The 134,589-nt window shown below is 50.8% G+C and overlaps 8 protein-coding genes across 18 annotated transcripts; 5 read left to right on the top strand and 3 right to left on the bottom strand.

Moving 5' to 3' along the window:
• Positions 1-852: 852 nt before the first annotated feature.
• Positions 853-1,242, bottom strand: NOP10 (NOP10 ribonucleoprotein). The gene is made up of 2 exons (XM_051629909.1): positions 1,160-1,242; positions 853-1,054 (listed from the first exon to the last, which is right to left on the bottom strand). The coding sequence occupies exons 1-2, from the start codon at positions 1,211-1,213 to the stop codon at positions 914-916; spliced, it is 195 nt and encodes a 64-aa protein (XP_051485869.1). The 5' UTR covers positions 1,214-1,242; the 3' UTR covers positions 853-913.
• An 11,843-nt stretch (positions 1,243-13,085) lies between these two features.
• On the bottom strand, positions 13,086-23,312 carry LOC127395638 (guanylyl cyclase-activating protein 1-like). 3 transcript variants are annotated; one of them, XM_051642848.1, is made up of 7 exons: positions 22,999-23,312; positions 22,537-22,827; positions 21,925-22,021; positions 20,594-20,915; positions 18,090-18,239; positions 16,483-16,573; positions 13,086-15,496 (listed from the first exon to the last, which is right to left on the bottom strand). In XM_051642848.1, exons 4-7 carry the CDS (start codon positions 20,789-20,791, stop codon positions 15,369-15,371), a joined length of 567 nt encoding a protein of 188 aa, XP_051498808.1. In that variant the 5' UTR covers positions 20,792-20,915; positions 21,925-22,021; positions 22,537-22,827; positions 22,999-23,312; the 3' UTR covers positions 13,086-15,368. The 3 variants fall into 3 exon arrangements, with proteins under 3 accessions (XP_051498808.1, XP_051498799.1, XP_051498819.1); XM_051642839.1 differs by having other exon boundaries at positions 21,925-22,827; XM_051642859.1 differs by having other exon boundaries at positions 20,594-20,880; positions 21,925-22,827.
• A 265-nt stretch (positions 23,313-23,577) lies between these two features.
• On the top strand, positions 23,578-62,506 carry GOLGB1 (golgin B1). 5 transcript variants are annotated; one of them, XM_051617882.1, is made up of 24 exons: positions 23,578-23,653; positions 27,014-27,155; positions 29,476-29,572; positions 30,151-30,303; positions 31,056-31,208; positions 33,404-33,556; positions 34,656-34,778; positions 35,215-35,328; positions 36,002-36,410; positions 37,073-37,161; positions 37,740-37,836; positions 40,735-40,799; positions 41,603-41,681; positions 42,331-42,398; positions 43,261-48,290; positions 49,380-51,330; positions 52,906-53,084; positions 54,288-54,453; positions 55,555-55,686; positions 56,838-56,996; positions 57,127-57,224; positions 57,885-58,019; positions 60,182-60,287; positions 60,816-62,506. In XM_051617882.1, the coding sequence occupies exons 3-24, from the start codon at positions 29,483-29,485 to the stop codon at positions 60,948-60,950; spliced, it is 9,684 nt and encodes a 3,227-aa protein (XP_051473842.1). In that variant the 5' UTR covers positions 23,578-23,653; positions 27,014-27,155; positions 29,476-29,482; the 3' UTR covers positions 60,951-62,506. The 5 variants fall into 5 exon arrangements, with proteins under 5 accessions (XP_051473842.1, XP_051473823.1, XP_051473853.1 ...); XM_051617863.1 differs by having other exon boundaries at positions 37,740-37,839; XM_051617893.1 differs by lacking the exon at positions 55,555-55,686 and having other exon boundaries at positions 37,740-37,839.
• Positions 62,507-66,201: 3,695 nt separating this feature from the next.
• Positions 66,202-84,201, top strand: LOC127379815 (hematopoietic lineage cell-specific protein-like). 4 transcript variants are annotated; one of them, XM_051607963.1, is made up of 15 exons: positions 66,202-66,284; positions 68,236-68,319; positions 69,844-69,917; positions 70,748-70,877; positions 72,480-72,590; positions 73,321-73,375; positions 75,312-75,422; positions 75,911-76,021; positions 76,659-76,714; positions 79,472-79,541; positions 79,785-79,921; positions 81,891-82,001; positions 82,481-82,790; positions 83,548-83,619; positions 83,963-84,201. In XM_051607963.1, the coding sequence occupies exons 2-15, from the start codon at positions 68,236-68,238 to the stop codon at positions 84,097-84,099; spliced, it is 1,569 nt and encodes a 522-aa protein (XP_051463923.1). In that variant the 5' UTR covers positions 66,202-66,284; the 3' UTR covers positions 84,100-84,201. The 4 variants fall into 4 exon arrangements, with proteins under 4 accessions (XP_051463923.1, XP_051463922.1, XP_051463921.1 ...); XM_051607962.1 differs by lacking the exon at positions 66,202-66,284 and having other exon boundaries at positions 68,230-68,319; positions 81,894-82,001; XM_051607961.1 differs by lacking the exon at positions 66,202-66,284 and having other exon boundaries at positions 68,230-68,319.
• A 17,292-nt stretch (positions 84,202-101,493) lies between these two features.
• Positions 101,494-104,820, bottom strand: NME6 (NME/NM23 nucleoside diphosphate kinase 6). Its single transcript, XM_051612750.1, has 5 exons — positions 104,717-104,820; positions 104,492-104,594; positions 104,359-104,398; positions 103,483-103,643; positions 101,494-103,342 (listed from the first exon to the last, which is right to left on the bottom strand). Exons 1-5 carry the CDS (start codon positions 104,816-104,818, stop codon positions 103,113-103,115), a joined length of 636 nt encoding a protein of 211 aa, XP_051468710.1. The 5' UTR covers positions 104,819-104,820; the 3' UTR covers positions 101,494-103,112.
• Positions 104,821-105,118: 298 nt separating this feature from the next.
• Positions 105,119-111,437, top strand: LOC127381842 (rab-like protein 2A). 2 transcript variants are annotated; one of them, XM_051612705.1, is made up of 8 exons: positions 105,119-105,265; positions 105,369-105,398; positions 105,484-105,563; positions 108,204-108,283; positions 109,749-109,860; positions 110,571-110,668; positions 110,904-110,987; positions 111,275-111,437. In XM_051612705.1, the coding sequence occupies exons 1-8, from the start codon at positions 105,120-105,122 to the stop codon at positions 111,353-111,355; spliced, it is 711 nt and encodes a 236-aa protein (XP_051468665.1). In that variant the 5' UTR covers position 105,119; the 3' UTR covers positions 111,356-111,437. The 2 variants fall into 2 exon arrangements, with proteins under 2 accessions (XP_051468665.1, XP_051468673.1); XM_051612713.1 differs by lacking the exons at positions 105,119-105,265; positions 105,369-105,398 and having other exon boundaries at positions 105,489-105,559.
• Positions 111,438-113,238: 1,801 nt separating this feature from the next.
• Positions 113,239-118,554, top strand: ARSA (arylsulfatase A). Its single transcript, XM_051612402.1, has 8 exons — positions 113,239-113,555; positions 114,634-114,874; positions 115,353-115,571; positions 116,000-116,169; positions 116,675-116,799; positions 116,939-117,066; positions 117,360-117,462; positions 117,573-118,554. The coding sequence occupies exons 1-8, from the start codon at positions 113,332-113,334 to the stop codon at positions 117,872-117,874; spliced, it is 1,512 nt and encodes a 503-aa protein (XP_051468362.1). The 5' UTR covers positions 113,239-113,331; the 3' UTR covers positions 117,875-118,554.
• Positions 118,555-123,591: 5,037 nt separating this feature from the next.
• On the top strand, positions 123,592-126,399 carry LOC127387311 (acrosin-like). The gene is made up of 5 exons (XM_051625530.1): positions 123,592-123,719; positions 123,960-124,154; positions 124,486-124,751; positions 125,014-125,159; positions 125,579-126,399. Exons 1-5 carry the CDS (start codon positions 123,649-123,651, stop codon positions 126,230-126,232), a joined length of 1,332 nt encoding a protein of 443 aa, XP_051481490.1. The 5' UTR covers positions 123,592-123,648; the 3' UTR covers positions 126,233-126,399.
• The last annotated feature ends 8,190 nt before the right edge of the window (positions 126,400-134,589 follow it).

The following is a 134,589-nucleotide window of genomic DNA, read 5'->3' as shown; positions in this document are numbered from 1 at the left end:
CCACTGGGACCCCCTAATTACCCCTAGGAAACAACTAATTGTCCCTAGGAACCCCCTAATTACCCCTAGCAAACCCCCAATTGCCACTGGGACCCCCCAATTACCCCTAGGAACCCCCCAATTTCCCCTAGGAACCCCCTAATTGCCACTGGGCCCTCCTTATTGCCCCTGGGAACACCCCAATTGCCCCTAGGAACCACCTAATTGCCACTGGGACCCCCTAATTACCTCTAGGAACCCCAAAGTGCAACTTACGCCCTTGGGGACAATGAGAAGCTTTGGGGACACCTCTGGGACACCTGGGGACACCTCTTGTCCCCGAGGGGTGACCTCATCCGCGGCCACAAAGCTGCGGAGCGCCGGGAGGAGGGATCCGGGCTGTGTCCAGGGACGAGACGAGGGGCCCCGGTTGCAAACGGGGGCGCAGGGGGTTCCAGGCGAAGGTGAGGGAAAACTTGTGAGAGCGACGGGGCCCAGGCCGGGCTGCCCGAGGTGCCGCAGCCTCCTCTTCGGGAGACCTTCCAACCCGCCCGGATCCTGCAGGAGCTGCTGGGGGTGGGTCGGGCTGCGGGACCCCCCTCCCAGCCCCTCGGGTCCTGTGGGGCCGCGGGGGCACAAACCCCAACCCCGGGGGAGCAGAGACGGGAGGGGGAGGGAGAAGGGGCAGGAAAAAGGGGGGGGGGGTGAGAAAGAGGGAGAGGCAGGAAAACTGGGAGAGGGGCAGGGGCGGGGGGGCGTGGCTTTGCAGGGGCGTGGCTTTGCGGGCAGGGGGGCGTGGTCTCGCGGCGAGGGGCGTGGCCACCCGCGTCCCCCTCCTCCCCCCCCCCCCCCAGACACGCGGTTCCCGGTTGCTCCCGGTTCGATCCCAGCTTTATTGCCCCGCGTCCAGCCCGGACCCCCCCGCGCCGGCCCCTCAGAGCAGCGGGCGCGGCCTCTGGGCGGGCAGGAGGCCGAAGCGCCGCTTCAGCGCCAGGCGGTGCCGGGAGAACTTGTCGTCCGGGGAGAAGCGCGCGGGGTGCGCGGAGCGCGTGGGGCGGCCGTCCGGGGACATCTTCTGCGGGAAGGAAGGGGGGTGAGAGACCGAGACCGAGCCGGGACCCCCGGGCCGCCCCCCGACCCGCCGTCCCGGGCCCCCCCAGCCCCTCCGGGCCCCCGGTACCTTCAGGGTGTAGACGCGCTCGCCGCGCGGGCCCGTGTAGCACTGCAGGAACATGGCGGCGCAGGGCAGGGGGAGGGGCGGGGCCGCGCAGGCGCGGCGGGAGGGGCGGGGCCGCGCTGGGGGCGATGGGAAATGTAGTCCGGGGAGGACGCAGGCGTTCGGGTGTAATTAATGAAGCCGCCGATGCTGGTTAATGACCTTGATTTATTGTCTTTATGTCCCTCCCTCTGCGCGACCCCACCCTGCGGACTTGGGTCCCCGCCGGGATGGACATGCTGCGGCGAGGGGGCAGAGCTGGGGGGCACAGGGTGGGGGCTCTGGGGGGCGCCACGTCCTGGGCAGGGGACACGGGGGTGAATCTGGGGGACACTTGGGGGGTCACTGGGAGGTCACTGGGGTCCCCCCATCCCCAAGGCCCTGGCCCTTCTCGGACTGTGACTGGGGGGAGGGGGGGAGGAGGCCCCGGGGGGTGGTGGCCACAACCCTGGAGCAGCTGAGGGAGCAGATGAGGGGCAGGACCCCCTAATTGCACCTGGGGACCCCCTAATTGCCCATAGGACCCCCACAATTACCCCTGGGACTCATTAATTGCTCCTGGGACCCCTTAATTGCCCCTGGGAACCCCCAAATTGCTTCCAGGATCCCCCCAATTACCCCTGGAAACCCCTTAATTGCCCCTGAACCTCCCTACTTACCCCTGGGAATCACTCATTGCTCCTGGGAACCCCTCAGTGACCCCCAGGTTCCCCTCAACCCCCCTAATTACCGCCCGTGCGGGAGGCAGGGGGGTTGGGGGGCAGGCAGGGGAGGCCCTGAACTTGGGGTCCCCCATGACCCTGGTCCTGCCTGAGGATGGGACCCCCTTGGAGACCAAGGGGTTTTTTGGCGCCCTGACCCCCCAGATGGCCCTGGGGCCAGGGCAGCACTGGGAATCCCCCAAGGTGAGACCCCCCAAAACACTTCAAACCCCCCCCCCAAAAAAAAAAAAGACCCCAAACCCATGAAAACACCCCAAAACAACCCCCCTCTTTTCCACACCCAGGTTGGGGGGCTCTTCAGGGAGCGGTGGGAACCCAGGGGGCCCTGAGCTTGGGGGGGCCGGCCCCGGGGGCCCGAGGTGGCCCAGGTGACCCTGGCGCTGGCCGAGGCCCCAGGACCTGGTGTGGCAGCTGAGGGTGACGGCGACACTGGGGGGGCTGCGCTGCGACCTGGGGGGGCGGGGGGCTCAGAGGGTCCTCAGGTGGGTCCTGGGGGGTGGGGTTGGGGGGCTCCTCCTGCCCCACAGGAGGCTCCGTTGACCCGGGGGTTGGGTCTGTTGGGGGATGGAGATGGGACAGTAAAAAGTCTTGCCCCGCGGGTCCATTTCTTGGACCCATTTCTAGCCCCACAGACCCCCTTCTTGCCCCCTGGGGTCTCTTCTTGCCCCGCAGGGTCTCCTGCCCCCAGGGCCAGACCCTCTGGGGCAGCTGTGACCCCCCCCAGGGAGCTGCTGCACCTGCTGGTGACCGTGACCCGCACGGTGGGGCAGAGTCTCCTGGGCCTCTCCCAGGCCCTGTGCCGCCTCCTCGAGGCTCCTGCCCCCCTGGGGGGCACCGACCACCCCTGAGACCCCCTCCTGCCCCATAGCCACTGGCCCCTGCCCCATAACTGCCCCAAATCCCTCCCTCCTGCCCCAAGCCCAGTACGACGCACTGGTAACAGGTCCCATCCAACCCCACGCCTGATACGATGCAACAGGGACGGGTCCCATACACCACCGAGCTGAATACACATCACCAGAGAAAATACACCACCCAGACACATACAATACGGTCACACATCAAGGGAAAACAATGCCAATACACTGCCATTAAATACAGGTACGAAGCTAGACAAATCCAGACCGATGCACATGTACAAAGCCGAACGCTATGACCTAAACCTGTAAGGATGCAGGACTCGCATCCCGTGCTCGACCGATTCCAAACGTGGACCACAAACTGCAAATAAAATACCTCGCTTTAATTCATTGACCTCGCCTACAATCAACCCACCTCATCTATATGCTCCCCTGGGGGCTGCTTTGTCCCACTAAAGCATTTAAGAGGGATGTCTGGATCTCCTGCCAAGTGCCGAGGTTGGGACCTGACCTCCTTGCTTTCTAAACTCCTTCTCAGAGAGGAGCCTAGGTGTGGCTGGATGCGGTCCTAGCCTCGGGCTCCTCAGAGGTCAGATGCTGGCACTTCTGTCCTAGAGGTGGCTCTTTACAGCTTGACCTGGGTGTGGTACCTGCACGATATGAAGCAAACGGCACATGCTGATGACATTTATCTGAAACAACAGCCTGTCTACAGCAAGTCCCTTCTCTCACTCCACTACCTTGACCCCTTACCTGTACCACCTCCATCATTTGGAGTGGCTGCTGTCAGGCCTGGGCAGCACCTGTAAGACACAAACAAGGGATGCTTTGGAGCTCACCGAGTATACAGCACCTGAAATATATCCAGTCCATCATCCACCTAGTCATTACTCGCCTTACATTATCCACCTCTGGGGTCATTAATCTGCTTTGCTTCCACCTTCAAAAGGAAAAAAAAAAACAACCTTATTAGATGATCACCAGGTGCATATTCCCTCCGACACCACACATTGACCCACCTTCTCACAGCGCTCAGCTCTCCTCCTCCATCTTTGTTGCTACTCCTTTCACACTGAATCTGAAAACATATTCTACAAGTCACCAGGAGGCTGCTCATTAGCTTACCGCTTCCGGAGAGGTTGATCCCATTTAAGAATACCATCTAGAGAGCAATTACAGTCAGCAAACCACCCCAAACTTTAAACTCCACCCAGACAAGCCTTAACAGTCCGGGTGTAGCAACACCCTAACTAGAGGTACTTGAGGCTCTTCCGCTAAACCCTGACTTGGCAACCCTGGACAGAGCAGCTCCAAGCTGAACACAGAACGCTACAAGCAGTAAAATTCTTCGTTTTCCTATTGCTAATTATTTTTGCCTAATGCTCTCATATAGTCAGTTTTGATTATAACAGCAATCACAGTGAAAAATAGCTTTCTGAATGTTCAAAGCAAAGTGGTTAAAATAATTTTGGAAGACAGATTAGAGGAAGCACCTGAGTGTGTAAAAGTTCCTGTGGAGCAAGGGAGCATCAAGACTGGGTGAATTAGTTATTGGTCCTCTTGCGTTTACCCACACAAAATGCAAACTATGTCCAGAGTAAGAAGTTGATTGAAGAGCTCTCTAGATCCTTGACATTTAAATACATCTTGAAATAGGAGACAATCCTGAAGATCAAAAGAGCTCTACCCGCTATCACTTTATTATAGTAAAGTTTCTTGGCAGGGGAATACATTGAGACCAGTGATGGGCAGGCAACGGGACTGAAGTGAAAAATTAGATGCAGTTCTCATGGAAAGGCCATAGAAATGGTTCAGGCACAGGGAAAGTGATGCGAGACAGAGGGATCTGCTGGATCTGTGTGGGAGGGACAGTGAGCAAGGGCTGAAAACATGGCTAGGGAATGCCACAAGGAGAGACCAGGGCTGGGCATGGGGCTATGCGTCCTCTTTGTCATCACCCCTTTCCAGAGAGCTCAGCTACGCAAGAGGTGCTGCCCGAGGCGTGGACAGTGAGATTGTTATAGATTGCTGCCCAATAATTGACAGGAACCAGTCCAATTAATCAAATTAGTTTAGTAAGCAAGCGGCAGCAAGCAAAACAGCGCTGGGTGGCCGGGGAGTCTTTGCTCCGCCAACGGCGCGCACCCACTTCCCGAAAGTAGCTGATTATATACTCTTCTGGTTCCCGTATATGTGTCATTCCTGGTATATTCTGTGTCTGAGCGATGTGTTGCTATGGGGTCGGTCTTATCCCGCCTCCTGGTGGTCGTGAGGCTGAAGGCTCCTCATCTTCATCAGTGTCCTATGGGTGACCCTTTACGGTTTATCACACAACTTAGCTCTTCCCTTTGAAGTGTTAAAGCACACCAGATGCCTGTGATTTAGGTATGTGAAGTGTCAAAACATTGTAATTTTTCATCTTTAAGAAAGCCTGATTTGATTAAGAAACAGGATTTTATTCATTACAATCCTCTCTTTTTCTTTTACCATTTTGTTAATCAAATCTTTGGAGTTCAGCGTGACTTAAAGCTAATGTTTCTTCCATTGCTGATTCCTTATCTAATGGCTCCTATTTAGTCCTGATAAGCATTAAATGGGCAGCTTCCAGTCTGCCCTTTACAATTTCAATTACTTTGTTCAACATACAAGGGCCAAATGTTATTCCCAAGATTAATAGTATCATGGGTCCCGCGATAGTAGACAATAGCGTAGTCATCCATGGGGAATAATTGAACCAAGATTCATACCAACTTTGCTGTGCTTCTCTTTCTTTCTTTCTTTTTTCTAATCCTTCTCGTAATTTTGTCATGGTGTCTCTAACTACTCCAGTGTGATCTGCGTATACGCAGCATTCCTCATCTAGAGCAACACACAACCCCCCTTGTTGTGCAAACAATAAGTCCAATCCTCGACGGTTTTGTAATGCTACTTCTGATAAGGATCTCAGGGAGGCTTCTAAAGCACTAATAGATTTCTCTACTTTTTCTAGGTCTTCATCTACAGCTGCTCTAGGGGAACTGAATTGTTGATTTTGTTGAATTAAGGAGGCTGTCCCTGTACCGACTCCAGCTGCACCTAAAGCTGCCAGCGTGGCTACTGTTAGGGCTGTAAAGGGTTCTCGTTTATTCAAATGATGTTTTGGGACTGTTTGATACTCATAGGCAAATTCCTCTGGGTGATATATAATTTTAGGAATTATTAACACTTGGATACAATAATCTTGGCTTTCATTGAATAATTTCAGCGATAAGCAAGGAGTTACTCCAATGGAGGAGCAGAGCCATTTGGTATTCCTTGCTGGTAATAACCAGTCAGCTGGTGGTTTCCTATTTGAGGGGATCGTGGCTTTACACAAGTGCTTCTTATTGTGGGGCACGTTCCCAATGCACCTCCCCTGCCCGGTTACTTGAGCCAATGTAATTCCCTGGCTCTGACTGGTTTCCTTTTTCCACAGACATTGTGAGGGGTTTGACCCATTGATTTGTTTAGGGTTAGCAGTTACCCCAATTGCCTCATAAAAAGGTGGTCGAATGTTATAGCACAGCCAGCAGTGCTCTGTCAAGTTTGGATAAGTAGCATTCAATACTTGATAACTGGCTTGCACCAGTTTCCAAAGAGAATTGCCCCTAGGTTCCTGGGTGTTAATATGTGTTGCTGTTGTTGTAGTAATCTCAGTATCTGTTCCATGAGGTATCCCCTTATCCGACGAGAGGGATATTTCTCCCGCTAGTACCTCATTCGGTCCCACCAGATCGGGGTCATTAGGGACTATTTCTTTCTTTATGTAAATGAGTCCCCCTCTATCAGTTCCAGGTTCCCAATACCGTATTCCCCAAGTTTTTCCCAGAAGCCACCCCTCATCAAGAGGTTGTTGTATTGTTAATTCTAGATGGATGCAATTTCCGGGATTGATAATTCCCCCAGATCGATCACGCTGGGGGGGCCTGCATCCCTGAGGGCCCCATTTAACTGTCAAGTACCTATCTGGCCCTGCTCCTAGGTTCCAATTTGAGGCAATCGTTTCACATCCCCAATAAGCACAATAATACTGGTTGGGAGCATTGCAATATGTTCTCCCGGGATTGGAGCTTGGACACAGATAATGCCCCATAAGATTTAAACAGGGTTTTATGGGAGCTAACTCACATAAGTGTGTTTTAAAAGTTGGTGCCCCAGGACTAGTGACAGTTTGAATCACGTGATGATCCTCCCACCTACTTAATGTCCATTTAAATGGTTGGTGAGAGTATCCGTGTACACTTACAAGATTTAGTAGAATTAGAATTAGAGTGTGTCGAGGAGGGTGGAAGCCCGGCCGGTTGATAAGTTTAGTTTGAACACTCACTCCAGTTACCCAGTCCTTTTCAGTGCTATCACTCCTCCCAGGGCGTTTCGTGCGATTCCCTTGGTTAACACTGAGGCCGTCCTCCCACTGTCTTTGTACAGTCCCACTCTTTGGGTTCTGTTCTCCACAGCTTTTTACTCCTCTGCCTCGCTCGTCAACTCGGTTGTTTCGAGCCACGAGGGGTATCATCTTCTCAGCAGCAGGGGTAGTCTTCAGGAGAATAAATGCCATTTTAATCACTTGCTTCTGTGTATTTCAGGTGAATTGCACTGAACCCCTTTAAGTGTCTTGCGACAACACACTTTAATAATGTAATTTACAAATGGAGCAGGTTCGCTAGGGTGATAGCAACAGTGCTCGGGTTTTATACCCCGTGCAAATATCTCCCACCATTCACTAGATTGCTCCTGAATTTCACCAATAAATATTTTTATGTCTAGAGCCAATTTGGTGAGCTCACGCTCTTTGTCCCCACAAGGTTGGCAAACCCCTCGAGGGGGTATCTCATAACGGCAATGGGTCCCCCACCGTTCTCGACACCCTTTACAAATAAAACAAATAAAAAGGATAACAGTTACAGCTTGGAATGTCACACTTGATTCTTATGTCCCCTGTATCAACGTAACCATACCCCACCAATATGCTGTAGTCGCTCACTTGTACCACAGTTATATGTGTGTCCATTTACAACCTCCTGAAGGCAATCTTCAGATCTCCAGGCGGGCTTGTCACTTCCCAAGAATAGTCTTTAAATGGTCCTTTTACACGGCTCGCATGGGTCCAGCCTCTCTCTGCTGTCCGGATGGCTGTTTCTGTGGTGAGTAAAACGAGATAGGGCCCTACTGTTTCCGGGGTGTACCAGACTTCAGGATTTATTTTCTCTTCATCTATTACTCGCAAGGGACACAGTTTAATTCTTAGTGTTTCATTTTTGACTTCTAAGCCAATTCCTAATTCGATCATCAAATCTCGGCCCAATAAATTATAGTCTGCTTCAGGCATGAGCAGCAGGGACCCCATCCCTACCTTAGAATGGGTTTCAAAAAACACATCCTTTATTACGGGTACTCCAAAAGGTTCTCCTTTTGCTCCAAGAACCTGTATAGTCACAGAGGATATTTTACATCCTTGGGGCAATTTTTGAAAGGTAGATCTTTCTGCTCCCGAGTCCACTAGGAACTCAATTTCTTGTTGCTGGGGACCCACTTTTAGTTTTATCAAGGGCTCTGTCTTTTCTCGGGTTCCCAGCAAATAGAGCCCTTGACACCCCTATTCTTCTTTTAACATTTTCTCATCCATCATTCTCTTTCTGCAGTCCTTTTTAACATGCCCTTTTCCTCCACAATAAAAACAAACCACAGTTCCCCGTTCTCTCACTCTTAAAGGTTTTCGGGTCTCCTGTCTTGTCTGGCGAGCTTCAAACCCTTTTCCAGGGGTTGACGTCCTTTGCCCTTCTCTGACTGCAGCTACCAACATTCTGGCTTGTTTCTTATGTATTTCCTCCTCCCTGCGGACATACACTTTCTGGGCTTCCCTTAACAATTCATCCAAACCCCGATCCTGCCAATCCTCCATTTTCTCCACCTTCTCATCGCACAACTTAGCTCTCCCCTTTGAAGTGTTAAAGCACACCAGATGCCTGTGATTTAGGTATGTGAAGTGTCAAAACATTGTAATTTTTCACCAGCCTTTAAGAAAGCCTGATTTGATTAACAAACAGGATTTTATTCTTTACAAGATGTCTATGTAAAACTTATTCTTTTCCTAGGTATGGCAACACAACTGTGATAATAAGGGCATGAATCAAAATTTGATTGGCATGTGTTTTTAAAACATCAGCTTTTATCTTTTTTTAAAAAATTTTAAAGGTGTGCAAGTAGCACACAGGTTTCTGAATAAAGACCTGAATTCCCTATTTGTCATTGCTGCATTCAAAGGTTTTTCCTCTTGGAACAGTGTATGTTGCCAGCTGCAATGTTAGACATCGAGACCTTGAAACCAGATTTCCTCACCAGGTGCTTCATCAGCTTAAAAACAAGGGTACAGGAAAGGCTTTAAAGCGTCCTGAATGAAAGGGGCAGTAACATACGGTGTGACACGCAGTCCGAACCCCAAAAGAAACAGGGAACTCGAGCCCCGAACCAAACCCCAAAAGAGCGCCTTTGCCTTACCAGGGAACTTGCTCCGAGCTCTTCGGTTCGGGGGTCAGAGATTCTTCCCGAAAATCCCTCGCTGCCGGCTGGAGATGCTGCGATTCCCCGGATCCCTCGAGGTGCAGGAGCGCGGTCCCGTCTGGGTCGGCAAAGTACAATCCGTAAAATCCGGTGGCAGAAAGAACCCTCTAGCACTTGACTTTAGGTCCAGAAGGCAGGCATTCGTTATTCCGGCTTTGGATGGGCGGGGAATCCTTCCCCCTGGGGTACCCCAAGTGACACCAGGGAAGGATAACACAGCCCATCAGCGCACACTAGATGGCCCGGAATGATGATGAATATTCATTTTTACAATGGTTCTCTCATAAAAAAATCGCTTTACAAACGAGAACCAAGCACATCTGTGTGGAATGCGCCTCTTGTCACCTATTGTTACAGGCCCCCACCTCGGAGACGTTCCTGTTTGCAGGTTTTAGCTCTCAGGCATGAACTCCCCGGTCAGGCTCATCAGGTGTGGAATGTTCCTCTTGTCACCTATTGTCACAGGCCCCCACCCTGCAGCCGTTCCTGTTTGCAGGTTTCAGCTCACAGACATCATCCTATTTCAGGGTACCCAAGATCTCTTTAATTTTACTTTACTGAGAATAAACCTAGGCATCTGCAGTGCCTTTTGTTTTACCCCGCCAGGCTTACCTCATTAGGTGAGTGTAATTGCAGAAAAAGAGCTCGCCGAGGTTTCCTGATAGGTTTATTGCCAACAGCAGGAAAAGGGTCAGAACCTATTTTTCTGCTACATTTTCTCAAGTGTACACAGAACAAAACTTGGCCATCATTGATATTATTCTCATTATTTGCCTCAAAAAGTGCAGCCTGATGTCAGCCGGGCTGCAGAGAAACGCGAGCTGCCGTTTAACCCCCGCGCCGGGAGCTCTGCGGGGTCTTGCAGAGCCCTCAGCAAAGGGCTCGTTTGCAGCGCTCGGTGCCCGGGAACCGGCTGCCCCAAAGTCTCGAGGGGCTCGTTGGTTTGATCGCTCATTGTTTTCTCCCCCCCGGGCTGGGCCGATGGCGCCAGGGAGGTGCTGGTTTGTCTGGCTGTGCTGCTGGGGGGGGGGTCTCTCCCCGAGCAGCCCCTCCCGGAGCCCCCCGGCCGCGGGGTGTGCGGGGGCAGCCGGGACCCCCGGCCCGGCCGTGCCGACCCCTGGGGAGCGGCAGCTGAAATTAACTGCATTTCGTTCAGGTGCCTTCTGCAATCTGGAACAGACCCAGCCTCTGCAGCCCTGAGGAGGGGTCCTCTCCGTGCCCGGACTCCGAGCGCTGCTTTCCCCAGCACTTCCCTGGGGGTCCGATGTTCGCAGCTGCCTGACTGGGGGGCACCGGGCATGACCCCCGCCACGCTGCACAGCAAAAGAGTTAATGTCCTCGCTCCCTGGGACAAGCATTTTATTTCCAATAATGTATTAGTGCAAGATAAGAACTTAAGCTGAATTTTAAGAAGGCTAGAGAAGAAAGAAAAAGCAAAGGTGTATTACATATGTAGTTTATTATTAGGATTCTAAGTTACTCTTAGTAAGTCAGACACTTATACGTGCTGAGCCCAACAAAAATAAATGTTACATACTTACCCACAGAAACAGTCCTAATAAATCACCCAAATTGCCTGCCCTGGATCATCTGCCCTGTTTATTTGCTGCAGGACATGGTTACTTTGTCTGCCAACCTGGGGGCAGAGACCTTGTGATGAAGGAATGATGTTCTTTTACCTCCACTTCATGTCCCATTAGAGCCTCACTGTGTTGTGCCACAGCCTCTTTGTGTATAGTGTGTAGATTTTGGGAGAGGTTGCAATTCAGCTTTAGTTCTTTCTTCTGTCCAAGGAAACTGGCTTAAAATACACTCAAAATAATCTTCCCTTATAAATAATTTTCAAGCTGCTTAGTTTAAAATTACAACCTCACAGAATGGAAGTAAAAGCTCCTTTAATCATCAAATCTTGCATTGGTTTAAGCCTCAGCCTTCATTCGTTGCCAGTGCCTGGGATAACGGCCCTTTAAGGACCTGCGAGAAGCTGAGAAGCTGTCAGGCACCGGGAGGAGTGATAGAGAGAGGTGGTAAATTCTCTTGAAGAGAGGCTTTTTTTACAACAAATTAAAATGAGCAGCTAGAAATGGTAAAATAACCTTTCTGCTGTGGCTGGTGCCCAGCTGGCACTGGTGTTCTCCGAGCTGGGCAGTTACCCGGTTGTGCTGATGTTTGGGTTTGGTGTTGAACCAGTGAGCTGAACGCAGCCAGCTCTTCCCACCGCCTTTCCCCGCTTCTGCAAAGGGCAGGATCGCAGTTGGCCATGGCAATTTATCAATGTAACTAAAATGCAGATAAGAAAAGAATGACCTATGCAGTATACAGGCTGGAAAGTGTAGGTTAAATGCATTTTTCAGCAACGGGTTTTAAAAACACATTGATTTCTGTGTTTGCAGATAACTCTAAATGATGTTATGTTAATGAAAGACTGAAAATACAGGGTACAAATTTCACACTAGCTAATTAAAGGCTCACTTTTTGATACTAAGAAAAATATTTTATAAATTATGTGAGATAACTGGGTGCATTTCTTTGTTCTATCTCTGGGTACCACTGTTATGTTTGTTATGTATATACAGTTTTGTCTGGCTAGTTAGTTTCTGCTAACAAGATTTTTAAATGAATAATCACAAATCAATCTTCTTCATCACAAGGGCTGGAGCTTTCCTTGCCTGTTGCTGTACACTTCAAATTACAGTTCTCTATTTTATACAACTTGCACTATCGTGGCTTTCTTTTTATACACAACACAAATGCATGTATAGAGTTGAGTAAGTGCATATATAAAATACAATGGGTGGGCTATTTAAGATGTGTAACTAGCTTTGGAATACAAACTTTGTCTGTTTTCAGAGGAACTGTCATTGTGGACTACTTGGGAAAAACTCTCCCTTTTTTCTTTATACAGAAAACAAGCAAACAAAAAAACGTGCAAAAAACCCAGATTGTGTTGTAATATTTAATTTTAATTCACCGAGGAACAATTCTAGAGAATAATAATTTTTCTCCTTGTTCCAAGCGGTGCTAAAATGGGAGATAAAGAAGTGTTTTCACTTATGTAAAAGCCAGAGGGGAATGGCTGAAGTGTCTTGTTCATGGCAGGTAACATCTTGGAGTACTATCACATGTACTATCACAGGTTTACTCTGCACCTAACGGCTGCCCACAAGAGAGAGTGGGTCAGCAGTGACTCCTGGTGCTGTTCCCACGGATCTGATGCTGTTGGCAGCCTCTTTACCAGGCTGCTTGTGTTTGCTCCCAAGGAAAAATTGTATGGACATGTTGCCCAGGATGTTCAGGAACTGCTCCAGCACCACCAGCTCCGAGGTGTGACTCTGAGGTCCCAGCCAATGCTGGGACAGCCTCTCTGCCTCCAGATACATGAAGCCCTAACTCATTAAGTTGGACCCGTAGCTCTTAAACGTACCCCAAACTTCAAATTCTAACCCTCACTACATTCTAATCCTAAATCTAACCCCTGCCCCCAAGCTCAAATCCCTACAACTTAATCTGAACTTTAATTCCTAACCCTTTGATTACCAACATTAACCCAAATTCCAAACCTGAACACAAGTCCAACCCCAAACCCTTAATTCTAATCCCAGCCTAAGCCATAACTCTGGATCCAATCCTAAATGATAACTCCAACACTGAACATCCCAACCATGTTCCCTAAGCCTAAACCCCTAACTCCAAAACCCTAATGTGCTGAATCCAAACCATAGCTCTAGATTCTATCCTCCTCCTCCTAATTATTCTATTTGTTAAAGAAGGGAAATTCCAAGATACATTTATTGTACATTATTTTAATCTTAACTGTACAAAGAAAGTGAAGTAGGTCAGAAAACAATTCTCCCTTTTACAGAGATTTCCTCTCCCCCTCCCCATCTTCCCTTCCCATAGCTCCCGACAAAGGCACAGGCTCTGCTGGACAGGTCTCTGACTTGGCTGCAAGGCCAAGACCCAGTGAATCATTCAGCAACAGAAGAACAGAACAGAAACATGAAGAACAAAACACGCATCTGGAACTCAGTGCAGTGACAGCATGATGTGGTTTTTTTTGCCTACTATGAATGTCATAACTGCACCTTAACTGGGAGATGATCTCGCATCATCAGCAATGACAGCCAAGGAAGAAACAGTTTTCTGTAATGACTATTAAAAAAAATAAAATACATAAACTCCACTTACAAATATTCAGGATTATTATTAATAATTAACTATGTACATCCCTCCTCCTTTACATCAAGAAGATTCTGCACAGTGTGTACAGCAGCTTGCTGCAATACTGCTGATGGCTACAACTTCTTGGTGATTTATTTAATACATCAGCTGCTTTTACAACAATTCTTTCCTAAGAACTAAAAATACGGGTTTTTCTGCATCAGATGATTAGAAAAATGCACTTTTACATGTAAGTGACCCACGAAACTGTAGGAGAGTGAGGACTTGTAACAGGTACAGGGGAGGTTCAACAGACTCTTGAACAAAAGCCTCTGTCTTCCTCAGCCCACAGGGACAGCAGAGTCCCAAGGGACACACTCACAGTCATCCTCTGGAGGGTGTTTGCCAACACCCAGGCTGATTCTTCTCGGCAGCTCTAAGATCGCAGGTGTGCATGTGCCAGTGGGACCTGCAGTATGAGCCTCCCTGGCAAAATACTGGTGCCCACCCTAAACATAATCATTCACTGTCTCCAGGTTCAGTGACAGCACTGACTGCACCCCCCCTGACTGAGACAAAAGCCTGTGCACTTGGTGCAGTCTACATATGGACATGGCAGAAGCTTAAATATAAGCACAATTAAGTCCATTCTAAGTCTTGTTACAAGACTGCAAGTTCTTCCTTCTGCACAGGAAAAACATACCCAACTATGGCACAGGCACTCTGCTGGACTTCTGCACTCTTCTTACCTTCTGGTTCTCTCTCTGGATTCGAAGGAGCTTCTGGTTGTGACCTTACCTAACATTAGTCAACAAGACACAGTTTGCCATTTCTGTCCCTGCTCCATCACAAAGACACAGCCTATGGCAGAACTGATAGAGAGTATCCACTTCATTCCAGTATTCAGTGAACAGCAGAATTCACAAGTCACCTTGCTGAGTTGTTTCTTTTGCTTTAGGTTTTCTCTCCGTGAACGAAAAGAAAGACCAATAAAGGATGTGTGAAGCAACAATATTGGAATCTTCTTCACATCCTGCATTTATTCAGTTGTATGAGAGGAGAGCAGTAGGATAACAAGCATAAAAAAAGATTTGATCTCTCAGGTAATTCTTCTTCTTTGGGAAACTGTACAGCATGTTTTCTTTGGTTACAGAAACTGCTCCTAAACTGCTGACTTGTTTGGTAAAGATTTCTTTGACCACAGAAAGCTACCAACAGCAGCATTACTGACAGTGCAGCTGGGAACAGATTTGACACTTAACAGCCTTAAAGACTGATTTTTCTTTGAGCTTTTGACATATTATTAATAAAGCTGCTTCTGTGGAGACTACCAAAGCCAAGCACATCTGGTACAGACAAAAATGATGATGTTTATGATCTAATACTGTGACAAGAACAGGACATGTTACGTTCTTTTGATAGTTTTCTACATTGATAACAGTTTTAAGCTCTTATTTTGTAGATGTCAGAAATTGTTCACACTCCATCACCCAGTTCTGCTACTGCTCTTCACAAACTTAGTGTTACTTTTAGTCCCTTGCAAAGTGACAATTTGGGACACAGAATAAAGTGGAAATTTGTGCCCTGAAACTTGCCCTTCAAATTTTAGGAAGTCAAATCAGATGCTGCCATCCAGATGCAGTTTTTCTGAACCTGCCCTGCATGTATGGGGCTGAGCTTTGGCATTTGTAAAGGAACACACACTCAGATATACAAATATAGCAGAGTCTTTCTGTTCTTGATGCCATGTAAGTGTTCATGGAACTTTTGTTTGTTTCTTAAAATGCTGTCTCTCTTTTCTGTTGTGTGCACACCCTTCTGTCTCTTGGTACGGTTTTCTCCCAGCTTGATCTATACACTGTGCCGACGGTTGTTGATCATTGCCACAATGTGTGACAGGTCCAAACTTTTCATCATAACCTCCATGAACTCCTCGTCTTTCCTTGCTCCCTCCACAAACTCATCCAAAGAAAGTTCACCTGTGTCAAACACAAAAGGCATCAGAATCACGTTGATCCACATTCCAACAGGAAAAGGACAGTAATCTAACTTTACAGACTACTTACTACACCTGCACTGTTCTAAAGCACCAACAGGCCTCAGAGAGTCTTTTTAAGCTTGTATGAAACTTCCTTGATTATGCAGGCAACCCCAGCTTCTTTTTTTTTTTTACTTCACACAAGGGAAAGTGTACATAAAAAAGAACAGAGGAAGTGCCCAGCTAAGGAGTGGAATCATAGCTTCCTATAAATAAGGCTGGATTGGCCAACTCCTTTTTGCCTTAACCTGTCATAGTCCTAACCTGCCCCGTGTTTGCTGGTTTTCATGTGTAAAATAAGTGAGAGAAGGAAGATGTGATGGGCAGAAATAGGTTTTCTGTGCTAGGCCAAAAATCCCTTGTGCAGCTTGGCAGAGTTCTTCTGGAATAACAAAAAAGCACATCAGAAAGTGATGAGCACTTGAAGTAGGAAAGAAAGAAATATAAGGGACATGCAGCAACTACAGTGTTAACCAGCTTCTGACTGACTGATTCATACACTTCACGTGCTTGCTGCACTGCCTGTAGCAGACCCAGCAAAGAGACTCAATTTGAACACTAAACTCCTGCTGCTGAAAAATTTAGAAGCAGTCAGAGACATCTGTTAATATTTCCCACTTCTAACTCTGACATAACCTACACAGCAACATACAAAAAGGCAAAAAAATCCCCAAACCCATTCCAAAGCCACACTACCAAACTCATGTGGACAGAACACAGCTGAGACTCAGTACAGGGAACAAATCCTGTCATGCTGATTATGCATGATGCAAGGAGGAAAATGCCTTAGCAAGATTCATGGAGAATGCATTACTGGATGAGAATTCCTATAAAAGCAAATGTAAAATGAAGAGCCTTAAAGGAAGACACAGGTGTCTCTGGAGCACAGAGACCACATGCAGTGGGTGATGAAGACAGGAATCTCACCATCGCCGTTCACATCGATTTTGTTGAAGACTCGGTTGGTGAACTCTTCTGCACTGGTTTCATGGTCACCACCATTAATAGCTCGAATAGCCTAAAAGAAAAGAGCAAGAAGTGGAAGCTGCCTAATGGCTCCCAAAGCAATAGACTGATTCCATTGCAGCCTGGCAGCGTAGATTCAGAACAAGAAAATCATGCCTGATACCTTCCATATACAAATGAACCAGTATCATAGGAAAACACAGCAGAAATCATCAGGCCTTATGGTTGGCATGAAAGGGTGAAAAGAGAGCATGGTTCTGGAGCATGGAATGAGCAGTGAAGCCGAGAGAATCTCCCTAAATCTGCTTAGGTAGAGATTAAGCACTGCAGAAATGGCAGAATCAGGATCCAGCTAATTGATCCACTTCCCACCAAGCCCAATAAACACTCTCAAACACCCTCTGCATTTGACATTATAGTGCAGGGTTCTCTTTTCTTTCCATGCCTAATTGTTTCCTTTGATTTAGGATGTCCAAGAAATAAGTGATTCCAGAGCTTCATACTGAGTATAAGACTATTCATTTTCTAGCTTTACCTTCTGATATTTTGTAAGTTTCTTCATTTTTTTTCACATGCCATTTTAATAAAACTGTGTATCACCTCAGAAGCTTTCTAAGGCTGCCAAAAAAAGACACTGGACTGCACCCACAAAATTCGAAGGCCAGCACACTCCTTGTCACCAGTTATGGCTCACAGAACTTGCTTCTCAAGAGCTCTGTGTTAAACAATTACTACCTGATGCTTCACTGTGATGTCTGATTATTTCTATTGCAAGCTATTAGTAGGAAGCTGTATATTATTACAGTTATTGATTTGGTTTCTTCAATGCCCAGCACTAAGAAATCATATCCTGATGAGAATGCATTACTAATGTCTTATTAGTGGTTGTAGTTGTTGCCAGTTCAGGCTTCAAATCCTTATCAAATCCATTTTCTGACCTTTCTTATTCAGAAATGTAAATTATTTAGGGTTACTGAATCTTTCCTGCATCTTTCTAGTTTCCCAGTCCCTACAGAATAACGTGAATTTTGAGCATAATTCAGAGATATTCACCGGATCTTGTTTACACCTGTAATTCCAACATCTTCTTCCACAACAGTTATTTGCAAACAGTCTCTTCCATTGACAGTTGATCTCCTTCAAACTATTTGCCAGAGCCAGAAAGTTTTACTACATTGACCTTTAGGAGCTGGATCTACAAAGCAAACTGGGAGTAACTGTCCAACTACTTACTGTTCACATGGGGAAAAGGACCCATGAAGGGCACGTTGCGGAGATCGTAACTGACAGTCACACAGTCTGAAATCTTGGAAAGTGCAAGTCAGGTCCTAGGCAGCTAGAACAATTTCCTGGAGCTGGCCATGCTGTCACACGTGCAGATGACAGACAAGGTCTGTCAAGTCTGCTTCCTGGCCTATGAGATTGTGGGGAATTCTGCTAGAAGAACGAATGCTGTCAAAGCAGGTCGCATCCATGATCATCCATATGGGAAGTAGCCAAAGTCTTACTTGTGTGGTGGGGTTTGTCTTTAAGGAAAGAGGAAAGAACACAGACCCCTAGAGACTCACCTTAATGATGTTGAGCAGCTCACGTCGATCGATGCAGCCGTTGCCATCGACATCATAGAGCTTGAAGTACCAACGCAGCTTCTGCTCCATTTTTCCACGGAGGACAAGGCTGAGGGCAGCCACATATTCCATGAAGTCAATATATCCATCCTGTGGGAAAATGGAAACCAGATTTTGACAGAAACAACCTGAAGGAATTATGGCTCTGGAGCTGTTTTACCTTTGTAGAGTCACAGCTAAAAGAGAAAGAAAAAGACGTGGTGGAGAGGCTGTGACTTCAGAAAAAGCTTTAGTTCACACAGATGCTATTTCTCTGGCCACCTTTTAGATCTCCTAAAAATCTGGATTCCTAATTTTATGATCTGTTACAGACCTGGGATACTCTGTGCTTGGCACCTGCATCCACGGAACCTGCCACTCCTCACAGCCAGTGTGGACAAACCCTTTCTGTCCACCAGAGCTGACTTGTGTCCTGCTGGGAAAGAAAACTGATCCAAGGTCCTGGCTGCAAGAAAAATGGAAGGTAATTCTGCCTTAGGTTTTCTGTACTGGTGTGCTGTGTCCTTGGAGGAAACTACTGCTATTTTAGTAAGCCAATATCTCTTCTCCCTTCTCTGAAAAAAAAAAGGTGACTGAAGATTTATTTATTTTTTAAATACACAGAACATGATTCGACAGCTGGAAAAATTGTTCTGTATTTAGGTTTTTAAACTTAAACTTCTTGCCTCTACAAAGAAACTCAAAAAGCTCTTTCTTCCTCTGCAAGAAAAATGCCCAACAGTGGAATTTCATAACCCCTAGGTTTAACACTAACTAAAATTTGACATGGTTAAAAGGAAACAACAAATGTCTGTCAAAAATTCTGAATTACTAATTCAGCCAATTACAGAGCAAAAAACCAAAACTTTCATTTACTGAGGTACTTAAACAAAGTCAGATTCCTTCCTGGAATGGCTGTAAATAAATATATGTAAAAGGCAAATACAGGTGGACTAGCAGAGCACTGCTGTTTCACAGCAAGAATCACATTTTTAAATGTTCACTCAAGATCATTGTAGTACTCCCCTTATGTGAGTTTTTCATACCTTCATTGAGCAAAGTCACAGAAAACAAAGATAACCACCTCTAAAGGTGAGGAGGACATGATTGCAGTTGATAAAATAACTTGGTTGAAAATGTATCCTCTTTGTCCTCAGCAGGGTTTTCAGAATCTGAATGTCCAGAGGGCAGATGAGACCATCCATTGCTGATGTCTGGATGACTGCAAGGTGGCTGTTCTCTGTGTTCTCTTGTTCCTGGCCCTCGTTTATAAAAGAAGCTCACATTAAGTGGATAACTTTTAGCAGGTTAACTGGTGCCAGTCCATCTCCACTAGTTGGCACAATCTTACTTCATTCCCCTTGAGGTCACTATCACTTTATTTAGAAGACAGCTTTTTATCCTTGTATGACCAAATTTGAATTTGAGAGTCTTCTTAAAACATTGTTTACTGCATAACACAGGCTCACAGGAGAACTGTAGAATCTGTAACACCCTGGAACAAATTTTAAAGTCCTTAAGCAACCCAAGAAATGACAGGGGTAAAGGCAAAGACTTGTGCAAGAACTGTACATGTGTTGGTTTAGTTTATAAAACTGCTTCTCATTACTATCATCATCCTGGGCACAGAGAATTTTAGGATGAAAAGGGATATTTTTTGACATTTCCAGTAATTTCCAGTCCTTACATGAACCACAAGACCTCATCTACCCTATTGGAGCCTGGCTGCTCCTCTCTTATCTTGAAGAATGCTGTAATATTCTTTAGTATTCCTTAAGTCCTTATGCCTTCTCACATGCTGTCCAAGCCAATGTTCTCTGCTCAGTCCCTAGGTTTTCCTTCTTCAAAATAACTCTGTGATTTCCCACCTGTTTCACATGTTTCTGTGACTAGTTTCTCTTTGATTCTCAGACATTTGCTCCAGCTACTTCAGAACCCTGGAGCAGAGGGCAAAGCTGAATTCTCCCAGGCTGCCATACACCCACATTTCTCTGTCATTGAGATTACAGGCCTGCAAGCATAAGCTTAAGTATATATAGGTAAAAACCAGGCAAAAACCAAGGGGTGTTACTTTCTCTGTTTGTTTCCTATAGTCTCTACTATCTAATACACACAGTTTTGAATAGCAAGAATAAGAACATATAAGCGTAGTAATGAGATCTCCTTTCATTAGTATTAACTAGTCAAACAAGGCCAAGTCAATTCATACATAATTCTCAATATTCAAAGACAAACTTACACAAGATAGTTAGATAATAAGGTGTTATTACCTATGGCTGTGGTATCTATGTCATTATCCACGCATGTTAATTTGCTTCTTGCATTTGCTCACTGCTTTCCATCAGTGTCCTTCAGCACCTTTCCACACCAACGTTTGGAAAAGAAAACCAAGGACTCTAAAAGTACAGGAGTTGGTTCACCTTTAAGCACTACCAGGCAGTTGATTTGCTTGCCAGAGGACTCACCTTGTTCATATCAAACGTACGGAACATCTGCTCGATGTACTCATTGGCCTCTGGGTCCAGCCCTCGAAGCCCAAAGAACTGCTTAAATTCATGCTCTGTCAGCTGTCCAGAAGGACACTCCGTCATGAACTTCTTGTACCAGTGGTGGATCTCAACAGCCTGCAGATCATCCACTGTGGAGCTGCTGTTATTGCCCATGTGTACGTGTGGTCAGAAGAATGATGCTACAGGAATGAGCCTCTTCCTCCTGTTGCTTTCGCAGCACTGCCCTTCTGCTCCTGTCCACGCTGGACATCAGTGTCAGCTGAGCAAGGGATCCAGCCTTCCACAAACCAATTATGAATGTTAATCTGCTTAGAGGCTCATTTACAAACATGAAAGCTTCAATGATACAGTCTTCTTAGAATGGAAAGGATATGCAAGATAATCTATCAAATCACTGCTATTCCAGGGGCCAAATCAGAAAGGCTGAGAAGCTTTATCAGAAACTGGCATCAGGAGCTACACTGGTTTGGTGCACCAACCTGTTTTTAACCTTGATATAATTATATATGAAAATAAGATGAAAAGGCTCCAAAATGTGGGGGCTGAGGTGAAGTAAAGATCTGCTCCTCTAACAGGATTTCAGTCTGTTTTCTCAAATAGAATTGTTGGATAACTTAGTTACAGAGGTAGCCCCTCATAAATGTGAGGCTAGGTGGGAAAAAGCTCATCCCAACAGACACAAAGGAGCAGAGAGGAACAATGCCAGGTGGGGGAACCCAACTAATCCCCTGGCCTAGTTAATCCCAGGACTACCACAGAAGTGCAGTCAACCCATAAAAGGCTCATCTGCACAAACAGGAAGATGAAAAAAAGATTCACCCACAGGCTGGGAAACCCAAATAACCCATCAAGACAAATGAAGCTGCTGTCCTGGCTCTTTCTGAGGCTGCCTTGGGGGAGCCCTCAGCCCCAGGGGCCTGGAGGTGATGCCCATCACAGTGAGTGAGGGACCCTGCACTTGGCCTTGTTGAACTTCAAGAGGCTTGCACAGGCCCATTTCTCTAGACTGCCAAGGTCCCTCTGGATGGCATCACTTCCCTCTAGAGTACCAACCACACCTCTTTGTGAATATATGTAATGCCAAGACTTTGATGTTAGCATAAGAGAAATTTTAACAGTCTCCTTCAAGAGTCATCATTAATCCAGAACAAATTACAGAAAAGCCAAGAAGAACAATGTAGGTCAAGTACTTATATACAATAGAAAAGTTGCACTAATAGCAATAATACAATTAAAATTGCAACTTGCACACTTAGTTTCTATGCCTTTTCTGGTGCTACACTCACCTGACTGCTGCTCCTCTGGATAGTAAGACATGTGGTTCACTCTGGTGTTTGCAGTGGGGGCATCTCATGGCAAGTTGTCAGCATGTGGGGTCCTTCACTGGAATGTGATGATCTTATGAAAGGTTTCCACATCCTCTTTTTTTTTTTTCCTTTTCTACTCTTCCCTTCCACTTAGGCTCACATATGTGTGTTTGCTAACATAAATGTATACCTTTCTCTTTCTTTATACACGTGCATTTGAATGTACTCTAAATTGTTTCCTGTACATATCTTAGATATGTTTACCTTGTTACCCCTAAACCCAGTTTTGTCCAGGTCTGGGCCTGCAATTTTTTAACTAATCATTAGGTAGTTTATAACCAGGGTGTCTCCAGCATGAAAGCTCTGCCCCATTTCCTATCACCCCATGCCTGTTCCCTTCTATGCCCAATCCTGTGTCTTCACTTCTCAAGACCTCAGCTGTTTCACCAGGCCTGTATTTCTTTACATCATTGTGTTAAGAGTTGTAAATATCTCATTCTACCTACAATAACTGCTTGCTGATACTGCCTATATAAAAGCAGGGCTGTATCACACAAGGAGAAATAAGTAAAATGAATTAGCCATAGACACCTGATAAGTAGAGAAATGGCTCACACAGCTAAAGCAAGTGAAACGAAGCTGCAGGTAGGTCTTGAAGACTTCAGACCATGCCTGGCAAGCTTTAGTCTTGAGGCTGTGCCAATGAGCCCAGGCCATCTCCTGGGGCAGGACTACATGGGGACACCAGCAGCAGGACTGTGGGTGCATTGGGATGCACGTGGGGACACAGGAGGGAGCTGAGGGAGGCTCTGGCCTCATGAAGTTCAGCAGGCAATCCTTATTATCAATACAGGCTGGGGGATGAGGTGACAGACAGCAGCCCTGTGGAAAGGAGACTTGGGGTAGTGGTGGATGAAAAGCTGGACACAAGTCACCAGTGCTGTGCTTGCAGCCCAGAGGGCCAAACATATCCTGGGCTGCATCAAAAGCAGCGTGGCCAGCAGGTCAAGGGAGGTGACTCTGCCCCTCTGCTCTGCTCTGGTGAGACCTCACCTGGAAGGCTGTGTAGAGCTCTGGGGTCCCCAACAGAAGGACACGGAGCTGCTGGAGAGAGTCCAGAGGAGCCACGGAGATGCTGGGAGGGCTGGAGCAGCTCTGCTCTGGAGACAGGCTGGGAGAGTTGGGGTGTTCAGCCTGGAGAAGAGAAGGCTCCAGGGAGACCTGAGAGCACCTTCCAGGGCCTGAAGGGGCTCCAGGAAAGCTGGGGAGGGGCTTGGGACAAGGGCAGGGAGGGACGGGACACGGAGCGACGCTCCTACCCAGGGCAGGGCAGCCCAGGCGCCCCCCGCCCGGGCAGGCCCCGCCGCGCAGACACTTCCGCCCAGGCTGGGCCGTCCCGCCGCGCCCCGCGGCCGCGCGCGCCGCCTGCCCCGCGTGGCCACGCCCTCCCGGGGCGGGTCCCCGGGCCGCGCTCGGATTGGTCAGTTCGTGCCAGGTTGCGAGGGAGCCGCGGCGCCCGCGCGGCTGCTCCGTCATAACTGGCTGAGGGTCGTGTCCATCTTCCCGCCTCCGCAGCTGATTGGCTGCTGCTCCAGCCAGGAGGCGGGGCCGCGCCCGAGGCGGAAGCGGCCGCGGCGTGTTCCGGTGCTGAGGTGGCCGGGGCGGTGTCAGGGCGCCGGGTCCGTCGCCGGCTGCGGGTCCGCGGCAGGTCAGTGCCTCCCTCCCTCCCTCCCTCCCTCCCGGTGCTGCCCTGTCGCTGTGCCTGGGCTGCGGGGCCGGCGCTGGCTCCGACCCGGCTCCCGGCGGCGGCCCCGGGCCGGGCTGGTTCCGCCGTGCAGCGCGGGGACGCCGCTGCCAGCGGCCCCGCAGAGCCCTGGGGGCCGAGGCGGGTGCGCAGCCCCTTGGGGCCCGCCGGGCCGGGCCGGGCCGGGCCTCTCTCTTCCGGGCTCCGTGGCTCGTCCCCGCCATGCCGGTGCCCCGCGCTGCCTGTCGCCGGCGGTGTGATCGTGGCGCCCAAACGTAACGGGCAGCGGGGCCCGGCCGGGGGCAGTTCCTGCTCGCGGGGCCTGCCGGAGGCGCTGCGGCCGCCCGGGCTGCGGGCGGCGAACCTGCGGAGCGGCGGGGGTCGGGCCCTGCTGCTTTCCTTCGGTCCTTGTGTCCTTCAGAGCTGCTGAGATAGCCAAGCGTCCAGCACTTGCGTGCAACAGCAATGCCTTCAGTGCCCGTTTGCCTTCAAAAGACGGGAAAGGCGAAGAATTAATATATGCATAATAAACTTCTAATAGAATAAATTAGGGGAGAAGCACTGACACTTCTTTCCTCCCCGTGGCTGATACCTCGAAGTGGAAATAAGTGGATTTATGCACTGCTTATCACTTGCATGCAGACTATCTTGTGATTTGTGATGCACTCGGACTGTTTGGGTCAGTAAGGAAAGTAAATCTTGGAGTAAAGGAGCTGCTTCTAGGACACTGCTGGTATTCCCAGTGTTCAAAGTAAAGTCTCGAGCAAAAGAGCAGTGGTCTTGTCTCAGAGCTGTACTGTTTACTTTATTTGGGTGAGGCAGTGGAACACAGAATAACCTCTGTCCTTTTGTGTTTGTCTACTTCTCTTTATAAGGATATTAGCCAGCATTGTATAAGCTCAGAAGTAAATATGAAGTGTAGGGTATTCCTGCCACAAGTCCCTGAGGCTAATGCATATGACAGCTACACCTGGTGTGTAGACTGTTGGCTTTGGGCCAGCGTTTAAAGCTGTGTTACACTTGGTCCTGGCTTTATTCTCAGGGAGGGTTCAGAGAAGACTAAGCCAAGCTCTTTACAGTAGTGCCCAGTGACAGGATGAGAGGCAGCAAGCACAAACTGAATCATGGGAGGTTCCCTCTGAACATCAGGGAACACTTTTTTACTGTGAGGGTGACTGAGCACTGGCACAGTTTGTCCAAGGAGGCGCTGAAGCTTCTCTCCTTGGAGATGTTCAAAAGCTGTCTGAACATGGTCCTGGGTAACTGGCTGTAGGTGCCCTGTTTGAGCAGGGAGGCTGGACCAGGTGAACTCTGGGGGTTTCTTCTAACCTCACTCATTCTGTGATAAGATCCTTTCTGAGCCTCTTCTGTGTTGTCCTTTACCAAACTGGCTCCAAAAAGTTCACATCTTTCTTGTTCTGGGGAGCCCAGAGCTGTACACAGTACTCCAGATGTGGCCTCACCAGTGCAGGGTAGAGAGAAAGGATCACCTTCCTCCTGGCAATGCTCCAAATGCAGCCCAGGATGTATGGCCTTTGCCATGAGGGTGAACTGATGGTTCATGGCCAGCTTTTTGTCCCCGTGACCCCCAGGTCCTCCTCTGCAGCGCTGCTGTCCAGCTGACTGCCTCCAGCCTGTACTGGTGCCTGGGGCTGTATTTCCCCAGGTGCAGGACTTTGCCTTTGTTGAACTTGCTGAGGCTCCCGTTGGCCCATTTCCCCAGCCTGTCCAGGTCCCTCCTGGATGGCAGCACACCCTCTGATGGGGTGTCAGCTCCTCCTTTCAGTTTTGGGGCAGCTGCAAAGCTGCTGGGGGTGCATCAGCTGTGGTACCAGCCAGCAGCCCCTGCACTTCTGCCTGCATCCTGCCAGGTCCCATGAACCTGTGTGTGGCCGGTTGGTGCTTCTAGCCTGGTCCTCTTCCACCTAAGGTCATCTTTGCTCCAGAGATCCCATCAGGTGCCAGTTGACTGGGATTCCTGCAGGTGTTTTTGCCATTAAAAACGTAGGGATAAAAGGCAGTGAGGACCTCAGCCTTTTCTGTGATCCTCCCTGCCAAATTTAGCAGTGGATCCATGTTTTCCCTGGGCTTCCTTTTGCTGCTTATATAATTTGTGGAAGCACTTTTTAGTCCCTTTCACATCCCTTGCCATATTTAGCTCACTTGAAGATATGATTCAAAAGTGAGTTCAGGCTTGTAGATTCCATGCCTGTGCAAACAGGTGCCTTGGTTCTTCTGTTTACCATTTGAGAAAGTCAGCTGTGAGCCAAGCCCAGCAGAGCATCTTAGCCTGTGTTCAGCAGCAGGTTAATCATAGAATCATAGGGGTTTGAAGGGACCTCTGAAGATCATCTAGTCCAACCCCCCTGCTGCAGCAGGAACACCCAGAGCACATCACACAGAAAGGCATCCAGACGGGTCTTGAAAGTCTCCAGAGAAGGAGACTCCACAACCTCTCTGGGCAGCTTGTTCCAGTGCTCTGTAAACCTCACAGTAAAGTTTTTCCTCATGTTGAGGTGGAACTTCCTGTGTTGTTACTTGGTGCTGTTTCCCTTCATCCTATCACAGGGCACCACTGAAAAGAGACTGGCCCATTCTTGACATCCACCCTTCAAATATTTGTAGACATTAATAAGGTCCCCTCTTCTCAAGACTAAACAGCCCCAGGTCTCTCAGCCTTTCCTTGTATGACAGATATTCTAGTCCCTTAATCATCCTCATAGCCTCCATTGGACTCTTTCCAGCATCTCCCTGTCTCTCTTGAGCTGGGGAGCCCAGAACTGGACACAATGCTCCAGATGTGGTCTTACGAGGGCAGAGCAGAGGGGGAGGAGAACCACAGGAGGCCACACTGCTCTTAACACATCCCAAGATACTATTGGCTCTCTTGGCCATGAGGGCACATTGCTGTCCTGTGGATAACTTGACTGAAGAGACTAAGCTCATGCCACACAACATGAGAGACTAGGGCATGTTTCTGCAAGTACAGGAGAAAACCTGTTTTCTGTACAGGGAAGAGCTTTTACTTTTTATGCTTGTTGCAAGTGACTGACTCTGGCCCAAGTTGCCCAGGGAAATTTTAGCTGCCCCATCCCTGGCAGTGTTGAAGGGCAGGTTGGATGGGACTTGGAGCAACCTGGATAATGGGAGGTGTCCCTGCCCATGGCAGAGGATGGAACTGGGTGAGCTTTAAGATCCCTTGCAACCCATAGCAGTCTGGGATTCTATGAATCCCAAAGTGTACTGCGTGAGTTGAAGAATGGATGTAACTCTATTGTTGAATAAATTATTGTCCTTTTTTTTTTTTCCTCTTTCCTCTCTCAGTCAAGAGTCTTGTTTCATGTAACTTGTCTGTACCCAAGAGAGAAAAAGGAATGGCAGGAAGGAGCTGTGTATGACTGCTTTGCCTTGGAAACCTCTTTACTGCTGAATAAGCAGACTTATGAACTACCTGGTGCATAAAAAGGTTGGTGTTCACATGCCCTTTTCTGCTACCAATACTCTAACATGTTTTGTGACATTTTCCAGTTCTGCAGAACCAGGTGGTTAGAAGGTGTGACTGCTGCAGGAAAACAATGCTCTACTGTTCTCTGTCAATATTTCCACACTTTAGGTGGTAATCCAGGAGCAAAGATTTAGTTACTAACATTAAGGAGGTCAGGAAGGAGTGGATCATTGTAGCCAGCTTTAGAAGCCTACTTCTAGCTAAATATTCCATTTGATTGAGATGATTGTTGTAACGTAAACTTAATCTTATGACTAATGTGAGTTTGTCTGGGTTCAGCTTGCACTGTTGGAGCTTCTTTTACATTTGTACAAATTATTTTGTCATTTACAGGTATGGACAGAAGTACAGCTTTTCTGTTAAGAGATGCGTCAAGTGTCACATGACCTTTCTTCATGGAATACTAGAATTATTTAGATCTTAAGGGATCTTATTGAATCACAAAGTGGTTAAGGCTGGAAGGGACCTTAAAGATCATTAGGTTCCAACCTCCTTGTCATGAGCAGGGACACCTCCCACTAGACCAGGTTGCTCCAAGCCCCTTCCAGCCCGGCCTTGAGCACCTCCAGGGAGGGGGCAGTCACAGCTTCTCTGGGCAACCTGTTCCAGCACCTTACTACCCTCATGGTGAAGAATTTTTTCCTAATATCTAACCTAAATGTCCCCTCTTTCAGTTTAAAACCATTACCCCTTGTCCTATCACTACCCTCTCTGGTGAACTCTTGGGAGGTCATTTGGTCTTGCCCTCCTCTCCTAGCCCGGCAAACTTCAGGGTTAGATCAGGCTGCTGTGAGCCTGTTCCAGTATTTTTTTAGCATCTTCCCTATGCATTTATTTTTAAATTTTTTAATCTTTGTTTTCTGATTGAAATTTCTTGTGCTGCAGCTTGTGTCTCCTGTCTCTTATCCATCTGCTGTGCTCCTTGTAAGAAGCGTCTGGCTCTGTGTGTTGCTACCTCATAGGTGGTTCTAGGGAGGACAACAATTACATCCCTCTCCTCACCTGCTGTTTTCAAGGCTGGACAACTCCAGCGTTCATTGCCTCTGGGTGTGTCTTGTCATCCAACCCACAGTCATCCTGGGGGCTTTCTGCTGTACTTGCTTCAGTTTGTCCCTGATATTTTTGTGTATCAGGGAGCTTGAAAGTGGACGGTGTACTTCAAGTGCTGAATAGAAAGGAATAATTGGTTCCCTCAACCTGCTGGCTGCAGTCTTGCTCACGCAACTTCATGTGGAGCTGACCACCTCTGCTGTGAGAGCACACCATGGACTCATGTTGAGCTTATCTGCCAGCATCCCTGGATTGCCTTCTGCAACACAGTTTTATAGCCAGTGGTTCCCCAGCCTGTACTGCTGCATATGTTTGTTCCATCCCAGGTGTAAGGCTCTGGATTTGCCTTTTCTGAACTTCATGATGTTTCTATCCATCTGTTTCTCTCACCTGTTGAGATCCTTGTGATGGGCAGCTCAGATTGTTAACTGCCCATTAGAATTTGATGAACTTATTGAAGTGAATTGTGTCCTATTGTCTGGGTTAATAATGGAGAACTTAATCTGCTGCTCTCTCCAAAATGGTAAATTATGTCTTGCTGGCTGGTACTGCTGCATTTTTCTAATTCTTCTCCTCCACTTGCTGGATCATTTTGGCTCCTGAATTTCTAGGAAAGGAAAGAAGGTATGCTAAGCAACAGCTCAGGAATATATGCCCTCTCCAGACTATTCCCCTATGTCAAGGCCCTGTCTTGTCACGTATGTGACATGCAAAGGTCTCAATATCTCTCTAATGTGACACTTGTTCTGCTTATAAAATGTCTGGACTGAGTTCACCATTCCCACTACTTACTAACAAAAAGCTTTTATGTATTTACAGGGAATGTTTGGCCTGTGAAGAAGTGACTTATTTTAAGAATCACTTACTCACCTTTTGAGTAAGCGGAACAGATCATGGTTCTGTAATGTCACTTTTAAGAAAGATCAGGAATGAACTATGAGGGTGACTTGAAATCTCATATAAAAATGTATTTTTCAGTCATACATATAGAAGGGTGAAGGTATCTTACTGTGTCCTACGAGCACATCCTCTGCTTTTATATTCAGAGAGTCTGGCTGCTTTCATTAGCATGATAATGCTGGGGTTTTACTTTGGTTTTTCTCTCCTGGCAGTGGAGAGTGATCCCCTGTATGCCTGATCACCTCGGTCACGTTACAGATCAGCATCAACATATGCTCATTCTTCTTGGCAGGTTTGCCTTTGTAACTTGATTGACTCTGTTTTGTTTTAGGCTGGAGATGCTGAGCCGGTTGTCAGGTTTAGCAAGCACTGTTCTACAGGAGCTGTCAGGTGATGATGGAGATGCAGTTTCTGAACCCTCTATTGCTGTAAGTACAGTGTTACCTGAAGACTTTCAGATCTTATTGAGAGTTACTTTGGGGAGTGCAAATCACTTGACTACAGTGAGAACTTCCCTGCTTCATTCACTAGACTGAGCTGTCCTTCACTCTGCTTCTCCCATGTTCCTGACCTCTTAAGTCAGCACTTATTGTGGGGTAGACCATAATCTCCTTAGTTTCCACATCTCAAGATGATCCTAGAAAACAAACTATAACTCAAGTGAAGAAAGACTTTTAAGAGTACTAATGATTCTGTGTAGCAGAAAGGGGAGCTCTGCATGTTTGGGTGATGGTGGAAGGCTTGATGTGTATGTTGTGCTTTGGTACTTGAGGCAGGGGATAGTGTGTGAGAGGCAGTCTCTCCAGGGTCACTTGTTTCAGATTTGCTGGTGGTGTGTTCAGCAAAGCTGCTCGTCTTGTGTATTTGTTCACGGGTATCCTGAGCGTTCCTCCTGGGTTCACCTTACTGCATAGGCTGCACGAAATGCTTGCGAGGAGCAGAGTGGAGGCTGTGCTGCAGTCTGTTGAGACTTCTTTCCTCAGGAGCACTTGTTTCATTGTTTCAGGCACAAGCTTTAGAGCCAAAAGCAGAAAGCATGGAGGAGGTACCCGAGGAGCTATTGGAACGTCTGGCCCAAACAGAAAAACTAGTTGTTCAGCTGAAGGATTTGGTCCGAGAAAAGGATGCCCTGCTCCAGCAAAAAGAAACTATACTCCAGGTATCATTCCTTTCACTGGGGACCTGGGAGCAAGAGTAAAATGCTGCTTCATCTTCCTGTGCAAGCCAGTCTCTGGTTTCTTTTGAATATTTGAGATACCTGCACTACTCAATACATCAATTCCAGACAATTACAGGAATCCAGAGAATGGACCCTGGGGCATGGACCCATGGAGCCCAGGAGAATGGACCAAGAGACGTAGGACAGTTTCTGTTCATTTGGCTTAGGGGTAATTCCTTCTGGAGTAGATAAGTTACATCCAAGTTACATAGCATTTTGTCTTGGAGCTCCTCAAGGCCTGTGCAGATCCCTGGTGGCTCTAATAAATACTTTTTGTGTGAGGCTTTTCTTTTCCCACTTCAGAGTGTTTGAGACAAAGAGGAGGCTGTGCTGCATTCACCCGGCGGGCCAGTCTCGTATACCCTGGGGCATGACCCCAGCAGAAGTGCAGTTTCCTGAGACAGTGTTGAGGGACTAGGTACAGTAGAGGAAGGCAAACTGAGTTTGTAGTAACTGTTAAGTGCCCTGAGTACTCTTCTTTGACAAGGAAGTCCTAGAGCAGGAGCTATTATCTGTGTATAGTGTTTGAGTGGATTTGTTTCCTGCATGTGTTTTAATTAGCACTGTTATTGGGGAGGCAGCTTTGGACAAAGAGCAGCAGACTGACAAATGAAGTAACATTTCGAAGTGCTGCTTTCAGGGTGGTAGCACTGGCAGTTCAAGTGCCATTGCTTTGTGTCCTCCTTTCACAGGAAGAGCGAGAGGCTGCAGATGCCAAGCTGATGAAGCTGAAACTTCAGGCCAAAGCCAGGCTGGCCGCTCTGAACAAACGCATTGAGGAGCTGACAGAGAAGGGATCACCATTGCCTGCACAGACCTCATCAGAAGAGCAAGTGTACCCCAAGGTTGGGAGAACAGGGCTGCTAAAAGATGTTAGCCTCTACTGATAACTGGTGCCACCCTGCAGTGTAGGTCCCAGTGAGTGAGCAGGTCCTGTTGCTCTTGTTAGCCAGGCACTGACAGCAGGGATGTCTCTGCTAGAGGAGGCTGGTCTGTCCAGCTTTCTTGTGCTGCAGATGCCCTTGGAGCGCACAGCCTGATCTCCAGAGCATGGGCCAGTTTCACTGTGCAGACCCTCAGTAATCTGTTGTAGCCAAGTTCTTTCCTGCAGAAATCCCATGTCTGTCTGAGCTGTGAGTTTCAAAATGTTATTTGTCATGTGAGTACAGGAAAGGAGCGGGAAGGTTGGCTGAAATACAACAACAAGGAGGTAAGAGGTAATTAAAATTGAAAGGCAGTAACTTTCCCTAGGTAGATGCTGTCTTGAGTAGTGGTGATATTTCCTGTACAGATACCCTGTCATTTGAAGATGAAAAATTAAGGTTAGGGTTGCATGTTGGGCTGAGGTGTTGAACATTAGTGGTTCCTTTTGGAAATCATGAGGGGTAAATATAGCAAAGGGCTTTTTTTCCTCTCCATGGTGGAGGCTCCATGGGAAGACTTACTTAAAATACCTAATTGGTACTATTACTTTCTTGGCTTTTAACAGAGTACCTCATTTTCAGGAGAATGAAAATATCAACTTAGATGTTTCTATTAAGTAGTTGGTATCTACATACAGAAAAATTGAGGCTCCTCTTAAACTTTTAAAGTGGATAATCACAAATTATGTTCAGATACAAGAATTTCTAAATTTTGGAAAATATGATATTTGAAAGCTCCAGCTCTGGGAATTTTGTGGCTGTGCTCATGTCCTTAATTGTGGCACTCCATGTGGTGGCCACTGTGCAAGGACTTTACCAGAAGCTTTTCCAAATCCGACTGTAAATATCAATCCTGAAAGCTAATCCCAAGTAAGCAAACTAATTCACCTGTCTTTGCCCCCTAGCAACTGCTTTGCCCCAGACTTATAAATCATTTCTATCCATGGCTTCTTAAAGCTCCCTGCACTGCTGTTGTGTCTTTTTTCCCCCGTTCTACTTCTAGGCTGTAAGTGCAATTAAAGCTTTCCTTGTCTGTCTGTTCTACCTGCTTCTAGAGACCTTATCTGTAGGTGACTCACTTTTTCAGGAACAGTAGCTTCTTACTTACTCTTATTACACTGGCTTATAAATCCTTCTAAAAGCCTTCCTAAATTTTTCAGAATGGGTTTAAAGGACAAATAATCTGTAGACTCCTTGTGTTATTGATGGTCTTTGATCCAATATCTGTAACAAGGAAAAGGAAAGAGGTACAATTTGTATGTATTCAGACAAAAATCCCCAGCACTAAGTGCTTGAATCATTGGGAGTGGAGAATTTTTCTCCTTAGTGACAGGGTTGATGGGCTGGACCCAGCACAGGCCTGTGTTCAGCAGGGGTACCACGGTGATGTGGGGGAACAGGCTGCTGTGCAGGGTGCCTGTGAGAGGCAAGGGGAGAGAGCAGGTGTAGGGAGGTGGTATGTCTGAGGAGACCTGGCCTCAGCACCTGTTTTATGTGAAGTGTCTGAATTTAAACTTCATGCTTGTAAACAGACTCTTCTAGTACCTCAAAGCAGAGTAGAATTGATGATTATTTGCATGTTGTCTTTGCTTATTTCTAATACACTAATTGCTGGAAATCCCTTTAGTCTGAAGAGATTTCCATGGGCATTTTCTGTAGTCTGGAATGTTTAATGCCTGCCCCTTTGTCATGTGGAGAATATTCTTCTATTGCTAATTAAAAAATGTTTGATTTCTGGTATTAGAGAAACCTGGGAAATTAAAAAGCCTGACAAACCAAGGTGGTAATATCGTAGATCATGTATTATAATTTATTTGATAATATGATATACCTTAGTTTATTTGGTAAGTCTAGATAGTTAGCTGTTCTAAAGGGATTTGACACTTCCAAATTAAAAACATCATGTGCATATCTACAGAGAAATAGGGAAAATGGTTACTTAATGAGGAGAACTTCATTTGAAGAAACAAAGAAAATGTGAAGACATTAAAAAATGTAGTAGAAATAAGCATCTGGTTAGGAGTTAAGAGTGCAGTAGCATTCTAATTTATTTTTTTAATAACTGATCAGTTTATTCTGTTTCTTTTTTTCCCACTTCTTTCCTCTTGTCATGTCAGAGTAACCAAAATACAAGTGAAGGGCACAGAGAGGAAGCCAAAGCACTAAGAGAGCAGCTCAGGGAGCGAGAGGAGACTGTTCAGGATCTGAAGGAACAACTGGCTCTAGCCAAAGTGAATCTCAAAGATGCTGAAATCAAGTATGCCACACAGGTACAGAAAAGTTTTTCTATTCATCAGTGTATGTGCATGTGTCTGTGTTTCCCCCCACCAGCACTTACACTAGCATGGTAGGACAGTTCAGCTGGAAGTGACCTCCAGTGATCATCTAGTCCAACTACCTGGGCACCTCATGGCTGACCAAGAGTTACAGTGTGTTGTCAAGGGCATTGTCCAAATGCCTCTGAAACACTGACAGGCTTGGGGCATCAACCACCTCTCCAGGAGGCCTCTTCAAGTGTGTGCCCCCTTGGTAAAGAAATATTTACTGATGCCAAGTCTGAACCTTCCCTGATGCAGCTTTGAACCATTCTTACATTTCTTGTCACTGGACAATTTGATAGAGTTGTTCCTGAGGACTTGCTGCTGCTGGGGCATATGGCTAAACCCAGCAGCCTGACAGAGGCAAGATTGTCAAAGCTCCATGACCACCAGTCCAGCCAGTAGCATGACTGTGTTGTGTTCCCACAGGCATGTGTATAACTCCTGTGTATGTGTACAGATGACCAGACACAGAAATCAGACAGCTGAGCTTAGACACTCAGTCTGCCCGGTAACTGGCCCTGGATGTCCCCAGTTGCTGGCATGTGGAGATGAAAAACCCCAGGGCCCACAGCTTCACTCCAGCTGCTCACACATGTGCACAGAGCTGGCTGGGACCCCCCTGGTTCCTCTCATAGCCTTCCTCCCCATGCTGACTTTAGTCAAATACACACACTAGTGCGCGCGTGCACACACACACACACTAGTGTGCACACGCACCACCACCACGCCTGACCAGGGCTTCCCTGCTCCCTTCAGTAGTCAACCCCTCTGGTCTTACCCTTGGAGATACAGACACACACATATGCTGTGACCAAGGCTCTCATCTATTTGTAGATGAAATTCTATGTTTTTTCTGGGATCTGAAATATCCATTAATATGTATTTATTAGTAGGATAAAATACCATTTGACCAAGGTGAAATAGAGGATTATCAAGCTGAAGGCCTCACCACATACGTAATGTGCTGGTGCATGTTAAAAGCAAGCCTGTGTGTCTGTCAAGCTCATAACCTTTTTGACTTTTTTAATGTTGTGGATCATGTTTTCAGCTGAGCTCCCTGCAGGAAGTGATTCAGGAGAAGGAAGCTCTCCTAGAAGAGCAGGTCCAACAGCACCAAACTGAATTGCTCAAGATAGTAACCAAGTCAGATCTGGAAGTAGAGATGCAACAGGTATGTTTGAGGACATAATCTCATGGGAGAAGAAAGGAAAAGCAATTTTGCCAGTCTGAAGACACCCTGAGAGAGGAGTTCTCATCAAAGTAACTCAGAAGGGTTGAGGAGAAATGTGATTTGATTGTCTGGGGTTCTTGGGATGCTAGTTTGGACTTTTAGAGTCCTATCTTAAATCTGGTGATTTGCTATTGGTTGAAAAGAAAGAACAGGTAAAAAGAAGTATTAAATTATTGTGCTCCAATTCCCTATTTGTGAAACAATGGTGAGCAATTCCTACTGCACCAGGGCTCCAGAATAAGTGTCAACAAAAATGAAGTTATTCACGCTATTAAAGTAATTGTTACAAAAACCTGGTGTATGGATGGAGCCAGGAAATCCCTGGCCTTCTTATCTGAGCCTCCCAGGTGCTCATGTAGCACTATCTCTCTTGCAGAACATGTGCACACTTCAGAGGAAGCTGGAGGAGCGGGAGGCAGCTCTACTGGGACAAACTCAGGTGGTGGAATTGCTGCAGCAGGAGCTATGTGCTGCTGAACAGCAGAACCAGGTACCTTTGCTTTGCTTGTCACTGTACTCTTGTGTACGTGCTGGATGGGGGCTTTGTCAGTAGCTCAGGAGCTTATTTCTGGCATCAGGTTTCCAGCATGAAATGAGCATGGGAGGCTCCCTTAGGTCAGGCTTTGGAGCTGCAGATATGTATGCACAGCTTATAGTAGGTACGGCCAAACAACGAGTAGGGATGCTGCAGCAGCCATCTCTAGTGACCCAGGCTCTAGGCAGGTGGACAGGGACAAAATCTATTCATGCTCCACACTGCTGACTGATATATGCAAAGCTGTCAAGCACACCATGCTTCACCTAAGACAGAAGTGCCTGGCACAGCACTGCTGTAGTTAGACAGTTTCTGGACTGCAGTGTCCAGGCAGATCAGAGCACTTTGGTGTGTCTTCTGAGAACTTGCTAGTACATTGCTAGATGTAGCTTCTGGAGTGGTATTGGCTCTCAGTCATTTTGCAGCATGCAAAGAATGAGATTGACTCTGTGTTTATGGCTACATATACATGCACCGTTGAGGCAGGGTCTGGTATGCAGTCTCTCCTTTCTGCTATTAGATATTTGAAAATTATTTAAAGGCAATTTTAAAACACAATTTCTGTGCTTCGCTTTGGAAATGTAGTGAACTAGTTGAGAGTTAAGTTCATTTCCATATCCTTTTACAGACACTCCTAGTTCAGTGCCAGAAGATGGAAGTGGATCTAAGCACTCTGAAGGATGTGCTAGATGCAGAGAGACGAGAGTGTCAGAATGTCAGAGAGAAGATGGAGCTGGAACTAGCTGAGAGGAAGCTGTCCTCCCATCGCATGCAGGAGGAGGTGCAGTGTCTCTCCGAACAGCTGGAAGAGGCAAGAAGAGCACAAGCTGAATTAGAGATAAAGTATAAAGACCTGGAGCAGGAAAAAAGGCTGGAGGTGGAAGAGAAGGACCTGCAGATCAGTTGTCTTAAGGTGTCTGAGCAAGAGCTGCAGTCTAGGCACGCTGCCCTTGTAGCTGAGAACGACCAGCTGAAGCGGGATGTTGACCGGCTGTTGGTGTCTGCTGAGAACAGTGCTACAGCACAGGAGCTACAGGGTGAGCAAGCAGAGCACTTTGCTGAAGCAGATTCTCCAGAGCCTAAGGATCATTGGGTTGTAGGCTTTGTTTTTATAAGAACTCATAAAGAAGTCTTGGTGTAATGATTCCTAGTTGCACAGGAACACAGGAGCGGTTGCTCTAAAGGTCAAACTAAAGGTCTCTCAGTGGGATCCCTCTTTCCTGTCTCTGGCAGTGACCAAAGCCAGCTGCAAGAGGAGGAGCATAAGACCAGGGCAGCATATATGGTGCTTTCCCTGTGTACTGTCCTAGCCTATTATCTTTTGAGGCTTATGGATTTCTTGAGCCAGATATATTTTTTTAATTAATATTAATAATTTATTGGATTTTTTTTCCATCAACTTATCTTTTTACATGTGCCACGATTTTTAGAGGCTGAATTTCTACTGAAATTATAAGTAAAACAACCAAGGAAAGCAAACTGGGCCATTTTCTCTATATGCTTGTAACAGAGCTAATAACATCCATCTTGCCACAAGCTATTATTTCAAATTAATTTTCTTCCAGCTCCTTTACAGCCTAAAACTGAAGCAATGACTGAGAGATAAGTGATCTGATATACTGTTGTGCACATGTGTAAACTGGATATAGTTCAGCAAAGAAGGCAATAACACTTTAATTCCCCTTTTTCTCTCCACTAGGTGAACTACAGAAATCTGAAGAATTTATCTGCTGTCAGAATGAGCAGAAATGCCAGTCAGTAATGCAGGTCTCTGAATCGAAGAATCAGGTATGATCTTTTCACATGAGTCTCCTGAAATTTTCCCATATGTTAAGGAACTGAAACTAAATGAAATGTTTGGAATTCCTTTTTTGGTGATGTATTGCTTGAGAAAGGCTATTATGGGTTCTCTCAGCTCATGGGCAGATGTTATGACTATGGAAGCATGGGAAGAAATAGTCATTTTGCATAATTTAAAAGCTGCCAATTGATTTGTTAAAAGGTTAACTGGAAGATCAAAGCCAGGCATTTTTCAGTGATGTCCAGTGATAGGACAAGGGGCAGTGGCTGCAAACTGGAACATAGGAGGTTCCACATAAACATCAGAAAAAACTTCATTCCTGTGAGAGTGACAGAGCCCTGGGACAGGCTGCCCAGAGAGGCTGTGGAGTCTCCTTGGCTGCAGACATTCCAAACCCGCCTGAATGCATTCCTGTGTGATGTGCTCTGGGTGATCCTGCTCTGGCAGGGGGGTTGGACTAGATGATCTCTAGAGATCCCTTCCAACCCCTAAGATTCTGTGATTCTGTTATGTGTGTATATAAACCGTACCAGAATTTCTCCTCTCTGTCCTATGGTTTGAATAGGATGAAACAACTTCACAAGAAAAAAAAACAGATCAGGAAGATCAGAATGAGACTTCACTCCTACCCACAGAAATCTTGGAAAGACAGAAGACTGAAGGTGGTATGATTATCTTACCTATTTTAATATTCTTAAAATATTTAAGAATTTTTTTTGCCTATTTTAAAATAATAAATATGTCCATGGTTACATGTCATTATGCTTTTGTTGCCAAAATCTTCAAATATACAGGTTTTTTCAGTGGTTAAAGCAGAATTTAATTCTAAAGGGAAAAGAAGCTATTTGAATCTCAGGCAATGAACAGACTGACAGAAGCAAATCCATCTAGTGAACCAACTACACCACTCAGCTTGGTGTTGTCTGCAGGCTTGCTAGGGTGCACTCAATCCCACCGTCTGTGTTGTGAATGAAGATTTGCTTAGTATTGGTTCCAGTATGGACCCTTAAAGGACACCACTCATTACTGGTTTTTCACTTGGGCACTGAGCCGTTGACTGTAACTCTTTGCACACAACCTTACAGCCAGTTCCTGATCCATCTAACAGTCCATTCATCAAACCCTTAGCTCTGTAATTCAGTGGCAAGAGTGTTGGGAGGGACTATATGAAAGGCTTTACAGAAGTCCAGCTTTTAATCTGATATCATGCTCTGAGATAAGATTGAATGTATCCAAAATGTATCTGGGAGGTTTTTATCAGCTTTTTTAAAAGGCATGTCCTTCCTACATTGAAAGAAATTTCACTTAAAAAAATGCTGTGACTTTTAGAGCTTCACTGTCATGTGTCTTCAAAGGTCTTTTCCAATGCATGTTTACATGCATGTTTGCTTCAAAACAAGCTTTTTTATTGTAATTATGTTTCCAGTAGGTGTGATGAACATATGGTTACTGACATCTTTTTTAATATTTTAAACACGAGCAAATATAATTTCTTTTAAAGAAACACCAAAAGATTAAATGCAAACTTGTAAAACAATCTTCATCTTTCAGACCTCCTCTGTACATTCTAAATGTTTTGTTACTCCTATTATAGGATAACAAGGCGATCAGTCTTGGTCAGGAGGGATTTATGAAAGGCAGGTCCTGTTTGTCTAACCTGATCTCCTTCTATGACAAGGTGTCCTGCTTAGTGGATGAGGGAAAGGCTGTGGATGTTGTCTACCTAGATTTCAGCTAAGCCCTTGACACCATTTCCCACAGCATCTCCTGGAGAAACTGACTGCTCATGGCTTGGACAGGCATAGTCTTTGCTGGGTAAAAACTGGATGGCTGGGCCATCCCAGTTGTGGAGGGAGTTCAGTCCAGCAGGTGTCCAGTCACCACTGGTGTTCCCCAGGGCTCAGTATTGGGGACAGTTCTCTTTTAATATCTTCATCAGTGATGGATGAGGGGATTGAGTGCACCCTTGGTAAGTTTGCAGATGACACTGAGCTGGGTGGGAGTGTTGATCTGCTCGAGGGCAGGAAGGCTCTGCAGAGGGACCTGGACAGGCTGGATCCGTGGGCCAAGGCCAGTTGTATGAGGTTCAACAAGGCCAAGTGCTGAGACCTGCACTTGGGACACAACAACCAGCAGTGTGCCCAGGTGGCCAAGGCCACCAGCATCCTGGCTTGTGTCAGCACTGGGGTGGCCAGCAGGAGCAGGGCAGGGATGGTCCCCCTGTGCTGGGCACTGGGGAGGGGACACCTGGAATCCTGGGGTCAGGGCTGGGCCCCTCAGCACAAGAAGGACATGGAGGGGCTGGAGCGTGTCCAGGGAAGGGCCCCGGAGCTGGGGAAGGGGCTGGAGCTCAAGGAGAAGGGGCTGGAGAACTTGTGAGGAGCAGCTGAGGGAGCTGGGGGTGTTGAGCCTGCAGCAAAGGAGGCTGAGGGGAGACCTGCTGGCTCTGCAGCTGCCTGAGAGGAGGTTGGAGCCAGGGGGGTCGGGCTCTGCTCCCCAGGAACAAGCGACAGGACCAGAGGGAACGGCCTCAAGTTGTGCCAGGGGAGGCTGAGGTTGGATCTGGGGAACAATTCCTTCCTGGCAAGGGTTGTCAGGGCCTGGCCCAGGCTGCCCAGGGCAGGGGGGAGTCCCCATCCCTGGAGGGGTTTCCAAGCCCTGGAGATGGTGCTGAGTGACATGGGGCAGTGGGGACTGGGCAGGGCTGGGGAAGGGTTGGACTGGGTGATCTTAAAGGTCTTTTCCAACCAGAACTATTCTATGACTTTCTGATTTCTCACTCATATTTAAGTGTGAAGCCTAAAACTGCTCACAGGGCTCCAGTCCGAACTAGTAGAACGAAATACAGATATTTGTAGTTACTTTGTATTCACCCTTGGGCTGAGTTACTGGCCTCCAACTAGACTTCCTGACACTGATCCCTGCCCCCTTGGCTGGCCGTTCAGCCCATGTTCAGTCCACCTCATGTCAGCTTGTCCAGCCTGTACATGAGCAGCTTTTATGGGAGATGGGGCCAAAAGCCTGAAGGCCTCGATGATATTCCCTGCTCCCCTCGCCCCCCAGGGCATGCCTTTCATCACATACAGTGACATACCTAAGATAAATGGTGCTGACATGCCAGTTTACAGAAATACTGTGTAAAAACATCCTGAGGCAAACAGCAGCTGAATTCTTATACCAATCCTGACTTGGATAGTGGCCTTTGTGTGTTTTATTCCTTTCTAATTTTAACAGCTTTTCATTTCATTTTTATCCAAATGAAATTTGAAGCATTTTGCTACAATATCTCTTTCTCATCCTTTATAAAAAGGTTTCTTGAAACCCTATTATCTGTCCTTTAATTTTAGTCTGTATAACGACTGTTCTTTTCTGGAAGGTACTTACAACAGCACGCTGTTTTGGTAGTTTGCCTCTAATAAAACTCCCAAAACACATTATCTACTGACAGTGTCAGATACCTCCACTGCATAAGTGTTATTAACAGCCATGTGCCCTGTCCTCTAAAGCTCCTGCAAGAATATCCCCATTACTCTAAACCAGATTTTACATCTCTATTTCAGAAATCCCACACTTGCAACTTGTTCTTCAGGAGGAAGCTGTGATGGTCACAGAGAATGCAAAGCAGGTAAAGAATGATTAAGCAGCTGAAATAAGCTAAAACTAAAATAGGTCAAGGACCGGCCTTAAAACAGCTAAGCTGTTATGGCCTTTTTTAACAATCCTCTTTGGAAGGTTATTATTAACTGGATTAATAATGAAAGACAGAAATAGCTTCCAAATACTACTTGTATTGTGAATACAGATGGTATTTCCCTTTCCTGTCTGTGTGGCATTCTTGTGTCCTTCACCCACCCAAACCATATCTGCGCTATTTTCTGCCTTGTGGAAGTCCCTGGAGCTTGCAAAGGCAAAGTGCTCTAGACTTTGGGGCTGGAGATTCCCCATGACTGTGTGGTCTGTTAGTGCCCTGTACTTACAATCCAGGTAGTTACAGCAAATGTTAATTCTGAACACTTAATTTTGTTTTCAGTCTTTCCACTGTTGATTGGGCTTTTTCCTTGCTTTTTTTGGGGTAGGAGGGAGTAGTGTTTTTTAGAGACACTTCACTTAGTTTTAACTCCTAGTCCCTGTACTCTGGTTCATACCTTTTCCCATAGAAGTAGGACTAATGGTGCCAAGACAACATATGTTGAGAACTAGCCAGGAGTATTGCCATTCACATTAGATACATGTTAACTTACAAGTGGACTTTTCAGAATGAATCAATTAGTAGATCAATTAGTTTATTTCCATTATACATCAAAGTTTTGTCTAAAGTTGAGACTAACAGTTTTACTTACAGCTTGGCAGAGCAGCAGGCATCTGTGATAGCTGTCTTCTAATGCTGAGATCATGGCTCAGAACTAAGTATTTTTCTTTCACCAATAGAATAAGAATGTTGGACCTGAGGTGAAAGGCTTGCAGACTCTGGAAGCTCCAGTCTCATATGCAGACTGCTCATCTACAGGTGAGAACACAGAATAAGGTATGTGACAAGAAAGCTGTAGAAATTTCAGCAGTTTCAGAGAGAAATCTACAGTGATTTGGAAAGAGGAGCTTTGAAGTCAGAATCTAACAAACAGGAGATAGAAAAGATGCACATGAGGTAGAAGAGAACATTCTAGTGTGGGATGGATAGGATATGTTGGAAGAGTAGAAAGTAGTGGTTCCTAAGAAAAGAAGGGAGAAGGGCTTGAAGAAGAATGTAGATGCAAAAGCTGGTGTGTAAGATACAGAAGAGTATTAAGATCAAGAATTGGGTTCCTTTCTGCTAGGAAGTTTTTTTTTTGAGTCTGGAATTACCACCACCACCATCTGCCTCCAGTTTATTGAAAAAAAACCCCCAAAAACAAAACACACAAAAACTCCAACCTCTTACCTAGTTCAGTTGCCTTTTTGCCTCTTCATTCTTCTGCAGAGATTAGTGCAGACACCGGCCGTGCCAGCATGCAGCAGCTGCAGGGGGCTTTGCAGGCACAGAGCTATTGGGGCTGTCTGGGTGCAATGCAGATGGAAACTAGAGAAGCTCCACTCCCAAATATTGTCTCTCCACTTACCTGCTGACTTTACCTGTAACTCATTATGCTGATGATGACAAGTGTACCTTTTATCACTAGGTGTGTCAGGAGAGCTGGTGAATTCTGAAGTGCAAAAGCCTTTTGATGACACTTTGGTGCTCTCTGAGGTACAACTTTAGTCCAGAACTTTTCTTCCTCTCAGTATTCTATGCATCTGTGGATATGAAAGCTTTAATTTAGTTTAAAAGCCCCAAAGAGTTGTTTGTGGTTTTTTTTAACATCCCATAACTTAGTGGTTATTGCAACACCACAAGAAGCTTTAAGAGCTAGTGGTTCCTGCAGCGCTTCCCGGCAGATTGTTCCTGCTCTCACACTGACCAACAGGCAGCCTGTACAGCACACAATGCTGACTTACTGCTGGGCTGCTGAGCCATGCTTTCTGGGAAGGATTTGTGACTGCTTTTCTTCTGTTACCTGGTTTTGGAGATGGGAGGAAACCTTAAGGTAGTTATTTGGAAAAAGCCAAGCACTTTGGTCCAGATGCTCTGTCTGGTGCTCTCACTTTGAAGATGGACACAGACAGGGATAAGGACTTCTGCACTGTTCCTTGCCATGTTAAATGGGCAGATAGAACAGAGGACAAAACCTGCTCATACAGGGACTATGGATAGGACATCAGGAAAATGTGGCTGGATAAATACACTGGAGGGCTTGTGAGAATCACAGGAGAACTGAAGCACTTGAGAATCATAGTATCATGTAATCAAGAGGGAATGGGAAGTAAAGGTATAGGAAGTTACATTGGTGGTGTAATCCTAAAGCCAGAATCTCTTGTGCTGCAACTTCAGAAACTGAAATGAACAGAAACGACCCAAGGAGTCCTCCTGTTCTTAGTGGGGTCACTATTTATTGCAATAGCCAGCTCAAGAAAGGGTATCTTTAAACTACAAAATGTGGAAAGCAGATAGCTCCAAAAGTGACCGTTTCATAGGATTCAAAGGAAGACTGAAACCTATTCTTTCCTTTTAGGCAAGAACAGCTGGCTTTCCCAATGGAAGCAAGCAGCTTGCTGAGGAAAATTGTCCACCTGAAATTCTAGCATATTTTGCTGCAAAGAAACAAAAAGAGTTGTCAGTTTTGCTGCTGGAACTGAAAGAAGCCCAGGAAGAAATAACTTTTCTGAAAAGTCAGCTCCAGGGCCCAAACAGCCAAACAGGTAACCAAGCAGAAGAAGCAGCTAACCAGCTGGAAGATGGTTACCAGATACAGTTTCTGGAGAGGGAAGAGCAGAAGGCTTCAGATACACAAAATGAATTGGACAGTAGCTCACTACTGAAAGAAACCGTAATGGAGCAAATTGGTGTGCTTCAAGAAAACAAAATCAGTCTTCAAGTTTCCCAGGGGAGCACTGTCCCCTGCAGAGGGGAGATGGAGGCAATGCAAGAAGTCTCTAGAGCAGATCCAGAGCCTGGCACCTCTCAATCTCAAGAACTGATAAAGTTACAAAACCAAATTACAGAACTGCAAATAATTCTGCAGCAATCACAAGAGACCTATCAGAAAGATCTAGGAGAAAAAGGTGCTGAAATAGATAGGCTAAACCAGTTGGCTGAGGAATATAGAAAAAAAATAGAGGATTCTGACAGTGCACTTTGTATTTTGACTGAAGAACGAGATCAGCTCCTGTGTCAGATGAAGGAACTTTCTACCATAACAGAACTGAAAGAGCAGGTGAAGCAACTTGAGGAAAATCTAGCTCTTTCAGAAAAGCAGAGACTGTCAGACAGTGAAAGCAGTCTTTTGAGAGAACAAATCCAGAGCCTTAAAAATGAATTTAAATCCAAGGAAATAAAAATTGAAGCTTTGCAAAAGGACTTGGATGAAGCACAATTTCAGCTTTCTGACCAGGACATGCAACTAAAAGATCTGAGGAGCCAGATCGAGAATAAGGAATGTGAAGTGCTTGATCTAGAACAACTTTTGAAGAAGAACACAGCTGAGATAAAAGAGCTTTCCCAGACCTTAGCCTCAAAGAGAGGTGAAGCAGCAAGCCTGGAACAGCTTGTTGCGGAACACACCAGGTCTATAGAGACCCTGCAACAAACCCTGCTGGAGAAAGACCAACAGATGACAGAGATCAGTGTCAGCATGTCTGATAAAATGGTCCTGCTAAATGAAGAGAAGTTTTCTCTAGTAAATGAGCTAAAGAGTCTTAAAGAGCAAACAAGTCTATTATTAAAAGCCCAGGAAGAAAAAGACCAAAACATAGAAGCAACAGATACACACCTGAGCTGTGGAGCATGTGAGCAGCAGTATGAGCCAGAGGCAGCATCTAGAGAACGTGACGTATTAGTAAATGAGCTTGAACTTCTGAAAAAAGAAAACGAGCAAGTGAAGCGAAAGCTGCAGGCAGCACTTGTCAACAGGAAGGAGCTTCTGAAGAAGGTCAACAAATTAGAGAATGAACTCGTGCAAGTGAGAAGAGAACATGAAGCAGAAACCTCAGTGGCTCGAGAAGCTGAAGGGGAAGAAAATCTGACAAGTGTGGTAAGCAGAGAAGTAAATCTTGAAAGGCAGCCCAGTGAGGAATATCTAATTCAACTGCTTTCTGAAAAGGAATCTGAGCTGCAGGGCATCCGCAAGGACCTGCTGGAGAAGGAAACCACTGAAGCACAATTGCAGGCAGTGATTGAGGAAATGAGGCAGAGCTTGCAAGGCAAGACAAACATTGTTTCAACTGCAGATGAAATCATGGAGAGTCAGGCAACTGCTGACAAAATAACTGAAACAAATAAAAGCCCAAAAGATTCTGAAGACAATGAAAAAAATAGTTCAGCAGCTATAAATCTTGAAGAAAACCAAATGTCTGCTCTGCAAGAGAGGATTTCAGTTCTTGAGCAAGAAAAAGAACAACTTCAAAAAAAACTCCAGGAAGCTCTGGTATCTCGTAAAGACACTATTAAAAAGGCTCAAGAAAAAGACAGGCATCACAGGGAACAGCTGAAACAGCAGAAGGATGATTACAATGTCCTACAAGAGCAGTTTGATAAGCAAAGCAAAGAGAAGGAGAGCATCCAAGCTCAGCTCAGACAACTCCAAGAACAGAAAGGATTATCAGAGGGTGTTCTTGGGAATCAAGGTGGGTTGGATTCTTCATGCATGGAAGCAGAAAATACAACAAATAACAAACTTGTACAAGTTGCAGATGTTTCTGGGGAAGAGCTTAAGGAAAAACTTGAAAAACTGCAGATGGAGAAAGAGGAATTGGAATATAACATCAGGCATATGCAGAGTGAACTTGCTTGCAAATCAGAATTAGTGTCTCAGTTGCAAGAGCATATAGCACAGTTATTTCTGGAGGTAGAAGGGCTGAAGAGAACCTCTGACCAAGCTGAAGCCAAGGCAGCAAGTCTTCAGACAGAATTGGAGGAGAGCCGAGCACAAATTTCTGGAGAGGGCAGTCTGGAAGACCTGAAAACACTTGTGCAACAAAAGGGTGAAGAAATGGAATTTCTTAACTTGCAGTTAAGGGAGAAAAGTGAAGCTCTCGAGAATGTGCAGGCACAATTGCTGGAAAAGGAGGATTCAGTCAAGAGACTTTGTAGTCAGTTGGAAATTCAAGCTCAGGTACATGAGGAGCAAAGCAAACGGCTGCAAACAGAGTTGCTTGAATTTCAGGAAAAGCAAAATGATGGTGCAGAAGCAGCTAAGCAGAACCACCAAATGCAGAGAAAGCTGCAAGCTGCACTTATCTCAAGAAAAGAGGCACTAAAGGAGAGCAAATCTCTAAAAGAGGAGCTGGCTAATGCTAAAACTACTATTGAAAATCTTTCTGTCAAGTTGACAAATATGGAAAGCCAAATATGTGGCCATGTTAAAGAAACAGACACTTTAAAAGCTAAGTTAGTGAGCCTCACTGAAGAGCGAGAAAAACTTATTGCAGAAGTTGATAAAGTACTTACAGAAAATCAGAACCTTGATGGATGCTGTAAAAACCTGACATTAACTCTGGATGGAGTTGTTCTAGAGAAGGAGAAGCTGGAGAAGGAGGTGGAATCCCTGAAATGCTTTCAAGTCACTGAGAGTTCTGAGTGGCAGGAGAAATACAGGGAGCTTCAGAAAGAGTATGAAACTCTCCTGCAGTCATATGAGAATGTGAGCAATGAAACTGAGCGGATGCAGCATTTGTTGGAAACTGCTAGGCAGGAAAAGCAGGACACTTTAATTAAACTGAAAAGTGTTGAAGCAGAAAAAGAAGAAACAGATAAACAGCTACAGGAAGCTGGACAGGAAATTGATGGGATGAAGGAGAAAATGAGGAAATTTGCCAAGTCAAAGCAACAGAAGATCCTGGAACTGGAGGAGGAGAATGAGAAACTTAGAGCAGAGATGCATTTTACAGATGGCGAGCTACACAGGACTGGAGATGTCTTGACAAATACTAGCCTGAAAGAAGATCTGGAGAGTTCTAGGAGGGACTGCCAGTCTCTTTCTGCTCAGCTTGAGACAGAAATGGCTGAAAAGGAGTCTCTTAGACAAGAGATCACCGACTTAAAGCATCATTTGCAGTTAACAGAATCTAAGCTGAAGGAAAGCAGAGAACTGGTAGACAAGTGTGTTGCTCAGCAGACAGCAGGGGAAGAAACAAATCAGACAGTTGCCACACCACCACCAATGGAGAGAATTGAAAATCAAAAGGAGATAAGCTTTAGACCAGAGTCTCCTACTGCAGAGCTGGAACAAAAAGCATTCGGAAGCAGTAGCCCTTGTGAAGAACTTTGTAGCTACATCCAGCAGGTAGCTGAGCTCACAGAACGAATCACAGAACTAGAAGAGAACAGGAGGGCTTCAGAGCAACAGCTGGGAGACATCCGCATGTGTGTTGAGACTTTGGCAGCTGAGAAAAGGGCTTTAGAGACCCAAGTGGAAGAGAAAGACCATGAATTGAATGCTCTCCAAGACAAAGTAGCAAGGATGGAACAAACAGTCCAAAACACCAAAGATGACCTTGTTAAGATGACAGAACTGAAGGACACACTAGAAGCGGAGAAGGATGATTTGGAAGAAAGGCTCATGAATCAGCTGGCAGAACTTAATGGGACTATTGGAAACTATCAGCAAGATGCAACAGATTTCCAGGTAAAAAATGAGCAACTGAAACAGGAGCTTCAGAGTTTGCAGAGAATTATGAATGAACTGGAGGAGGAAAAATGTCAGATGGCAAAGGAGAAAAGCACAGGAAGTTCAGAAAAGCAAAAGGAACCTGAAGAAAAGCTAAAGTGCAGTTGGAGGGGAGACAGCAGCACACATGTAAAGGAGCTTCAGGAACTGCTGAAAGAGAAACAACAGGAGATTAAGCAGCTGCAGAAGGACTGTATTAAAAGCCAGGAAAAGAACAGTAGTTTAGAAAGAACTGTTAAAGCTCTGGAATTTGTGCAGAGTGAGTCTCAGAAAGAGGTAGAAGCAGCCAAAGAGGATTTAGCCAAAGCAGTGGAAGACACCAAGAAGGCCCAAGCTGAGCTTGCACTCTGCAAGGTAGTGTTGGATGACACCCAGAGTGAGGCAGCAAGGGTTCTAGCAGAAAGTGTCAAAGTGAAAGAAGAGTTGCAGGCAAACAAAGAGACTATTAAAATTCAAATGAAGAAAAAAGATGAGGACTTTGAGAGAAGACTGGAACAGGAAAAAGACAAGTACACGAAAGAAATTAAAAACATGGAAGAAAAGCTGGCAACTTTGCAGAGGGAGAAAGCTGATATGGGAACGACTGTTGGTGATCTTCAAGACTCCTTAAAGACAAAGGATCAAGAAGTCAAGCAATTGGAAGGCAACCTAAACAAAACATTAGCCCAGCTTGCAGCCTTCACCAGGAGCATGTCTTCCCTTCAGGATGATCGGGACAGAGTGATCGATGAGTCAAAAACATGGGAGAAGAAATTCACTGAAACTATTCAAAAGATGGAGGAAGAAACACGCTCAAAAGAGGCAACTTGTGTTGTGCTGAAGGACCAGATGAAGCAGATGATCATACATGTGGAAGAACTTCAGGCTCAAATATCCAGGTAAAGAAGGTGGTAATGACTCAGCTGGTATTCCTGTGTTTGCTTTTGACAGGGCAGCAGCCAGAGGTGAGGTAGGATTCCCCTTTCCTGTTGCAGGATACCAGAAAGAAAGAATTCTGAATGCATAAATATGCTAAATGTGACATGTGATTGGCAAAACTAATGAATGCCTAAGAGGAAGGCAAAATTATTCTTCCTGATAAAGCCATAAACATAAGGCTTGTGTTCTGGATTACTTAAGTTTGAATAAAAAAGAGGTTTGGATTCATGTTGTAGAGAGTTACTGGGTATTTCTTGTCTGCACAAGGATACAGGGAGATTAACACTGTAAAATACTCCTCCTCAGCATTAGGGTACCTGTGTTAAATCTATTCCCTGCAGCAAGCAGTAGCCATCTAAGTACTACCTGGAGTCTGTCTTAATCTGAAATTTGAAATAGATGCTTTTGCACAGTTCTTGCATTCAGGTCTTGACAGGTCAAGAGAGCATTGGGATCCATAATTCCAGTTTAATCCCAGAATAGATTTTGAGGGAAAAATGGAGCTATGGAAATGTACCAAAATGTACATCTGGGAATTTCCAAAATTCAAAACCAAACTGTTCTTACATGAGTAAAATTGTTCTGTAAAGTTTGCGATCAAAATTCTGAATCTTTGCATCCTGGAACGTGAAATGAGCATCCAGTGGGTGAGAACAGTGATTGCATTGATTTTTCTTTTTTTTTTTTTGTTAGCTACAATAAGTGACAGAAAGAAGTACTTTAATGAAAAAGAGGTCATAACATTCAGTGTTTAACCTCCTTAATTTTTTTCAATATTGACATTAAGATTTATCTCACTGGACAAGTTTTAAAAAATATTCCCCCAGCACCATCCCCTTCAGACAGCAGTGCAGTCAGAACTTTATAAAATGCCTTCAGTTTTCAATTGATGGAGAACTGATCATCTGGATATTTACAGCTTCCTTTCTTGAAGCAGAACTAATTTTGTGGCTTTTCTAAATGAGTATAATCATTGAAAATTATTGCTGTGGTTTTGGATACTGAGATATTTTGTGATTTGTTACTTACTTTCTTTTGTCTGTTTTCAGGCTGGAATGTGACAAGAAAGACCAGGAGTCTGAATGCAGGAAGGAGATTCAGCATCATCAAAAGACATGTGAAATGCTGCAGGAGGAAAAAAAGGAGCTTTTGACTCAGCTTGAAGAATCTCAAAAACTCTATAGCAGGTCTCAGAATGAGCAGCAGAAATTGGAGTCAGAAATCAGCAGTCTGAGAGACCAGCTTGCTGACTTACAGGATTCTTTCACCAAATGTGAGTTGGTCAGAGAAGAGCTGGTGAGTATGGTCAAGCAACAAGAGACCAGTATCCAGAATTTTAAATTCAGCTGTGAACAGCTCAAGGCTGATCTGCGAGCTTCCAAGGACCTAACAAATAAACTGCATGAAGAAACTAGTGCCAAGGATCAGAAGATCATGAGTTTGCTGTCTGCCAAGGAAGAAGCAGTTATGACTGCTCTGTCTGAATTACAGCAGCAACATTCTGAAGAGATGAAAGAGCTTGAGCATAGGCTAAGCAAGGAGGAAGAAGACAAAAAAGACTTGGAAAATGAGAAGAACCAATTTCGTGACAAACTTGACCGTCTCACTGAAAAGATGAAAATAAGCAGAGAAGAAAGTAAGCAACAGAAGTCACAGCTGGACTCCTTCACCAAGTCCATGTTATCTTTGCAAGATGACAGAGACCGCATCCTGAGAGACTACAAGCAGCTTGAGGAACGTCATCTTGTTATAATCTTGGAAAAAGACCAGCTAATTCAAGAGGCTGCTGCTGAAAACAATAAGCTTAAGGAAGAAATCAGAAGTTTTCATAGCCAGATGGATGACCTCAACTCTGAGAATGCCAAGCTGAATGCAGAGTTGGTGCGGTACAGAGAAGACCTCAACCAAGTGATTTCAATAAAGGACTCCCAACAGAAACAACTTCTCAAAACACAGCTTCAGCGGATCCAAGCTCTGGAAAAGGAGAAGGCAATCATAGAAACACAGCTGAAAGAGTCCGAGCATACTCAGGATGACCTCAGGAAGGGCATGGAAGCCTTGAGAGAGGATAAAGCCAGGATGTCTCAAGAGATTGTAACCCTCATGTCCTCTTTGTCTCAGGTGCAGAGTGAGATGACAGCATTACGTGAGGGGGGTCCTGTCATGGAGTGTCAAGCACAGCTGAAGGCCCGAGAGGAAGAGGCACAAGAACTGGGTCATAAGCTTTCCCTGTCACAGAAAAGGATAACAGAACTTGAGGGGGAACTAGTATGTGTTCAAAGGGATGCAGCCAAGAGAGTGGGAGAGGCTGAGGACAGGCTTCGGAAGGAACTGAAGCACCTACATCATGATGCAGGAATAATGAGGAATGAAACAGAAACAGCAGAAGAGAGAGTAGCAGAGTTGGCACAGGACTTGATGGAAATGGAACAGAAATTTCTTGCAGTAACAGATGAAAACAAAGATCTCAGAGCTCAAATTCAGTCTTTTGGGAAGTCCATGAGCTCTCTTCAGGATAGCCGGGACCAGGCCAATGAAGAGCTTCATGTTTTGAAACAGAAATATTCTGCAGACTTAGAGGAACAAAAGAGTCTCGTGCAGAATCTTCAGAAACAGATGGTTCAGCTACAAGAGGAGCAATATTCCACTGCCAGGGACCGAGATGCAGTGAGGTCTGAGCTGACAGAACTGCAGAAAGCCACTGATGAAAGAGGTCTCTTGGCCCAGGTTGAGCAACTTAATCAGATGCTCAGAGCCAAAGATGATGAGCTTCTCCATTTGTCTTCGGAACTGGAAGGCTCTTCCAACCAAGTCAAGTCTTTCTCCAAGGCTATGGCAAGCCTGCAGAATGAGCGAGACCGCCTGCTGAACGAATTGGACAAAGCATGTAAGGCTGAAGAAATGAAGCAACAGGCAGAAGGGAGCACTTCCACTGCTCCTTCAGAAGTGCAGAGTCTTAAGAAGGCACTGTCCTCCTTGCAGAATGACAGAGACAGAGTAGTAAGTCCTTGTTCTCTCTCTCTTCCTTCTCTTACTTAAAGCCCCATAGGAGATTTGGATCTTTAGATCTTAAAATCCAGCACACCCAGATCTCATATTTGCAATGTGAAACACAGAGCATTGTCTTCACAGAATAGATGAGGTTGGAAAGGATTTCTGAAGATACAGTCCAACCTCCCTGCTCAAACGAGGTCAGCTGGAACAGACTGCACGAGACAGTTTCCAGCAGACATTCTGAATGTCTGCATTGGTGGGTATATCACAACTCTGGGCAACCTGTTTTTTCATGTAGCTGGAAATGGTTTCCAGAAGTAGTTGGTCCGTCACATTTCCAGGGATGGAGATGAGGCTGACCAGCTTGGAATTTCCCAGTTTCTTGTACGTGGAGGTGACACTTGCTTTCTTCTCATCCTGGGAAACCTCTCCCAGTCACCATGACCTTTCAAAGATAATTGAGTTGCCTCCCATTGACCTTAACCACTTGCAGGCATGCTCCATCAGATCCCATGAATTTAGTGTTCACTATCTGTGTTATCTTCTGTGAGTTCATTTTTAACTTTGCAGGCTGGTTTCTCTTGTTAGATTGATTTAAAATATGGAATCATAGAAGTAAGGTAGAGGATTCCCTGTTAATCTGCTTAGTCCACATCTGTGGAAGCTTGTGCATTTGATTTGTCTTAGATTTCTAGAGGAGACTAGAACAAAGACTTGGGTCTGTTTCTTCTCTTGGCAACCAATGGTCAAGACAGGTACCAGGTATTATAGCTTCATCTGGACATCCTTGCTTGCACGTGTGACATGTCTGTTTGCTCAGGCCCTGGCACAGTGCAGCCCAGCGAGATCCAGAGCGCTGGTTGCTGGGCAGATGACAAAATTCTACAATCATTTTCCACTGTCACTTAGTCTGTCTCAGTTTTCCTTTCTGTTAATTTGCAACAGACTTTGTGATACTGCCTGAAACACATCTCGTTAGTTGTAGATTTATGTCTCCTCTAAAACAGTTTTGTTGAGCTTGCACATCTGTGCAGTGCTGAGATAGATCCTCAGCAAAGGGACATCCCGACTCTTTAAGTATTTCCCTCTCTCCAGAGTCAGTCGTCTTGTCTTGTCTTCGAAAATTGTTTGTAGTGATGGATGTGTATTGACAACTTAATTCTAATTTCAGTGAGAGTAGCCTGTCAGAAGGATCTTAGTGCCTCAGTTCCCTGGTTTACAGTAAATACTAACTTCAGGGGTAATTCTTAACCAGCTCCTTCTCTCTCATTTTTTTTCCTCCTTCGAATAAGGGAATTAATACTGTAGCCTGGGGTCTTTCTGTTAAAGTATGTCAAATCTTCCTGGAAGGTCTCAAAACTCACCACTCATTAACAATAGAATTCTCTTGAGGGTTTTTTCCATAGCAGTTTTTAGTAGACTGCAGTCATCCCTGAGTCACTTTCTGTTTTCTCTGTCATCTGAATGTGACGCTTTTTTTCTCCAGATGCCACAGTGAGAAATGCTCTTAAAGTCTTGTAAATAGTAAACCTAGCTGCTTGCTCAGTTGTCACACACTCTGATATTTCCCTTTAATTAAAGGTAAGAGAGCTGAAGAATCTGCAGCAGCAATACATACTAGTCGGGGTGGAATCCGCTGAAAATTCTCGCTTAAAAGCACAACTGCAGGAATATCAGCAAGATGCAGATAAGCAGCACCGTCTCCAAGAACAGCTGAAGCAAGAGTGTGCTACCTACCAGCAGGAGCTCCAGCAGCTTAGGTGGGAATTGCCTGTCTCCTCAGTGCCTCAGAGATGCAAATGAGCAGTTTCTTTCATTCAAAGAGAAGCTGTGGGCAGAGGCAAAGCAGCCTTCCCTATGTCAGCTGTCACTTAAAGCACCCTGCCCCGTTGAGGAGGGGACACACAAATCCATGCTCACACATTTCCGTGTTCAGCTTTTGCCTCAGATTTAGGGTGAGAGATTATAGCCCAACATATTGGAATGCCTACGTGAAATAAATTAATGACCTTTTTAATTTTTGTTTTCTCCATCCAGTGGTGGCCAATATAATCTGTTTGAGAGGAAACTTGGGCTGTTTCTTGATTGGAGCTTATATATATATAATTACAGAACTCTCCATTCCAAGCTGATGAACACCCTTTATTATCCCACTGATATAATTGTTTAGAAAATACTCGGTTTATCTGACTGTCTAATAATTTGTTTCACTTGCTTTATGTCTTCTATTTTTAAAAAAGTCTGTAATTCAAGTCTGGTCATCTCCAACTGGAGTAAAACTAGTCAGACAAATATGCTCTGTTCTAAAAATGGGAGAAAAAAATCCTTTCAGGTACTTCTGCTCCATCTAAGAATGACTGAACCTGGAGTGAAAGGGGTGGAGTGTTTTTGTGGCAAGATACGTGGCTTATCTTTGTCCAAATTGTATTGCTCCTTCTCCCTCCCCTGCCCTCAGTCTGACCCTCAAACTAACACTTCAGATCTTGTAAAGTTTGAAGCAGCTTACAAATTTTATTTATCTCCTGATAAAATATTTATTTCCTGTGTAGCTTCTACACTGTAAATGAAGCTGAAGCCTCAAGTCTGCATGTTGGGATCAATGCTGTGGTTCTGGTGCATCTGTGACTGAGGCAACAATTATTTTATTATGACAAGTGGCATTGTCAGTGACTTGCTTGACAAAACTTTGTACAGCAAGACCAAAACAATGTCCAGGAATACCAAAAGTGTGAGCATTGAACTATCTGCAGTGTTGAGCCAAATACAGAATGCTTCCTTAAACCTGCCTTCAAGGTTCCTGGACTTAAGCGGGTTGGTTTGTGTTGGTTTAGCTGTAAAGCTTATTTTCTGGCATGAGGTAATGTTAGGAAATAGAATCATCCTCAGCTCATTTTGAGCTGGATACCTGGATATCATAAGTGACTGATAATTCCTGGTAATTTCCTTTGTGTTGTACTGGGCAGACAAGAAAAGACTGCCTGGGAGAAGCAGAGCAGCAGCATGAAGGAGCAGTACCTGATGGCCATCGCAGAAAAAGACAAGCAATTGAGCCATTTACAGAGGATCACACAAGAGATGAGACGGCCCCCCAGCAAGTCTCAAGTTGCAGAGGAGCAGTACCAAACAAAGGTGGGTGGAAATGTACAGATTATTGATTGCAGGGAAATGTGAGGCTTGTGGTTCAGCTGCAGTAGCACGTGTTGTTTGCATTTGGCTCAGGCGGGCTGGGGTTGCACAGTGCTGGATTTTGTTGTGTGGCCTCCAAGGACTGTACCACCAGTGCAACCTGGATTGTTGAAAACCTTGAGAAAACTGGCATACCATTCTGTATTCCTCTCTTAGTTCATGGTTGCTAATGTTTCAAGAAGGAGAGTAAAAGAGACAGGGCGTCCTATGCACCCGAGGTCCTTCTGAGCAGTGTGGAACCCCTCAGGTCTGTCTTTCTGGCTATTTGAGAATTGCCTCTTGCACTCTGTTTGCATCTTATGGTTTAGTTCTCCCTGTAATGTCACATTCTCATTTTTAAGTTGCCTGTTGAATTTTTGTTGCTGTTTTTACTGTGACGGGAATCTGCAATCCTGACTCAAGCACAAAGAGCCTGAGTATTGAGCACTGCCTTTTCTGCCTTCTTTTCCCTGTAGCACAGTCCTAAAAGTGGAGTGGAATGTGCTGGGTGCTTTGCTCAGTCTAGGGAAGGAGGCCTCATGTAGAACCATCACATTGTGAGCATGGAAAGAACTCTCCTGCCCACAGGAGACGTTCCAGTGAACAGCTTTTATGTCCATGGAGGAGGGAGGAAATGTCCCCTACTCCTTTGACAGGCACATGCATGTAAGCAAAGAAAAATCTAGAACAATGTGCATGTGATGCCTTCCAGGAGAATGTCAGTCCCAGGCTTTTAGTCTGTGTTGAATGAGAGCAGTATGGACATTGCTTTGCTTTTTTATTTGTTTTCTTATTCTCATTCATACACTTTTTTTCCTTTCTGTATGGTAGACAGCTTTAAGGCAACTTTTGAGAAGGACCCATCATATGTGTAATTTCACTGATCTCTCCTAATTGTTCAGGTTTGCAGAGGGCTTTTAGGATATTTCCATTTATTACTCTTTTGCTTGAGCAGATCAAGTTCCAGAGGAATAATGCTGGGATTGGAATACTAAACAGAGAGGACTAGTATGAGAGTGGGTTGTCATGCATGCAGTGTATTTTTCATTGTTCTTTCCTTGGCAGATTTATTCAGAAGTTCTGAGAGGAGACTTTCCAAGCCTAGAAACAGAGACAAAGCATCTCCAGGCCCAGCTAAGTGACAGCCTAAAAGAACTGCACCAAAAAGAGCTCAGAATTCAGCAGTTAAACAGCAAGGTACCAATTATACTTGCAGAGCCCGGGATGAGGAGTGTGAAGAAGCGGGTAGGCTTGAATAGGGCTCAGGGAGCAGGAATGAATTTTTCTGTTCTTGTGAGCATTTAGTGAAGTGACATCCACAGCCTTTCCCTCATCCACCTGGCAGCACCCCTGGTCACAGAAGAAGACCAGGTTGGTCAGGCAGAACGTGCCTTTCATGAACCCGTGCTGGCTGGGCCTGATCCCTGGCTGCCCTGCACGTGCTGCATAGTGGCCTCAGTATGATCTGCTCCATGACCTTCCCCAGCACCGAGGTCAGGCTGACAGGCCTGTAGTTCCCTGGATCCTCCTTCTGGCCTTTCCTGTAGATGGCCACCACATTTGCTAAATTTCCAGTCCACTGAAAATAAGTGACAAAACCAGTCCCGGTATTCCAGGTATGGTATTACTGATACCAAGCAGAGAAGTTAACAACTTTTCTCAGTCCACTGGCCTTTCTTGTCCTGATGTAGCCCAGTAGACTCTTTGCCTTGCTCACAGTGAGGATGTGCTCTTGGTGTGTGTTCAGCTGCTCTGACTGCCTGGTCCTTTTCAGCAGAGCTGCTGCCTTGGCAGTCTCTTCCCATCCCGTGCTGATGGGGTTTGCCTCAGGTGCACTTTGCCTTATTGAACTTGAGATTTCTCTTGGCCCAGTTCTCCAGTTTTTCAAGGTCCCTCCAGACCCTGACAATAGGAAAAGGACTGAGTGGAGAGGATGGGGGGAGTGGGACAGAGAGGGAGAGCAGACAAAGGGACCAGGGAGTGAGATTACCTGAAGAAAGTTGTTTCCAGGTTCCATTTCTGTTGTTCCTTCTAGGCCCCTGAAGGAGTCCTTCCTTTGGAAAGCATGGCTGTGATCTTCAGGGTTGCCTGCCATCTTGAAAAGTTTGTGTTTCAGTGCAGAATCACAAGCAGTCTGATTCCCACATCAAAATGGAGGACTCAGAATTTAGCAATCTTCAGAAAGAGAGTTGCACTCAAGGAGAAAGCAAGAATATAAAATCCTAATTTACTGATGGTATTTCTGAAAGGTTTAGGTCAACATCAGCACTTTTCTTACCTCAGTTACACAGAGAACTATTTTGCTCTCACAAAGATATGAGTTCTTAGCAGTTGTGTTCTCTTCTCAGCTGTCTCAGGTCTTTGAGGAGAAAAACACCCTCTCCCTCCAGCTGCGTGGCAGCAGTCGGAGCATCTGTGAGAGCCACCAGCACTACAGTGAGGTCCTGAGCCGCTGCCTGGAGCTCGAGAGGCAGCTCCAGGAGCTGCAGGCTGCAGGCAAGGGCACGGTAAGGGTGGAGTCCTGGGGCAAGGGAGAAAAAGCTTATTGCAGATGAGCTCCACTAGCTGTATGTTATTGTAACTACTGTTTATCGTTCTAATTCCATGCTGTCTGCCTACATTCCTGCTTTCTTTCAGGAGTTGTTTGCAACAGATGCTGCTCCAGGAGCACCCCAAGAAAAGAATAAGCCTCAGAGTGGCAGTTACACACCAGAACTGCAGGAGCTGCAGCTGAGGTAAGGAAAGCCTGAGGAAACAGGGCTGGGGATGTCAGTCCTGATGGAGGTTTTTGGGCTAGCGATGAGCCTATTTCTGTCAGAGTGTTGGAAAAACTCAGTTCCACACTAGAACTGTGTGGAAGTGGAGGAACTGTTATCAGCACTTGACAGCTGTCCTTAGTTATCTCTTTGGATAGAGCTTCAATAAAAAGAATCAGGCAGCATCCATTCCAGATGACTAGCACCAGCCAACCTGGCATCTTTTATCGGATGGGCTGGGACCTCAGGAACTGCTTAAGTAGGTCAGTGGTCCCAGTCTCAAAGCTGTTAGCCTGAGTGTGTCTGGAATTGAGACCTAGCACATGATGCCTTGTAACCTGCTGCAACTAAGCTCTAGCACATGATTGCTCATACCCTTTCAGAATAATTTTCAGAAGATGAGACCATGAATGTCAGAGCCAAGGAACTCCTTCCTGATGTGACACAGAAGCTTCAAGAAATTTATGTTCTCTCTTGCTTTACAAATAATTAAATATATTGATAAAAGATAAGTAGACTTCTGTGTGAAGTGGAAGGGAATTGGAGTCTGTTCATATACTGCATCTGTGAATACAGAAGAAACATAATAGGCCATGAACTAGCCCCTTTATTGGCATATGCTTGGTTATTTTCTGACAGGTTGTCCGAATCAGAACATTTACATAGCAGCACAAAGCAGGATCTGAGGTGTTTAGAGGAGCAGCTGGAGGAGGAACGGGACCGTCGTCTTGCTGTCGAGGAGGCACTCTCTGCAGCACAGGATCAGATCAGGAGGTGAGGGAGCTTGAGCCCACAGGCAGCAGCACCACAATTGTGTGGTGATCCCAGCTCTGTGTTCATCTGCACTTCATCACATGCTTCTGTTGAATGTCACTGTACCATGTCTTGCACAGATTTGTTGAGGTTGGAAAGGACCTCTGGAGGTCATCTGGTCCAACCTCCCTTCTCAAGCAGAGCTACATGGAGCTAGTTGCCCAGGACTATGTCCAGGTGGCTTTTGAAGATCTCCAAGGATGAAGACTTCACAGTCTCCCTGGGCAGCCTGTGCCTGTGCTTGGTCACAGGAAAAAAATGTTTCCTGATGTCCAGCCTATCCTTCAAGTGTAGACAAAGATAAAATGAAATATCTGTCTAGACATTCAGACAAATTCTTACTAGAAATGAGATGCCAGGTTTCTCAGTGAGTTAAATTAACTACTGGAAATATAATTTGGAGACTCGGAACTGGGTGAAGGCAGAAGAGTTTTCATACTCCAGGGGATTTCTTTCCTCAGTAAGCACCTCTTTGTCACGGGCAAAACAGTCTGACTTGAATGTCACTACTTTTAATGTATTGCCAAGTAAAGTTAACTTTTAATGATTGTAGGTATTGAGAAACATGTAGGTATTGAGAAACAATTAAACACTGAGGGAAAACACTTCCCCTTGCCTTTCACAGGCTCAGCTTCACTCCAGACATCTTTCCTCCCCCCTTCCTGGTATCCAGTCCCACTGTTTGCAGCACACATTCCCTCCAGTCCCTCTGGTGAGGCACAGGGGAGCCTGGGGTCAGGATGTAGCGATTTCTCTCTGCTGCTCCTTGTTTCTTGCACATTTCCTCCTGCCCCCAGCAGCTGCCACCCTATTAAATGTGTTTGAGCAGGGGCATCTCGTGCTCCTCTGGTTGCAGTTTTGGCACAGGGTGAAGCAGCATTATTGCCAGGCCAGCTGGAACCAGCTGTTGCTGGTACAGGGCACCTCACGGCCTCCTGCCACAGCTCTCCCTGCAGCTCCCTGTTCCCAAAGCCTTGCATTTGTACCCAATACACTGTGTATCCCAGGTCACTTGACAGATTCCCACATAGTCAGCAGAAAAAGGAGACTGACCTAGATTAGATGTCTGGATTAAGATGCAGTGAGTGGCATGTTAGAAATGCCTGTTTGTCCTCATTGACTATGAAAGTGGGTTTCATCAGGGAACTGGATTGTAGGCAGTTGTGCTGTGCATTTCCTGGTAGTTAAAATAAACCTTGCTATCTGAGTCTTGTACATGAAAACAGTGGCTTGCTTCTGACACAGATGCTCGTGCAGCCAATAAATAATGGTCTGTATGGAAGAATTCTGGGTGGAGTTCCCTGGTGATTGCTACGTTAACTCATACAACTGTAGCCCCTTCTAGCATTAATGTCTAGGAAAGCTTCCTGCAGCTGGTTTACTGACTAATGCTAGCCCCAAGATTTGACAGTGCTGCTTCTGCATTTCATCCTTTAATCATAACTTATCAGTCTTGGATATCTGTCACTAGAAAACAGTTAGCAAGAGCCAGCACTACTGGGACCAGAGCTGGCTTCTAAAATAATGTCACCAAATTTAAAATACACTGTTAAACATCTGCCCTGGCTTCTTTCAGGTCACACACTATGAAATGTCACTTGAAAGCCCCCAGGTAGAACACAGAGACCTCAATTAAGTCCTAGTTTGAAATGCCTGAAAGACAAAAGGAAAAAGAACAGCACCAAAAGAGTAATCAGTTTTGAGGTGATGGGTTATAAATTAGGTAAGAAACGAAATCCATTGCACAGTTGAATTGCCCTCTCTGCTGCAGAGGAGTGGTGATCTGCACATCATGCACTATGGAAATTTTACTTTTCACTCTTGACTGTGGGCACAGGAGGAGGCTGGCACTGAGCAAGTGCAACTTGTATGAACAGCACAATATGCTCACTCTTGTGGTTTCACCAGCTCCTGGTGGAGGAGGGAGGACTACTGCTAGCTGGACCACCCATTCTCAGGCATTGCAGTTGCACAGATGAAATTGGTTCTTGTCAAGTGAGGCCATGGCTTTCTTGCAGCTGTTGATTACTTTTTGAAGAAATGCCTTCTTTCCTAAGCTTGTCTGCAGTGCTGATTTGGGGCATCATAAGGAACTGAATTTAATGTCATGTTTTCTGTGGCAGGTTGCAGTCAAGTGAGTGGGCATCTTCCTCAAGTGCTAGCATTGACATGACTCCAGGCCACGAGCATTCCTTGCTGATCAACTCCATGGACAATAATTTCAGCAGAGTAAGAATTTACATTCACAACTGTCAATTATGTCAGCTCTGGCTGATGCAAGAAAAAATGAACTGAAAACTGTGAACCTATAGCAGCTAAATCCTTCTGTAGGCACATGTAAATCTGTTTGGGTTTGTCTAGATTTCTCCTTTTATTTCTTCTACGCCAGAGAGTCAATCAGGATTCCCAGTAGCTTGAGGCTCTAGCAGAAAAGCACCATTGATCCATTTGTTTGCTTAGAGACGCTAGAAATTTGCATGGAGCAAATGTTAGAAGGGGGTGCTGTGCATTCTGTTGCCCTTTCTCAAGCAGAACTGGAGAGGGCTGGTTCATGAGAAACCCACAGAGAGCAGAGGAAGGGGAATATTTCAGTGAGGGTTGCCTCTAGAGGTGGAATCTGATAGTGGAATGGGTTTGGGAAGTTTCATGCTCGTTAGCTTAAACAAGCTTATCTTCATGGTCTGGAGTGCTCTGGGTCAAGGCAGCTGGGAACATATCCATTCCTGGTACTGACTGTTCTCTCTTTTACTCTTCCAGACTCAGAATATCCCTGGACTACGACGCCTGTTACGTTCTCTCTTCCGTTCCCGGACCCACTTGCCTCTGCTAGTGGCCATGTACCTGCTTGCTCTCCATGTCCTGCTCTTCCTGTGCTTCACAGGCCACCTGTGAACAGGAACCTGAGCCACGGTTGTCTGTGCAATTCCTGGGCCTGCATTCCCTATGGACAGGGCAGCACTTCACCCACCTGCCTTCTTTTTCTAAATCAGCCCTTAAAGAGCTGCTGCTCCCAAGAGCTTGCACCTGGGCTGCTTCTGTCTAAGTATGCAGCAGCCAGTGGTGACACTTGGGATCTGTTTCCAGGACATCTGCCATTCCTTCTGTGTCTTTAAAGGAGTGGTACATTTTCTGACACAGGATCATCACACTACAAGCTTCAAAGGCAGCATCTGTTCCTGGAGGCAGCACCACTCATTGTACACAGGATAGTGCTGTGGGAGGAATAAGGAAATTATTCTTGAGTTGTTGCAGTACTTCCACACTTCTAGGAACTGCAGGAGCTTCCCCCTCTTAGACTGAATTAGTGAGTTGGGCTGGAGAAACCCTCCAGATAGATAAAAGAAAGTGAAGCTTCTTCCCTTTCTTCCATCCCTTAGGTTTGCTCCATGTCTCAGTGCTCTTTGAAATGCATATCCTAAGGAAGTTGTGGACACGTTAAGGAACATGAATTGAATTTCAAAATGGTGTGTCTTGTTCCGTTGCATCTCCTGTTGAAGAAAGGCCAAAATTAGTATATCTGGACCTGCTGAGCATTCCATTTAAAAACAGACATATGTCTGCCCTGACAAGCCTGTAATGTCAGTTTTTAGTTATTGATGAAAAGGTATAGGAAACAGGAACTTCCTTGCTCTAAGTTAATAACCTTGCTGTTCATAGCATCTCTGCACATCTCATGGTGGAAGGTGCTTGTGTACCTCTTGAAATGAGAGCAGCTGTGCTCCTGCATCCTTGTCCACTGGACCCTTGTCAGATTAAACCTGTACAGGCTGAGTTGAAAGGGTCTGTAATCTGCTATGTTGTCCCAAATCAAAGGCAGAAGCTCCAGAAATTATCTGTCCCATCTACACTGGGGAAGAGAATGGTGTTTCTGAAATCTGGCTTCTCTGCTTTAGGAAAAGCCTGTTGTAGAAAGCCAGTGCTGGTCATTGCACTTGTTTGAATCTAAAGCAAACTGATACAAATGGACTGCATCTTACAGGATTCTAAAGAACTCCACAATATGTCCTGGATTTGAGACTGCCCTCTTCCAAAGGGAGGATGCTGAACGCAAAGAAGATGGTTACCCTGGAGTTCCCTGTAAGAGCCCACGTGGTTGTTCTGTTCAGAGTACTTGCCAGAAAAGATGGTATCGGCCTCTTGGTAGAGTATTAACAGTCACATTTTTCCCATGGGAAAGAGGTAGTTCTTTTGATATTGCTGGTAGACTCAGATTCTCTAGCCAGTGAATAAGGCCTGTGTGAGGATGGATTCATTTCTTCATGACAGCTAAAATGCCTAGACCTCTGGCAGGTCCAGAACATTGGCACTATGTATCCCTTTGTGCACCACCCTTGATTATCTGCGTGGATTTCCTCAACTATTTAAAATTCAGTGACCAAATACTTTGCCTATAGCTCCCTGGGGCATGTGCTCCTGTATATATAATAAAAACTATTTTTCAGATGGAATTTGTGTAATCTTGTCATGTAAATGTCAGGGTCTCTTGAGTGCTGCTGCACCACACCTTTTGCAGGACCCCATGGGTCACTCTTGGGAACCTTTCCTTGTGTAGTGATTGCAGCTGCTCTTTCTTCATATTATTTGAATACCTGTGGAAGTTACCTGTTCCCCATCTTGCCTCTCTCAACCATTTTTAACTTTTGCTGCAATGACAAAAGAAGGAAATTGCACTTTAACAGCAGAAGCAAATCCAATAAAACAAGTTCTGAGTAGATTTACTTTTCCTTGCACTCAGGCCCATTTGCCTTTTAGTTGTGCATCCCCAGGAAAGACACAGGAGTTGGCAGGAGCAAGGTGGAAGCAGACTACTAACTTAGATGGGATTAGTTAAGACATACTGCCCTTTTCCAACCTTCTGTATCCAAAGACAGGAACCTTTGTTCATACTCACTGCTCTCATCCACCAGCAAACAGGACAGAAGCTGGCAATGTTGTTTGGCTGTGGGTGACATTGCTGCTCTATTTAACAGGAGCCAGAGTTACAAGCAAAATGTGTTTCCTTAAAGCCCATGATGCAGGTTTTCCTGGCGTGCAGTAAGGCAAGCTTCTGCTTCAGGGACATTTATATATTTTATACCTTCAGATAGAACAGTTGCAGCTTATATTAAATCTATAAATAAAATCTCAGAAGGAGCACCTGGTCTGATAATCATGGTATGACCTGACATCTTTGTGGTTTGACCTAATGAAAGATCTGGCATTTTAGCTGATGTTTCTTATTTCAAACATACACATTTTTTGTTTCTTCTCTGTTTGATGGACCTGTCCTGTCTAGTTTTTGATCTCTCTGCAGCAGAGTCTGAGAAAGAGATGGACTAGGGGTGCTCTGCCATCTGTCGTACACACAAGCCCAGTCACGGCCACTACTGAGGTAGGTCCAGGGTCTGCCTTACAAGGGATAGGGAGGAGTGGAAGCAGATCCTGCACAGAGCTGTGAGAGGAACGCCTCCTTCCCTTTTCAGCTTCCTCTAGAGAACAGGTATGAGGCTCTGGGCATGGCAGACTGTGGGCAACTTCTTCCCCACACAGACACAGACAAAGCACAAGATGAGATAGAAGAGGAGAAACCTATGTGAGTGCTCTCACCAAGATCAGATCAACCGTCCCCTTGCAACAAGAGCTGCTGCATCAAGACCAGTGCTGAGAAGAAACAACAGCAAGCTATGATCACAGGTGACTCCTCCTGAGCAGAAGGGAGGCACCTACTTGCAGACCAGACCCTTTTTTTCAGGGAAGTCTGCTGCCTCCCTGGGGCCCGAATCCAGGATGTCACCTGGCAGCTAACAAGCTTGGCACAGCCTTTGGGCTGTTATCCACCCTGGCTCTTTCATGTGGGTTCTAAAGATGTTGCAACAAGAAGTCCAAGGTTAATCAAAAGAGATTTCAAGGCCCTGGGAAGAATGCTAAAAGATTCAAGAGCACAGGAACCATTTTCTTCTATCCTCCCAGCAATGGGGAGAGACACTGGAAGAAATAGGTGTGCCCAAGACATCAATACTTGGCTCCAGGACTGGTGCCTCCAGCAGAACTTTAGTTTTTATAACCATGGGTGAGTCTTTTAGAACACAAGGTGTTGCAGGTCCTGATGGGGGAAACACATCTTTGCTTGTAAGTGGGTGGGACCCATTGAGGGGCTTTAACTAGAGTCGGGGGAACCAGAATCTGAGTGGGCAGGGCAGGCAAGGGGGAGGAGTTACACCATTTGTCGGGGAGAGGTTTGTCTGCAGCCCTGGCAGGTAGGGATGATGTGGTTGAGAGCCTCTGGGTGAAGATTAGGGAGATGGGAAACAAAGGAGATAATGCAGTGGACATCAATTACCCATGGCCCAGCCAGGATGTAAGCACTCAGGAGTTACTCTAAGGGCAACCAGGAGAAATCTCTGGAAGCAAGGTCCGGCTTTGCAGGAAGATTATAGAGCTGTGGTTCTCACCTGCAGGAAGGAGACACGAAAGGCCAAATCTCAGTGTTGAAGCTGGTCAGTATTGAAAGACATTTAAAGGACAATGCTCTTCTCAGGCACAGTCAACATAGGTTCACAAAGGGAAAGTCCTGTTTAACTAATTTGATATCCTTCTATGATAAGCTCACCCGCCTAATGGGTCAAGGGGATGTGGTGGATTTTAGTATGATTTCTGGATTTTTAGTCAGGTTTTTTATACTGTTTTTGTACTGGAGAGGGAGGTGCTGAGCTCTTCTCCATGGGATCCTCTCACGGTTTGACTCAGGATCAGCAGTTAAACCAGAGACAACAATGCTCTTGATCCCCTCCCACCCAGGTAGGGAAGGAGAGAGAGAGAGACTCTCTGGATTGAAAACTAAACTACACAGCTTTAATTCAACACTAATGTTAAAAGAAAATATGTACAATTATATACAATGTGTTCAGGAATGTGCAAAAGCCTCTTGCTTCCCCCCACCCCCAGCAACTCCCATAGCATCTCCTGAGCTGTGAACAGTCCCAAAAAGTCCCAGAGCTGCCAGAGAGAGAGAGATGAGGGTCAGGGATGCACCAGCCTGGGGTCCACGGTGAGGGATGGACGGAGTCCTTCCCGGACGCCAGCCATGGGTGGAAGAGAAGGGGAAGAAGAAGCAGGAAGGAAGTTGTCTTCTGTGATCTCTGACCTTCCTCTGAGCTTATGTAGATACACGGAATGGAATATCTCTGGCCAATTTTGCTGTCTGATTCGGTGACAGGACTCATGGAAATGGTCAAAGCTGCATCAGGGGAGGTTCCGACTTGACATTAGGAAACATTTCTCTACCAAGGTGGGGGGGCACACACTTGAAGAGGCTGCCTGGAGAGGTGGTTGATGCCCCGAGCCTGTCTGTTTCAGAGGCATCTGGACAATGCCCTTGATAACACGCTGTGACTTTTTGCCCTGAGGTGCCCGGGCAGCTGGACTAGATGATCACTGCAGGTCCCTTCCAGCTGAACTAGTCTGTTTTATTCTAAGCCTTGTATTTCTTGCCATTGTGTCAAAGAGAGATTGCTACTCTAGGAGCTTTTCTTGCTTCACTTGACTCATTTAGAAAGGAAGTTATTTTGGTGTGAGATGTTTATCTACTGTCAAACTAGTGTGATTCATACTACCCATTCCAAAATTGTGCACTTCACACTACTAAGCCATGTACCAAAGAGTTTGATCTGTAAGTGCTTAGAATTTCTTAACCACATGCTTTCTGTCTTTCTAGTTCAAGCTATTTACTTTTTGTTGTTGTTGTTCCTGGAAGAGCTTGTGTGTGTGTGTATGTCTGTGTGTGTTTATATATATTTCATATTAATTTCATAACAAGTTCTGTAAGCAGTAGTTTGCTTTATTTGGAGCTCAGTGCAGCTGTCAAGCCCAGGGCCTTCAGCCTTCTATCTGTCCTATACTTTTATGGCAGAATGATTTTTTTGGAAGAGATTAAAATGGAGATCACAGCCTGGTTTTGCACACTAAGGAACTTAACTGTGCTCCATCGAGCACTACTTGTGGTGTCAGCAGTTTGTATCCCAGGGTTACACCTGGTCAGGGCCCCTGAGCACGGGCAGCGTGCGAGGGACCAGCAGCACCACGGCAGGTTTGAGACTTGAGTGGAGCTGGGGGCTGGGGTGCAGGAAGCGCGGAGATGCAGCTGAAACAGGAACTGGGCGCTCCCAGCAGCCCAAAAGCTGCCGCTAGCAGCAGGGGCCTGAGCAAAACGCAGCAAGTTTGCCAGCAGGAGCTGGTGAGCCGGCTAAGGTAAGAAAGCCGAGTGGGTTTTGAGAGTAGACAATGAGAAACAACAAAAAGTTGTAGGGTTTTGGTGGGTAAAGGGCTCTCCTTCCTGACCCAGCATGTGTGAGTTGATGGCGCTCGGCATTTGCTTCTCACGCTGCTCTTTGGTCACTGCTGTTGCTCTTGTGTTTGAGGCTCTAGGGAACCACTTCTCCAAATCAACCAGCATCAACGGTGCTGTGTGGTAGCCCTGTATTTGTGCTGGATGCTTTCAAGGGGAAAAATGGGACAAATAAAGGGTTGAGTTGCTACTCTGGCTGATACGCCTTGCTACAGTGAGTGTCTGGAGCCTTGTGATGTGATTACAGTCAGTGGTTTGTCATGGTTCCTAAGACGTGTGGTGGATGGATTTGGAGAGCTGGTGATGAAAAGCCATTTACAGCAGGACTTAAAACTCTGGGCCACCTGCATTTGAGCTTGCTGCTCAAATCAGCTGCCCTGTTGAACAGCCCTTAGGTAGGTGATTAGTGCTGCTGTTTTATTGTTAACAGAAATGAGCCACAAGCTTGAAAAAATCCTTGGAGTGAGAGATGCTGATAAATTGGTGAGGGGATAAGGAGATGAAAGGTATTGTCAGACTGTTCTATGCTGTCCACAGGAGCTTTCCTGCTTCTATTTGCAATTCACTGTATTCAGTTTTTGCAAGATGCTGTCAGTGCATAAACATTTTGCTTGCCTAGAAAGCCACAGTCCTGGGCACTTGAGGCTGGTTTGTAGCTACTGTGTTGCTGTGGGACCCAGCGGTTAGTGAGTGAGAAGCACGTAACAAAAGCATCCTGGTTAAATGAGGATCCATCACAATGCAGTTTTGCTTCCCATTGGTTTGGTCACAGGTTTATGTGATGTTTGCAGCGATGTGAAACAGGGCCCAAGCTTTGGTGCACATTCTGTTCAACCTCTCTCTCTGCAGCAGTGAAAAGCTGTTTTGGGTGACAGCAAGAACAATATGGTGCTCCTCAACAGCACAGGCAGTAAGAGATGGTGGGACGTGCTGCTGAGAATGATTGCTCCATGTGCAGGAGTGGGCAGGCCATGCCATCTTTTTTCTGTCTGTGGTTTTGTAACAACTATGTTCTTTAGGAGGGGGCCTTTACATTACAGTTTTTCACAGCCACCTTGAAAATGAAATGCAGGAATTTTAGATGTCATGTTACTTTTATTTAACTTCCTCTTCCTGGCTCTGTCACTTCCTCTGGGCCCCTGGGCAGCCAGGACGAGCCGCTGCCTCAGCTGCTTCAGACCCACACATGATTTTAGCTCCATTTCCTGCTTTCAGTGTATGACAGACACCTCACAGCGTTCCAGACCAGCATACTGCTTTTCTCTGTACCTTCTCTCGCACACTAGGCAATGGTTAAAAGGTTGCAAAACAGAGGAGAGACCTGAGGAGTCCAACCTCTGGTAAATAAGCCTTGCACCATGGTGGCAGAGCAAGCCACGGCCTGGGTGCTGTGCTCTGACTGTGCTTAGAAGGGAGGTTAAAGCAGGGAACAGTCTCCCACAGCACAGAAAAATGAAGTATGTTGGAAAAGCATAATCTGGTAGTTGGATACTAGCACTAATTTACATTAAATGAAGTGTGCATTTTAACTGTGGAGTCAGGGTGCATGAAGACTGTGGTTTACACTTAAAAGCATCAAATGATTTGGGTTGGAAGGGACCTTAAAGTTCATCTAGTTCCAAACCCCTGCCATGGGCAGGGACACCTCCCACCAGACCAGACCTCTTTTGCTGAAAGGGGTGCTGGGGCTCAGGGGCAGCTGTTCTGGGGTGCCCGGTGCTGTCTGAGGGGCAGGGTCAGCAGGGCAGATGGTTTGCAAAGGTTCCTCCAGCTCCAGCCGTGCCATGACTGCTGTGGTCTGGCCTGTGCACGGCCAGCAGTGCCTCTGGGTGACACCGTGTCCTCCTCATGCAGATGTGGAAAGCAGTCGTGGGACACGATGTGTCAGTGAAGGTTGAGGCTCAGGGAGACGACTGGGACACGGACCCTGACTTCGTGGTGAGTGCCTGGAGTGGCAACCCATAGTGGTGCTGGTGGTGGTGTGCAGGGCTCGCTGGCCCTTGTTGTGTGCTGGTGAACTGGTGCAGGGCCTGGAGCTCGGTATGGCAAGGAGCACTGCTGGCTGTGCAGGCTCAGCTGAGGCTGGTACCCCCGGTCATCTGTCTGAGCAATGTCTGGCCCTTGTCTAGGGTCAGTCCGCTAAATTCCTGCATCAGTCAGTGTGCCCCACACCTGACTACAAGTTAGTAACACTTAAAGAGTATAGAATATTTGGGGTGTTTTTAAACCTGATGCCTGGAATTTCACTGAGTCCTCCCCGCAACTTCTGTTATAAGGAATACAAAGCATAAGCTTTCCCTTTCCCACACAGTTTGTAGTTGAACAGTATTCCAGTATTGTCCTCATTTGTCTTTTTCCAGATGGAAGAATCCTACTCTATTTACAGTCACCTCGTGCAGATGCAGCTCCATGCCTCTGAACTGGCCTTTTTTTTGTCTACTCTATTTCTCTAGCTGAGAGGGTGAAACAGAAGGGCTCAGTCTGTGGCAACCCCATGTATTCATAGTGTCATGACTTTCATTTTCCATTTGATTCTCTATTCCTTTCTTATTAGGAAAAGTCACTCACACTTGGTTTTTTAGCCAGTTCTGTATTTGCTGCTCTTCTACATAATAGAATGGTAAAGATTTCGGAACCATTGATCTGAAGATAGAATTAGGACAGGTTTTTTTTCCAGATGTTTACTTTTGTGCTTATTAACACTGACCTGCATTTACAATTTTATCACCCACTGATTTGACATCACAAGATTTTTCTGCTTTGTCTCCTGTATTTTGTTAACCTCAAAGGTCCTTTGCTACCTCAAGACATCAGTATCTCATACCTTTTTCCTAAACCTCTTAGGAGCACATAGCACAGAAAAAGTCCATCTTCCCCTGGCACCAAGGGACACCAGCCACACTTCACAGCTATAGGTCTATGAACTTGGTTGAGATCTGGATTTCCTTTCCAAGGTTGTTTTCTGATGGACAGACTCTTCTTGTTACACAAGAGTCCTGTTCTTTCCAAGTTCAGTGTTGCCTAGTTACTTCCAGGAAAAAATTCTTCTGAATTATTAGTGTTTTTAAAACTTGATGCTGTCAGTTTTTTTGTTACGACTTAATTTCTTCTGTATGTGCAGTATTTAAAATAAGCCTGAACAGTCTTTATTACTATTGTTACTATTCTGTTTTATATATACAATTTTTTAGCTTTACCTATCTTGGGAAAGAGCTTCTTGATGTTTCAGTTTATCAAATCCGTGTTCAGACCTTCCAAAGAGAGGACAAAACAAGTACTGCCCTAACAAAGCTGGGGCAGAGCAGGGACCTTCAGACCCCTCCGCTGTCTTCCTGAAGTTGTTGTTTGCTGCCTCCTCCCCGAGGAAGAGGGTGGGAGCCCCGCGGGACCCCCGGCCGCCCTGCGGGGCGGGCAGGGCCCCGTGTCTGCGGGCCCCGCTGACGGCCGCGGTTCGCTCCGCAGAACGACATCTCGGAGAAGGAGCAGCGCTGGGGAGCCAAGAGCATCGAGGGCTCCGGGCGCGCCGCGCACATCGAGTGAGTGGGGCTCGGGGGGCGGCAGGGCGGGCCCGGTTCCGACCGAACTGGGGAGCCGGGCCTGGGGGGACCCGGTACCGGTACCGCCCCGCCCCCCGCCCGGGGAAGCGGCGGCCGAAACCACCCAAATAAGGGCTGGGGCGGCCGGGGGGGTTGTCCCGCCGTCCCGCCCAGCCTCGGGGCGGGAAGGGAGCGGGGAGCGCCGCGGGGGCCGCGCTGCCCCCCTGGCCGCAGCGGGCTGGGCCGGGCGCTGCGGCTGCAGCCACGCTGGGTGTTGCCCCAGAGCCGGTTCCGAGGCCGCCGCTGCTGCCGCTGGGCTTGGCCGGCAGGTGCCCCCGGACGGCTGCGCGGTGCAAGCCGTCTGCGCCGGCCCTGCCCGACCTGGCCCTGCCCGGCGGCTCCCGGGGCATCCCATGCCATCCCATGCCATCCCATGCCATCCCATGCCATCCCATCCCATGCCATGCCATCCCATGCCATGCTATCCCATGCCATCCCGGCCCCGGCGGCGCGGCCAGCGCAGCGCTCGGGAAAGCCCGGGGACGGGACAGGGCGAACCCCGCCTGGGGCTGCAGCCGCTGAGCCCGTCCCAGGGAGCGGCACCTGCCCCAGGGCAGCCGCACCTGCCTCAGGGCAGCATCACCTGCCCCAGGGCAGCCGCACCTGCCCCAGGGAGCGGCACCTGCCCCGGGGCAGCGGCTGCCGCGCAGCGCGGGGGGCAGCGACAGTGGATCCGCGTCCCGGGCTGGGCTCCAGCTGGAGGCACAGGGACGCTGCAGCTGGGGGTGTGGGTCTGCACAAGCCCACACGGACTTGCCCTGTCTCACCAGCATCCATCAGCTGAGGAACAAAGTGTCAGAAGAGCATGAGGTCATCAAGAAGAAGGAGCTGGAGACTGGACCCAAGGCCTCCTATGGCTATGGGGGCAAATTTGGAACAGAGCGGGACCGCATGGATAAGGTAACAGTTGTAGGGGGCTTTCTTGGGCCCCAGTGGAAAAGTTTTTCTCCTAAAGGAAAGAGCATCCATGTTTTCTGGCCTGACTCTGAAGAGAGGGAACAGGGAGCTGGGATGGCTGCACAGATCCACACGTCTCTAACTAGCCCATAACCTGCCTCTGAACCCATTTGTACGTTTGTCTGCAGCTTCCTTGCAACACTCCCCTTAGCTGCAAAGAAGGACTTTCTATGGCTTGTTGCAAACCTGCTGCATAACAAATTAGGTGCCTCTCTCTCTGTGTGCTTGGAGAACTAATGAAGAATAATCCCCTCCTCACGTTCTCCAGTACAGATTCTTTGTTCTCATGTCAAATCTGTGTTATGTTTTCTGATAATCATAATCATGTGTCTTCCTGTACCTTTCAGCATTTAATACTGTTTTTCAGACGTGATATCAGATCTGGTCACAGAATCACAGAATTGTAATGATTGGAAGGGACCTCTGAGATCACCGAGTCCAACTGTGAACACAAAAAAAACCCAAACAAACACAAAGAACTACACACACCCCACGAGAAAACACCCACATAAAACCCTACCACCTCAGCCACTAGAGTATGCCCTGAAATGCCATATCTGCACATTTCCAGGGATGGTGACTCAACCACCTTCCTGGGCAGGCTGTTCCAGGGCCTGACCACACTTTCAGTATAGAAATTCTTCCTAATATCCAATCTGACTCCCCTGGTGCAACTTCAGGCCATTTCCTCTGGTCCTGTCATTATTTACTTGGGAGAAGAAACCAACTCCCACCTCCCTACAACCTTCTTTCAGGTAGTTGTAGAGGGCCATGAGGTCTCCCTTCAGCCTCCTCTCAATTAAACATCTGCAGTTCCCTCAGCCACTCCTCGTATGACTTGTTCTCTGGACCCTTTCCCAGCTCGGTGGCTCTCCTGTGGCTGTGGGTGTGCATGGTACCAGGGTGGCAGGGTGAGAAACACATTTTCCAGGAGGCCCAAATGGAGCACCCATGCTCAGATTGCCAGAGCAGAGTGAGGATGTTTTTGTTGAACAGCTCCTCAGCCTTCGTCCTGTGTTAGCAGGATGCTGCATGGCTCAGCCTCTGGCCCTCTCCTGAGGCGTGTGTGCAGTTCCTGGACACACCACTTCCCAGAGGAAGCAGGGGGACCCTGGTCTGCTTGCAGCTCTGCTGACCCTCACTCTCAGACACAACAGCATGTGCCAGTCCTGCTGCCTGTGGGTTTCAGTCATACAGGCCTACCTGCACTTTTCTCCTCAGTTTCCCCAGGTGATCATCCACCACTCCACTGGCCTTTGGGAGCAGCAGGTATCTGGCATCCTGTGGTTTGCATGGCGAGCTGGCGGTGGGACCAGCCCTGTGGGATGGCTGCCCTTGAAGCTGCGTCACTGGTCTCAGGGCAGAGCTGGTCCTGGCCAAGGGCTGTGCAGAAGGCATTGTCCCCACCAGCACGGGCCAGCCCGACCTGTCACCTGGAGGCTGCAGACATCTCGGCAGCAGGGCTGAGCAGCTCAGTGGTGCCCGTGTCTGTGCCCGCCCTGCCAGCTGCCCACGGGCCCTTGTTCATGCTGCCTCTCTTCTCAGTGCGCAGTGGGACACGAGTACGTTGCTGACGTTGGGAAGCACTCCTCGCAGACGGACGCAGCCCAGGGCTTTGGGGGGAAGTTCGGGGTGCAGCGGGACCGGGCTGACAAGGTGTGTTGGACAAGGCGGCTGATACGCTGACCTGTGGCTGGTGCTCTGTGCTGCCCCCAAAACACTGCCCTGCCCTGAGGACTGCGGCAGCTTTCAGGGTGCTGGTGGGTGCAGGGCTAGGCATGCTGTGCACCACGGTCTGCCCCTGAGTGCAGGACAATGGCTGGTGACAAACTGCAGGGCTCTTGTGAAGATTAACAAGAGCACAGTGTTGCGTTACTGGTGCTTGCAACTGTCCTGTCCAGGGAGTACTGTTTGTCCTGGGGCCTGTGGGGTTTTGCATCTCCAAAGTCTCAAGCTGTGCCATGCACACTGCCTGGCATGGCAGGACAGGAGGGGACAGCAGGATGCCATCCATGGCAGGACAGAAGGGTTCAGGAGGATGCCATCCATGGCAGGACAGGAGGGGACAACAGGATGCCATCCCTCCCCTGCACCTCCTGGTGCCAGCCACTGCCCAGCTGCCCTGCCTGCTGCCAGGGTGTGGGTTGGGACCATGGCCCTCTTACCTGGAGTGCATGGGCTCTGGGGACAGCCTGTTCCTGGGCATGCTGCATGGACACAGGGGTGGTGGGAGAGGCTGAGGAGGCCTGTGCCACGAAGGAGTGGCCAGGCACCCACATGGGTCCTGGGAGCAGGGAGCAGGGCGTCAGCCCAGCATCTGGAGGAGGGTTGCTGAGACCCAGCTTGGCCCTCAGGGTAACTGACATTCCTCCCCTTCTTGTTCCAGTCAGCACTGGGCTTCGAATACAAGGGTGAGGTGGAGAAACACTCATCTCAGAAAGGCAAGTCCATGGGCACGTGCTTCTTTGACACTGCCCAGCTTCTGCTCTGCTCCCCACATCCTGTGCTATCTGCTGTGGCACAGTCTCCTCTGTTATCTCTCTCCTGACACTGGTTTCAGATTCCTGTTCCAAGCCAGTTACCCTTGCACCCCAGCTCCCTGCTGTCCTGTCACCACCCTTACCTTATATGTCCTGCTTGTCACTGCACTTCGCTTTGATGGAAACCATGTCATGGCTGAGCAAAGACACCCCCCAAATTCTTATGAGCTAGTGCTCCTGGGGGAGCCCAAGTACTGTAGGACACCAGAAGTGGTTTCTGGAAAAGTGTCATATAAAAGGCACAACAATGGATATGGAAACAAAAGGCTACACAGCACCCAGACTTCTGCAGAAATTTGGAGATGATTCAACCAAGCTTTGAGATGTACGTACAAGCAGCTATATTCATTAAAAGCATTGACTGGAACTAAAGATATCTTAAATATTCTGCAACCAAGAGAAGATGAGAGGGCAAGGTCTTGTGCTGTTTCAGATAAATGTGGGGAACGCTGCATTACCAAGGGCAGAAGACAGAATCATTTGTTTCAGAGGAAACTATAAAAGGAGGAAGCTCTTCTGAGGCATTCTTTGTTGATCCTAAATGAATCACATGGAGTTGTGCTACATTAACATATAAGAGATTGTATACTACTAGATTGTAGACAAGTTCATCAAGCTGTGTAAAACCACAGAAATCACTCAGGACAAAATGCAAATGTTAGAAATAGGGTAATCTGTTTGTATTTTCCTAAAAATGTGTCCATACTGGAAACTGCAGCCATAAAATTGGTATTTGCTGTAGTGTCCTAAAAGGTCCATTTCATAATGGTCTGATGGGGAAATAATAGTTTAATTGAGATAAGTTTAAGAAATTTCTAGAACTTACAGGTTCACCCTTAAGTGACTGAGCTTCTATGGATCAGAGAGCTGTTCCTGAATACAGAGTGACTTAGTTCATGTTTCTCTAGGTCACAGTCTTCATGGATTGATAAGGCTGAATTTGCTGGAGAAGCCTCAACTTCTGTGAAATGCAGACCTGTAAGAATAGGGGCAGGGAACAAAGAGAGGGAACTGTGACTTACTGCTTCAAAGAGCAGGCTTTGGAAACAGAGCTAGCAGACCAGGTCTGTGAAAGGGAAGTCTTGTACAGCCAGCAGCTAGGAGAGAGTCTGAAATTTCCAAGGACATGAGCCCAGAATAACAAGCTGGTGCTTAGAGAGTAACTGAACACAGCTGCAGTAATGACTACATTACTAGTTTAGAAGAGGGAAAAGGGGGAGGTGTAAGGAAGATGTGCTGTGCCTCTGTCACACAACGGGTGAGCATGGCAGAGGGTCTGAGGGCAGAGCTGGAGCACATTGCCAGCAATGGAGGTTTCAGCACCCAGAGCCAGTGGACTCCTCGTGGTGGCTGAGATACCATTGGAGCAGATGTAAGCCCTACAGCAGAGGTTTGCCATTTCTTCTGTACTTTCAAAGGTTCAATACATTTATTCACAGACTTTTTCAGAGCCTGGCAGACCACAGGTTGAAATCCTTGTTATGTGGAGAGATGCATTTGGGTGGATGCCCAAGTCTTGCCTTGGCTTTGCGTCCTTGGCAGCTGAGCTCCCACTGCCTCCCCAGCTGCCCATGGCTTTTCTTTCCTGCTCTCTGGCTGTGTCTCCTGCTGCCCTCAGACTCACATGTGCCATGACCCACGCTTGCCCTGTGCACCCATTCCATGGATCCTCATCCTCCATGGCCCTCATGGTGCTCCCTGACTTGCACTCTGTCCCCTCCAAGCCCCTTGCTTTATCTAGTGTTTTCCATCATCCCTGCTGCTCTGCCTCCTCCCTAGTGCTGCTCCCCATCTTTACCCCCTCCCCTCACCAGCTGCATTCCATGCTCCCCCCCAGATTACTCCAAGGGCTTTGGTGGCCGTTATGGTGTGGAGAGGGACAAGGTGGACAAAGCAGCAGTGGGATTTGACTACAAGAGCCAGGCAGAGAAGCACGACTCTCAGAAGGGTGAGCTGGGGGAGCCCGTCGTGGCAGGGAGTGTGGGGGCTGGAGTTTGGGACTGTGTCCTCCGGGGATGTGGGGCACTGGGCTTGGTTGTTGCAACCTGCTGCATGAGTGGTGGAGAAACTGTGGGGAGGAGCTGAGTGCCCACAGCTTTTTCCAGCATGATTGCTGGAAGAAGTTCAGGCTAATGAAGAGAAGCAGCAGATTTGTAGGGGCACAGGGTTCTCTTGAGCAGTATGTCACCAAAGGAAGGGTGCAGGGGAAACCCAGGCAGGTGCTAATAGCAGGTGACATGTCCCAGGGAGGAAGGAGGGCTGTTTGTGTGGTCACCAGTGGGGAAAGCAGGTCTTGCTCCATGTCTTAGTCTCTAAGTTCTGGGTAGGGAAAGCTCTTGCCCCTATGAGAACAACCTGAGCTCACAGTGCTGCCACCTTTCTCTTTCCCTCCCTCATCTGTTCTCCATGCTATGATCTGGATCCCTGTGACTGAAGACTACTCCGTGGGCTTTGGTGGGAAGTTTGGGGTCCAGAGGGATCGCCAGGACAAGAGTGCCCTTGGCTGGGACCATCAGGAGGAAGTGCAACCCCATGCATCCCAAACAGGTAGGGCAGTGTTGCCAGAGGTGCACGATTTCCTTGGAGCACACACAGACCTGGAGCTAGTGGTTCATCCTGAACAGAGATCCAGCTGCTGAAACCTGAATGTGTGCAGCGTGTTAGGGAGCAGCTGGGGCATTGTGAACCCCCAAAGGACCGGGGTAAACTTTGCCAGAGTACATACATGCTTGGCTCAGTGGGGGTCATGAAATGCAAGTCCCTGAATCAGGCTTCCCAGACTACACTGTGCTTCCTCTGTGAGGTACATTCCTGGTTATAAAAGCATTCAGAAGGTGAGCACATGGAAATGAGGCAAAGGAGGTCCCAGGAATGGCTTGATTGGTGTATGTTTAACTGCAGTGAGCAAGGCCACCTGGCACTGAAATAGCACGACTGGCTCCTCACCCCAGTGCTTGGGAAGCAGATTTGCCAGCACACAGCAGTGAACACGGGCACTTGCTGAGAGGAATGAAGGATTAGTCCTAAAAGCTGCTGTCCAGATAATTTTACATGTATTATCTCTAGTTCCACATGTGGTAAGGTGTAGACAAAGCTAACTCATTTCACTGGTCACAGCATACTGAAGTGGGAGGTGCACACAGAATAGCAAATATTCTAAAATAGCCTCGTATTTTCCATACAGATTATGCCAGGGGGTTTGGAGGCCGTTACGGGGTCCAGAAGGACAGAGTGGATAAGGTAAGACTGCATCCTGCAGCCTGGAATTGCTTCCTGCCTATCACTGCCCTTGGCACTGCTGCAAGGGAAGAGATGTCCCAGCTGGAGATGAAGTCCCAGTGCTCAGCGCACAGCTACTGCAAGGCTGGGGTGCACCAGAGAGTGCAGAGGAATTGCAGCCTGGGGAGACTATAATGCAAGGAAGAAAATGTGGGTTTTTTTCCTTCTCAGCTCATTCCACTCTCAGACTGAGCCTGCTTTCTCTTGGGGCAGGATTTAATAGCAGAGCCAGTGAAGAACTTTCTCAGGGCATCATGCTGTGCCCTCCTGGACATCTAGAACCAGTGGAGGCACTGGGAGTGCTCTGCCTGGCTGCTGGCCATCACCCCTGCAGCCCCTGTGTGTACCAGCTCAGTCAGAGTGGGCTGTGATAGCTCTTGGAGATGAACTGTTGTGGGAGTGCAGCCTTTTGAGAAGTCTGAGAGGCCACAGGCTCTTGCCCCATGCAGGAACTGTCTCTTACACAGGAGAGGTGCTGGTCAGACTGAAAGCCCATCAGGTGTGATGTCCCCAGCACTGACTGATAGGAAATGATTGTGAGGAGAGCAGCATGCATACAGAGAGGTCCTTGCCTCAGACTGCCTCCAGTGAGAGGCTGGCATTGCTGTGTCTGCTCTTCTTACCCAAGGCATGAGGTTTGTGGGCAGCCAGCACACTCACATAAATAAGGCTTCCCAGAAGCTGCCTTGAATCTTTGGTCCCTCAAGTAGCCAACTTGCAGACCTCCCCAGTCTCTCCAGTATGTGATGTAGGTCTGTGGCCTCTCAGGGATCTGGCTCCTTCTCCTCATACACTACTCACCGGCTACTATGGCTTCGTATATGAGTGACTGGCCCCATAGCACCCCCCTTTAACTCCTGGTGGAGCCTGGCCATTCCTGGTGGCACTGCCTGTAACTCACCAGCCTCTCTGTCATATGTTACTTTCTGCAGGTTTTTCTGTCCTGTCCAGGAGTTTCATATGGTCTGTCCAGTTAGCAAAATCTGAGGCCAGGCACTAGTCAGCTGCCTGCAGACCTTCACAAAACCCAGCAGGGGTGGGAGTGGCAGGCATCAACCTTGCATGAGAAGAGGTCATCCAGTTTGCTCATGCAGGTTTTCTGCCTGGGCTGAAATCAGGCAAAGGCTCATCGACAGTCCGAGTGCAGTCACACTGTGCTGGGCAGGCTGCCCTGCGGTCTTGTTCAGGGAAGGGAGTCTTGCCAGTGGATGATGATCTGCATGGATGGAGATAACCTAAAATCCTGACAATCCTGCATGGTTGGGGGCCCTTGGGGCATTTGGAGGAGGAAGTGAGGGCACCTCCCCTGAACCAGACTTTTTCTGTCGTTGGGCGCAGTACCAGGGGCACGGTGCTGTGTCTGGGTCAGTACCAGCAGCACTGTGCTCAGGTGCTGGGGGAAGCAGGTGGGATCCTTTCTGCAGGTACCAGCTTGCGACAGGCCCTGAGCCAAAGAAGGCCATAAACACATACCTGTAACAACCAAGTATGTTCCTTTCCATGCTGCATGGGTGGGCTGGGCCAGGGGCAGAGTGGGAATGGCATCCAGCCCATGGAAGAGTTTAATATGGCCTGGGAATATAGCAACAGTGAATGGAGGTGCATGGTCAAAGGGCAGGGCAGCACATATGTGGAGACAAAACCATGCAAAATCAGGTGAGCACACGTGTAAGTCAGGTCTGTGGGTCATTTGAGGAGCAGGATGCAGAGTGGGGATAAGTAATTCTGATCTGCTCAAAGTGGAACATGAATTTGTGCATTTTGAGAATATTGAAGCATAATCAAAGATGGTAAAAGTAAGGATACTTGGGCAGGTACTTAAGGTCTTGGTTGCTGGTTTTCAGGCACTGGAATAGTGCTGAATTCATAGCTCCAGAGTAGAGCATAATGTATCACCAGGCAGTCTTAATTCAGGTGGGTTGTTTCCCAGGCGAGCAGAGCTGCCCTCTGGGCTCGGCCACCCAGCGCGGTGCTGACTCCTGCAGGTAGGACCCCGCATGTGGCTGCATTAGTCCTTTCTGTGTGAAATAGTTTTTCTCGTGAACGTAGATAAACCCCCTCTATTTCACTTTATTTTTGCTGCCAACACCCCACGGATGCTGTCACCAGCGCAGCCATCTCCCCACGCCTCACAGAGCCAGCACCATCTTGTTCACACACGCGTCTGCTTTGATGTTTTCCAGCCCATGCTGCAGGCAGCGACCTGCAAGGGACAAAGGCTTTGAGGGTTAGGCAGCTCCAGCCTGCCATCCCATAGGGAAGAGCTTCCATGCCTCATACTACTGGGAGTGCAGGGGACGGATGGACCAGTTCCCTGGACCTCAGGAAGAATCAGACCTCAGGCATCTGCTCAGGTCCCTGCTGTGTCACCAGTGAGCAGTTCTGCCTCTAGTGCCCAGCCCTGCTGTTCCATGCAGCAATCTCCTTGTCACTGTGCAGCCTCCTCCCTTGGCTCCCTGTGACCCTTCAGCCCTCGGAGGGCCACCTCTCCACAGGAGAGCCCCTGGCTTTGGCAGGAGGGCAGCAGGCACTGCCACAGTGCAGGGAGGCATCAGGAGAGCAGGGCTGCAGCCTGCACTGTGACAACAGTGGCCATTGTACAGATGAGGACTGAGACATCTGGAGCAAAGCTTGCAGTCACCAGTAGGCAAAGCCAGTGGGGGACCTCAGCACTGGCCTTGCCTGGCAAGCTGGACACTTCTTCCCTTCCTCTTGCAGAGTGCTGCTGGCTTTAATGAGATGGCAGCTCCCACCTCCTCGTATGAGAAAACAAGACCACTGGAGGCAGGTGAGACAACTGAGTACCAGCCCTGGGCTTGGTGGGCAGCTGTGGGCCTCCTGGTCCCTCTGTGGCAGCACACTGGCCAGTGTGTCCTGTGGTGGGGTGTGGGTTTAACCTGTGCTGAGGGGCAGGAGAAGGTGGCTGAGCTGCAAGATTCTCTGCGAGAGGGGGAGTTCTGGGTTTCTCCTGGGTGCCTGGGATGGTGGAAGGGAGCCACTGGGCTGGCTTGATCAGCTGCCTTCTCCACAGGGGCTTCCAGTGGCGCCAGCAGCCTGCGGTCACGGTTTGAGCAGATGGCCAAGTCAGCAGAGGAGGAGAGCAGGAGGCAGGAGGAGGAGCAGCGGGCGAGGCAGCAGGCTCGGGAGCGCCAGGCAGCCCGGCGCAAGGTGAGCCACGGCCACCCTGCCATGTCCCATGAGCTTGTGAAGCAGGCCTGTCCTCAGGGCCATGCAGCTCCATGTCCCTCTGCCTGATCTCTTCACTGTAACCTCTTGGCTAAACTGCTTCACAGAATCACAGAATCACTTAGGCTGGAAAAGACCTTCAAGATCACCGAGTCCAACCATTAGCCCTACTCTCCCGAGTTCAGCACTGAGCTGTGTCCCCAGGCACCACATCTGGGCAACTTTTAAACACACCAGGGATGGTGACTCAACCACCTCCCTGAGCAGCACGTTCTAATGCCTGACAACCCTTTCAGTGAAAAGCTCTTCCTAATGTCTGGTCCAAACCTCTCCTGGTGCAGCTTGAGGCCATTGCCTCTTGTTTTATCACCAGTTACTGGTGAGAAGAGACCAGCACCCACCTCTTCACAGTGTCCTTCCAGGTAGTTGCAGAGGGTGATGAGGTCTCCCCTCAACCTCCTTTTCTTCAGGACAGCCCCAGTTCATTTAGCTGCTCCTCATAAGACTTGTTCTCAGGGCTGTTCACTAGCTTGGTTGCCCTTCTTTGGACACACTCCAGCACCTTGATGTCCTTGTGTTGAGGTGCCCAAAACTGGACACAGTATTTGAGGTGTGGCCTCACCAGTGCTGAGTACAGAGGGACCATCACATCCCTGGTCCTGCTGGTCACACTATTCCTGATGCAGGCCAGGATGTCATTGGCCCTCTTGGCCACCTGGGCACCCTGCTGGGTCATGTCCAGCTGCCTGTCAACCAGCACCCCCAGGTCCCTTTCTGCTGGGCAGCTCTCCAGCCACTCTGCCCCAAGCCTGCCAGGGACTGCCAGCGAACTTCCCAGCTGTCACAGGATTTTCCCTTTCAGCACATGGGTCGGGACATGCCCTCCCCAGCCAGGAGCCCCTGTGCTTTGGCTGAGGCTTCTCCTTGCCTCTGGTGCCTGTCAAATGGTGTGATCACAGCTCCCCAGTGCCACCATCCCAGCAGGCTGCACTCAGGGTTTTCCAAACTGGAGGTGGCACCCAAGCCCTCTGTCTACCAGACTTCCTGCTGCAGGTTCTATATCTGCATTCAGTGTGCACTTAAGGTTTCACCAATAAAGTGCTCCCTGATACCTTCCCTCATAAGGCCACTCTCTGCAGACCCTGTAGTCGTTACATGCCTGCTAGTGTCCAGTCCCTAGGACAGGTTGGAATAGATCTCAGCTGAAGGAAAATGTTCTGAGTTGCTCTGTTGACAACAAGTTCTCCATGGGACAACAATGTGCCCTTATGGCCAAGAAGGCCAGTGGTATCTTGGGGGTGTATTAAGAGGAGTGTCTCCAGCAGATGGAGGGAGGTTCTCCCCCTCTACTGAACCCTGGTAAGAACTCACTTGAAGCATTCTGTCCAGTACTGGGCTCCCCAGATCAAGAGGGACAGGGATGTACTGGAGAGAGTCCAATGGAGGCTACAAGGATGATGAAGGGACTGAACACCTGCCTTATGAGGAAAGGCTGAGAGACCTGGGGTTTTCCAGTCTAGAGAGGAGAAGACTGAGGGGGGATTTAATTAATGCCTATAAATACACGAGGGCATCAAGAAGGCAGGGACAGCCTCTTGTCACTTGTGCCCTGCGTTAGGACAAGGGGCAATGGATTCAAACTCGAGCACAGGAAGTTCCACCTCAACAAGGAAGAACATTTTCCTGTGAGGGTGACAGAGCCCTGGGACAGGCTGCCCGGAGAGGTGGTGGAGGTTCTTTTTCTCGAGACTTTCAAGACCTGTCTGGATGCCTTTTTTAGTGACCTGTCCTAGGGTTTTTTGGTCCTGCTCTGTCAGGGGGGTTGGACTCGATGATCTTTGGAGGTCCCTTCCAACCCCTAATATTCTGTGATTCTGTGTTGGGAATGGGAAGGGCCATTGCACTGGGCCTCATTCAAGGGGATTGAGGGGACCCGATGATTTGTCTCCAGCAGGAAATCCCACAGAGGGAGAAGGACCCCACAGAGGCAGCCCCTACCGCCGTGCCAGCGAGGGTGCCGGGGAGCGTGGGGAGAGAAGGGCCGGTGTCACCAGGAGATGAGGTGCTGAGGCTGGCTGGGGACAGCCAGGAAGGGGAGCAGGCAGGGGGAACTGTGCCTGGGAGGGGCTCTGCTCTGTGGCAGCCCTGCAGGAAGACATGGGGTGCAGCCACAGCGTGGGTGAGGCTGTGGAAGGAGTGAGGGGGGGGAAGGCTGGAATGGGGATGGGCTGTGGTTGCCCACCATGAGCCAGGCTGTGTGGGTCAGTCCATGGGCTGCACCAAACACGGGAGAGAGGCTCAAATACGTGAGCCATGAGGGTCTTCACAGCAATCCCAAATGCCAGCTGGACACAGATCTAAGGGCTGAGCTGATTCCCCCTGGTGCAGAGGAAGTTGTTTGTGTGTTGGTAACACTAAAGGCACCTGCAGTGGAGTGGGCTCCCTTCTGCCAGGTGCTGTGCAGCCATGGGGGAACTGCCTTGCAGCATGGGAGGGATGCCTTGCAGGTGACTTTCCTGTCACTTTCTCACCTCGTGGCAGGAGGCAAAAAGGGACAATGAGGAAACACCACCCACTTTGCCACCAAGACCAGCAGATCTGGGTGAAGAGCTGTGCAAGATCCCCAGCCAGGATCAGCCCATCTACAGTGAAAGTCTGGATGTTGGTGGAGACTATGAGGAGCTGCCAGAGCCTTCTGACTACTGTGACAGTGTCACTGGAGGTGCTGAGTATGAGGAGCTGCCAGCATCCTTGGGAGAGCCAGATGCCATCTATGACTATGGAGGAGATGGAGGTGACGACTATGAGAACATCCTTCCTGAGAAGCCCAACCAGAGCCAGTGCTACCAGGGTGAGTATTGATGGAAGAACCTGTGTCTTGGAGAGCTTGTGTCTGTCTGCTCACCTGACTGGATGCATGGGGCATGGGGCAGACTGTGGAGGGAATTTGTATCCTGAAGTGTACTGTGGTCAGGGTAGCAGCCCATAATGATGGAGATTTGGTTGTCTCCTACTCCCTTGCCCAGCTGCAAGGTGCAAGATCAGCTGTATGGGATGCTGGACCAAGCAGCAAGAATCTCTGCTGGAGCAGGACTCAGGCAGGAGGACCAGTGGGCTGCTATGGGCTCTGAAGAAGCTGGACCTGGGCTGATGTTCTCTGTGCACTGTTTCCTGGCAAGGAACTGCCAGTGCTCTGCTGAGGCCTGGGGGGTACACTCTGCATTGACTCACTCAAACAGCTGATGCTCAGGAGACCTGATCTGGTGGTGTCTCCTGGGTGTGAGGAGGGCAGGGTAGTCTTCCCCCAAGCACATGAGAAAATTGCATGGGCTGCTGTTGGTGTTTCTGTCACAGCTTTGCTGATGCAGGAGGTGGTAAGTGGAAAGGCTGGAGTTATGTCCAGCCTTTTTTTTGGGAGAGGAACATGAAGTGTCAGGACCTGGCCTCTCTCCTTGCAGAAGGGGAGGGAGGCTGTGCCTTTTTACACCTCTCCATGTTGGCAGGGTTGGGATGTCATTCACGATGTGTCATTCACAACTGGGTGGAGGGCAGCACTGGCCAGATCCATGTAGCTGCTTGAAGCCTCTTTCTCATCTTGTCTTCTGCAGGGGAAACAGACAATGTTTATGCGGTGGAGAACCATGGGACCTGTGCAGTGGCTCTCTATGATTACCAAGGAGGTGGGTCTGCCATCCAGGCTGTGGGTAGAGGTACTGGGAACTGGTCAGGGCAGTGCAACAGGGAGGTGGGACACCATCATTTTGACTTGGTGGTGTAAATTTCTTCCTCTTGGAAAGCAGAATGAGACCTGATTTGTGAACACAGAAGCTTCATCTTTCATCTGTGAAGTCCTGCTCCTTCTCTGCTTTATTTGTGCTGTTTGATGGGGAGTGGATGAGATGAACGCTGGGGGTTATCAGAATGGTTGTCCTGTATTCTTTTCCTGGGAAGGGGTAAGAGGAGGGATGTAAAACCAGCTCTCATATTTGCATTGTGACAATCTTTTCTGAACAATTTTTGCAGAAGGAGATGATGAGATTTCCTTTGATCCTGACGATACAATCACACACATTGAGATGGTTGATGAAGGCTGGTGGCGGGGGCAGTGCCGGGGCAAAGTGGGCCTCTTTCCAGCAAACTATGTCAGGCTTCTGCAGTGAAACCAGCATTGTCCAAGCTGCTTCTTTCCAAACTTTTGCCACTCTCTGCTTCAGCCTTTTACGTGTTATTAGCTTCATCTGGCTTGACCTGGCGTGTCTACATGCAAGAAATACCACGGAGCAAACCTGCAGCATGCTGTGCAGTCAGTGCTGAAGGTAGGTTCCCCCATCCGGGGCTTGGTTCAGCCTGTTCTCTCTGCTGTTGGGTGGTTTGAGTCCCTGTGCTGGAATCAGGCCTCCCCAGAGCAGCAGTGAAATAGTTGATGCCTCACAGGCCTTTGCAGGACTGCCGAGTTAAGAAATATTTGCAGATAATGGTCTCACCTGTTTAATTAACAAATTAGTGTATTATTTGTTAACCAGTGTGTTGGCTAAAGCCTCCTCATCTGACCAGTGCCATTGTTACTTGCAATGTCCTGCTTATCTGACACCATTTGGTGAAAAGTGAGTTGCATAACTGAAATAAACTCTGTACTGCCCCTGTCAGCAGCGTCTGTCCATCCCAACTCTGGTAATAAACTGCTCTTATTCTGACCTGACTGAATCACATCCTGGTCATTCCATGGCAGCACGTGTCCCCTGTGTCTGCTGGAGGCTCTGTTCCTTGCACAGTGAAAGGGGCTCGAGTCTATCCCTCCTTCAGCACAGATGTGGGGAAAAGGCTGAGCAGGTGGGAAGCAGGACAAGAGGAAATTATTAATGTTTAATCACAGAATCACAGGATGTTGGGGGTTAGAAGTGACCTCCAAAGATCATTGAGTCCAACCCCCCTGCCAGAGCAGGACCAAAACTAGGGCAGATCACTCAGAAAGGCATCCAGGGGGGTCCTGAAAGTCTCCAGAGAAGGAGACTCCACAGCCTCTCTGGGCAGCCTGTCCCAGGGCTCTGTCACCCTCACAGGAAAGAAGTTCCTCATGTTGAGGTGGAACTTCCTGTGCTTGAGTTTGAATCCATTGCCCCTTATCCTGTCCCAGGGCACAAGTGAAATGCTTAGAGTTCAGTAACAATCCAGTGAAGCCCTCCCTTGAACCAGTATATTCCAGGCTAGATGATCCGAGTGCCACTGCAGGAGCTGGTGGCTGTTCCTCTGTGGTCTGCAGGCGCCATCACAACAGGAATAAAGCAGGGACAGGCTGAGCAGCACAGCACGAGGGAGGCTGCAGGGGCTGCGGGCAGCTGAGCTGCAGAGGGTCCCACTGTGACACCTTCAGACTTCACGTGGCTCAGGGGGTAGTTCTGGACCATCCTGCCCTTGGACCTCCATGTAGTGCAGGATCCCTGCTCAGTGCTTGATCCTGAGAAAAATCAGTCTGTGTCTGTCAGTCATGGGAAAGATACATTGTGATTCAGGTTAGAAATTGTTGATTTTTAATGTGAATTTTCTGGAGGTTTTTGGTTGGTTGGTTTTGTTTTTTCTGATTTTGTTTGGTTTGTTTTGCTTTGTTTGGGTTTTTCTCTGAAATAACTTTCCCAATATTTTTCCTTGTGCAGTTCACCCTTTATTTCCTGAAACTCCTTCCCAGGGGCCCTTCAGAACGGGCCTCACTGTGGCAGACCCTCCCAACTAGGGGTGTTTTCATTATTTTTTGCAATCAAGAAGGGTGTATAGCAAGTAGAGCTGACTGAGAGACTTGCAACCTGTTGGGGCAGGAGCAGCAGGCTAGCCCAATACATGGGCTACAGAAACATTTTTTTCCCTGAAGAATAAAATCAGGGTGTGTTGTGCGCTCAGAAGAGCTGGGCAACAGCTCCCAACAAGCTGTGTACCTCATAGGCCCGTTTTATTACTCTCCAGTAGGTTCCTTTGGGAACAAACTGGATTTTGCTGGGTATCTCCTGGCAGCTGAGCTGCGGATGAGTGTGTTTTGGCCCCTTCCACCCGCTCCGTCCCTCTGCGGCAAGGCTGCCGGGGCTGCAGACGTGCCTCCTTCCCCGCGCTGCCTGGCAGCTCCTGCCTCCTGCCGCCACGCTGGACGCCGCTGGCTCTGGTGCACCTGCCCGCAGGTCAGGCCAGGGGTGGGACTGCTCCAACACCCGTGCAGGGATTTGGGCTGGGACCCACGTGCAGAGCCCGGCACGAGGCCGCAGCCGGGGCGGCGTGAGCCGGACCGAGCGGCCGCCGGCCGAGCCTCGGCCTCCGCAGCCGCTCCCGGCGCCGCTGGGCTTTGTTACGGCTGTGAAGCAAAGCCAGCGTTTCCCGAGGGGCCTTAAGCGATGCCAGCTCCGTGCTGACACCCTGCAGTGTGACCAGAGCTCTGAGAATAACGGGTGGCCTTCGGGAAGCGCTGGCTGCTGTGCTCGGTAGGAAACAGCAGGAGCCTGCAGGGCAGCCGGGAAGAGCCCCGCAGAGCTCAGACCCAGCACCGAAGCGGGTGTGGGAGGTGGATGGTGGGACAGCCCCTTTGAGGAGGCCAAACCTCACAGCTCAAACCCTGCCCCGTGTTCAGCTCCACGGGCAGCCCCAGGACGCGGAGGCAGGAGACAAGGACCAGCAGGACGGGCCCTGTGGGTTTCCCTCCTTGTTTGAGAGGCGAATTCTTCCAGGTGAAGGCTGCCTTCTGCAGCAGAGCCCACCACTGCTGATGCCACAGCTCACAAGAGTGATGCTGCCCCCCCCTGCCCCACGTGTTCCTTTGGACACAGAGACAAGAAAAAAGCAATGAATGGTGTTCAGGGGGCAAGAGTCTGCTTGCTGGATCCAACCCCTACCCAAAGCACAGTCAGCTCCATGGTTAGACAGAGCTGCTCTGGGCTGTACCCTGTCAGGTCTGGGAAACCTCTAAGGCCTGAGATCCCACCTCTGAGACTGTGCTTCACTATGGAATGAGCCTCAGAGTGATGGTTGTTCCTTACATCCAAGTGGAAGGAACCTCTTGAACTTCCAACTCTGAAACCTCTGGGGTTTGAATTGGCTTGACATGAGTCAACAATGTGTCTTGGTGGCCAAAAGAGCCAACCATGTCCTGGGGTGCCACTCTGGCTGAAAGAAGTGATTGTCCCATGGTACTTAACTGAGCCCCAAGTACCATGTGCAGCTCTGGGCTCCACAATGTGAGGACGTAGGAATATTAGAATGTGTCCACAGGAAGGCAGCAAAGATGGTGAAAGGACATGAGGCCATGACTTGTGAGGAGCAGGTGAGGATGCTTAGGTTTAACTGAGCACTGAGACAGGCTGCCCGGGGAGGTTGAGGAGTCTCCATCCCTGGACACATCCCAAATCTTCCTGGACATGTTCCTGCGGGATCTGCTCTAGCAGATCCTGCTCTGGCAGAGGGTTGGATTACATGATCTCCAGAGGTCCCTTCCAACCCCAACCATCCTGTGATTCTGCAGTTCAGCTTGGAGGAGACCTTATTGCTGTCTACAGCTTCCTCAGGAGGGGAAGTGGAGAGGGAGCTGCTGGTTTACCTCTGGTATCTGATGCTAAAATGAGAGGGAATTACTTAAAGCTGCGTCAGGGGAAGTTCAGATTGGATATTAGGCAAAAGTCCCTAACTGAGAGGACCACGAAGCACTTGAGCAAGGGAAATGGTCGTGGCTTGAGCCTGTCAGTGCTCATTTGGACAGCTGCTGTTGGATGCCCCCAAAGCCATTCCTGCTGCAGGCTGACCAAGCCTGGCCTCTGCTCACAGTGCAGGTGCTCCAGCCCTGACCATCTTGGTGGCTCTCCATGGAACTCTTCTGAGTTCACTGCTGTGTTGTTTTAGGGAAAGTAGCACTGGAGGCAGCACATGGATGTGAGCTCAGAAGTACTGAGCAGAGGCCATAACCCTCATTCCACTCTCTGGGTCTGCTCACACAGCCCAGGGTGCTGTTGGCCACCTTTGCTTCCGGGGCACCTGGCTCACTCTTGCTGCCCACCAGGATGAGAAGAAACAACAGGAGACATCCTCACTGGATCAAAGTCCTGAGGGGCTGTGGACTCTTTGTCCTCAGTGATTCAGCACTCTCCTGGAGACAGCTCTGAGCAAGCTGAACTCATGGCTCCTGCTCTGCACAGGGCTTCATCAGGGCCTCCTTTCTACCAGCACAAGTCTGATTTTTGGAATGAAATTCTCATCAGGTTTTTTAAGAACAATATTTTAGGGTGTTTTTTGTTTGTTTTTTTACCATTGATTTCCTCAAAGTTTACTTTGGGGTTTTTTGTTTGGATTTGTTTGTTTGTTTGTTTGGGGGGGTTTTGTTTTGTTGCAGTTGCCAGAGTTGCCTCTTATCCAGAACAGACAAAAAACAAGAATAAGCAAAATCTGGCATTTCCAGTTTGTCCCACCCAAGACAGGGCAGAAGGGGCAATGAATTTCTGTCTGACTTTTTTCCTCCTAACACTTGATTATTTATTAAAAAAAAAAAATTTTTTTTTTTTTACTGAAGAAAATTGGATTGTCTCAAGATTTTATTCAGTTTAATTGATTCCTCGTGTCGATATTCTAGGTAATCAGGCGTAAAATCTTTAGTGTAAGGGTGGTGAAGCACTGGAATGGGCTGCTCAGAGATGTTGTGGGGGCTCCATCCCTGGAGGTGTTCAAGGACAGGTTGGATGGGGCTCTGAGCAGCCTGTTCTAGTGGAACATGTCCCTGGTCTTGCAGGGGAGTTGGAACTTGAACTTTAAGGTCCCTTCCAACTCCAAAATTTCTGTGATTTTGTGAAAAAGGCAGTGGGAGTTGATCTGTAGATCTGACCAACACTGACCCAATTCACTTGAGTTCATCGTGGGCTGAGCATGCACAAACTCAGCCCCCAGGCTCATGCAGTGCAGACTGAGGTGTTACCCTGCACCGGGGGCCTGGGGCAGGTCCAGCTCTGCACAGAGTCTGGGAAAGGGACTGGCACCAGCCCCAGGGTCACTGCTCCTTCCTGGCCAACTTGCTCTCAAGAGACACAGAAATCCTTCCGTGTCACCAATGAGCAGCACTTCTGCCTGGTCACTGCTGTCTAGTACTTCCTGGACAGTGATGGCACCTGCTACCCCATCCCTGTTCCTCCCGTGGCCAGTTCCATCCCCCTGCAGCCCCCCAGGGCTCCTCACCCAGGCCGTGCCCAGGCTTGGGCATCATCTGCTCCTGGGGCCAATTAGTGCACTTTAAATAAGATGCTTTAAATAGAAGGCTGAAGTTTGAGAGTTTTCTTGTTCCCAGTTGGTCCCCCTGATACCAATTCCCCGCAGGCTTCTCTCCACAGAGACAAGGCTCAAGGGTTTCAGTGCCAATTAATCATAGCCTGGAACACTTCACTTCCTCACTCAGCCTGTTTTTTGAGACACGTAACCACAGCACAAGAGGGACTATTAAAAGTTTGAGGCAGTCTCTTGTGCAGTAACTTTGAAAATGTTGACATCTGCTGTGATCAACAGCACAATTACACAAAAGCAGCAGAATGAGACATGGTGAAAGAACGTCTTTGTTCCATGAAGACTTCCCATCTCTGGAATAGTCACACTCCAGGCAAAAAAAAATACAAAGTTGTGAAGTATTAAAAGGTATGGAAGGTTATTACAGGTATGAAGGGTAGTTTGATACCCCTGGCCTTTACTGGGAGCTCTGTGGTCCTCAGCACAACAAGGACATGGAGCTGTGGGGTTGGTCCAGAGGAGACCAGAAAAGTGATGCAAGAACTGGAGCAGCTTCTGCTCTGGAGACAGGCTGAGAGTTGGGGGTGCTCACGCAGGAGAGGAGAAGGCTCCAGGGAGACCTTATCACAGCCTTTCAGCAATGAAAGGGGGGGCTGTAAGGAAGAGGGGGACAACTTTTTAGCAGGGCCTGTAGTGACAGGACAAGGGGATGATGGTTTAAACTGAAAGAAGGGAGATTCAGACTAGACACAGGGAATACGTATTTTTACTGTAAGGGTGGTGAGACACTGCCCCAGAGAGGAGGGAGATGCCCCATCCCTGGAAACACTCCAGGCCAGGTTGGATGGGGCTCTGAGCAACCTGATCTGGTTGCAGATATCCCTGCCTCATGGCAGAGGGTTGGACTAGTGACCTTTAAAGGTCCCTTCCAAAGCCTCTCATTAGCTCCAAGCACTGCAGTGCTCAAGAACCTAAAGTCTGTATGTAAAGGACAGGAAGAACAAAGAGAACATCAAACTGCACAAAGAACAGACCATGGCTTTTTTTCCGTATCACAGCAAATTAACCATCTCCCACCTTAAGCCCAAGACAGATGAAGCAGGGGTTAGACTTGGACTTAGTAACCAAACTTAACCTTGGGCTTGCCAAGGTAGAAGCACAGGCAAGAAAAAACACACGACAGACTGTGCTGATGCCTACATCCTGATCCACTTGCTCCATGGGCTTCTTTTGAATCCAGAGGCAAAACAACCACATCAGCATGGCACACAACTCAAAGCCCTGGCAGATTCCAGGCAGAAACAGCTTCCATCTCTTCATCAGATCCTCAACCCAGATACTGGCACACCCAGGACATGAACTGTCCTTGCACTCAAACATCTTTGCATTAGGTTCCCCATTGACTAGCTAGTACTTTTATTAGACAGATTTTATCTGTATTTGCTCCTCTTCCATCCAAAATATCCCAGATTAAAAACAAAACTGGCTCCTATATTTCCACACAACACCTAAGGGAAAACAGGAAGAAAAAATCAGTAGTCAGTTAAGCAAGGTGTTGTTGAAACTGAACATCCAAATTTAAAATGGGGCTTTGTTTATCTTTTCCAGAGAAAAAAAATGATGTTGAAAAATTCTTCAGGAATCTGTCCCAAGTCCTTAGCACAGGCAGTTCTGGAAGCTAAGGAAATGGTGGGATAAGTTCTGTTCACAGGGCTGTAATGACTGCAGAGCTCTTCTAAGGAGGACCTGTGGTTCAACAGCCTCCAGACTAACAGGTGACCACACATCTGTGCCAAGTGATCTGGACAGGACTGATGCACCTTCAGTGCAGATGCTGACACCAAGCTCTGTGCTGAGGTGACACCCTACAGGGAAGGGATCCATCCAGAGGGACCTGGACAGGATGGAGAGATGGGCCAATGCCAACCTCATGCATTTCAGCAAAGCCAACTGCAGGGTCCTGCACCTGGGTTGGCACAACCCCAGGAACAGATCCAGGCTGGGGGGAGAATGGCTGGAGAGCAGCCCGGAGGAGGATTTGGGGGTGGGAGGAGATGAGAAGCTCAACATGAGCCACCAGTGAGCACTGGAGCCCAGAGGAGCAATTGTGTCCTGGGCTGCACCAATAGCATGGCCAGCAGGGCCAGGGAGGGGATTTTGCCCCTCTGCTCTGGTGAGACCACACATGGAGAGCTGTGTCCAGCTCTGGAGCCCTCAGCACAGGAGAGACATGGAGCTGCTGGAGAGGGTCCAGAGAGGGCCATGAAAATGCTCCAAGGGCTGGAGCAGCTCTGCTCTGGAGACAGGCTGAGCTGGGGGTGTTCAGCCTGGAGAAGGCTCCAAGGAGACCTTGGAGCACCTTCCAGTGCCTGAAGGGGCTCCAGGAAAGCTGGGGAGGGGCTTTTCACCAGAGAGGGTAGTTACAGGACAAGGCGTGATGGTTTTAAACTGAGAGAGGAGAGTTAGACTGGACATCAGGAAGAAATTCTTCATCATGAGGGCAGGTGCTGGAACAGGTTGCCTGGGGAGTTTGTGGCTGCCCCATCCCTGGAGATGTTCAAGGCCAGGTTGGATGAGGCTTGTGCAGCCTGGTCCAGTTTGGGGTGTCCCTGATCACAGCAGGGGGGTTGGAACCTGATGGTCTTCAAGGTCCCTTCCAACCTTCACCATTCTGTGATTCTAAGATTTTATGAAACAACAGGCAGAGGCACTTCAGCATTAGTAAGAAGAAAACTACCAGAATACAAATGCCTGCTGTGCTTCAGATCACTGCAGACATCACAAATGTAAGGTAAACCAGCACTTCAATAACTTGTCTTTATTATTTTACAACATGTTTGGAGCTCCAATAAAGCAACTGAAAATCTTTATGAAAAACAAGTAGTGTGTCCCAGGCATGGCCAAGATTTCTTAAGAAAGGTTTGACTTGGGTGTAAGAAAAATCAATCAATCAAAAAATGTGAGGTTTCAACTTGTTTGTAAAGACAGATTAGGGACAGGGAGAGCAAGAAAAGTGACAAAGGGTAGAAATTATTGTTTAAAATTAAAGCCATTGGAAGTTACAAAATCAAAAGTGATTCACCACAGGACCAAGAGGCAGCAGGAGGTGTTTGCAAAACAGATGCCAAGAATCTAGAAAAGTTAAAAAACATTTATTGAACATGTACAAGGCAAGGGGAAAAAAACAGAAAAAAACCCCACACTTTTGTAAGAGTCCTCAAACCAGAGAGCTTCTGCTGTCATCCTATAAATGCAAAGGCTTCCTTAAACAGTTTTTGACATGATCTCCTGCATCTAACACCACGTATTTCAGTACCAGATCTCCCAATAAAGCTTGCAGAACATTTTTACATTTGCAAAATAAACATTATATCTAGGGAAATGGGACTGCACAGTTTTGACAACCTCCACTCAGGTGCAGCCTTGGTGGACCAAAGAGATGTTACCATGGATGTGACAACTGGCAGCAAAGTGATGGTGACTGAGCTGCTCACTGTTCAGAGGGAACACTGCCCCACTAAGCCCCATCAACACACCCCCCATCACGGGCAGATTCCCACTGGACACTGCTGGTGAAAACAGTAGCAATGAAAAATGAGAAACACTGCACAGATCCTTTTGGTCTGCAGCAGGACCAAAACAACGACTGCTTTCCATCTCATTCAGTAGGAAGGAGGGAACAGAAATGTGGGTGTATTTCACCAAGGAAGTTCTATGCAGCACTTCCAATTGAACATTTTTCAATCAAATGCCTTATGTTCCACATAGTTGTCCTAAACTAGTCCAGGATTAACCTGCTTTTTATCTGTGACACACTCATGCACTGGCCTCAGTGGCCAGCCAGGTGGGTGCCAGTCACAGCTCCCTGCAGGGGAGGCAGGCTGCAAACACCTGGTCCCATGGGCAAGTCAAAGGGGCATCACCAACGTGGGGCACATGAAATGACCTGAAAGAAATTCATTCCATACTACATGGCACCTCAGTTAAAAAAAATCAGCATTGTGGGAAGCTCTTAGGGGGGACAGTTTAAATGTATTAAAAACTCATATAGGAATGGGTCTCAAATTACATCAAACAGGAGGAAAACATAAATGAGCACATCAGAGCCCTGCCCTGTACCTCAAAACCAAGTCCTCAAGCACCACCATATAATAATTTTATCAATTCTCTGGGTAATTAAACGACTTTGTCCATATAATGTACACAGGACATGGAACTCTGTGCTTCAGGGCCCAATCAGCCTGTAGGTAACGAAGCCTTTGAGCTGTAGCTATTTTGCTACAAGGCTCAACATAAGAGCTCCTCACAGAAATCCACCAGCCGGGGAGGTCACCAGCATTCATGTTAACTCCCCTGGCCTTTTATTAGGGATTCAAGAGATGCACAGCTCTAACAGCCACTACCAAGTTGCACCAGAACTAGTGATCTCATGCTCCATGCAACCTAAAAACACAAAGCAGAAGATGCTCCACAAGAACAGGACTCTCCTGCAGCAAGGTGCTGCCTCTGTGACCCTGCCTCAGTTTCCCTCTGTGATCCAGTTGCTCTGTCTGTTTCACTTTCCTTAGCCTGGAGTTGGGGGCTTGTTGCCTTTCGGGGAAAGGCGTGACGACCTGGTTCAAGAACGGCACGGCGGCCAACCCCAGGCCGCTCGGTCCATCAGCTCACAGACACCAATGTGGTGGATGGCAAATGGCGTTTATTAGTGTTTACCGCGGTGTTTATATGAGTTAGGTCTGTGGTGTCACTTCCGTCTGCTTACATCGTGAACTAAGTGCTATTGGCTATTAGGAGAGGGGCCTTATCTTTCCGTACAGCGCGAAATCTTCCGGCCGCCGGACCCTAACTACCCACATTTCCCCCCTCCCTATGCACAGTTAAAATTGGTTAAAATGTAACAGTTTTAAAAAGGGATATGTTAACAATCTTAAAAAATGTGTTACAAACCTGAATAGAAAACATAGTGCACGTTAGACAAGAGGTAGTTGAAAGTAATGAGGTATCTCTAGAGATAGCTACAGGAAATTCTGAAGAAAAACATTCTTAAAGCAGTTGTTGGCGTTCTATCAGCATGATGTCGACCTTCTCCAGCCGGCTCTTGACAAAAGCCACGAGCCTATTCAGTATACAGGGTCCAAAGATCAAGGTTATCAGAATCATTGCGACTGGCCCTATCAAGGTGGATATCAGGGTGGTCAGCCAAGGTGAATAGTTAAACCAAGATGTAAACCAGCTTTCCTGCGCCTCTCGTTCCCTTTTCCGTTTTTCCAACCCCTCTCGCAGTTTGGCCATTGTGTCCCTCACTATCCCGGTGTGGTCCGCGTATACACAGCACTCTTCCCCTAGTGCAGCGCACACTCCCCCTTGCTGAAAAAACATTAGATCTAGTCCTCTCCGATTCTGCAGCACTACTTCAGATAGTGACCTGAGTGATTGTTCTAGCGCACTTATTGATTGTTCAATTCTAGCCAGGTCTTCATCCACTGCCATCCTCAAGGCACTGAATTCTTTATTCTGTTGGACCATGGATGCTACTCCTGTGCCTACTCCCGCCCCTCCTAAGACCATTAGGGTAGCTATTGTTAGTGCTGTAAAGGGCTCTCGCTTTGACAGATGATGTTCTGGGGTAATCAGAGAGTCATAGACAGCGTCTTCGGGATGGTAAAAGACTTTAGGGACTATAGCTACCTGGACACAATATTCTGAGGATTCATCAAATTTGTCCAACGACAGACAAGGTGTAACTCCCGTGACAGAGCAAACCCACTTGGTATTGTCGGCTGGTACTAACCACTTTGCAGGGATTTTACCTTGTACCTTACTATCACACAGTTGTTCTTTGTTCTCAGGGACTTTACCTACACACACGCCGCTTCCCACCACTCGTGTTAGTGTGATCCCTTGCTTATCTGCCTCCCATATGCACTGAGCCGGATTCGAACCATTCATTTGTAGGGGTGTGTTACTTAGTGCTACAGCCTCATAAAAGGGTGGTTCCATTCCGTAGCACAGCCAACAATGCTCCGTGAGATTTGGATTAGTTTTGTTCAGTATTTGGTAGCTAGCTTGCATCATTTTCCAGAGCGACTCTCTTTCAGAAATTTTGGTGGTGTGTGTTGTCATGGGAGCTTTTGTCAGTTTTTCCTGATTGTCCGTCTTTTTGGTCACATAGTTCTGATTGGGGATAGTCAGGGCTGCTTTGCTGATAACTGCTTGGTTGGGGCCTACTGGCAGCGGATCATTCGGGATGACCTCCTTTTTTATGAGGATTAAGCCACCTCGGCCATTCCCTAGCTCTGAGTACCTTACTCCCCAAAGTTTTCCAAGTAACCAACTGTCCTCTTCGGGCTTGGTAACATTTAAGAAGAGGAACTGACAAGTTCCACGCCACCATCCTTTCGGTAAAGCGCACCCATATGGACCCCAGTAAACTTTTAGGTATCTGTCTCTGCCACTACCCGATATCCAAAAAGGGGCTATGGTCTCACATCCCCAATAATTACAGAAGTACTGGCTAGGGGAGTTGCAATACCCTTTTCCAGGGTTTGAGCTGGGACACATGTAAAATACTACGTCTACCGTGCATCTGTGTGTTGGGACAAGCTGGCAGAGAGTGGCACTAAAACTTGGCGCACCTGATGTTATTTGAGTTGCGATAACCTGCTGATCTTTGACTCGAAGGAGTGACCATTTAAATGGCTGGTGAGGGTGAGCTGATGTTACCTGTCCTACAGTGACAAGTTCTAAAATCAAGATCACACAAAGACGTCGTAGCCCCCCGCCACAGAGGCTACGTTGCCGTTGCTTGGATTCTGCCGGTGTGGAGCTCTCTGGTGTGGACAGGTCGCTTGTGCCTTGTTGTCCTCTGTTGGCACCGGGGCGTACGGGTTACGAGGGCGTCCGATGATCTGGACCTGTGGAGAAAAACTCACAGTTTTCATTAGTTTTATTCTGAAGGTCAGGTTTGATGGACTTAAGTGGACACCATTTGACCTTTCCATCTTTTTTAACAGCAGCGTACCCTCGCCCCGTAAGGACTAGTCTCCACCCCTGTTCCCATTCTCCCAGCTCATTTCTGATTATGACCAACGGACCTTCTTCTAACGCCCGAGTGGCCCAGTGTTTTTGGGTTGGGCTATTCATCTCCTCCCCCCTGGAAAACTGATTGAGTGCCAAAAGAGCGGTCGCTAGCAGGCGTGCTTGGTCTCCTGAGGGAATAGTGTTGACAAACCCTTCTGTTTTTGCCAGCACCTCTAATTTAGATTTCAGAGTTTGATTGGCTCGTTCAACTATGGCCTGCCCTGTGCTATTATACGGAATGCCTTGTGTTAGGGTGATATCCCATTTCAGAGCAAATGCCTGGACTGATTTGGAAACAAAATTTGGGCCATTATCTGTTTTGATCTGATTAGGGATGCCAAGCCATGCCATGGCCGTTAACCAATGTTGGATGGTTGCTTTAGAGTCAGTTTTAAGGTGTTGCGTGGCTACGATCACTCCGCTATAGGTGTCTACAGTTACCGCTAGCCACGCCCGAGGTTTCAGCAACTGGCAAAGTGTAAAATCTGTCTGCCATATCTCACAGGCTTTAAGACCTCTGGGGTTGACTCCACTGGACCATAGGGGTGTTCTCTGACAATGAGGACATGTGGCTACTATGTGTTTTGCATCAGTGACTGAGATCCCACATTTCTTCACTAATGCTTTTGCTCCGATGTGAAGGGACTCATGTAGTTGATGGGCATCTCTCAGCGTCCACAATCCTTTTGCTGCGGCGTCTGCTTTATCGTTGCCGGTTTGAAAGAACCCTTTGATTGGGTCGTGGCTGTTGACGTGGATGACCGATATGGTGCCCTTTCGAGAAAAGAGTGCCTCTTCCAGCATTAGGGCTGATGTGGATGTTGACACACCGGGTCCTGACATGGCTAAGCAAAGCTTGGCCACAAACATGGAATCGGTCACGATGTTGAGGTGTTCCATTGGGAACAGTCCGCATGCCAGTACCACGGCCATTGCTTCAAGCTGTTGGACTGAAAGTGCACAGTCGGTCATTTTGATGCAGTGCCATTCTTCTCCTGACTGCCATACTGCTGCCGCGGTTGAGGTAGTTGAGGATGCATCTGTAAAAACTGTTGGTCCCTGTTGGGGTCGGTCTAAGATCTTCCGTGGGAGGTCGATGTCGACAAGTGCCAGCATTTGAGTCCATGGGGGTTTAGCAGCGTACCGGACTTCTCCACCAAATCCAGCAAGGGCTATAGCTAGATACTCTGACATTGACACTGATTGTGTTGGGAGCTGTTTGCGGAAGGGTAAATATATTCTGGCTGGTTCAATGCCCAGGTGTCTTAGGGCGAGTTTTCTGCTTTTCATGATGAGATTACCAAGGCACTCGACTCCTGGAGAGAATGCACGTGATGGTTTTCCCTGGACTATCCATTGTATTGGTTGGGCTTTTTCAGGGGGCCCCTGGGCAAGTGCCCCTACTCCCCCTCCCTGTGTGAAATGTACATAGAGATCGAGTGGTGTACCTGGGTTCCATCTGGCGAGCGTGTTTGATGATACCTGTTGCTCGATGAAGTCAAGAGAGCTCATTGCTTCTGTTGTCAGTGTTTTTGGTTCCCATGGGTTCTTCCCTTTCAGAAGATCATGCAGGGGAGCCATGATTTCAGGGGGTATCAGGACAATATTGCGAAGCCACTGCAGGGATCCCACTAATTGTTGCATGTCATGGAGTGTTTTGATGTCCCGGTGGATTTTCATTTGAGGGGGTGTTACGTAGGAACTTGTGATCCCCACTCCCAAAAAGGTTACACATGGCTCCTTTTTAATTTTTGCGCTCGTAATTTCAAACCCGTTTGTTTCCAAAGTTTCCGAAACTGCTGATACCAGTTGGTCTACCTGACTTCCTGAAGGCGCGGCGATCAAGATGTCATCCATGTATTGAATGATGGTTGCGGTCGGATTGCTGCGTCGAACTGGTGCCAGTGCTCGATCCACTGTGATCTGGCAGATGGTAGGCGAGTTGATCATCCCTTGAGGCAGCACCTTCCACTGAAAGCGTAGGTTGGGACGTTGGCTGTTTGGAAACACAACAGAAAAAGCAAACCGCTCTCTGTCTTCCTCATGAAGGGGTATAGAAAAGAAACAGTCTTTAATGTCAAGGACGGCACAAGGCTGCCCCTCCGGTATCATGGAGTTCATGGGCAACAACGTTTGAACGGGACCCATTGGTTGAATTCTCTTGTTTACCTCACGCAGGTCATGGAGGAGGCGAAACCCTTCGCCGGACCGTTTGGGTATTACAAAAACTGGGGTGTTCCATGGGCTGGTGGAAGGCTCTATGTGACCTCGTTGTAGCTCACGGTCGACTAGCTGAAGAAGGGCATCCATTCGAGGCTTGGACAGGGGCCACTGCTCGACCCACACTGGGTCAGATGATTTCCACATTAGTCTAATTGGTGGGAGTGGGTGTGCGGCAGTGGCCCTCAGGGTAAATTTGTCACCCTGGCTTTCAAAAGGGTTAGAGCATCCCTTCCCAACAGGGGTGGGACTCCTGACATGACATATGGGAAAAGGGTAATGGTTTTCTCTGGTCCTTTTTCAGTGTGGAGTGTGATTGCTACCAATTGAATGCTCTTTCGAGCCCGGCTTAATCCCCCAACTCCGCCTACCAGGGGGGCATTTTCCAATTTCCAGTGCTGGGGCCAAAGTGTCTCAGGAATAACTGTAACATCTGCTCCGGTATCAATCAAAAAGGGAACACTAATGGTGGTGCTATTTGAGATATTATAGAGGGAACAGGTCCCCCACACCACCGGTGGGTTATCACACTTTACTGCCAGGGCCACCCAGGGGTCTCCCCCCCAGGAGGTGGTCCTTGCTGTCCCTGGGGTTGAGGCTGGTTCGGCTGGGTTGCTGATTGGGCTACAAAGCTGGTTGCTTCTTGAGGGGGCGGCAGGTTCGGAGGCATTTCGCCCCACCCAGGGTTGGCATAGTTGGACCGCCTCAAGTTCCAAGTGGGAGGGGGCTGTGTGCGGCCCTGGTACCCCCTCCCCCCTCCGTTTCCCTGATTTTTGGATCTGCATTCCCTGGCAAAATGGCCTTTCTTTCCACAGACCCAACACGGTCCTGCGGGCCGACTTAAGCGGGGGGGAGAGTGGTGTTGATGGGTCCCCCAGCTGAGGACAGTTTGCTACTACATGGCCTGCCCGGCCACATTTAAAACATGCCATCACATTAGCCATAGCAGTACACATGGCTGTCTGAATCGGGGCTAGATGTTCTTCCTTTGTAACATGCTTAATCATGTCTGCAATAGTTGACCCCACTGGCAGCGATCGTAGGATCTCCTTGGTTGCCGAGTTGCACTGCTGACGTAAGCAGTCTGCGACAACCGGGCCTTTCGCTTCAGCAGGCAGGGTCGAGGAGTCGACCGCTGCCTGGAGGCAATCCACAAATTGTGTAAAGCTCTCACTTTCATTTTGCCTAATTGTGGACCATGGTGATGGCTTAGCAATAACCCTGGAGGCTGTGCGAATGGCTTCTCTGGCCGCACGAGTAGTTGTCATAATTTCATAAATCCGCAGGCCCACAGCCTGCGCTTGGGGTGTGATCATTGTTGGATCTGTGCCCATCAGCCGCTGCAGGCTGGAGCCATGTAGTGGGTGATCCACCCCGGTGACTTGGGCTAGCTGCCTCGCACAGTTGTCCTCCCATTCTTGTTTAAAAACAAACATCCCTGCTCCGCCAAAGATTAATCTACAAGCTTGTCTTATATCAAATGGGAGCATATCATCTCCCCCAAAAACACCATCAATAAGTGTAGAGACCATGACAGAATTAAGCCCTTTTTCCGCAACTGCCTTAACAATTGCCTGTATTTCCTTAGGGTTTATTGGCGAGTGGACCCTCTGTCCCCTGTCCGTCACCCGGACCGGAAATGCTCGTGTGACCGGTGGGACCCAATCGGCACACGGAGCCTCTACTCTCTTCCAGTCGGTGACAGGGATGTTTTTCCCTCGCAGTCCCTTTTTATTTGGGCTGAGAATGTTTTTGCTTTTGACTGTATATATTCTCGTTTCCTCCTCCTCTGAGTTTGAATCGGTAACCGGCCACTCATCCCGGCTGCTGTCTGATCCGAAGTCAGAGCTCGACTGACCGGCTACTTCCGGTCCCCAGTACCTTTTTGTTGAGCTCCGGCCCCGCTCACTCCCCTTGCGGGCGGGCCGTTCCGGGCTCCTGCACCGCCCACGGGGCCGTTCCCTCCCCCTTGGCTCATCCCCCCCTCCCGGCTTGCTCTGCGCCCGGCTTGGCGGGGGATTTGCCCTACAAAGACATTTTTTCAGATAACGACTCCGGTTGGCTTTCTGCCCTTCGCTCCTGCTCCCGTCCTCCTCCGCCTCGCTCACGGTCCCATCCTCCTCCGCCTCGCTCACACTCCCCTCACATTCTTTCACCTCCCCCCTCCTTCTGTGTGCACTTGCTGATACCAACTTTTCCTCCCTTTTACCACCACGGGCATCTTTACCTCGCCCCCCCCTTTTTTGCTCAGCGCCATTTTGGGGTGTATAGGGCGGCGGTTCAGCCCGAACCTCCTCAGACTCTGCTTTCTCCGCGGCGCCCCGAGCCTCCTCCGCCAACCCGCCCCAGAAGGACTGAGCTCGTTTCTGCCCCTCCGTAAGCGGGTCGGGGTCCGGAGACCGAGGGGACGCATCACCCTCCCTCAGCTCTGCCACCCTTAAACCCTCCCCAGACTCAGCAAAACCATCATCACCCGGGGGGTGCAAAGTCTGTGTGGCTGCCCCGGCTCCCAACTTCGGGGTGGCCAGCAAACAGTTCTTTGCCGCCCTCCAGGTCTCCTGCTCCTGTATCGCCTTCTGCAACGCCTGCACGACTTTCCCCCACGACTTAAGGTGCTTCCCACGACCCGAGAGCATCGTCTCCTTAGCCAACGCTTTAGTGCATTTGTCCCACGCCTCAGGGTGGAGAATATCTACCGGCTGATCAATGACCCCGATCTCCAAAAGCCTCGCAACGGCGAGAGTAAAATCTTTAGCCTTACAATCTATCCCCCACTGCTTATGTAATTGCAATACGACCTTAACAAGGGCTTCCATCCTTGTCGGTCCGCTCCTCCCCGCCGGGACGGTCCTGCCGCTCCGGCCGCCGCTTTCCTGACTCCAGGTGAATTTCCCGATTCCAGGCGTGTTCCCGGGTTTCGGCACCACTTGTTGCCTTTCGGGGAAAGGCGTGAGGACCTGGTTCAAGAACGGCACGGCGGCCAACCCCAGGCCGCTCGGTCCATCAGCTCACAGACACCAATGTGGTGGATGGCAAATGGCGTTTATTAGTGTTTACCGCGGTGTTTATATGAGTTAGGTCTGTGGTGTCACTTCCGTCTGCTTACATCGTGAACTAAGTGCTATTGGCTATTAGGAGAGGGGCCTTATCTTTCCGTACAGCGCGAAATCTTCCGGCCGCCGGACCCTAACTACCCACAGGGGCTCCCAAGGGAAAGAAGAGGGAAGGCATGACAAACTGCACTGCTAACACCCTTGGCAGCAGAAAGAGAAGGCCGAGTTGATGTTCAGACACTGGCTGCTCTCCTGTGTAGACCACAGAGCTCAGCTTGGCTCCAGCCAGGCCAAATGGAGACAATACAGAACAGGCAGATAAAGAATTTGCTCAGTGAGGAAAAGGGCTTTCTTGGCTCTTTCCTCTGGTTCCCTTCGCTTTCCCATAGGGAATTTAGGAGGTATGGCTGTGGAGTTACACAACAGCAGTCAGTCTCTTTATTCTACAAAAGCCTGGTCCTGTCTTTGGACAGAGAGAGACGCCATCTTCACTGGCCCTGGGAGGTGTGCTGGACCGTTCCCCTCCTGCAGAGACGCCTGCTGGAGTGGTCACTCCTCAGGAGGCTGAGAGAAAGGGACCCCCTGCCGCACCCAGAGGAAGGGTAAGAAATGTCAGGTCCTTCTGAGTTCTTATTCATATCTTCATTAGTTGGCTTTAAAAAGTTCAGGAAAGCTGGAACTTTTAAGCTTTGGCACTTGAAGACTTGAGGATCCTTTTAAACGTAAGACAGAAGACTGCAGGCGTTGTCCTGCCGTGCTGCTTTGAGGTAGCACTTCAGTCATTGTTCTAGATCTGTGCACAAGTTACCAGCACTCAGTTAAGTCTTTGTGTACTAGTTACTGGTTGTTTGTGTATTCTGCTGCTAACATGTCTTATTGCTTTGCTACCCTGATATCCCAACAGTTGGGTAATCCAGTACGTGCCTTTTAGTATATTTTTACACATCTTTTACTATTTACAGTGAATCTTGGTTTGTGCATACACATCTGGTCTGCTCTCCTGCCCCACACAGGACGGGCTCAGACCTGCCTGCAGCTTCGAGTGCCTGTCCAGAGGGAACCAAGAGGGCAGAGTGCTCCTCTGGAGAGCAGCGTCCAGCTGTGCTCCACACCAACCATGGCACAACACTAAGGACAACCTCATTTCCCAGCTGGGATGCAGGGAAGCAAGGACAGGAGAGGTAACACTGCTCTGTTTACCACAGCACTGTTTCATATACTTTTCTCCCTCCTTTCTCCTTAAGGGACCCAGGGAGCAGAGCAAATACAAAGGATCCGAGGCCCACCATCAGCACAGCCAAACACATCTTGACTGGAACTAGTAATCCCCTTCCACTGACCCTTGATGAACTCCTTGCCTGTACTGCTCCTATCACAGAATCACAGAATGGTAGGGGTTGGCAGGGACCTCTGAAGATCATTTAGTGCAACCCCCCCTCCAAACGGAACACGTGAGGGACCAGTGAACTGCGTGGCCAGACCTCTGGACCAGGCTGCAGCGCTGCCACTGGAGAAGTGCCCCAGGACTTGTCTGCAGCGTGAGTGACACGACCTCGGGCAGCACGCTGGGTCCTGCCCTCCCTGCACCCCTACACCCACGGCGTCTCCAGGTCGGGCCAAGGGGCTGGCCCAGCAGAACCCCCGGCCCCCCTGTGCCCAGCAGAGCCCCCGGCCCCCCTGCAGACGCGGTGGACGCGCCGCGCGGCGTCGTAGCGCACGGGCCCCCGGCGCAGCCGCGGCTCCTCCCGCCGGTACCAGCGCCGCTCGTCGAACTCGGGGAAGAAGAAGGCAATTTCTCTGCTGGCTGAAGCTGGCGAATCTGTCCGAAAACAGGACAGGAGGATGGGTGCCAGGCTGGCACAAGGGCGTTCCATCCCCGAGGGCCGCACAAGCGACAAGCCGCTGGCTGTGGCCCCAGCCCGGAGAGCGGAGCCGGAGCAGCCCCGGGAGCAGCTCTACCTGAGCCGTGCGTGGTGTTCCTGGTGTCCGTCAGGCCGTAGGCTCCTCGGATGGAGTTGGGGACACAGATTCGGGCTCGGAAGACTTTGGTGGGTCCCATCAGGGATCTCCAGAGGGGAACAGCATCCTCATGGGCTAAGATATAAGCCCACATGGGGCCGCTGAGAAAAGGACCAGGGAAGAGAATAAGTAGAAAAGGTTACAAAAGGGCAAAGTTCCTTCATGCTTATGAACTACAGAAGGGTTTGGGCTGAAGTGACATCAAAGCTGATCCAGTGCCACCCCTGCCATGAGCAGGGACACCTCCCACCATTCCAGGCTGCTCCAAGCCCCATCCAACCTGCCCTTCAACACTGCCAGGGATGGGGCAGCCACAGCTTCCCTGGCCAACCTGGGCCAGGCTCTCCCCACCCTCACAGCCCAGAATTTCTCCCTCACATCTCAGCTCCAGCTCCCTCTGCCAGCTGGAAACCCTTCCCCCTGCTCCCATCCCTCCCTGCCCTTGTCCCAAGCCCCTCCCCAGCTTTCCTGGAGCCCCTTCAGGCACTGGAAGCTGCTCTCAGGTCTCCCTGGAGCCTTCTCTTCTCCAGGCTGAACACCCCAGCTCTCCCAGCCTGTCTCCAGAGCAGAGCTGCTCCAGCCCTTGGAGCATCATCTCTGTGGCTTCCTCTAGATTCGCTCCAACAGCTCCGTGTCCTTCCGCTGTTGGGGACCCCAGCGCTGAACTCCTCCCGAGCGCTCCCCGTGGCACAGCACAGCTGCCGAGCAGACACGTCCCAGGCCGCAGGGGACCCCTCCAGCTGCGGCAGCATCGCCAGGGCCCGCCTGCAGAGCGCAAAGCGTCCTCCCCGGCCCGGCTGCCGGCAGGGCAGGTACCTGGCCATGAACTCCACCAGCCGCTGGTAGAAGAAGCGCCCTGCGGGAGAGGGAGACAGCCCGGGTCACACCGCCGCGCTCCGCTGGCCCCGGGCCCGCCCGCCGGCCACTGCCGGTAGCCCCGGCAGCCTACCCGCGTGCTCCCGGTAGAAGCGACGGCTCTCCTCCTGCCCGCAGCGCAGCTCCTTGGCGCGCACGATGAGGAACTGGTTGCTGAGGATGGTCTCGTGCACGGCCTGCGGGCAGAGGCGAGCGGCTGGGCGGGCACGGGCCGGCCCGACAGGCCAGGCCAGGCCAGGCCGCGCTGGGCAGCGCCGGCCGCTCCGCTCCGCTCTGCCCCGTCCCTCCCCGCCCTCACCTCCAGCACCAACGGGTGGGCGACGGCGTCCGGCTTCAGCAGCGCCAGCGTCAGCTGCAGCGGCCGCGCACCCCGACCGGCAGCGACCACGCCGCCCGCCATGACACCCGCGCCCCGGCGGCGTCGCGCGCGTGACGTCAGGGGGCGGGCGGTGCCGTGCGTGACGTAACAAAGTGGGCGGGGCCACGCGGCGATGAGCGGAGGGACCTGGGCGGGGCCTAGAAGGAGGCGGGGCCTACTGGGGTCTGGGCGGGGCTTAAGGGGCGTGGGCGGGGCCTAAGGTGTGTGGAGGGGGCCGAGGGTGTGGGCGGGGCCTAAGGGGTCTGGGCGGGGCCTAAGGGGAGTGGGCGGGGCCTGGGCTGTGGGCGGGCCCGGCGCGTCGCGCGGCAGCGGGGACGCTGTCATGGCGGCGGAGGCGGAGGCGGAGCGGGAGCGGCGGCGGCAGGAGCTGCAGGAGCAGCAGGAACAGGCCCGGGATGAGGCCGCGGCCGGCGCGGGGGAGACCGTGAAGATCATCTGCCTGGGCGACAGCGCCGTGGGCAAGTCCAAGTGCGTGGCGGCGCGGGCCGCCGCTCGGCCGGGTCCCCGAGGGCGGGAGGGGCGCGGCGGCCCGGCCCGGCCCGGCCTGACCCGCTCCGTGCTGTCTCCGCAGGCTGCTGGAGCGGTTCCTCCTGGATGGCTTGTATCCTTGCGGAGCCAGGCCCGGCGCGGGCGGGGCGGGGCGGGGGCCGTGCCGATCTCGGGGCGGGTCCTTAACGCGGGCGCAGCCGCCCCCAGCAGCTCTCCACCTTCGCCCTGACTCTCTACAAGCACCGAGCTCGGGTGGACGGGCAGGAGGTGCTGGTGGGTAAGTGGGAAGGGTCTGGCTGGGCGTTCCGTGGGGCCGGGCGGGGTGACGCGGGGCATGGAGACAGCGCTGGGGGCGATGGCATCTGCAGCACTGCCGGGAACACGGCAGGGAGCCCCCTGCGCTGGGCAGGGGGTGCCGAGCTGGTTTGTGGGCAGGGAGACGGGGGAATGAAGGGATCACAGAATGGCTGAGGTTGGAAGCTCCAGAGCTCATCCCGTCCAACCCCCTGCACAGTTGCTGAGGTCCGTGTCCAGATGGCTTTTGAACATCTCCAAGGATGGAGACTCCACAGCCTCCCTGGGCAACCCGTGCCAGTGCTGTCACCCTCACAGTGGAAAAAAATGTTCCCTGATGTTCAGAGGGAACCTCCCGTGTTTCAGTTGGTGCCTGTTGCCTCTGGTCCTGTCAGTGGGCACCACTGAAAAGAGCCTGGGTGCATCTTCTTTATGCTCTTTCTTCAGAGGAAGGATTTAGATTAGACATAAAGAAGAAATTTTTTATGCTGAGGGTGGTGAGACCCTGGCCCAGGTTGCCCAGAGAGGTGGGGGATGCCCCATCCCTGGAAACATCCACGGTCAGGTTGGACAGGGCTCTGAGCAACCTGATCTAGGCAAAGATGTTCCTGCTCACTGCAAGGGGTTGGACTAGATGGCCTTTAAAGGTCCCTTCCAACCAAAACTACTCTTTCAGATCCCCCCAAGCCTTCTCTTCACTAGGCTGAAGGGTCCCAGCCCTCTCAGCCTTTCTTCATGGGAGAGGTGCACCTGTCCCTTGGCCATCTTCATGGCTCTTTGCTGGACTCTCTCCAGCATGTCCATGTCTCTCTCTTGAACTCAGGAGCCCAGAGCTGGACACAGTACTCCAGGTGTGGCCTCACCAGTCCTGAGCAGAAGTGAGGGAATGCTTTGCCTAACACCCCAGGATAGCACTGGCCTCCTTTGTGGCAAGGGATGTTGCCACATGAAGACAGGCATGTGAAGACAGGCTGGGAGAGCTGGGATTGTTCAGCCTGGAGAAGAGAAGGCTCCAGGGAGACCTTATAGTGGCCTTTCAGCAGTTAAAGGGGGCCTGTAGGAAAGATGGAGACAGACTTCTTGGCAGGGCCTGCTGCGACAGGACAGGGGGTGGTGGTTTTCAAATGAAAGGTGTCAGGTTTAGATTGGACATAAAGAAGAGATGTTTTTACAGTGAGGGTGGTGACATTCAGGAGCAAGTGGCACGGGTTGCCCATAGAAGCTGTAGGTGCTCCATCCCTGGAAGTGTCATCCAAGCCACCTTGTAGAGAAGACCTGTCATGAAGTCTGATGTGTCAAGGCAGGTGGTTTGGTCTGACAACTTAAAATTGTGCAGAATTACCACTGTCTTTGCTAGTTTAATTTTTACTCTGCTGAGCTACTTTTAGTGGCCATCACCAAACCCCCTTTGGTAGAGATAGGATTGCATTAAAATGGGGTGTGTCTCTTTATGAATCTTATTTTTTCCCAAGGATTTTAAGTTTGATAAATTCCTGTTCTGGAGTGACATGGGGTATGACAGGCACGATCTGGAGGATTTGCTAATAAAAACAGTGCTTTCCAAGAAGACATGGCAAGTCCTCTCACGACAGCTGTTTGGGAAGTTAATTTAGGGACGTGCAATAGGTCGTGGTCACTGGCACCTCTTTTTTCCTTGCAAGTGAGGATTCTGAAATGGCTCATTAAAAGAACCAGGCAACTTTAGCAGTGAGGCAAAACTACCCAAAAGGAATGAAATCTGTGGTCTGATGAGCACTTGTCTGTATTTTGGGCAGTTTAAGAAGTCACCATCCTGCAAGTCTGGCACAGTGTCCAGTCAGAAACTAATTTCAATGCAAAGTGGACACTAAGGAGAGTGTCCTGTTCAGCTTTAGGTGTTTTGACATGCTTCAGCCTGGCTGACAGAAGTAACTACATCTGGTGGCTCTTGGATGAAGCTGTGTACATTTACACAACAAATAAGACACAAATACTAGCCTACAAATCCAGTCAGAGGAGAGGGGAAGATCTCTACCTGAAACACACAAACAGAAAAAGTCACCAAAATATTGATGACTGTTCAGGTGTCCTTCATGATACCCACCCAGCCTAGGAGGTATGTCAGGAACTGAGACCTGTCTCAGGCTAACTCACCCTTTGTGGCTTGAGAAGGAGCTGTGTTCCGAGAAGAGCAGAGTTGGACTGTCTGGGAAAGGAGATGGAACATCTGTGCAGGCCCCTGGCTGCTCACCCCTGTGTCCCAAATCAAGCCCTTTCCAGATGTTTAGATTCTGTTTCCTATGGTCATCTCTAGTGACAAAGTACCACACATTCTTACCCCTCTTTGCAAAGACTGGCTTGGTCTCACTGTCCTTTGTAAGTCATGTCCGTGGATTACTTATTTGCTGAAAGGGTTGAATGTGCAATGTTGAGTGTCAGCACAACTCACAGCTAAGCCCAGCTAAGAAAAGGACCTAGTTTTGCATAATCTCTTAGCCCTGAAATGTTTCAGATGTTTCAGTGATGTGAAACCTCATTTGTGACCCCGAGTAGATGGGCTGGGCTTTGCTTCCCGGGTTTGAGCTGTGAGGAAAACAGAACTTGGCAAGTTGTGTCACTCTAAGCTTGGGTTTGTGTCTTACAGACTTCTGGGACACAGCTGGACAGGAGAGGTTCCAGAGCATGCATGCATCCTATTACCACAAGGCCCATGCTTGTATCATGGTAAGGGCAGTGTCTCAGCTGTCGGCTGGTGCCACTTTGGCTGGTGCCAGTCCCAGCTGTCATTGTTTGTTTGTCACTTTGCATCATTATGCTGTCTTGTATTTCTTATCTCTGCCAGTGGTTTAAAAACTTTGCTGTGTTGTCCTTTCTTCTCTCACCAGATAAACCCCATGTAGTTGGGCATGTTTAGCTCTCTCTTGTCTTCCCTGACAGCACTCTGACTATGTCCCCTGGCTCTGCTGAATTTCCTCACTTTTGTCACTGTTTCCAGTGAGGTGGTATGTACCACTGACTGCCAGGGGGGCTGCCAGAGAGAGGGCATTCCAGAGAGAGGGCATTCCTTCCTTCTTCTGGGATGTGGCTGGTGGGTTATGCAGTAAAGACTGCTCTGGCAAGTTCTGCACAGTTACCACACGACAGTCCTCTCTGGTCTTCTGCCCTTTCTATGAGTGTACTTTGCACTCCCCATCTATTGCTCAAAGTGTTCTTGCTTCCTGACTCTGAACCCACTTGGGTCTCCTGGGTTGTGCTGCTGTTCTAACTTCCCACTGTTTCTCATCACTCATGAGCATCATCCCTCTGTTCTGCCCTGGTGAGGCCACATCTGGAATCCTGCATCCAGTCCTTGGCTCCCCAGTTCAAGAGAGAGAGGAAACTGCTGGAGAGAGTCCAGGGGAGGACATCATAGATGCCTGGGGGGTTGGAGCATCTCCCTGATGAGGAAAGGCTGAGGGAACTGGGGCTGTTCAGCCTGGAGAGGAGAAGGCTGAGGGGAGACCTTCTTGATGCCTCCCAGTATCTCAGGGTGGGTGCAGGAGGATGGAGCCAGACCCTGCTCAGCAGTGCCCAGGGACAGGACGAGGGGCAACGGGCACAGGCTGGAACATGGGAAGTGACATGGAAATAGGAGGGAAAACTTTACTGTGAGGGTGACAGAGCCCTGGGACAGGCTGCCCAGGGAGGCTGTGGAGTCCCCTTCTCTGGAGATACTCCAGACCCCCCTGGATGCAGCCCTGGGTGATGAGCTCCAGGGGATCCTGCTGCAGCAGGAGGGCTGGACTGGGTGATCTCCAGAGGTCTCTTCCAGCCCTGACAGTTCTGTCATTCCGTAATCAGTCATCTTCACTGATTAATGGTTAAAACAGAGGAGCCTCACCCCTGGCCCTACCCATCAGAGCAGATCTTGCCCAGTGCTTGTTCATTGCCTGGGTGACAGAGTGTTGTCACAGTGCACACAGTACAAGGGGAAGGGAGGAGCTGATTCCTGCATTGTGCAAAGAAATGGGCTGGCTGCACATTTCAAGGCTTGCTGGATGTTCCCCCTTCTCTCTCTCATCCTTTCCAACAAAGGGCAGTTTCCTTTGTTGATGTCCTCCCGGGAAGGCTCTGTACTTGTGTTTGGTGCAGTGGGGTGGTCAGCAGCTGTCCTGCTGTTGGCCCCAGGGCAGCTGGTCCTTTTCCAAAGGTGTTTGACGTGCAGCGGAAAGTCACCTACAAGAACTTAAACAGCTGGTACAAGGAGCTGAGAGAATTCCGCCCAGAGATCCCCTGCATTGTGGTGGCCAACAAAATCGATGGTGAGTAGATCTTCTTCTTTCAGCCTCTCAAGACTGTGATGTGATTCTCTTCTGACCTGCTGAGAAAGCATTTCATTCCTCTGTGAGGTCCAGGGGAGTTCTGAGTGTTGGTCCCCCAGGGCTGGGTGTTACCAGACGAACGGCTGGGTCCCTGCTGACCTTGCATGCTGACTCAAAGTTCTTGTTTTACTAGCCATTAAAAATACAAATCTGATACATTTTTTATTCAAGTGATATCCTTCTAATTCTGCCCTTACCACACTGACTGTTTCATCCAGCAAGAACTCAAAAGCTGATTGGAGCAGCACCTAGTTAAAAACTGCAGGATGCTTTGCTGGAAAATGAGCATATCCCATCCTGTGGCTTCCCTAGACACAGTCACGGGCTGCCTTTGTGTTGCTAATCTAGCCTGCAGGTTTCCTAGGACTCCTCTACTCAAGTGTCTGAATACACCTGCTGGCAAAACCGTTCCCCTTCCTCTGCAGGTGACAAGGACTCTTTCATTCTGTGTCTTCTCATCAAGGGTTTGCTGATGCTGTTGCTCTTAAAGCCCTGCAGCTTCTGGGGAGGACACTCCTAGCCCCGTACTACAGTGAGGAGGCCTGGACAGCTCCATGGGGCTCTGCTCTCCCCCTGTCCCACCACTCCTGCCTGCCTTGGTGTCCTGCCCACAGCAGTGTCTTACTGACCACGTCTTCTTTTGCCCCCAGCGGATATGAAGGTGACCCAGAAGAGCTTCAGCTTTGCCCGGAAGTTCAGTTTGCCCTTTTACTTTGTGTCTGCTGCAGATGGCACCAACGTAGTGAAGGTAAAGCACAGCTGTTTGGCTCAGCACCCATGAGACCCCTTCAGCCCAAGGACATAGAGATGGCTGTAGGCTCAGAGAGCAGAGAAAGGGCTAGTACATCTGCTTGGGAGGTCTGGGTATCTATAGGTAGTTGCAGAGATTGTTTTTGTTTTTTCTCTTGGGCTGGGGCAATAGTTTGCTATGTTACAGAAACCTGGTGCTCCTTACTTGGAGTGACAAGCATTCTTCTCATCAGGTCTTCAATGATGCCATCAAACTGGCTGTTGGTTACAAACAGAACTCAGGAGATTTCATGGACGAGGTCCTGCGGGAACTGGAGGTAAGAAAGTCTCTACTGCATTCCTGGTGAGTGATTAGCAGTTCTGCTCTTTCTTGCCCCAGGGAAAGAAGAGCCTGTGGCAAAGGGTGGAACTTTGCAGGCATGGAAAGATTTGCCTTATGCTGGTGGCACCTTGGAGTTTGTGTGCTGCTGGTGTCTAGGCTGGAAGGGCTGAGGTGGTGACCCTCTGAAGAGCCCCTGCTGCCCTAGACCAAAGCTGAAAGAACCACAGCAGTGTTGCTGTTGTTCTCATGCTTCTCAGCAGTTCCTTGTCCTGCCCTTTCCAGAGCTTTGACCTGCAGAAGAAGAACGAAAATTTGTCGGATAAAGAGGAGAGCTGCCCTGAAGAGGATCCCCCATCTGCCTGAGCCCCAGACCCACATTCCCTTTGCTCCAGATTTCTGGGGCTGGTTAGAGCAACAAACACTAAAGATTTTTTTTTTTTATAAAGCTTTGAGCCTTCATCCTTCCTGCACTCCTGCTATCAGGCAGTCGAGCTGCTGCACAGTGAGTCCAAGGGCCAGCCCTCCCTTTGTTCCACAGCCCAGCCAGGGCTGCTCCCTGTCCAGCCCTGTGCTCCCAGCTGCAGTTCATTGGGTTTCCTTCCCTGTTCTGTCACACAGCAGCAGATCCAGCAGACGTCTGAATGTGGCAGATTCCGACTTTCAGGTCCACTAGAGCTGAATCAGGTAGATTCTCACACCCACAAGGCTCGTCCTGTCCCAGCCTGGTGGATGTGGCTGCTGCTTTTCCCATCAGTGTGTCCGAGAGACTGAGGCTGCATTCCAGAGAGCAGGATACATAACCAAACACAGACACAGTCAATGGAAATGGCAAAACAGATGGGCAGAGAGAAATGCCTCTGCCAGCACCCACCTGTGCCTGACCACCTCTTACAGTAACATGAACACAGTCCAGTCCTTTTCTACCTCTTCATATGAGCAAGGCTGGATGCTGATGAGTGAAACATAAGCACACTTTCCCTGCCCAATCCACAGGCACAGTGTGTTCACAGATTCCTCAAGTAACAGCAGGGAAATCAAGTCCATGCAATCTCTGTGGTGGGATGCCAGGCTGTTGGCCCAGTCATTGGTGGAGACCTTGGGCCCCTCTAGATCCGTGTCTCCTGCTTCAGGAGAGAGCCCCGTTCCCAGCTCCCTGCTGCACTGCTCATACACATGGATCCCACCAGCAGCCAGCCTGGGTGCAGCTCTGGCACAGGGTGGCCCCGAGCAGAGTACTCCCCTGGCATGTGGTGGCCTCAGCCATGGTGGCTTCACCAACCCCTGGGGCTCTGCAGGCAGCTGCAGGGACAGAGCCTCCCCCCAGGGCTGGGGAGCCCTGGGGACACAGCGTGGCAGGGGTTGGGGGCTTCAGGGCCCCTCAGGACAAGAAGGACATGGAGGGGCTGGAGCGTGTCCAGGGAAGGGCCCCGGAGCTGGGGAAGGGGCTGGAGCTGAAGAAGGGGCTGGAGAACTTGTGAGGAGCAGCTGAGGGAGCTGGGGGTGTTGAGCCTGCAGCAAAGGAGGCTGAGGGGAGACCTGCTGGCTCTGCAGCTGCCTGAGAGGAGGTTGGAGCCAGGGGGGTCGGGCTCTGCTCCCCAGGAACAAGCGACAGGACCAGAGGGAACGGCCTCAAGTTGTGCCAGGGAAGGTTGAGGTTGGATCTGGGGAACAATTCCTTCCTGGCAAGGGTTGTCAGGGCCTGGCCCAGGCTGCCCAGGGCTGAAGCCCTGACTCCTGGAGAGGAGCAGTGATCAGGGCAGCTGGGACAGAGGGGACGCCGGGGACCTTCCCCCAGGCCACCCAGCCCCAGCGGAGCAGTTACCCACGAGTCACGGTGCCGGTCCCTCCCAGGGGAGGCTCCGGGTTTCCCGCCCCGGGGTGGGGGGGAGCGGGTGCTGGGGCCTCCCCGGGACCCGGGGCCGGGCGGCGGGGCTGAGTCCAGAGCCCGAACGGGGCCGATGGCGGCTCCGTGCGAGACGCTTCTTGTTAATCGGACACCCTGGAGCGCAGCGCCGGGGCAGGCGGGTCCCGGGGCAGCTCCGGTCCCGGGGCAGGGCGGGTCCCGGGGCAGCTCCGGTCCCAAGGGCAGCTCCGGTCCCGGGGGCAGCTCCGGTCCCGGGGCAGCTCCGGTCCCGGCGCCCCGCGGGGCGGGCACGGCGGCGGACTACACTTCCCGGCGTGCCCCGCGGGCCAGGTCACGTGGCGCCGGTGGGGCCCGTCGGGGCCGGGAGCGGGGCCGGAGCGGAGCGGGCCCGGGTGGGGCCGCCTCGTCGAGCCGGGACCCGCCGAGCCGGGACCCGCCGAGCCGGGACCCGCCGCGCGTCCCGGGCGGCAGCGCCATGTGGCGGCGGGGCCTGCGCTGGGCCCTGGTGCTGCTGGCCCTGCGCGGCGCGGCCGGCGGGCCGCCCAGCTTCCTGCTGCTGCTGGCGGACGACCTGGGCTTCGGGGACCTGGGGAGCTACGGGCACCCTTCGTCCGCCACCCCCAGCCTGGACTGGATGGCCTCCCGAGGGCTGCGGTTCACCAACTTCTACAGCAGCTCCCCCGTCTGCAGCCCCTCCCGGTACGTCCCCCCGGCCCCGCCCCCGGCGGGACCCCAGAGCTGGGACGGAGGGAACGACGAGACCGGGCGGGGCACCTCGGTCAGTGCTGGGGCGGGGCCGTGTGGGCAGAGCTGATGTGGAGGCCCGGAGATCTGATTGCTCCTTGAGAGGACGAGCAAGAGTCAGAAAATTACAGACTGGTTCTGGTTGGAAAAGACCTTGAAGATCACCCAGTCCAACCCTTCCCCCAGCCCTGCCCAGGCCACCCCTGCCCCACGTCCCTCAGCACCATCTCCAGGGCTTGGAAACCCCTCCAGGGATGGGGACTCCCCCCTGCCCTGGGCAGCCTGGGCCAGGCCCTGACAACCCTTGCCAGGAAGGAATTGTTCCCCAGATCCAACCTCAGCCTCCCCTGGCACAACTTGAGGCCGTTCCCTCTGGTCCTGTCGCTTGTTCCTGGGGAGCAGAGCCCGACCCCCCTGGCTCCAACCTCCTCTCAGGCAGCTGCAGAGCCAGCAGGTCTCCCCTCAGCCTCCTTTGCTGCAGGCTCAACACCCCCAGCTCCCTCAGCTGCTCCTCACAAGTTCTCCAGCCCCTTCTCCTTCAGCTCCAGCCCCTTCCCCAGCTCCGTGACCCTTCCCTGGACACGCTCCAGCCCCTCCATGTCCTTCTTGTCCTGAGGGGCCCAGCCCTGACCCCAGGATTCCAGGTGTCCCCTCCCCAGTGCCCAGCACAGGGGGACCATCCCTGCCCTGCTCCTGCTGGCCATGCTATTCCTGGTGCAGCCCAGGCTGCTGGTGGCCTTCTTGGCCACCTGGGCACATGCTGGCTCATCTCCATCCTCTGTCAACCAGCACCCCCAGGACCTTTTCCCCCGGGCACTTTCGAGCTGCTCTGCCCCAAGCCTGGAATGTTGCCTGGGGCTGTTGTGACCCAAGTGCAGGACCCAGCACTGAGCTCTGTCCCAGCAGGCGGGAGGTGACAGTGGCAGCCACAAGAGTAGGGAGCCCACGGGGCACCCTCTGTGGGTGCTGAGCCCCAGGGGCTGTGCCGTGTCCAGGGTGATGCCTGTGTCCCCTTCCCGTCCCCTCCCTGCAGGGCAGCCCTGCTGACCGGCCGGTTCCAGACGCGCTCCGGGGTGTATCCCGGTGTCTTCAGCCCCGACTCCCGGGGGGGGCTGCCCCTGGCCGAGGTCACCATCGCAGAGGTGCTGAAGGCCCAGGGCTACGCCACCGCCATGGTGGGCAAGTGGCACCTTGGCCTGGGCACGAACGGCTCCTTCCTGCCCATCCACCAGGGCTTTGACCACTTCTTGGGGGTGCCCTACTCCCATGACCAGGTGAGGGGCTTGTCCAGCCCTGAAGGGTGTCCTGGGGCTGGCGGGGGAGATTCCTGAAGGATGAAGCTTGATGGAGAGCACATCGGCTGGGTTGGTGCTTGCCTGGGCAGAGGGGTGGGGGTGGCTGTGGGCTGGGGAGATGGATGCTGGTGGGGAAAGCCCATCCCTGAGGTGGTTGTGGGATCGGGCACTTCTGCAGAACCTGGGTGCCAGTTGTGTCTGGGGACACACACCCTTTGTCAAGGGAGGAAGGGTCAGCTCTGGGATACAGAGAAACACCCAAATTGCTGCCAGGAGAAAATTATGTTGGGGCAGCAAGTGTCCTTGGACAGTTCTAGGGTGGGCACAGACCCCTGGGCTTTGGGAGTGGCTGCCCCAAGGGTGCCTGTTGGAGCTGGTGGTGGGCCACTGTGAGACTCTGCTCCCCTCACTGTCCTGCAATACAGGTAAAAGACAAAGTGTTATTTTTTTTCTCCAGGGCCCCTGCCAGAATCTCACCTGCTTCCCACCTGACATCAAGTGTTTTGGGACCTGTGACCAAGGCTTAGTGCCAGTCCCACTGTTCTGGAACCAGAGCATCGTGCAGCAGCCGCTCTCTTTCCCTGATCTGGTGCCACTCTACAACAAATTCTCGCAGGACTTCATCGCTGACTGTGCCCGACGAGGCCTCCCCTTCCTGCTCTACTATGCCTCCCATGTAGGAGATGGGGGCCCAAGGGTGGGGAAGGGGGTCTGTGCTGTGGGGAGAGCAGGAAAGCACCTCAGCTCCTGCAGCCCCAGTTGGTACCTGCTCCTGGATAACCTGGTGTTGCTGTTCCCAGGTCCAGCTCTGGGGCAGCACCACTCTGATCACATACTTGGGCTGCTTCTTTCTGGGGCTTCGCCCACTTCTCTGGGCCAGGAGTCCACCCAGGAAAACTATCCCCTCTGGGTCTCCACATCCTCTCCTGGGGCTCAGCTTCTTTGTGCCATTTCTGAAAGGTGCTTCTGGAGCTGGGGACACGTCTCATGGGCACTGTCACGTGTCTCCATGTCCTGGCTGGGGGTGCTTGCTGTCCTGGGTGAGGTGGGACCAGGAGCAGCTCTGGGCAGTCTGTGCAGCAGCCCCCTCTGCCCTCTCCCCAGCACACACACTACCCCCAGTTTGCCAGCCAGGAGCACACTGGGCAGTCACGGCGGGGGCCCTTTGGCGACGCGCTCTTGGAGTTTGACAGCTCGGTGGGACACCTGCTGCAGGCCCTGCAGGACAACGGTCTCGCCAACACGACCTTCGTGTTTTTCACCTCTGACAATGGGTGAGTGGGGTCAGAGGGGAGACTTTGTCACTGGTAAGATTCTGCTGCCGTGGTATGGGGGAACTGGGATGAGGCATTGGTTGGCTGGGGCGCAAGGGAGATGTTGTGGCGTTGCCAGGGGAGACCCCAGTGACCTGAAGTGAGGGGAGGGGTGGATGCTGCTCCGGAGAGGACTTGGTGTGTGATTTGCTCCTTGTTCCTCTGACTCAGCTGCATGCCTCCCCGTGACCAGAAACTTCACAGGCATCAGGCCAGGAGTATGCAGCAGCCCCAACAGACCCCAGTTCCTTTCAGGTGGAGGTGGCACTAGTCTCTGGTGCCCTGCTTAGGTGTCTTGCCCATCTTGGCTTCATCACCTGCCCCATGCCTCCTGCCTCACAAGGATGAGGAGGACGGCACTGTCACTGCTGGCCCTGTGTCTCTTGTCACGGCCCGGTTGGCAGCCTCAGGGAAGGGGCAACATGAACCTGTGAAACTGATGGCACATGGTTCTTCTCTCTCACAGCCCCTCCACCATGAGGATGGCACGTGGAGGCAGCTCTGGCCTTCTGAAGTGTGGGAAGGGCACCACATACGAAGGTGGCATGCGGGAACCAGCAGTGGCTTATTGGCCTGGCCATATTGCCCCAGGTGAGCCGTGGCACTGCTTGTGAGCAGGGGTGTCCTGGCAGCTCGGCGGCCCCAGGACAAGCAGAGGGTGGGAGAGGAGTGAGGATGGAAGGATCAGGTGCTTGAACCTTTCCTTGTGCCTTGCTGTGGTGGGTGACAGGAGTGACACATGAGCTGGCAAGCACTCTGGACATCCTGCCAACCCTGGCTGCCCTGGCTGGAGCACCTCTTCCCAAAGTTGCCCTGGATGGCTATGACCTGAGCCCGGTGCTGTTTGGGTCAGGGAAGGTGAGTCCTCTGGGCTGGTTTGGCTGGCTCTGTGGCTGAAGGCTGATGTGGGGCTGGAGCTGTGTGCGCGATGAGCAGAACCAGCTGGGGGCAAGGGAGATCCATGAGCTGGGATCTCTTGTCTGGCGTGGGTCATGCTGTGGAGTTCTGGGGCAACTCTAGGCTGCTCTGCTCCAACAAGTGCAGCAGGTTGCCAGGCCAAAGCCCCCTGGCTGCACTGGATGGACAGAGCCCAGGTAGCTTTGAGTAGGGAGCTTGCTGCAGGGGTGATCTTACCTCTGCTGCTCCCACAGAGTCCCCGCCAGATGATGTTCTTCTACCCACCATCCCCCGATCCACTGCGCGGCCCCTTCGCCGTCAGGCTCGGCAAGTACAAGGCCCATTACTTCACACAAGGTTGGTGCTGCCTCCCCTCCTCTGCCTGGGCAGCCTCAGGAAGTCCCGCATGGCTTTACTGTCCAAAGCTCCAAAAGAAACCAAGCTCCACCTGGGGGTTTCTTTTGCAGGCTCCTTTCACAGTGATACGACCCCAGACCAGGCCTGCCATGGCCTGACCCCGCTGGCCCCTCACTCGCCCCCACTGCTCTTCGACCTGGAGTCAGACCCTGCTGAGAACTATGACCTGCTACAGAGTGGTGCAAGCCCAGAGGTGCTGCAGGTCCTGGAGGAGATCAAGGTGCAGAAAGTGCTATTTGAGCAGCGCATGGAGTTTGGGGAAAGCCAGATCTGGAAGGGCAGGGATCCTGCCCTGCAGCCCTGCTGCGCACCAGACTGCACCCCAAAGCCTTCCTGCTGCCGCTGCTCCTAGCCTCCTGCTGCTCCATCTCCCACAGCTGCTCCATCTCCCACAGCTGCTCCTCACTGGAACCCTGTCCCAAGCCCACCAGACCTCCCCCTACCTTCAACTAACCAAGCTCAGCCTCAGAGCTCCCCCACAGCCTTGGCTCAGTGGTGTCCCTCACTCATGGGGGGGCTGCCAGCCCTGCTGGGTGTGCAGGGCAGTGAGCCTGTGCTCCACGTTGGGTGTTCAAGCTGAGGCCTTGTTCTGGTTTGAGAGGGCCCAGATGAGTTGATGGTACCGACACGAGGACCTAGAGAGAGGGTGTTTAGGACCCTGAGGGATCCGGGGGACAGAACAGGGAGGGGTCAGCACTCCCCCCCCCATCTCCTGCCAGTCTATAAAAGCCAGGAGGATGTGCAGTCTTCCCCTTCCTGCTCCCTTCTTACTGCTTTGCTGCACTCAGAGGTCTGGGCGGGAGGCTCCTACTTTTTCATCAGCTCACCATGTGCCCTCCAGGATCTGAATCCATCGGGTGCTGGGAAGAGCTGTGGGCCCTTCTCCCAAGTCAGCCCTGCCACCAGGGACCCTTGGGCATTTATATTTGCCATCACTGAGATCAGGTTCTAAATCTACGTGTATATATTTGTTCCCATCTCGTGTTACTGTTCCTTCCCTGCTGCAGTAAACATTCCAGTTTTACCTTCCAACCAGTAAGTCTCTCTTCCTTATTCCCCTTGAATCTTCCCTTGGGAGGGCGGACAGGGGTAACAGAGCCATTCTGTCCTCTGGTTTGTGATTTACCCTGACCAGTGAACCGAGACAGGCCTCTTGACAGAAACCCTGGCTCAGAGAGACCAGGATACAGTGTCACCTCCAGAGCCAGAGCAGCTCCTTGCAAACCATGGTCAGGATGCAGTAAAGGGGGTGTCCCTGGTTCCAGACATCTCTGCCCAGCTGGTTGCTCACTGTGCACCCCTGGGTGGGAGCAGAGCTAGAGCAGCAGCACCGCCGCTTGCCAGGGGCCAAGGGTGCAGCAAGAGGAGGCAGGATGGAGGGGACTGGCCGCTCAGGGGGGCAGCTCAGCCAGTGCAGAGGGGACATACCTTGGCAGGAAGGGTGTGCACGCTCCAGGACCTCCAAGTCCTTCACGGCTCTGAGAGGCGGACATGTTGTGGTGGCTGACGGACCTGGTCCTCTTGCAAGGTCTGTGGGTGCTGGGGCTGATCAGTCAGGTGGGCTGCAACTACCTGCCATCTACACTACTGAAAGGAGCCTCTCTCCTCTTGCGCAGGACCTGCTGCAGCATCACAGTCACCAGTGAACTGTGCATGTACATGGTGGTCCCGCCAGTAGCCGGCCCTAGATGTTCAGTGTGTCCCGCTGCTGGGTCCCCACAGCCTGAGTCCCCGCCTGCCATTCCTAGCAGCCTGGCCTCTGCAGCCACCCCGCACCGGGCACGGAACGGGGCAACGCAGACAGGGAGTTCCGTGGCACGGCCAATGTCACTTCCTGGGCACTGCTGTCTCTGCCAGATTCCTCTTCAGAATGTCCCCAGCTCGTCCTTCCATTACCGTGGAGCATGGCCAGCTCTCACTCACAGCATTCCCCCATACGACCTGCAAAATCTGGTGCTGGAGTTGCAGCGTCCCCAGAAGACAAATTGTCTTCTCTAAGACCTTCTTCTGTCTGCTCTAAGCAGACGTGGGGCTCCAGCTTCAGGCCAGTGTTCCAGAAGCACAGCAGCCTGGAGTGCAGTCTGGGGCTCAGTTCTGTGCCTGTGGACCCGTGCTACAGCCCGAGGGCCTCGGCAGCGGCTGTTCCCCCTGCAGTCAGAGCCTGCCCTGGCACCCCCATGGCAGGAGTGCCTCACGGCTACCCACAGCACCAGGGATGGCGGCAGGACGGTCCTGCCCATTCCACCGGGCTGACGAGCCAGCCACTGCGCTCCAGCCCCAGGACCTCGCCCTGCTCACAGGCGCGGGGCCGGCTCCGGCTCTTCCCCCCGAGTGCCCGGCCCTCAGCGTGCGGGCAAGGCCCGCCATGCCCGGCAGAAGGGGCTGATGAGCCGCGGCTGCTGCGGGACCCACCGATCCCGTGGAGAGCGCCGGGAGAGCAGGAGCATCCTTCTGTGGGGAGCTTCCCATTGCACGTCCGCGGCCGCGCACACCGGGCACCACAGCTGCCCTGACAGCCACAGAACGGTCCGGGCTGGGAGGGACCTGAAAGCTCGGCGTGCTCACCACGGCAGCCAGCGAGGCGAAGGGCTCCGGGCCGGGGCTGGCGCCGGGGCACCCTGCCCAGGGCGGCAAAACCGCGGAGAGGAAAGCACGGAGAGAGGGGATGGATGTCCCAGCGGGCGGTGAGCGGCGGCTCCGGCAGCCCCGGCGGGGCGGGGGCGACAGCGACCGTGTCCGAACCTCCCGGGCGGGAGCAGCCCCGGGAGCGGGCAGGGGCGTGAGGAGCGGGCAGGGGGATGTGAGGAGCGGGCAGGGGGGTGAGGAGCGGGCAGGGGGGTTTGAGGAGCGGGCAGGGGGGGTTTGAGGAGCGGGCAGGGGGTGAGGAGCGGGCAGGGGGTGAGGAGCGGGCAGAGGGGTGAGGAGCGGGCAGGGGGGTGAGGAGCGGGCAGGGGGTGAGGAGCGGGCAGGGGGTGAGGAGCGGGCAGAGGGTGAGGAGCGGGCAGAGGGGCGGGCCGGGCGGGCACGCAGCACCTGAGGCGGCAGTCGGGGCGGGCAGGGCGCTCCGGGCTCCTTAGGGCATCGCCCCCTGATCCTCTGCCCGCAGGGGCCGCGGTCTGGTCTCCGCTCGGCCCGAAGCCATCCCGGGAGGGACGTGGTGGCCCAGCCGGAGCTTCCCCTGCCTCGGGTTTGCGACTGCCCGAGCCTGTCCTTGGTGCTGTTGTCAGTTATTCAGTGAAGTGAGTCATATTTGGGGGGGGAAAAAAATCACAGTTGGAAAAAATCACATAAAGGAGAACATGAGACACACCGAATTTAAACAAGGCCTAGATAATGGTGAAACAGTAAGAATTAGACAAAATCGGATTCCAGTTAGAGAAAAACACTCCCCAGTAGTCACCAGCCCAGCCTTGAGACAGGCCTGCAGGATGGAAGGGACAAAAAGGAGCTCTGCCCGTAGCTTGGCTTGGTCACAGTCTTGGGCACTGGGGAAAAACACATTGAGTAATTGAAAACACCTTATTAATATATTAAAGATCCATTGAGCATACTAAAATTCACACCCACAGGCTAGAGGGACCCCTGGTAACAACAAGCCCCGCATTCACTGAGCAGGCACAGTGGAAATTCCTGAGCGTTGGCACTTGGAAGTCAGAACTTAGTGACCAATCGTGTGTGCCAGTGATAGAATCATGTTAGAAACCAAGTTCTTCCTCACATTTTTGGGTATAAAAGTAGCACTTGTGTTTCCTGAAGCTGAGCTTGCTGTGTGCAACACCCCCTGCTTCCTCTTCTGCTCAGAACTGGATATGAAAGCAAGGATCTCCACTCTGTTTGTGGATGGGCTCCTTGCACAGCAGGTAACAGACCTGCTTTCAGGACAGCAGTACCAGAGGGTAGCAGAGCCAACAGCTGTGACCAGGGGAGTGACCTGCTCAGCCTGGTGGTGGAGCTGGAAGAGGAAGTGGAGAGGTTGAGGAGCATCAGGGAGAATAAGAGGGAGACAGATTGGTGGAGCCACCCTACCATCCCCAAGGCAAATGCAGCAGGAGGAGGCTCTACAAGAAGAGACAAGAGATCCCCTGCCCTCTGGCCACCAGGCAGAAGGAGGGCACCTAAGAGACGGGTGGAATGGAAACAGGTCCCTGCTCAGGCCATCAGGCAAATCCCTCCCTGGCCTCCCCCACCTTCCCAGTTGTCCTTACAGAACAGCTACAGGGCACTGGAACTTGAGGGCTGGGCAGATGAGGATGGAGGTGAAAGTCCAACCAGAGGGGTGCCTAGGCTGGATCAGTCAGCTCCACGCAGTATGGCTGCCTCTGTTGAGGAAAAAAGGAGAGTAATTGTTGTAGATGGTTCCCTTCTGAGGAGAACAGAGGGCCTGCAAATCAGACCCACAGAATTACAGAATCATCAGTTGGAAAAGACCTCTAGGATCACTGCGTCCAGCTGTCAACCCAGAAAAAAACCACCCATGTTCACAACATGCTCCAGCTCCTCCATATCCTTGTCCTGAGGGACCCAGACCTGACCCCAGGATTCCAGGTGTCCCCTCCCCAGTGCCCAGTACAGGGGGATGATCCTGCCCTGCTCCTGCTGGCCATGCTATTCCTGGTGCAGCCCAGGCTGCTGGTGGCCTTCTTGGCCACCTGGGCACATGCTGGCTCATCTCCATCCTCTATCAACCAGCACCCCCAGGACCTTTTCCCCCGGGCACTTTCCAGCTGCTCTGCCCCAAGCCTGGAATGTTGCCTCAGGTTGTTGTGTCCCAAGTGCAGGTCTCAGCACTTGGCCTTGTTGAACCTCATACAACTGGCCTTGGCCCATGGATCCAGCCTGTCCAGGTCCCTCTGCAGAGCCTTCCTGCCCTCGAGCAGATCAACACTCCCACCCAGCTCAGTGCCATCTGCAAACTTACCAAGGATGCACTCAATCCCGTCATCCAGGTCATTGATCAAGATGTTGAACAAGACTGGCCCCAACACTGAGGCCTGAGGGACACCACTGGATCCAAGCCTGTTCACCACAGCTCTCTGGGCTCAGCCATACAGCCAGTTTTTCACCCAGCACAGAGTGCACCTGTCCAAGCCATGGTCTGCCAGCTCATCTCCAGGAGATGCTGTGGGAGATGGTGTCAAAGGCCTTACCAAAGTCCAGGTGGACAATGTCCACAGCCTTCCCCTCATCCACCAGGCAGGGCATCTGGTCATAGAAGGAGATGAGTTGGTCAAACAGGACCTGACTTTCCTGCACCAGTGCTGGCTGGCCCTGATACCCTGGCTGTGCTCCAAGGGAGCCCTGCCGTGTGAGCCGCTCAGGATGATCTGCTCCATAATCTCCCCTGGCACTGAGGTCAGGCTGACAGGCCTGTAGTTCCCCACATCCTCCTTGGGGCCCTTTCTGAAGATGGAGTTCAGCCATCCCAAAGGAGAAAAGGATTAATGAGTTGGTGGGGCTCATCGAGAGGGCTTTAAAGCAGGTTTGAAGGGGGTTGAGTTTACCAGGTCCCTTAGAGATGAGCCCAGGGGTGACATGTCAGTGTTGGGGATGAGACCAGTAGCCCAGCTCAAGGAAGGACCCGGTGGCAAAAGGCTGCAGAGAACAGGGGGTGGAGAACTCCGAGGGGCTGTGGTGCCCCCTGGCTGTGCCACGGCCGCACAGGCTGACCCCGCAGCCGAGTGCTGGGGAGGGGGTCCGTGGGTAGATTCCCCCTCCCCTCCGGCTTGGAACGCTCCATTCCCTCCTTGGGATGCACCCGTGCCCGGCACCTGGAGCTTCGTCTCTGTGACATCAGCCCCGGGCCAAGGGCACCGTGAGCAGCACCGGGAGCAGCACCGGGAGCGGCACCGGGAGCAGCACCGAGAGCAGCACCGAGAGCAGCACCGTGAGCAGCACCGAGAGCAGCACCGGGAGCGGCACCGTGAGCGGCACCGGGAGCAGCACCGGGAGCAGCACCGGGAGCAGCACCGTGAGCGGCACCGGGAGCAGCACCGAGAGCAGCACCGAGAGCGGCACCGGGAGCGGCACCGGGAGCGGCACCGGGAGCGGCACCGAGAGCAGCACCGAGAGCAGCATCGGCCCTGCTGGCCCCTGCTCAGCTGTCACCAGCCCTGGTGTTTGGTAGCCATGGCTGTGCTCCTGCTCCTCGTCCTGCTGGCCCTGGGCTGGCCCGTGCACGGCACAGAGGACAACTGTGGGTGAGTGGCTGGGGCTCAGGGAGGGAGCTTGAGCCCCCCTCGGGGGTCACTGGAGGGTGCCCGCTTGCCCCCCCTGGCCACGCCGCAGCTTCCACGGGCAGCCTCAGGGCCTGGGCAGCAGCTGGCACAGCTTGCCCAGGGGCCCCGTCTGGCAGAGCCTGGTGGGTAGGGCAGAGGGCTGACCTTCAGCCTGAGCAGAGCAGCCCCTGGAGCTGCACACTGATGAGCTTCTGCTTACAGGATCTGCGGGCTCCGGCCCTTGGTGCCTGATTCCGCCGTACGCGTTGTGGGCGGCACCGATGCACGCACAGGGGCCTGGCCCTGGATTGTCAGCATCCAGGACCGCTATGGCTCAGGCACAGGGCACGAATGTGGAGGGTCCCTCATCAGCCCAAAGTGGGTCCTCACAGCAGCCCACTGCTTTAAGAAGAAGAGGTAAGGAGAACCAGCAAAGGAGCATGTCCCCCCAGCAGAAGCAGGTGTCCCATCTGCAGCACCACTTCCTCCTCCCATCCCATCTCCCTCCGGCACAACCAGTGTCTGGGCACTCCCAGCCCAGCTGGGAGCCAGCTCAGGAGAGGGCTGGGCTGGTGCCACTGCCTCCTGGCAGCTTCCAGGCCCACATTTCTGGAGCAGGAGGCCAGCACACCGGCACCCTTGGCAGCGCTGCTCCCCTCTCTCCGGTGGGAGGCAGAAGGTGGGAGCTGCTGGGCTGCTGCAGCTCGGGGCTCTGCTCCCCCTGAGCCCTCTCTCCATCTCCTTCCAGGCCCCTCGAAGTATGGCGCGTGGTGATTGGGGCCACCAACTTGTTTCGGCGGGACCCTGAGTTCGAGGTGCGCAACATCACCCACATCGAGCTCCACGAGGACTTCCACAACCTCACCATGGAAAACGACATCGCCCTGGTGGAGCTGAGCCGTCCTGTCCAGTGCACCCCCTACATCCAGCTGGCCTGTCTGCCCGATATGACGGTCAAAGTATCAGCTCTGAAAAACTGCTATATCAGTGGCTGGGGTCACTCCAGAGCCAGATGTGAGTTCCCAAAACGTGCTGCTGTCCTGAGCACTGTCTGGGCACATTGGGGAGTGGGGCTGGGCTGGCTGGGAGCAGAGGCCAAGGCCAGAGTCAGGCTGCAGGGACGTGTGCCTGCAGAGAGGTGCCCAGAGTAGGACAGAAGGGAAGCCCTGGCAGATGCCTTCAAGATGCAAAGCCAAGCCTGGGAAAGGAGCTCACCAGACAGGGCTGGAGAACTGGCAGGGAGCTGCTGGGTGCTAATTCCTTTCCATGCTCACAGCTACAAAGACCCCTGGAGCCCTGCAGGAGGCCAAGGTGGAGCTGATTGATGTCCAGCTCTGTAACAGCACTCACTGGTACAGAGGGGAAGTCCACACCCACAATCTGTGTGCTGGCTACGAAAAGGGTGGCATCGACACCTGCCAGGTAGGAGCGTGCAGCAGGTCCCCCCCAGCAGCACAGCCCGACAGTCCTGGCACAGCCCCCAGAGGGACCTGGCGTGGGCTCGGCCTGGCAAGTCACCCTCCCCTGGCTGGGTCCTCCCCGCTGCTGGGGCTCACCTCCCCCTCCCCAGCCACAGCTCCTTGTCCAGGGCCCCCTTGGCCCGGCAGCCCAGCAGACTCAGCCAGTGCTCAAGGCAGTCCATGGGTCCAGGTCCCGGTCCTGGAACACCCACCTTCCACAGGCCCATGATCCCCTCCCAGACACGGTTCTGCAGCTCCAGCCCCTGAGCAGAGTCTCTTTGTGCAGCCAGCACAGCTCGGGCTGGTGCTGTGAGAGAGAAGGAGCCCCCATAGTGCTGGCAGGGGCCACCCAACACCACCTTCACTCTTGCTCCACTGCAGGGGGACAGCGGGGGCCCTCTGGTCTGCAGAGAGACTGACGAAGACTTATTCTGGCTGGTGGGAGTGACCAGCTGGGGGAGAGGCTGTGCCAGAGTGAGGCAGCCCGGGATTTACACCTCCACTCAGCACTTCTACGACTGGATCCTGATGCACATGGAACTGGAGCCAGAAGAAACAGACACTCCACCACCACCACCTCCACCACAACCAACTCCACCACCACCGCCTCCACCACCACCGCCTCCAGTACTACTGACTCCACCACGACCGACTCCACCATCAACACCTCCACCACCACCACCACCGCCTCCAGCACCACTGATGCCACCATCACCGCCTCCACCACCACCGACTGCAGCACCACTGATGCCCCCACCACCGCCTCCACCATCACCGCCTCCACCACCACCCCCTCCACCACCGCCACCACCACCACCAACTCCAGGACCACTGATGCCACCACTGATGCCACCACGACCACCTCCACCACCACCTCCACCACCACCACCTCCACCACCACCGCCTCCACCACCACCAACTCCAGCACCACCACTGAGCTTGTCTACGCCCTGTCCGTTCCCAGAGAGGCAGCTGGTGCGATTCTTCAAGGTGCTGCGTCAGCTCGTGAAGTTCCTAAAGGGAAAAAAGGCCTGAGCAGCAGGATGGACAGTATCCAGTGCAGGCTGCAGTGTCCCACAGCTATTTCCTTCTGGATGCCTGCTGATCGCGAGGCAGCCTTGGTGCCAAAGGTCTGCTGTGTCCTGCCCACACCCCTCTCAATGCACACATGTGAAGAAGTGTCCTCAGTTCTTGAAATAAAGTTGGCTGTTTTCACATCTAACCACGCTTCAGTCCAACTCAGTCTCCTGGGCAAAGCAAGGACTCCCATGTCCAGCCCCTGCACAACAGGACTGCAGGCAGAGCAGGAAGGGCACAGAGGGAGAGAGTCACTCGGAAGGGCTGGAACTGTGCCTGGCCAGAGAGGAGGGAGAGGGTGCAGTGGAAGGTGGGAACACAGGTCTTAGGAGGCTGGAGTCTTGGGGACAGCAGCTGGGAACACCTGCTGGTGGGATCCATGTGTATGAGCAGTGCAGCAGGGAGCTGGGAACGGGGCTCTCTCCTGAAGGAGGAGACGCGGATCTAGAGGGGCCCAAGGTCTCCACCAATGACTGGGCCAACAGCCTGGCATCCCACCACAGAGATTGCATGGACTTGATTTCCTTGCAGGAAGCTGAACAGGCCATGCCTGTGGGTTGGGCAGGGAAGGTGTTGCGGGCGGTGGGGCAGGTGTGCTGCAGGAGGCCTTCCAACACAGAGTGCAGGGACCAAGGCTGCAGCAGAAGGAGGTTGTGACTGGTCCTTGCATCAAGCCGGCTGCACTGTCACACCAGAAGGTGCTTTTCCTGCCCAGCAGAGTGGGGGTGCAGGGGCGTGAGCAGGAGCAGAGGGAGGCAGCAGAGCACAGGGCCACGCTGGCTGCGGTGCTGTGCCCTGGCAGGAACAGAGCAGGATCCTCTCCATGCCAGCCAAAGCAATGTGGAAATGGGTATTTTCCCAAAAGGGAGTCAAGTGCAGTTCTGTGTGCAGGAGGCAACTGGGGGCCTCTGGGCTGAGGAGGGGAAAGACCAGAGTGAGGGGACCCAAAGAGCAGGTTTGGGAAGTGTGGCAGGCTGGGAATGCCTTGGAGACAGAGGCTGAAGAACAGGGAGAGGTATCATAGGGGAGGGAGCTGCTTCTGGCAGCCCAGCTTTTCTCCTCTGCTGTCCACCCTCTCCAAACCCCCCTGGTGCCCCCCACCTGCAGCCAGCCCCCAAGCTGGCCAGGCTTTCAAGGCACTGCCTGAGCCACTTGCCAGGCTCACTGGTAGGACTGGGGATGCTGCTGGATGTGGCTTGTTGCTCTGCCTGGAGCAGGAGGGTGAGCTGTGCCCCAGCCAGTGCATCCTGCAGCAGGGCTGGGGAGGTGTAAGGCCTCCCAGAGCTCTGGGGATGCAGCCAGGATCCAGAAAGCCCTTGGCACTGCTGCCAGGGGCAGGCTCCCAGGAATGGGCTGTGGGAGCTCCTTGTCCTTGGGCGTCAGTGCTGGGGCAGGTGATGCTCAGACCTGGGTGCTGAGGAGTGTCCATGGAGGGGGCAGGGCTGGAGTGACTGTCAAAGAGCATTTGGGTGCTGAGGACTGGGGGGGGGTCCCTGGGAGGAAGGTGGGCAGGGTGCCCATAGGGCAGAGCAAGGGGGGGCTGGATGGAGAGGAAAGCTTGCAGGCTGCCCTGGAGCCCCCTGCCCCATGCCACACTGTGTCCCCAGGGCTTCCCAGCCCTGCAGCTGCCTGCAGAGCCCCAGAGGTTGGTGAGGCCACCACGGCTGAGGCCACCAGGGCTGGCTGCAGTGAGGCCACCACGTGCCAGGGGAGTACTCTGCTTGGGGCCACCTGTGTCGGAGCCACACTCTTCATTGCACGGAGCTGCTCTTGCACACCCTGCTGCTTCTCAGAGCTCGTCTGCCCACACCTCTTGCAGCTGTGAGAGGCTGCTGGGAGAACATGGCAGAAGATGGAGCAGACACGTCTGCAGCAGAGAGACTTGTAGCAGCTCTGCATAGTGGAGATGTTGTGCAGTCAGTCATCAGGTCCCCCCACCCTGCACACTACATATTTAATGGCTCTTTGGGTCTCAATGTTTAAATCTATCTAATGAGCATTTAACTGCTGCTCAATATTTTATGAATGCCATGGTGCGCAGTGCAATCATCCCATGTCTGACAGTGAGTGCTGGTCCATCACCCTGGGCATGGGCAGAGCCATGCTGCCAGAGAGGATGTTAGCACTGGGAAGGGAAACTGGGGATCTGCTCCGTGACACCTTTTGCATGGACCACCTTTAGGGATATGGTTTACTGGTGGACATGGCAATGCTGGGTTAGCAGTTGGACTTGTTATTAAATGTGTTTTCTAAGCAAAATTATTCCATGATGGCAAGTTATCTCTGCACCATCAGCTCTCTCTGCCTCCCCTTGATGTCTGACCCTTCTCAGTGGTGCAGCAGCTGTTGGAGCTTCTCTGGGCTGGCTGGGAATGAGGGCCTAGCATCCTGGCTGGGTTTGGGCAGGGGAGGGGGCTGTGGGGTGGGAGCAGCTCCAGGCAGCCTGTGACACTGGCTGTGTGGTGACACCCTGTCCTTGGCCCACGATGCCGTCCTGTGCTGAGTGTCTGCCCAGCTGCTGAGCTGGTTTGTGACATGCTGGTTGGCTCTCCTGACCCAGCTGTGGCTGTCCCACCACAGAGGCTGCATCAAGACCTCTGGACACTTGGACATGATTGTGGGGCCTGCCCCTGTCCCTGCTGTCCCCACCACTGTCCAGGTCCAGAGGGCTCCCTGGGCTCAACACTGTTCTCATGCCAACCTCTGTCCCACCTTTCCTGTAGCCCCTTCAGCTTCTGGAAGGTGCTCTAAGGTCTCCCCTGGCCTACATGGCTGGTCTGCACACTTCTCCTTTCACAGAATCACAGAATCCTAGGGGTTGGAAGGCACCTCTAGAGATCACCCAGTCCAACCCCCCTGCCAGAGCAGGATCACCCAGAGCACATCACACAGGAACGTGTCCAGGTGGGTTTGAATGTCTCCAGAGGAGACTCCACAGCCTCTCTGGGCAGCCTGTCCCAGGGCTCTGTCACTCTTACAGGAAAGAAGTTTTTTCTGGTATTTATGTGGAACCTCCTATGTTCCAGTTTGCACCCACTGCCCCTTGTCCTGTCACAGTCCTTCAGACACGGCTCCCCCAGGCAGAGCTGCCCCTGCAGTGCAGCCAGGCAGAGCCTGGGCAGGCACACCAGGTCCAGTGCTGCTGTGGCTCTGTGCCCCGTTGCTGCAGGCTCTGCTGCTGGGGGACACTGAGCACCTCCCCTCGGCTGTTCCCCTGAGGCAGGCAGCTCTGGCCCTTGCTCCCCAGCCCAGAAGAGCTTTCCCTGACCCTCATCCAAGACTCATTCCCAGTCCCACTGTTATGTCCATCCCTGTCCCCATCCTGATCTTTCTTCCAGTCCTGTCACCAGCAGGGTCCCCACCCCTGTCCCCACCCCTGCCCACTGCTGTATCCCTCCCAGCAGCTCCCCCCAGCCCTCTGACTCCTGCAGGTTGCTGGCCAGGGTTTTTGAGGGAGAGAGGGGGGCTGCTGCCAGCTTTGTGCAGCAGGTCACTGGGCTCTGTGGTGGGGACGGGTCCTGCCAGGACACAGTGGAGATACCAACTGCTCCAGAGGCCCCACACGTGCTGCCAGACAGCACACATGTAGTCCCTGACCTGCCACCCCAGCAGGGACTGTTGTACCACAGCCCAGCTGTGGCTGGGAAGTTGTCATACTCCAAGAGCTCCATGTCCTTCCTCTGTTTGGGACCCCAGAGCTGGACACCAACCAACACCCCCAAGTCCTTCTCCGCAGGACTGCTCCCTATCCATTCTCTGCCCAGCTTGGATTTGTGCTTGGAATTGCATTGACCCATGGGCAGGATCTTGTGCTCGGCTTTGTTGAACTTTGCAGTTTGCATGGTCTCACCTCTCCAGCCTCTCCAGGACCCTCTGGATGTCATCTCCAGCATGCCACCACACCACACAGCTTGGTGAAAGAATGGGTGGTGTACAGGGATTATCATGATGCTGGAGAGCAGGACATGTTGGCTGATGAGAAGCTCACCATGACCCATGAATATGTGCTGGCAGCCTAGAATCCACCCGTGTCCTGATCTGCATCCCGAGCAGCGTGATCAGCAGGGCCAGGGAGGGGATTGTCCCCTCTGCTCTGCTGAGACCCCCCTGCAGGGCTGGGAACAGCTCTGGGGTCCCCAGCACAAGAAGGACACGGAGCTGTTGGAGAGAGGCCAGAGGAGCCACGGAGATGATGGGAGGGCTGGAGCAGCTCTGCTCTGGAGCCAGGCTGGGAGAGTTGGGGTGTTGAGCCTGGAGAAGAGAAGGCTCCAGGGAGACCTGAGAGCACCTTCCAGTGCCTGAAGGGGCTCCAGGAAAGCTGGGGAGGGGCTTGGGACAAGGGCAGGGAGGGATGGGAGCAGGGGGAAGGGTTTCCAGCTGGCAGAGGGAGCTGGAGCTGAGATGTGAGGGAGAAATTCTGGGCGGTGAGGGTGGGGAGAGCCTGGCCCAGGTTGCCCAGAGAAGCTGTGGCTGCCCCATCCCTGGCAGTGTTGAAGGGCAGGTTGGATGGGGCTTGGAGCAGCCTGGAATGGTGGGAGGTGTCCCTGTCCATGCAGGGGGTGGGACTGGATGGACTTGAAGGTCCCTCCCAACCCAAGCTCTTCCATGATTCCATGATGGCAGAGGGGGTGTGGAAGTGGCTGCTTCTCACTCTCTGTGGTGAGAGCCTGGGGCAGGGCAGGGCTCAGGTACCAGGGCAGGGGGCTCCAACTCTGCTTTCCAGAGCAGAGCTGCTCCAGCCCTCAGATAATTGCCCTTGTTGAAGCCATGTTGGCTGTCTCTGATTACCTCCCTCTCTTCCATATGTTTCAACATACCTTCCAGGAGGATCTGCTCCACAAATTTCCCAGGAATAGAGATGAAGGTGACAGGTCATTAGTTCCAGGAACCTCCTTTTTACACTTCCTAAGAACAGGCATGATGCTCCTTCTTTCCAGTCACTGGGTATGTTGCCCGACTGCCACAGCTCTGCGAGCGCCCTGCAGAGCCACGAGCAGATGGTGCTTTGGCTGGTTGGTGGCCTGGCTGAGGGTCAGTGCTTCCCTCTGCCCTTACAGGGCATCCTGGCACACCCAGACTTTGGATCAGGAGTGACCAAGAGGCCTTGGAGCCACCTGCAAAATCACAGAACCATCATGATTGGAAAAGACCTCTGAGATCACTGAGCCCAACTGTGCAGCCAGGGGAAAGAAAGAAGGGGAGAGGGGTGGAAATGGGAAAAACCAACAACCACACAGAAACCCAACAACAACACACAACCCACAACAACCCACCATGCCCACTGGAACACGCCCTGAAGTGCCATATCTACACATCTCTGGAATCCCTCCAGGGACAGTGACTCCACCACCTCCCTGGGCAGGCTGTTCCAGTGCCTGACCACACTTTCAGTAAAGAATTTCTCCCTAATATCTAGTCTAAGGACCACGGGCCAATACCAGGTGTCTGTCCTCACTGGTCTGCCCCAGATGGGGCAGGTGCTGCCCACCATGGGATGTGTGGAGCAGGGCTCAGTTTCACCTGGCTGGTGCACTCTGGGGAACCAGCAGCTGTTTTCCCGGGGGGCTGCAAGAGTCTGGTTTGTTTGTGAATCCTGGAGGTTCACAAATCGTACACCCCAGTGCAGGCAATGCTGCCCCAGAGGAGATGCAGTTGCTTCTGCAAGGTTGGTCAGGACTAGCATACAGAATTCTTTGCAAGATGGTAGAGAGAATATTTAAAAATATGTTTATGTGAAATCCAGGCTCAGAAGGGGAAGCACATGAAGTGCTGGGCTGTGCTCGGTGGGGTGGAATGAAGTTGTCTGCCATGTGAGGTTAAACTGTACCAGGTGAAGCTCCAGGGAAGCCGAGTGGCCCCACACGAGCTCTGGGCACAGCCAGCTACACGTGGCCCTGCTCAGGGGCCTGGTGCACGTGTGGGGAGGTGGTCTGCAGCTCCTGGGAGAAGCACCAGGACTGGCATCCAGGGAGGGTCCAAGCGTGAGCCTGGAGAGGGGCCGGGGGAGTTCAGTGTGCCAAGGGATCTGTGGAACCAAAGCAAATCCCTCCACGGGAAAACAAAAGTTAGGGCAGAGGTTTGGAGTGGGTGGGGACTGTGACCAAGGGCTCCGTCGGCATCCTGAGGGGTGGGAGGGAGGGAGGGAAGGCAGCGCAGGGAGCTGCAGGGAGGGCTGTTCCTGTCGCCCACCCGCCTGACAGCCTTGTTGATAGTGACATCCCAGCAGAAGCCTTTTAACTCTTGCAGCAACTTCTGTTTTGCGTTGAGGGTGACCCGAGGCACAGGCCGAGGTGTCACATCCAGCAGGTGGGTGCTGGGAGCTGCAGCCCGGGCACCGAGAGACCTGCCGTGCGGCAGGGCGGGCTGGAGAGGGAGCTGGTGGCACAGGACATCGGTGCAGCAGAGCCCTCGTCACCAGCAAGTGTCAGCCTGAGGCTCCGTAGCAGCCGGACTGCACGGAGGGTGCCCAGACCTCAGCAGGGAGGTTCCCGGAGCAGGACAGCGCTGTGCCCGGGCTGCAGGAGGTGATGCTCTGGAGCCGCCTCCCAACAGGGCGCCCGGGGTGAGGGCAGGACCCGTGCTGGGACACGGGGTGCCTCCTGTGTGACCAGGACACAGAACTGCTGCTGACACCGCTTCTGAGCAGGCTGGGGCTGCAGCCAGGGGCCTGGGCTCCCACCCACCCCTCCTAGCGACCCGCGCCCCGGTATTTCCCGCCCGGACCAGGCAGCTGCCCGGGGCACCCTCACAGGCACAGGGCAGGGGTGTCCCCAGCGGCGCTCGGAGGCTGCTACTGGCAGAGCCCAGGGCTTATCTCTGCCAGCAGCAAGATCTGACATTTCGGAGCCCCGCAGCAGCTGTTCCTACACCCGGAGCTCAGGGAAAAGAGACAGCTGCACCTTCTGCTGCCGTTGGGAGCTGGGGAACACAAAGCCTCCTCCTGCACTTGTCCAGCGTTCGGAGCTGCTCATGGACCTCCAGCTTTGTGCCAAACATCCAGCAGCGGCCGTGGAGGGGACAGCATGGGATCCTCCTCATGGGACCTGGCACGGAGAAGTCCTGGGAAGGGGTCCTGGGACATTTCCAGTTTATTCTCTGAGCAGTCAAGTAGGACTCAGGGCAGAGACAGAGCACAGCCCAGAGATGCTGGGTCCGAGCAAACCTATAGCATGTGCAGCATCAGGGCTGGAGGCCAGTGCAGCCACGGGCACTGGCCTTGGGAGGGGCAACCTGGGGACAGCGCTGCGGGGCCCTGGGCTGCTCTGTGCCAGTGGTGGCTGGAGTGGCCCAGCCAGGAGTGGCCATGCTTGGAGAGGGGGCAGAGGGGTCAGGAGGGGCCTGGCAGACTCTCAGCAAGCTGCCATGTCCTACCCTGCCTGGGGACAGTGTCACTGTGCCCAAGGAACAACGTGGCCAGTCATGGCCTTAGCCTGGAGCTCCAGGCTCCTGGTGCTGGAGGGGCTGTGGTGCACCCTGCAGATGAGGACCAGACCTTGACCTTGGATCACTGGTCTGTGGGACTGGGAGCCCAGCAGGGGCCTGAGGCATTGCTGCTGAGGACCCCCACTGTGAGGCTTTTGTGTCGCCACAGGTGGTGGGTGGTGCATCATCTCCAGCCAGAGCTTTCAGCAGCATGACTCTAAGGAAGTTCTGAGCTTGCAGGAGGAATCACCCTCACCAGACCCTGCAGGGAGCAGTGGTGAACCTGCAGCTGGTGTGTGCCCAGATGTGTCAGTACACTCTGCCCAAGGATTAGTCCTGTCCTATCCTGTGCTCAGCTGGAGCCAGATGCTCCTCTCCTTGGGGAGAACTCCCTGAGCACTCAGAGTGCCTCAGAAGTGGTGTCACTATATGGTGAGAGGCATTTTTCTGGCACACAGAATCACAGAATGGTTTGTGTTGGAAGGGACCTTTAAAGATCATAGAATCACAGAATGGATTTAGATGGAAAAGACTTTTAAGATCAAGTCCAGCCAGTGACCTAGCACACTGCCAGGTCCACCACTAAAGCATGTCCCTAAGTACCACATCTACATGTATTTGAAATAGCTCCAAGGACGATGACTCCATCGCTTCCCTGGGCATCCTGTTCCAGTACTTGAAATCATCTAGTCCAACCCGTTGCAATGGGCAGGGACAGCTTCCACTAGACTCAGCCTGTCTCCAGAGCAGAGTTGCCCCAGCCCGTCCATCACCTCCATGGCCTCCTCTGGAGTTGCTTCCACAGCTCCGTGTCTTTCATATGTTGGGGACCCCAGAGCTGGACCCAGCCCTGCAGGGGGGTCTCACCAGAGCAGAGCAGAGGGGGAGAATCA

This window comes from Apus apus, chromosome 1, assembly GCF_020740795.1.
Source record: "Apus apus isolate bApuApu2 chromosome 1, bApuApu2.pri.cur, whole genome shotgun sequence".
NCBI lineage: Eukaryota > Metazoa > Chordata > Aves > Apodiformes > Apodidae > Apus > Apus apus.
The sequence above is the reverse complement of the archived record's forward strand: the minus strand, read 5'-3'. Positions and strand labels throughout refer to the sequence as shown.

Bases quoted from the DNA above. Each gene is read 5' to 3' on its own strand.
- NOP10 (XM_051629909.1), bottom strand. From the start codon at position 1,213: ATGTTCCTGCAGTGCTACACGGGCCCGCGCGGCGAGCGCGTCTACACC. The intron at 1,055-1,159 runs GTACCGGGGGCC...TCCTTCCCGCAG, and splicing joins AGCGCGTCTACACCCTGAAG to AAGATGTCCCCGGACGGCCG.
- LOC127395638 (XM_051642839.1), bottom strand. From the start codon at position 20,791: ATGGGCAATAACAGCAGCTCCACAGTGGATGATCTGCAGGCTGTTGAG. The intron at 16,574-18,089 runs GTGAGTCTCTAG...CTTTTCTTTTAG, and splicing joins AGCTGCTCAACATCATTAAG to GCTATTCGAGCTATTAATGG. The intron at 15,497-16,482 runs GTGAGATTCCTG...TGTTTGACACAG, and splicing joins AATCGATGTGAACGGCGATG to GTGAACTTTCTTTGGATGAG.
- GOLGB1 (XM_051617863.1), top strand. From the start codon at position 29,483: ATGCTGAGCCGGTTGTCAGGTTTAGCAAGCACTGTTCTACAGGAGCTG. The intron at 40,800-41,602 runs GTAAAGAATGAT...TTTCACCAATAG, and splicing joins TCACAGAGAATGCAAAGCAG to AATAAGAATGTTGGACCTGA. The intron at 53,085-54,287 runs GTGGGAATTGCC...TGTACTGGGCAG, and splicing joins CAGGAGCTCCAGCAGCTTAG to ACAAGAAAAGACTGCCTGGG.
- LOC127379815 (XM_051607961.1), top strand. From the start codon at position 68,230: ATGCAGATGTGGAAAGCAGTCGTGGGACACGATGTGTCAGTGAAGGTT. The intron at 79,542-79,784 runs GTGAGACAACTG...CCTTCTCCACAG, and splicing joins AACAAGACCACTGGAGGCAG to GGGCTTCCAGTGGCGCCAGC. The intron at 82,791-83,547 runs GTGAGTATTGAT...TGTCTTCTGCAG, and splicing joins CCAGAGCCAGTGCTACCAGG to GGGAAACAGACAATGTTTAT.
- NME6 (XM_051612750.1), bottom strand. From the start codon at position 104,818: ATGGCGGGCGGCGTGGTCGCTGCCGGTCGGGGTGCGCGGCCGCTGCAG. The intron at 104,595-104,716 runs GTGAGGGCGGGG...CTCTGCCCGCAG, and splicing joins CCCACCCGTTGGTGCTGGAG to GCCGTGCACGAGACCATCCT. The intron at 104,399-104,491 runs GTAGGCTGCCGG...CCTCTCCCGCAG, and splicing joins CTTCTACCGGGAGCACGCGG to GGCGCTTCTTCTACCAGCGG.
- LOC127381842 (XM_051612705.1), top strand. From the start codon at position 105,120: ATGGCGGCGGAGGCGGAGGCGGAGCGGGAGCGGCGGCGGCAGGAGCTG. The intron at 108,284-109,748 runs GTAAGGGCAGTG...CCTTTTCCAAAG, and splicing joins AGGCCCATGCTTGTATCATG to GTGTTTGACGTGCAGCGGAA. The intron at 110,988-111,274 runs GTAAGAAAGTCT...TGCCCTTTCCAG, and splicing joins AGGTCCTGCGGGAACTGGAG to AGCTTTGACCTGCAGAAGAA.
- ARSA (XM_051612402.1), top strand. From the start codon at position 113,332: ATGTGGCGGCGGGGCCTGCGCTGGGCCCTGGTGCTGCTGGCCCTGCGC. The intron at 117,067-117,359 runs GTGAGTCCTCTG...CTGCTCCCACAG, and splicing joins TGCTGTTTGGGTCAGGGAAG to AGTCCCCGCCAGATGATGTT. The intron at 117,463-117,572 runs GTTGGTGCTGCC...TTTCTTTTGCAG, and splicing joins GGCCCATTACTTCACACAAG to GCTCCTTTCACAGTGATACG.
- LOC127387311 (XM_051625530.1), top strand. From the start codon at position 123,649: ATGGCTGTGCTCCTGCTCCTCGTCCTGCTGGCCCTGGGCTGGCCCGTG. The intron at 123,720-123,959 runs GTGAGTGGCTGG...TTCTGCTTACAG, and splicing joins GGCACAGAGGACAACTGTGG to GATCTGCGGGCTCCGGCCCT. The intron at 125,160-125,578 runs GTAGGAGCGTGC...GCTCCACTGCAG, and splicing joins GTGGCATCGACACCTGCCAG to GGGGACAGCGGGGGCCCTCT.